The following is a 144,179-nucleotide window of genomic DNA, read 5'->3' as shown; positions in this document are numbered from 1 at the left end:
GGGCCTAATACTGCTGGGTCAAGATATTCAGAATGTTATCCTCCACGATTTGTGATTGCCTTCAGCAGGGGTGGACTGACCATCCGGGAACTCGGGCACTGCCAGAGGGCCCGGGGTCAGTAGGGGGCCCCATAAGATGCCCCTGGTACCTTTCATAGGCATTTTTGGGTGTGGTTTGAGAGTGGGCACGGACACGGGCCCCATGATCCCCTTTTGCCAGGGGGGCCCCATGAGTTGTCAGTCCACCCCTGGTCTTCAGTATCCTGCACCCAAAATTTCCCTCCTTGCATTTTTGTTTAAGACCTGCAATAATCTGGAGCTTGACTTTGTTGGTGGGCTACTGGGACTGGAACAGCAGTAGCCCCTTAACAGGTAAGGGGGATCCAGTTTATTTCCAAAGGCTCCTTTGGGAGTCATCGCAACACTCAGTTTTGCCTGTTAGCTCAGAACAGGTAGTTCAAGAGCGGTATCTAATTAGGGACAAATGAGTGTGGCCCACACATGGAAGAGACTATTCAGTTGGGGCTTCTGTGTTAGCTATTGCTGCTAATGCAGTGGGCTATGTTGTCTGCCTGGAATGGATAGGAAGTTGTATTGAACTTGTCATCGGATCTAAGCAATTGTTGTAGAGGTAGTCTGAGTGTGGGCAGACTAATGCCATAGACGATTCGATTTTTTTGTCCAAAAGATTAATTGGCCAATTTTCGCACTGTTAGTGGGTTAATTCGTTGGACGGTTTTCACGTTTTTTCCACTTTTGGATTATTGGTCATGTTGGAAAATTTGTGGAAAACGACCGATTTTTGCATCAATGATGGTCAAATCATACGATCGTTTTTATGAAAAAAAATATGCACAAGAGCTGTGACCTGGAAGGAACAGAAATTTTGCCTGTTATATGGGGTGAACTTTATGACTTGGTCAGCCGATTTTCATAATCATTGGTGGTAACGTCAGTTTAACGAACGACCGATTTTTCTTTTATTGGACGAAAAAACATCCAGTTTTCGGCCGCCTATGGCCTGCATAAGGCCTCATCATACAGCCAAATTGGTTGTGGCAAAGCAAATATGTTGCAAAAAACTGCGCCTCCAAGCCCAGGTGTGAGCCGACAGCCATGGCTTGGATGCCTGTGCATAGCAATGACAGGTTGCTGTCTGCCAGTATAATTGCACTTGGACATAATCGTACAGCCAGGGATTACCTGTGGTTATGGAAAGATGATCATACCTGGATGCACGCAACATGGTTCAGGGACAATTATCTGTCCCTAACCACAGGTAATTGCTTAGATTTAAGAACCTGAGCTGTAGACTGAGGCTTTCAGCAGGGGGCTGGGACTAGAGCAATGTGGTCTGAAAAACAAAGCAGATACAGCTGTGTGTGATGAATACTTTGTTATAGTGCCTCATGGATAAAAGATTGGGCAGGAAGCCCTAAAATGTGGATTGAGTCATTGAAATGCTTCATATTTAACACCGAACCCTACACACACACACGCAGTATGTTTTAGAAATAGTGAATAGTGTGTGCCTTTATTATTTTAAGGTGACTATTGCATGACGAGGGAAGTGTTACTCTTACAAGAATGCTCTTCATAAAATACCTGGCATTTCACACAGGAAAAGGGAACTACTATTTCTGTCCGGTATAGATAGAACATATCTAATTACAGAAACACTGCTGACAGATCTACTTTCCCAGCATTTAAGGTACCACCTTGCTGCATCTCAGAAGAGCATTCACTAGTTACCATTTTTGGAAGTGTCTGTGTTTTCTTTTAATACAAAGGTATCTTTTGTTAAATTTGGCAACCAGTGTTATCAACTGGTAAGCTACTTATAGAATAAATGGAATCTATCTAAAACATGAAAAGAATTCAAAGGGAATATAACATGCACTTATCCACAAGGACTGCATCTAAGAAGGTGTCATAACATCTCACATTGAAGTCACACGTTTTTACGCCATTCTGAAGCTGTGTCAAAATTACACCTGCAATTTGAAAGCCAGCCTGCTGTGTTCGGTAGTACCCAGTCATACATACAAATGTCATTTTGATGTTCCTGGAACAATGAAGGGACACAGTTTTTTTTATTAATATGCTACCATAAAATGTTGTTGATTCATCACAGTAAGAATTTTTTTCTCAGCCAGAGGAAACCATTTATACTGGAAGTGTTGTTATGACATAAGCATAGCGTCTCACAAACAGGCTTTGTATTCTGCAAATGGATATAAAAAGATTAATTTACACCATGTAATAAAAAAAGCCCCAAGGTGGTCTGTGCACAGCCTGATCTTTGCAAGCAATGCACCCAATTGGAAAGGCATTGATTCCAACAATTGGGTGAGAAACAGGCCATCCAGGGCAAGCAGGTTCTATTGGTGGCCTCTTACTAGTAGGTCAGTTCATTCATTTTACTTGAATCAATCCCTTGATTGTTGTAAAGCTTATAAAGCCTGTGTTTTCTTACATTATTTTTCAGATGAATACTTTGCATAATGTTTTCATCACCTCCTATTACCATCTGTAGTAAATGTTGTTGTCGTAATGAATATGTTAACAAAGTGCTTCAGGCCACATTCACATCTAGTGATGTGAAAGCATTGCACTTTTCATGTTTTTTGCTCGTTTTTTGCCGTGTTTTTGGAGCAACACCATTCAAGTGAGTGGGCTGCATTCCTCTCCAAAAAAGTAACAAAGTTTTTGGACGGCACAATGTGGAACATTTTTCAAGTGACAAAACAACATTTTTGTGGCGTGCTTTGGTGTGCCAATTAGAGTAAATGCACATTTAGCTGCGATTTTAGCGTGATCCAAAATCACTGGCAGAATTGCGCAATTCTGCCCGTGATTCTGGTTTGCTCAGATGTGAACAGAGCCTTAGTACTATTTGGAAGTAAGCACAGCCCTCAGTTAATCTGTTGTAGCCACTTTCAGACTTTTGTCACTTCCGTTGCCCCTCATTTCAGTTTTACATTCCTGATCTAGGGGTTTCTAATGAGGCAGTAGGAAATGATTGTTCTCCTGCCAAACAAATTTAAACTGATATTCTTCTTCAGAATGCATACTTGAAGTTTGAATATGTTTTATGCTTTCTCCTTAACCACTTGCTGACCCGCTCACAGTAAATATAATGCTTACAGGCAGCAGGTGCAAGCAAGGCTACGTACATTTACATTGCTGGCTTTCTTCTAGCTTTGTGGCGCACATGCAGGCTCCTCCTGCTAACCAGTGCTGTGATTGGACACAGCAAAAGTTTGTTAGCAGGTTTCAGCCTATGATCTTTTCTGAAACCTGCTGATTGGTTGTGTCCAATCACAGCAAAAATTTCTGTGCTTACAGACACACAGAACTGTGTAAACAAAACAGCGATCTGGCTGTTTCTTACCTAAAAAGCAGGAAGAAAAAACAGCCAGATCTGTTAGAGCAGCACACATTACACTTGTTAGGCAAACAGTTAACCCCTTGATTTCCCCTAGATGTTAACCTTTTCCCAGCCAGCGTCCTTAGTACAGAGTACAGTATTATCTCTGATCACTGTATTAGTGTCACTAGCGATGTCAGGGTCAGTTAGTTAGATAGGGTTTATTTGGTAAAGCTGAAAAGTGCAAAATCAGGCTCACTTCTGCATAGAAATTAATCAGTTTCCAGGTTTTATTGCTACAGCTTAATTGAACAAGCTGAGGTTAGAAGATGATTGGTTTCTATGCAGAAGTGAGCCTGATTTTACAATCTCCAGCTTTAGTAAATAAACCCCTTAGTGTCCCTCCCAGCCAGTATCTGTTAGCGCCAATTTGTCCATTCCACTATAAGTCACTGATCACCGCCATCACCAGTATACTGTCTATAGCTGCATAAATTTCAGTATATACGGTACGAAGTGGTATCAAAAATTTTCAAGACTAGCTCTGTTTACAAGAAAGTACTTTATTTATCTACAGTTGTGTTCACAATAATAGCAGTGTCTTGAAAAAAGTGAATAAAGCTTAAAACCCTTCTAATAGCTTTTATTTCCATACACACAAATGCATTGGGAACACTACACATTCTATTCCAAATCAAAACATGAAGAAAAATATATCAAATTTGTGCTGTTCCTCTAAAAAAATTTAAGAAAAGTGAATATTAGACTGTTCAAAAAAATAGCAGTGTTTGTATTCTTCTTTACAAACTCAAACATTCACTATATAAACTGAAAAAGTTTGAAGATTTTGCTTTCCTTTGAATCAATTAATATTTAGTTGTATAAGCACTGTTTCTGAGAACTGCTGTACATCTGTGTTGCATGGAGTCAACTAACTTCTGGTACCTGTGAACAGGTATTCCAGCCCAGGATGATTGGACTACATTCCACAGTTCTTCTCTATTTCTTGGTTTTGCCTCAGAAACTGCATTTTTGTTGTCACCCCACAAGTTTTCTATTGGATTAAGATCCGGGGATTGGGCTGGCCACTCCATAACGTCAATCTTGTTGGTCTGGAACAAAGATGGTGCACGTTTACTGGTGTGTTTGGGGTCGTTGTCTTGTTGGAACACCCATTTCAAGGGCATTTCCTCTTCAGCATAAGGCAGCATGACCTCTTCAAGTATTCTGATGTATTCAAACTGATCCATGATCCCTGGTATGCGATAAATAGGCCCAACACCGTAGTATGAGAAACATCCCCATATCATGATGCTTGCGCAACCATGCTTCACTGTCTTCACAGTGTACTGTGGCTTGAATTTAGTGTTTGGGGATCGTCTGACAAACTGTCTCCGGCCACTAGACCCAAAAAGAACAATCTTACTTTCATCAGTCCAGGGGTGGACTGACCATTGGGGAACTCGGGCACTGCCCGAGGGCCCGGGATCAGTAAGGGGCCCCATGAGATGTCCCTGGTATCTTTTTTGGGTGTGGTTTGATTGTGGGCAAGGACACAGGGGCCCCATGATTCCCTATTGCCCGGGGCCCCATAAGTTGTCAGTCCACCCCTGCATCAGTCCACAAAACGTTGCGCCATTTCTCTTTAGGCCAGTCAATGTGCTCTTTGGCAAATTGTAAACTCTTCAACGCGTCTTTTTTTCAACAGTGGGACTTTGCGGGGGCTTCTTGCAGATAGCTTGGCTTCACATAGGCGTCTTCTAATTGTAACAGTACTCACAGGTAACTTTACACCATCTTTGATCTTCCTGGAGCTGATTGTTGGCTGAGTCCTTGCCATTTTGGCTATTCTTCTATCCATTCGAATGGTAGTTTTTCACTTTCTTCCACGTCTTTCAGGTCTTGGTTGCCATTTTAAAGCATTTGCGATCATTTTAGCTGAGCAGCCTATCATTTTCTGCACTTCTTTATATGTTTTCCCCTCTTCAATCAACTTTTTAATCAAGGTACGCTGTTCTTCTGAACAATGTCTGGAACGACCCATTTTTCTCAGAATTTCAGAGAGAAATGCACTGTAACCAGCATGTACAACATTTGCTGCCTTCCTTCCTTAAAAAAGGGCAATAATTGCCACCTGTTTTTCAAAGAATGAATGACCTCACTAATAGAACTCCACACTGCTATTATTTTGAACATGCCCCTTTCAATTAGTGATTCAATTACACAGAATCAGCAGCATGCATGTCGTGACTGTTGGGTCTGTTGGATTTCTATTACTCTACTACACCTGCTAGTAAATTATTTGCCATGTAGAAATATAATTTCTACCAAAAACAGTGATTGATCAGGTTAGTGATGTCTGACTGCTATTATTTTGAACACAACTGTATGTGTACACACTATCACCTTCAAAATAGTCCCCTTGCACATCAATACAGAGCTCCCAACCTTCTTGTCACTTCTGGAATCTGTCCTGGAAGTCTTCTGTTCAAAGCGATTCAAACACCTTCTGCTATCCACGCTGGATCTCTGCAATGTTGTCAAAACAGCAACCTTTGAGCTGGATCTTCATCTTCATGAAGAAGTCTGCAGGAGCCAAATCTGTCGAGTAGGGTGGGTGAAGAAGTGAGATCATTGCAGCCTGGGGATGAACTTGGCAGCAACACAGAGCATGTTCAAATCACATGTGGGGATTGCCTGGACTGTTCCATATGACACACCGACAATGGCAGCAGTGTTGTGGATTGTTCTCCGAGGATCATCATGCACAAGTTGCTGAATGGTTTTGACATTTCAACATTTTCAGAGGTTGAGCTTGTTGAAGGTCTTCCTGGTCTCTCATCTTCCAGTGATGTTCTTCCACTCAGAATTTCAGCCAATGGCTGCAGCGCTGATCAGTGTATTCTGATATGGATGGGGAGTCCCTGCTGTTAGAATGCAATAGTGCATCTGGAGATATCCCTGTGTTAATAAGGGGGGTCTGTCATTTTTTTCTTTTGTTCAACTCACTGGCTAAACTAAAAAAAAATGAACATGTAAGCCCTGCTTTACTTTTCCTGCATTTTGTAAATAACATGAACAATTTCAGAGATATGTTCCACTTCTTTGTGAAACCCCTTGCACTTCAGGGTGTGTTAAATGTTCCTCTGGCCTGTAGCCACTCTCTGCTTCTCTGATGTCATCACAGCTTTTTCATGCTCCCTAAAAAACAGCTCACAGCCTGTCTTTGGAAGCAGGCTTAAGCTCTACACATTTTTATGGTACATTCATTCAGATGTTATTGCTGAATTCACAAAGACATGTTGTGTAGCAAGTGTATTTGTTGATTTTCAGGTGTTTGAGTCTTTGTCTCCTCCCCTGTTTGGCTGGATGTATGCAAATGTGGTAGGATAGTACTTAATCATCTGTTTTTGAGTATGTCAATTGTTAAGATTAAGGCCTGGATAGGCTGAAACACGTCAACTGTTTTGTTCCTAATTTTTTACCCCAACATTGTTTTCAATTAGGAAGTTTTGTTTCTGATCTGTTGAGCTGCTGGCTCCTTTGACTGTTGTATATCTAATGCTTAAAGTGGTTGTAAACGCTGAAGGTTTTTTACTTTTATGCATTCTATGCATGAACGTAAAAAACCTGTGTGCTGCTCCCCCCTCAGCCCCCCCAATACTCACCTGAACCCCATCTCGATCCAGCACTGTGCACAAGAGCCTCGACTGTCCCAGGGCACATTTTTCTCACTGGCTGAGAAGACAGCGGGAGCTGTTGGCTCCCACTGCTGCCAATCACAGTGTGGAGAGAGCGGGGGGGATCTGTGGAGCAGAGCCACAGCTCTATATGTTTTATGGATGCATAGAGCCAGGCTCCAGAGTGAGCATGCATGAGTGCCCCCTGAGCAAGCAGCTTGCTCTGGGGGCACTCAGCTGGGGGGAGGAGCCCAAGGCACCAGTGGGGGACCCTACAAGAAGAGGATCGGGGATTCTCTGTGCAACACTATTGCACAGAGCAGGTAAGTATGACATGTTTGTTATTAAAAAAAAAGCCAAACCTTTTATACCACTTTAAGCTCTGCCAGTAACAATAAAAAAGACATGCACAATTAAAGCTTCAAGTACCAATTCTCATTTTATTTTGCTGTCTCTATTTTTAAAATGCAGCATGCCGTAGCACACAGTATCATTTGCATCTTTGTGTTATGGTGGCCATGGTGGTATAGATCTGTGTTAGGGAGTAATTCACAATGAATAGCAAGGCACCGTACCCACTTGTACAGTGCGGTAACCTAGCAATAAAAGCAGGTTACAATGCCTGTTCTAATGCATGTTGTGGTGTGAATGAGTGCTGCCCAAACTGTTGGCGCTATATAAATCCTGTATAATAATAATAATAATGTAAACCTCCAGATGCATCTTGTGAGAATTGTACTTCAGCCTTCTCCTTTTTTTACAGGACACTATCTTATATTAAACTTATTATTTTGCAGATAATCACTCAAAATAAAATAGTGTATTGCTTTCATACTGATTGTGCTGAACATATGACTAGAAAATACAGGAAAGCATGTCTTGATCTGAAAGCTCAACTGCCTGGGATAATACTTTGAAGCTCACTACAGGACTTTATCATACACGCAGAGATTTAGTTCCTAGATTCAGTAGCCTCATCACCTAGATCTTGGATGTTCCCTGGGAGTTTAAAAAAAGAAAAGTATTTTCTTTAATGCGGGCTCTGGCAATGTAGTGATGGATCAAAAATGGCCAGATGTCTCACCACCTGTTGTTCCTGCTGAGACAACTGTCTGTCTATTGTCAGGCTAACAAATTGTGATAAGTCATACAGCCATTGGTTGTGTATAATTCAGACACTACAGTGCTATTATAGTTTAGCTTAAATATACAGACCCTGGTATTCTTCTGCTCCAGTCCACAGTGCTCCACTGTCGCTGCCCCCACATTTCCTCTCTACCCCTCCAACTGTCAGGAACAGGGGCAGCTATAGGAGAGAAGAGGGGGAGGGAGAGGTCACTGCTTCTGCTGCAAGGTTGTGTTTAGTAAGCTTCCCTCACCACCCGGGAACACAGAGAAGAAGAGGAAACTGAGCTGCTGTGCATCCTGAGAATATCAAGAGGCTGCTGGGAGGAACTATGACTATAATGTAGTCCCCAGGAAGACTGAGTCTGTATTGCACATTGGCTCTGGGACTACATATCCCAGCTTTACCAGAATTCTGCATGAGAGGAAAAGGAAGGACTGTTCCTGGGCTCGGGTAGTCATGTGGAGAACGTTAGGAAATACAGTGTAGCAGGCCGCTAGCAGGGCATTTTTCCACATTGTCATTGATGCAGAGATGTTGAGTCAAGGACATCGCTGGGTTTGTGGAGTGCATCTGTTGAGCCAGGTGTTACTGCCTGATCGTGAACAAGACATCTTTGCAGCCGACACTGCTGAGCCCCAGACAGAGAGCTGGAGGAGCCAAGTTGTCACCCTATGGAGTGGGTAGCTGCTGGTAAAACCTTACTGCACCCTATTGAAAGAAAAGTCTTACATTCTTGGTATATCAGGCACCTATACCCAGGTTAGGAGAAATCTTGTGTGCTCCAATGCTGGATTTGGGCCCCAACACACTGGCCAGTGGGGGAGTTGTCAAAGACTCCCAGACCATGGTCCTAGCATCACCTCATAGTCATAACCTTCCGTAGTTTAGGGGTTATTCGCAGGTTTGCCTGTTTATTAACAAGTGTGTACTTTTTTTGTTGTTCTTGCACCTATTTGTTGTGGTGTTCATTGCCATTTTCAATTTTTCTTTGCTGTTGTTGTTGTGTAAGTTGAAATAAATATTCACTCATCAGCCCGGATGTGTCAGAGAGCAGCCTAGATGTGTCAGAGAGCGTGGTGCTGCTTGCAGAGCTGTTGGCACTGGGAACAGAGGACCCTAGAAACAGCGGCTCCTTCAGGAGCAAGTGCTACCAATGAAAAAAGCATTCATAGTTTGTATGGATATGTGTGTTTGGCGAAATGTTTTGGGCAAGAAGGTTGCATTGTTTGTTCTAACTCCTCACTGTGTTTCCTGTACAAGACCTTCTACTTCTGTCACTTGGTTGCTACTTTGCCCAATTCAAACACCTATCATTTGTATGTATGAGTGACAGATTTCTCTATCTGCTTCTTCTAGAGTAGACCCTTGGTTTCAAGTGGCTTGACACTTTCTTATTATTTCTGTTATTGTTTGTACCCATGTTGAAAGAGTTAAAGGATAAGTTCACCTTTTGTATCATGTTACATCCATATTTTAGGTGTAACATGTAGATTTCTATTTGCATGTTTTTTAAATGTTTAGATTAACAAATTTAAAAAAGCCACATACATTATATGGCAGGGGCGGACTGACAACTCATGGGGCCCCCGGGCAATAGGGGATCATGGGGCCCCTGTTTCCTTGCCCAAACTCAAAAGCCTATGAAAAAGGTACCAGGGGCATCTCATGGGGCCCCCTACTGACCCCGGGCCCTCGGACAGTGCCCGAGTTTCCAAATGGTCAGTCTGCCCCTGGTATATGGTAAATGTTTTCTTGTATGCTATGTTCATCCTGGGAGGTGACTTCTATTCTGACTCCAATTGTTGTACTAGTGATGTATCCTTTCCTGAAATGTTGACTTCTTCCATGGCAATTCTCATCTTTTTCATCCTTTCAGAGGTTAGGACAATTTCTCTCTGCAGTTAGATGTATGGAAGATTCAAACTCCTGGCACAAGAGACTGCATTTTGTTTCTCTTTCATACATAGCTCTACATACCCTTTTGTATACACCACATCCCCTTTTTCCTATGTACTGAATTCGTAATATTACTTTCTCTGATCATGTTCCAATTTCTCTCTTGTTATCCTTCCCTATCCCCCCCCCCCCCCTCACTTTTGGTAGTAAAAGTTTCATAAAATCAAAATCAGCACCCCTTTGCTTTAGAAGTTATCATTAAAGAAGTTGGTCTTTACTTTTGTATTAATGCAAAACCTAACCCGTGTTAGTCTGAGAAGTACATAAATGTTACATGCACAGGTCTAGTAAAATGAGAGAAGGCATGCATTTTTTTTTTACAAATGCATCAGCTCAAGCTATCTCCTAAACAGAATTCGGCTTCAGCCACTGGTTCTGCTCCTTATGTGTAGCCAGGTGCATGGCTAAGAATGGAGAGTGAAACACTGGCTGCAGCTGCTCTCTGTATATCAGCAAGAGGAGGGAGCTGCTGAGCAGGAAGAGTTCAATAGCCTAAGTCAGGCAGCACTGCACTGGGGGAACTGTAGTCCAGAAGAGATAGACTCTGCATAATCAAGAGCATTTGAACTGCATTTCCCAGGGGAAGATTGTCAGTAGAAGGGGAAAAAGCTGCATTTTTTCAAGCTGTACAGGACACAGCTTCCTCTTGCCATGAGGGAGACAAGAGAGTGCACATCACTGTCCAGTGTGCACCATCACTGCTGCATATCAATGGTCTCAGCAGGGTCCAGAGCACTGAGTTCAGGGATGCCGACAGTCACCTGAGTGCGGAGCAGAGAGTGGAATAATCACTGTGTGTGACCTGATAGCAAGCAGCAATATCATTGGGACTGGTGAGCTGCTGCTGTGGGGTTTTACCATTTGCTGCTAGAAAGACTGAGCCCTTCAGGAACTGACCATACAGACATCTAGTAGCCTTATTGCTGTCTACAGCCTTGACTTGGACTATTCTCATGTGCACCAACGGTACAACTGAGCCCCAGCACTAGCCAGCTGAAGAGTTAAACTAAATACTGCCCCTTTACTGATACTACACAGAGTGTCAAGGAACCATGAACTAGACAGAGACAGAAAGTGCAGTTAAAATCACAACTTTAATGAAATAGCAAAAATAACAGTTCAGGAACATAGTCAAAAGAGAGTCCAGGTTTTGGATACCAGAGCAGGTAATCAGATGAGCCAGGGTCAGGAAACCAGAAGTCAGCATAGTCATTAAGTAGCAGAAAGTCCAGCCCTGACACAGACACCCTTTGCTTATTGCCTATGCTAAGAGGTATCTCTCAGGGGACATTGTATATCCTAGTCATTCTCCTAGAGCACACTCTAGACTAGTTATAGTATTATTATTCACCTTTCAGATAATGCTTATATGCACTGTTTATTGCTGACTTTGCTGGTTCAAGAGTTAATTCCAGACAGTGGTACTCTATTCTAAGTTAAATAAAATGGTAAAGTAGTGCAGCGCTATAAATGCCCTATCCACATACTATAATAACAATAAGTAGCACAAATGCTGTGTGTCCTCCCAGTATTATAATATAAGTCCGTCTTGTAATGTGAAACACACACAAAAATCATGCAGGTGCTCCCAGCTTCAAACGTGAATCCACAATGACAGGGGTGCCCCCTCACCTTCCTGCCCAGGCCCCGCAGGACCAATGAGCCAGATAAATGCCTCTTAGGTAATCCTCCCACAGCACCTTGGGGGTCTTTTCAGCAATGATGGTGGTACTTCCTCCTCTGATGGGTACTGATTTCCACTGGGTGCCTCCAGATGTTTAATACGCACTCTCTGGCAGCACTGCAGATATCCAGTGTATTCTAAGTTACTTTGACATAGTGATTATACTATATAACAGACTGTATCTGAACCTACCTTCTGTGTGTTCATTTATGCTGAAACCACTATTTATTCTAACCTGTACCAATACACCGAGTTCATTTACAACTAAACAGTTTTGTGTTTAATTCCTGATGCTAATTCACAGCTGACTTAAAGGTGTCAATACTTGTGTTTATATAAGTGCTTGTAGTGACTTTCATTCACCCAGGTGTGTCAGAGGGGCTAAGGGTGTTCTTGGCACAGAGCACAGCCCAAACTGCCAAGCGGCTCCTTCAGAGGTAGCGCTACACATATTTAAAACCCAAGGGTTATTTGCTAATTTTTGCTAGAGGAGAGAAGAAACTGTTTTACTTACCTGATCCTCCACTCCCTCAACAGGCAGGGTTCCCCCACAATCCAGTGGTGGACTGTGCCTTGGCATTCTCATGTTCAGTGCAGGCTATGTAACCTGCTCTGTTCTATATGATGTCAAAACTCTAGACCAATGGAGCATGGGGGTTCAGATGTTGTGGGGACTGGTCTAGCTGCAGGGAAGAGCAGGGGACTAGGTAAGTATAGTAAGCCCTGGCTCACACCAGTGCAACTTCAAGTGCAATATACAATTTACATATCGCACCTGAATTCACACGTAATGTATTCCTATGGCACTGTCTTAATCAGTGTGATCTGAATTAGCACAATTTCAAAAATAGTTCCTGCACTACTTTTTTCCATTTTTATTGCAACTTGCATTGACTTCTGTTAGATTAAGTCTTAAGCCACAGTGAAATCATAGGTATAAATGGCACTGATTTGCGGTTTTGAAGTTGTGCTACTTTCAGTGAAGTAGCACGATTTCAAAGTTGCATTCAGTGTGAACCAGGGCTAAAGCTCTTTTTATTTTTCCCCCAGGCATAATCAAACAATTAACCCTTGTGACTCCACTGCAAGGGGTCATTTTTAATTTGCCCAGAGTTTGACTTTAGGGAAACGCCTAACCTAATATGCCTGTCTAAAGCTAAAATGGTTATTTCTTGTTGCAGATATTACATTTTGGAATATAAGTTTTGCCAATAAATTTACTCCCTTCGTATCGAGCAAGTCATAACCTACATTTCCCAAACCTAAGCATACCTAATAGAAAAGGTGAACCTTAGGGCTAATTCACACTATTTGAGGTGACCGGTGTCAAATGCTGGTCACCAATAGGACACACAAAAAACAACTGTTCTCTGTGTGTCCTATTCACACTGCAATGCAGCCCAGATCTGTGCTGCAGCGACATTCTGCATTTTATTGCAGCGCACCGTACAGGATCGCATGTCACTGTTAAGTAACATGAATGAAGTGTCACTTTTGTGCACTTCAAATAAAGTTTTAAAAAAAACCCCTCAGTTGGAACGGACAGCTGCTGGAGGGTAAAGCACTGTGGTTTACCTCTGTCCATTCAGTGTGAATTCAGCCATACAGTATGAAATGTTAAAGAAAATGTAAACCATCCATGTATGCTGTTTCATTTGCTAAAGCATTCAAGAACAATTGCCTTTTAGAATTAACATACTTGCTTTCATCTGTTTGTTTATGTGTTGTTGCATCTCAGTGCTGCTTTTCTCCTGCAGCCTCTTTGCATCCACTTCCATTGCATACACACTCCAATGATGGCTGCATAGCATTTTTTCATTCGTGACAGGCTTCCAGAGGGTAACAATAGTAGACCATACCTACTTACAGTGTTACTAAACTCACAATAGTAAAATCCATCTGTATATGCAGTAAAGCATGCTAGTTATACTCACCATGGAACCTAAGCAGTTAATCCTCTGCATTGTGTAGAAAGGCTGTTTGATCCTGGTTGCTCTGTTCCTCCCCTTGGTCAAGAGACCACCTCTTATCTCCTGATAAGACAGACTGAACCGTAGGCATTTTGCACATGCTCAGTTTTGTGTGTATTGCTAGAGAGTTTTTTTTTTCTTGGGAGAGTGCATGTGATCAGCACAGGTCGAATCAGCACTGTTCAGAAAGAGGTCATGGGTTTTGCATCCTCCTAGAGCACAATGAAAACTCCTCCTACTAGCTTTAACCAGTGCTCTGTTGAATACTGATAGAAGCCACAAGACTGCTCTAACTGCTGATGAGAAAAGGTATTTTATTTTAAGTACTTATATAGCGCCGTCAATTTACACAGCACTTTACATATATATATTGTACATTCACACCAGTCCCTAACCCTCAAGGAGCGTACAATCTAAGGTCCCTGCAAAAAAGGGGGCGCAGCGCTAAAATACAATATAGTAATTAAACATACATATATAAAGTGACAATAAAGTGCCAAAAACTGTGCATAAAGGCAATAAAAGTCCTGAAGTAGTAAACGGTGACTGAAAAACGTGCGTCTTCTGGTGATCAGAATAATTGAATCATGCACTCACCAGATGCATAATTCAAATATGCATATAGATGATATCCCGATATCCAAACGAAGTTGTCTCATAAACGGATAAGGTCATCATCTGAGTGCAGCAGTCTGTCCAAATTTTCTTCTTATGGATCGTGTGTTGCCACACTAAAACACCCCTCAGCTGTCCCCTAGGAGACTCTGCAAGTAATGGGCTCAGCAGAGTCCCAAGAAAAAAAGCCAGGATGGTGTGATACCGTTTAAAATAAAAATTTATTGATCCAAAAGAAAGACAAGGACTGCATAAACAGAACTGACCATAAAGGTGTACAAAGATGGCCGCCGCTACATGCGGTGGCGTAATGTCTGGGGTATGCTGCTCTTACCCTGACGCGTTTCGTGCCATGTGCACATATTCATAGGGAGTGTGTCAGCTAACAGGGTAAGAGCAGCATACCCCAGACATTACGCCACCGTATGTAGCGGCGGCCATCTTTGTACACCTTTATGGTCAGTTCTGTTTATGCAGTCCTGTTTATGCAGTCCTTGTATCACACCATCCTGGCTTTTTTTCTTGGGACTCTGCTGAGCCCATTACTTGCAGAGTCTCCTAGGGGACAGCTGAGGGGTGTTTTAGTGTGGCAACACACGATCCATAAGAAGAAAATTTGGACAGACTGCTGCACTCAGATGATGACCTTATCCGTTTATGAGACAACTTCGTTTGGATATCGGGATATCATCTATATGCATATTTGAATTATGCATCTGGTGAGTGCATGATTCAATTATTCTGATCACCAGAAGACGCACGTTTTTCAGTCACCGTTTACTACTTCAGGACTTTTATTGCCTTTATGCACAGTTTTTGGCACTTTATTGTCACTTTATATATGTATGTTTAATTACTATATTGTATTTTAGCGCTGCGCCCCCTTTTTTGCATGTCTTTTATAGAGTCTTTTGGTACCTATTGGCGCATAGCAGCTCTTTTATCTAGCGCTCACTTTTATATTTATCTTTTAATCTAAGGTCCCTAACTCACATTCATATACAAGGGCCAATTTAGACAGGATCCAATTAACCTACCAGCATGTCTTTGGAGTGTGGGAGGAAACCGGAGTACCCGGAGGAAACCCACGCAGGCACAGGAAGAACATGCAAACTCCAGGCAGGAGGTGCCGTGGCTGGGATTCAAACCTATGACCCTAGTAGTGCCAGGAGAACGTGCTAACCATTTAGCCACTGTGCTGCCCGTATTTAGCAGTTTATATTTACTATATATAATTTACTGTATATAATTGCACTTACATACCAGATATACTGAATGCAAGACCCTGGTTTTAGTAACACTTTAAAGTGTGTTGAAACATCTGTTTATTTCCATTAGAAACCTGTGCGACAGGGTGATAATGCAGAAGAACAATTCAAAGAGGGGCACAGAATGGTGTCACATTATTACAAGAAGCTCCTGATTTACGACCTTCATAGCAGTATCACCAGGAGGTCTAGTTATAAAAAAAATGTGTTGTGCAAATGCCTCAGTTTTTTGCCTGCTGTTGCCAATAATTCCTGTAATGTTTTTAATATGTGTATTACCTATGATCATCAGCTTCATCTAATGGCCATAATGTGGCATTTTCTTGAAATACTGCATTCAGGAAAATTCTACATTATAGCCAATAGATGGAGCTGATGTTCATAGGAAATACACATAGTAGACTCATTAGGGGGATTATTGTTAACAGCTGTGTGAATTATGATAAATAGACCCCTCAGTGTTATTTTAATGAAAAGCTTAATGTTAAAATCATTGTAAATTACTTTTGAAAATACATTACAGAGTTAGTTCTTGGAAGAGATTTTAATGATCGAGTTTACATCATTCTATTCTTCACTTAACATTTCCCAGTGGGTTCATACAAAATAGACTCAGTCATAACCTCTTTATATACTGTACTTTTGGTCTTCAATTTTTTTTCTGGCAAGAAGGAAAATACTATAGAGCCTGGCAAAGGCCCCGCTATGACACAGCTTTCCTGAAACATGTTTTGCTCATTTCTATCTTTATTGTTTTTAATGGAATTATAATAAAGTGAGTGTTTTAGACTTCATAAGGAAGTATATCATGTGAACTGTTGGGCATGGTTTTTTTCCTTACTGCATATAAATGTAGAATGTTTCTAGCTCTGCCCTGGACAAGCCAAATCTGCATTGTTTATACATGGTGTTTGAATATTATATATCAGTTTGGGAATGGAGCTGTCTTTGTTTTTTTACACTATACTTTGGAAATGCCCCAAGCCCAGATGTCTTCACCATATCTTACTATAATTTTTTTTATCGCAAACAGTAATCATTTCTGACAATACTTCCCACGGGCTCATATTTCTGTTTTCTAAAAGGAGGGAAGGGCCTGTCACCATGTTCCAGTTACTGCTCCATTTACCTTTCATATGCTGGCATCAAACTCTTTGTAAAACTCTTTTTGTATATCTTAAGTTTATCAACTTACACAAATAAATATTCTATTTAATAATGCATGATGACACAAGTATGATTACCTTTTTCCGTTAACAAAATTTATATTACACATTCTCAAGCAGACACTAGGTATAGGGGAATCTCTTTGATTATGACAAATGCCATTCGTAATTTATTTTTATAGTGCCTTCATCCTTACTTATTGTCATTTAGATGTACCAGATGTTCAGTCTCTTTTTTCTTTTTTTTTCTTGTTTGGATATCGTATTCATTTTTTTAGATGTTAACTTTCATATTTTGATATAAAAGCTTTTTAAGAGAAAATTAAAGTGATTTTCAACTCTCTTGAGAATGCAACTTTTTAAAACTTTGGATACAGTAAGGGCAGGTTCTAACCTCTGTCAGTTTTTTTTGTGTCCCATTGGAGAAATGTCTCTTCACGTCCTGTGCCATAGCCAACACAGGAAGTGGGAGGTAATCTAAAGTGATTGTCACTAGGGTCACTTAGAATTAGTGTGTTGATTAGAAGATTTTCACTCTATTACTATGCTGGAGACAACCCAGAATATGGGAGTTTTTACACGTTCACTTTCGATGATAAAATGTAAACATGACATATAGAGAAGGTAAATCTCCCTAACTGGAGCACAGACAGTAATAAAAACCTGACAGGTGTTCTAATCCCTCTCCACTTTATCCAAAACTAAAAAAAACTAAAAAAAAAAAAAAAAATGCCTTTAGTTATACTTTGGTTAGACTTCTTGTCTACAGTGCTGTGAAAAGTATTTACCACCTTCTTGGTTTTGTTTTTATATTTGTCACACCTAAATGATTTAGGTCATCAAACTAATTTTAATATTACACAAAGCTAACCAGAGTAATACAAAATGCAGTATTAAAATTATCATTTTATTTATTAAAGGAAAAGTTCACTTTTATACAAAATAATAATAAATGCAAATTTCTTTGCAGGTAAAAAATGTGCATTTAATATTTTCTGTTGCGGGAGCCTGTAAACCATTGCAGCAGCGATCAGTAGATTGCTGGTGACATGCAGGTCTCCTGCAGATCTATCAGAATATCTGCTTGCCATACGGGATGTACGGGCAAACAGATATACTGACAGGAAGACTCAATGAACTACCGCTGCGCTCCACAGCGCCATGATAGTTCATTGAGTACTACAAGCCGACAGTCACTTAGTTTCTTATTCACAGAATACAGTGAAAGGTGAACTTATCTTTTAAGGCAGGGGTCTCCAAACTTTCTAAACAAAGGGCCAGTTCACTGTCCTTCAAACCTTAGGAGGGCCAGATTGTGACCAGTGGGAGCAGAACATGGTATTAGGGGGAATAGTTTCCCATTATTGGTGTCAGTGGGAGGAATAGTGCCCCATCATTGGTATCAGGGCGAGAAATAGTGCCCCATCACTTCTGTCAGTGGGAGGAATAGTGCGCCATCATTGGTGTTAGTGGGACGAATAGTGCCTTATCACTTGAGTCAGTGGGAGGAATAGTGCCCAGGAGCGGACTGACCATTCGAGCACTCGGGCACTGCCCGAGGGCCCGGGGTCAGTAAGGGGCCCCATGAGACGCTCCTGGTACCTTTCATTGGCTTTTTTTATAGGCTTTTTTGGGTATGGGTGAGGACACAGGGGCCCATGATCCCCTATTGCCCGGGGGCCCCCTGAGTTGTCAGTCCACCCCTGATAGTGCCCCATCATTGATGTAATTGGGAGGAATAGGGCCCTGTTGTCAGTGTATGTGGTAGGAACTATGCCCCACTGTTGCTGACAGTGGGGGGAATAAGGGCCCAAGGGCCAGGTAAAAGCAGGTAGAGGGCCACATCCGGCCCAAGGGTCATAGTTTGGAGACCACTGCTTTCTGCGTGAAAATTATAGAGTCTACAAGCTATGGTATTAATCATTGAAGATGATCACCACTGATCACACATTCCAGAGTATTTAGTAAGAGGCTGTAATTTGTTTCCACAATTCTTTGGAAAATGAAGAAAGTAAATAAATTTTTTTTTTTTGCACACAATTGTCATATTAACAGGTTATTTCTTACACACAGCATATGCATACTTACAACTATACCACAAAAAACATTCTGCCACTTTTCATGAGTATGGACATACCACATGTGTGAGACTTTTTCACAGCCTAGCCTAGTAGAGAAGTCCAACATGCAAGGAGCAACATCAAGTAATCTAGGGGCATAAATTACACATTTCATTTTCTGACTAATCACATTTTTGAAGGCCCTGGAGCACCAGAACAATACAATTACCCACAAAATGACCCCACTTTGAGAAGTAAACACCACAATGTATATTCTGTGAGGAATAATGAGTCTTTTGAACATGTCATTTTTTTCCACAAGTTTGGAATATGTGGAAATAAAAGGAAAATGCATTTTTTTCACATAGTTGTCCATTTATAATATATTTCTAACACATAGCATGCACATACCAAAAATTACACCCCAAAATACAGTTTGCTACTCCTCCTGAGTATGGGGATACCACATGTTTGAGACCTTTTCAAAGCCTAGCCACATAGAGAGGCCCAACATGCAAGGAGCACCGTCAGGTGTTTTAGAGGCATAAATTACACATATAATTTCCTGACAACCTATTTTGAAAAGCAAACACTCCAACTTATTTTTGTGAGTCATGATGAGTCTTTTGAACATGTCATTTTTTTCCACAAGTTTTCAGAAAATGCTGAAAGAAACAAAGACATATTTTTTTTACACAAAGTTGTCCATCTATAAGATATTTCTAACACATAGCATGTACATACCAAGGATTACACCCCAAAATACATTCTGCTTCCCTCTCCTGAGTATAGGGATACCACATGTATAAGACTTTTCCACAGCCTGGCCAAATACTGCGTGCTGCGCTGCTTGTACTCGCCACTGCACTACTGGTGGATGCAAGCTCCTTCTCAGATCTCCTGAACCTCTTTGTTTGGACTTTCTCCTCCTCAGAATCTGTTGCTGACCCACTGCTTTCAACTGGCTCATACTCAGAATCTGGGTCTGACAGAGAGAGTTCCCCGGTACTCTCATCCGTCAGTATCTGGAAAGCCTCCTCGCTGGTGTATAATTTTTTAAACATGTTGATGTTGATTTTGATGTTCACTGGTACACTGTGACAGATGCAGATATGACACTTGTATACTGTGACAGGTGTTTATCACTGGAACTGATGTGGATTTGACACGGTTACTGTGTGTCAGATGTTGATCACTGGTACAGAAGTGGATTTGTCACTGGTACACTGTGACAGATGTTGATCACTGGTATAGATGTGGATTTGACACTGGTATTCTGTGACAGATGTTGATCACTGGTACTGATGTGGATTTGACACTGGTACTGTGTGACAGATGTTGATCACTGGTACAGAAGTGGATTTGTCACTGGTACACTGTGACAGATGTTGATCACTGGTATAGATGTGGATGTGACACTGGTACTGTGAGACAGACATTGATCATGTGAATTTGACACTGGTACTCTGTGACAGATGTTGATCATGTGAATTTGACACTGGTACTCTGGTACTCTCTGACAGATGTTGATCACTGGTATGCTATGACTGATGTGGATTTGACATTGGTATGCTGTGACAGATGTGGATTTGACACTGGTACACTGTGACAGATGTTGATCACTGGTACACTGTGACCGATGTGGATTTGACAAGGTACACTGTGATAAATCTTGATCACTGGTACAAATGTGGATGACCACTGGTACACTGTGACATATGTGGATCACTGGTACAGATGTGGGTGACCACTGGTACACTGTGACAGATGTGGATCACTGGTACAGATGTGGATGTCCACTGGTTCACTGGTACAGATGTGGATGTCCACTGGTTCACTTTGACAGATGTGGATCACTAGTACAGATGTGGATGACCACTGGAACCCTGGCAGATGTGGATCACTGGTAAAGATGTGGATGACCACTGGAACATTGTGACAGATGTGGATCACTGGTATAGATGTGGATGACCACTGGTACCCTGACAGATTTGGATGATCACTGATCAAAGTCCTACAATTTCCTGTGTGAATTTGGAGTGTGATTTTGATGTGACTTTACATATTCTGGCACTCATGTTGCATCGAAGTCACATCACAGTAGCGCATGAACCATTTTAACCATTTTAAAGTCACATAGATCCGAACGGGTGCCACTGAAACCAATGGGCTGCGGCTTGTCATGTAACCTATGTGTCTTAGTATCACATATTTGGTAGAGGCTGAACTGATGAGAGTGCTTCCCTCCAGTACCACCTGGAGTTGGTGACTTTTTCAATGTAATGGAATCCTTTCAAAGTGCAGTGCAGCACGTTGGCACAACATAAAAATGCATATTAGTGTAATGTACTGTGTATGTAGTGTATGTAGTGGAGGTATTTGTCTTCCTGATTATCAGCTTTTTTTATGCAGCATCTTTAGTGATCACAATTATTAATTGGAATATACATCAACCTTATCCACTGTAAAAGAGCAGCTCTATACAATAATAATTTTGCACTGCTTTAAAAGTTGACATATAACTTTTACATGGTCTTAAAACCACCCCCCTATTGTTCCAAATCTGTTACAGTATTTCACCAAAGTTATCTACTCCTATACCCTTTCTCTACCACCTTTCTGGTAGGTGGTAGGGAAAGAGTATGGGGACGAGAGTGAATGGTTGTTTGTTTTAGTGCCTTTAGGCTCCAGGTGCTGCATGCAGGCAGCTCATTTAACCTCACCAACACCACAAGCCTGTGACATTAAGACAAGTGGCTGTGTCTGTGCAGCTGCTGCATCCTATTAGACTTCAAGTGACGGAGCGCCTGACGTTTGCCTGCATACAGCACCTGGAGGTTAGAGAGGCTGAAAAAAGACCTAATTATGGTATACGGACCTCAGTGCCTGTGTGAACGAGGCCTTACTTATTCAGAGATCAGCATTAGAAGCCACCATATTTCCACAATTCAAGTTGACTTTAATAGACTGTTAGGATGGTTGTTATCTAGAAGAGTGAAGACTCCAATCCAGTGCTGGAGGCTCTTGAAGCCCAACTCCCAGAAGCAAGCATGTCATGTGTTTGATGCTGCATAGATGAGCTTTGCCCCAGGACTAGCATCTCTTCCAGTAATCGGACAAAGGCAGCCTCCAGCATTGGATGGATGCTTCAACTGTGACAGACAATCACCATTATGACAGGTTCCCTTTAAAACAAAACATACATATAGGTCAATTTAGAACATCACTTAGTCTATATTTCAGTCAAAAGCAAAAATGTGCAAACAAAGATACACAACAGTGTGATATTTACCACAGGTTATTATCTAAGGGCATTAAATCCTTTAATCGAAAACCATTAAAATCAAGAATGAACACAGATAGCCTAGTAACAATATTTCTAATTCTCATCAAAGGATGTCATGTACAATCTTTTGCAAGGTTCCATCAAACTACATCAAATCAATCAATGTCTCAAGTCATGACACAATAAGATGGAATTAAGGTACATGCCATTTACAGCCTAGCTTACCACAGTGTTTTCTTTACACTTTCTTTGCTAGGAGAAAGATTAAGAAATACTGATTTAAAATTTGAGTTTCTTATCAGTATTTTTTAAATTGGCGATAAATCTAAATCAGATAATTTTAGACTTTAAAGGTAATCATTGCTTCCATTTTTCACATAGTTTACATGCAAATTTGACATTAGCGAGGAGTTATCACATCTGATAGACGTTTGAGATGACGAGGTTGGCCTCTCTTGTGTCTCCAGCCCAGGCCCCAGTGAAGGTAGAACAGAAGGTGCCGAGGGACAGGAGGAACATGTGTTCCAGCAGGTGTTGCTGGTAGAACTTGCACTAGGAGATGCAAGCTAAGACAGTCTGGCACAGGGGCGGACTGATAACTCATGGGGCCCCTGGGCAATATGGGATCATGGGGCCCCTGAGTCCTTGCCCACACTCAAAAAAAGCCTATAAAAGGTACCAGGGGCATTTCATGGGGCCCTCTACTGACCCTGGGCCCTCGGGCAGTGCCCGAGTGCTCAAATGGTCAGTCCGCCCCTGGTCTGGCAGGACATCAGGTCAGGAACAGCAGCCATACAAGATGAGCCAGCCCAGGTTAAAGGAGCACTGATCATGCACTGTAGGTTCAGGGCATAAGGTTTCTCAGAATTCCATCAGACTGAAGATAGGAACACACCATAGTGATTGAAGCTGATATGGGTGACAGCCAGGGCACACACTCGGAAGTAACATAAAGCCAAATTGGAAAGAGAAGCAAAGTCACAGGGGTAGCAGAGTGCAGGCAACGCAGTACAGAGGTATAAGCAGAAGCTTGGGCTAAGCTGAGGTCAGGAATGGGCAGGCAGAAGAGTAACCCGAATCTGAGATCAGCAACAGGTTGAAGTCAGGTACAGGATACAAGCAGGAACAAATGAAGACAAGTCAGCACAGAACATGGGCATGAGCATCCTTTAAATAGGCCATCTGGTGCCAACAGTAACTGTGCATGCGTGCTTGCAAGTGCACACACCATTCTACGGGAAATAGAATGCTTGTGTACCAGACCTCTCACAGGGATCCCCTTACAGGAGTGGATCTAGGCTGTCCTAGGACTCATAGAAACCCACTTAGCCAGAAAAGGAAAAAACCATTGAGAGGGTTATAATATACTAACTGTATTGCTGAAAGTGCTCATGTAACTGACTTTGCTTATCCAGAACTGACTAAACATTCTGTGGGCAAGTCAAAGATTTACACTGCATGGTCAAAGCACAGATTGACCTTAAAACAGACCTTCATTCTTCAGAATGACTTTTCATCCCTGCTCTCCCCCTGTAATGTAAACAAGCCTTTTTTTCTTGGTTTACATATTTTTTTTAGGTTTCTATTCCTACTGTCCCCCTACTGGCATTTCCCTTTGTCCAGAATGATGTCTCTCTGCTCCCGAATCTTCCTGGGATATCTCCATCACATATGGATGGGCCTGGCAGCACATTATCATGGGTGGGATACAAGAACCTAGAAAAGACAGCCAACTACTGATGACATGAGAGAAAATGATGGTGACATGGTATGTGGGCTGTTGAAGTGGAGAAGCGAATCACAGCAGGAGAATGCTTGATTCACTGGGCAGGTGAGTATGGGAATTGAGGACAACTCCGCAAAACAGGTAACAGGAGCTAAAAAAAGGTGTGTGTGTGGTATGGGGGGGGGGGGGGGGTGTCAGTCCCTCTTTAAATTGTCATTAGCTTCTAAATGGTGATAATGGAGAAAATACTGAATCATTAGAAATAGAGTCTTTTGGTATTTATGTATACTGTAGATCTCACCAAAACCTTTTTTTCTTGAACAGAAGAGGGAACCTTCGAACTCCTGTTGGGTATTTATGCTATCCAAGACCAACAAGTCTCTCACACTCATATGCAGGCCATGCCTAATTGTAGTAGCAGCACGGTGAGCCATACTCCACTGACTTCTATGGGGCTCTACCAGGGGCGGACTGACCATTTGGAAACTCGGGCACTGCCCGAGGGCCCGGGGTCAGTAGGGGGCTCCATAAGATGCCCCTGGTACCTTTTTCATAGGCTTTTTTGAGTTTGGGCAAGGACACAGGGACCCCATGATCCCCTATTGCCCGGGGGCCCCATGAGTTGTCAGTCCGCCCCTGGGCATCTACTGTGCATACACAGGCAGCAGGCGAAGAAGCCAGTGCAAATATCTAATATCAATCAATCAGTGGGCCTTAATGGTGAGAATTTTGGTAAGTACAGCATTTTAGTGTGCGTGTGTATGGAGGGGGGGGGTGATTTTTCAGCCCATGGGGGTGTGAGCAAAAGTGTAAAGAAATTGGTTTGAAGGTCTCTTTAGCCTTTAATGGTAAACAGGCCTAGATGACAAATTATTCTAGGTTTAGATAACAAATCACTAGGTTATATTAAATGATCTAACAAGTTCTATTACTGGAATGATAAAAAAGTGTTTATTTAGAGTGGAAATAGAAGTACCTGTAATACAGTAATAATAAAATAAAATATAACTAATATTATTACTGGAACATTTTTCAGACAACTGGCAAAATGTACACCTGATTTTTGTGCATAAATTGCCATTATCTGAACTAAGATCTACTTAAAATTATGAAGTTCCGAGTTACATGCTTGTATATAAATGAATGAAATAAATACATTTTTACTCTCTCCTTTGCCTCTCCCACCATTGTGATTACTGATGGGCCTACCTCACTGACCATATATTTTGCGCACCATCTGACAAATAAAGTCTCGTTTGCTTTGAAAGCAGGATAGCTGAATTTCTGACCAATAAATCATGGAACGGTCACAAGTTTGGTACGTCATAACATCACAGTACCACTGAGATCTTTTGAAAAACGAATGAAAACATAAATAGTTTTATAGCTATAGAAAAATTTGATTTAATATATTGCTTTCAATTGCACCCTTATTTTCTCATGTGGTTGCAATATTTCTTGTGAACATCACATCAGCTTTCAAAATGATTTTCAGGGTATATGAATAAATCATTACTTTCTTTCACTGTTTTCTTTAGAGAAATTCCACATCATATTCTTTGCTTAAAGTCCATGGATACCCAATAGCACAATTTAAGCTGAAATAGACTAATTGTACTTGAGCTCTGAGGCATGATTTGGTACACTAATGTGCCACAGTCATTTTGTCTACCATTGATTTTATGATCACTTTATTTGCTCTATTCAAGCTAGCACTGAATTGTTTCTTCTATGTGGAGTTACCTAGATAGGTATATATTACTGGCGAGTATAATAAAATGTGTATTATTCTTTCTTTACCAACATAAACAATTGGCAGGCAGAGTTACCAAAATCTACCACTGAATTAAACGCATAGGGGTTGATTTACTAAAGGCAATTAGACTGTGCACTTTGCAAAGTGCAATTGCACTCTGCAAGTGCAGTTGCTCCAGAGGTTAGTAAATGAGGTAAAGCTTCACTTTGCAAGGGAAATAAAAAAAACAGCATTTTTTCTTGCACATGAGTGGATGATGGAAGTCAGCAGAGCTTCTGCTCATTTACTATGCTCTGGAGCAACTGCACTTGCAGTGTGCAATTGCACTTTGCAAAGTACACAGTCTAATTGCCTTTAGTAAATCAACCTCATAAGCTCTTGAATGAAACCAAACCCCATTCCTTCTTTGCTGTAGCTAATCATCTACAGCAGTCACAACCATTCATGTATTTAATAAATAATGTTTTCAACTGTCTTAAAAAATGGGCCTTAGTAATTGAATGATTTGTGGTTCCCTCTTAAAAATGAATATAAAAATAAAACATAAGAAAAGGACTTTCTAGACACAGGAATTATTTCTTCTCTATAAAGGGCCAGTGCTGGGGCACTGGGCGGGGATCATACCCTACAGTTTGATTAGGGTACAGGATCTTATTTTAAGGCAGACTGTATATGTTGCCAAATGTTTGGGTTGTGAGCCTGCAATGTTCAAAAGGCATTAAGATGTACAATTGGATTCCTTTGTGGAGGTGCCAAATCTCCTTCAACACCAACAGAACACATTAAATACCAAAGATAAATAATTATGCTAAGCAATTGAGTGCATTAACACTCTCCAGTCTGGTATGTAGTAATGTTCGTATACACTTACTGCAAGTTTGGCGTCACAGAAAATACGCAAAGTTCGGTCGTACTGGAATTAGGCACTAAAACCAGTTTTCTCATCATTTTGTAACTATCTTTGAAGTTGAATATGTAAGATCCATCTGCTTGCATGATGAATTTGCCAAAAGGAGGTATTTTACAGAAACAAAAACCTAGGATAAAAACCCAAGTCATTCCTGTACAAAGGAAGCATCATTTATATTGCTAAAGTTGTCAATTTTCAAAATTTCACTAGATGACTGGGAACTTTGCCATTGCACAATTGATCAACACCAACCTAATTTTCTATGAATTTTAAGTTCAGAATCCAGCATTGACCTTGATTGTAAAAATCCTACACCCTCCCTCTTCAGCCCCATACCCTCTTCTTCCAGACTACTGAAATATAGAAGTATATCGTGATGTCTAAAACTTCATTGCAAAAATCCACAAAAGCAAACCAAGGCAAGTGCCTTTCCAAAATTTAATTTTTATTGACTGCCAAAGTCTTCAAGAATAAAATCTTATAGCAACAAATCTATGTGGACCCCACCCTCTGGGGATAGCATCATGAACAGGCAATGACTTTGCTAAATCTATCTTAAATAGATCAAGCTTAGACTGGCTGGATTTCTGGGAGCCCACAATGATATTATTCTATATGTAGGTTAATAATGCAATTGATTTGGTTGATATGATATGATCATACAAAAGATTGGTTTTGAAGAAAATTATTTTTATAATGTACCGTTCTACATTATCCTAGGCTACCTTTTCAATACAAGAATTCAAAAGAAAGACTATGAAGTATGGTCATGATGAACATTAAGTTACCTTTTTTGCAGGCAAAAGTTTAAAAGTTCAAGTTTTGCTGCTACCATGCATTCTAGACAAATCATGCAGGTTTTAGATTCACGGCCCCAATGAATTTATGTGCAGATATTTTTTTTTAAACAATGATGAGCTCCATGGCCTTTGAACTATGACCAGCAGGCATAAAATGGCCAAAAAGGGGCTTTTGGTTAAAGCAGCCCCTCACTATAAAAGGGAGAGTACAGAGCAGCCACAGTGTCAGTCAATTAGAAACTGTGTTGGGAAAGCAAATGGAAATCTGACAAATTGTTTAGGGAGAGATTGGGGTCAGGTAGGAAACAATATTTTAATTTATGCTGCTAGCTCTTTAGGCAAGCAACCTTGCTTCCTTTTTTTGTTCTTATTATCAGAGAATTTGTCTTTTATTTCACTTTGTGGTCGATTTGATGTTAACAGTCACTTTGTTTTTCCTGTTAGACTTCCCTTTTATAGAAATGGACTTTAGTGGGTGGTATTTTGGGGTTGTATTTATTTTAGGTTAAACCTGGCTTTTGTTTCAGGGTGGTATTTTGGAGTTAACATTTTTTTTTTTTTTTAATTTATGTTTGGGGGTGCTCAAAGTTGAGCATGGCTATTGATAATTTGTTCTTGGAAATGGCATTAGTTCACAGCATGTTGATGAATTGTTTAGAAGAAAAGAAAACTATGCACAAGAACAAGTTGCTGTAGAACAGTTTACACTGCTGTATCAAAAAAGCATGTCTTTATGGCGTAGGTAATGTATGAGTAACCTCCTTGTAGCAGAGAAAAAACTGGGATGTATAACCATTCCAGTCCAATAAACCAGTCTTTATCAGGTATGTCAGGGGTTGACTCTGGCAAGCTTCCTTTCACAAGATGCATCACCTCAAGAGAGATGGAAGAAATCTCTGAATCAAGATATAAAAATACACACAGTGGAGGGTGCCATCTAAACGAAGCATTAAAGTGATACTAAAGCTAAAAACTTTTTTTACCTTAATGCATTTCTTGGTTTAAGGCAAAAAATGTTTTCTATTTCTCTGTGATTGGGAGGGGGGGGGGTGCTGTGATTGCTAGGGGCACTGTAATGTTAAGGGGCACATTGATATAAAGGGGACTGCACTGTAATAATCACAGTGCCTCTTTACAGTCCAGTTCCCTTTATATCACAGTGCCCCTTTACAGTGCAGTCCTCTTCACATCACAACCCCCCTTTACATCACAGTGCCCCTTTACAGTGCAGTCCTCTTCACATCACAACCCCCCTTTACATCACAGTGCCCCTTTACAGTGCAGTCCTCTTCACATCACAGCCCCCCTTTACATCACAGTGTCTCTTTACAGTGCAGTTCCCTTTATATCACAGTGTCCCTTTACAGTGCAGTCCTCTTCACATCACAGCCCCCCTTTACATTACAGTGTCCCTTTACAGTGCAGTCCCCTTCACATCACAGCCCCCCTTTACATTACAGTGTCCCTTTACAGTGCAGTCCCCTTCACATCACAGCCCCCCTTTACATTACAGTGTCCCTTTACAGTGCAGTCCCCTTCACATCACAGCCACCCTTTAAATCACAGTGCTCCTTAAGGCTCCATGCACACTGGGCAGTTTAATAACGCTGGTAGTATTACCTGTGTAAAGTCACATTAAAAATGTGAGTTTTTCAATGTTTTTAGTGTTTTTGCATTCGCATTTTGCAGCATTTTTCCGCATTTAAGGTTTTTAGTTTTTTTTAATCCAAAAATTTTTTTACCACGTTTTGACACGTTTTACCATGTTTTTCAGCATTTGAGCATTTTTACAGCTAAAACACTCCTCTAGAAACCCACTAGTTCTGGGGTTTTTTTCCAGCCAAAAGATGCTCCTGCCAAAAAATGCTGATTACAGCCTATGTGTGCATGGACACAAAGAATAACATAAAAAAAAATTATAAATGTGATAATATAATCAACACCTATTATATCGAGCCAAATGCAATGTATATATGAAAAAAGCTGCCACTATATATGAACCAAAAATTATGTACAATTAAAACACCCAAATCATATAGTGTTTATAGTAGCACTAAATAAATAATGATCAATAATAAAATGTGCAGTGAATACCAAAATATTATTGGTGACAACACAAAAAACTAATAAACTATCTGTGATTAATGTGAAAAAAAAATCAATTCACATGAAAAGTGATTAAAAGCCAATGAAAACACATAATAAAATGATCCAAAGTCCATAAAATGAATTCTTCTCCTTCACCGTGTGCAATAGACTGACAACCAAGTGCTTCATAGGAATCCCCCACATGGATGGCCACTCACCAGAAATATTTGCCTTCCACGCTCGTGGTTGGCAAACAAGCTTCCTGGGATACTTTTCCTATTTAAAGATGACTTATAGATAACTTGAGGTAAAGATTCCACTGCATCCAGATAGACCATTGTTTTACATGGTCTACATTGTTTTACGTGGTCTATTGCACACGGTGAAGGAGAAGAATTAATATTATGGACTTTGGATCACTTTATTATGTGTTTTCATTGACGTTTAATTTCATTTGGATTGATTTTTTTTCACATTAATCATGGATAGTTTATTAGTTTTTTTGTGTTGTCACCAATAATTTTTTTGGTATTCACTGCACATTTTATTACTGATCATTATTTATTTAGTGCTACTATAAACACTATATGATTTGGGTGTTTTAATTTTACATAGAATAACATGCTGGGGAGTTTACTGGCTGTAGAAAAAAATGCCAAAAGCCAAAAACAGCAGCTGTAAAAAAAAAAAAAGTGCCCCTTTACAGAGCTGTCCAGTGTGCATGAGGACTTACAGTGCAGTTCCCTTCAGATCACAGTCCTCCTTCCGATCACAGCCTCCTTTTATTGTGCAGTCCACATTATATTAATGTAAAGGGGACTGCTCTGTAAGGGGGCACTAAAGTGTAAAGGGGAGCTGTGATGTGATGAGCAACTGAGGACACTGCAGGACTGCTTTAAAGGGGGGACTGTGATGAAATGGGGGACTGTGCACACTGATATAAACGGGGGACTGTGCTGTGAAGGGGGCCAAGGACCAACTCTGTGGAAAACTCATCACTAACATTCCCAGCACACCCCCTCTGATAACCCCCCCGAAAACCAGTCCCTGGTTCAAAAAAGGTTTGGGACTGTGGCTTTAAAACATTTATTGTATAATAAAAACAAATTGGCAGCTCACATGAAAAAGGTTTGTGAAGGCATGGAGAGCATGAAAAATCAAGACATCCAGAGAACCCTGTAGCAGAGCCATCCAGTTTTGTGCAGCACTGCTGCTCTTCGGGTAGGCATAGGAAGCTCCAAACATTTCCTGGTCAGGAGGACCCAGTGAATGATGGCAGATGCTGAGGGATGTCCTGGGGGCATAGCTATGAATGTCAAGGCATTCCTGCCTCTTTGTCAAGCCAAGAAGCATTGGAATCAGCAGGGGGAAGCAGTACAGTGCCAGGAATCAGGTATTAGTGAAGGTCAAGCAGCCCAAGAATCAGCACTAGAATTATCTAAAAACAGCAGAATCAGCTTCAAGTTGAACCAGCAAAGTGATCAAACAAGGAATTATCAAGGAATATTGTCCAGAATCAAGATGAATGAACTGGATGGGTAGCTGAGGTTGGAAAATTAAGTCAGATCACATAAAGATATTATATTAGGACTGCTTTAACTGCACTCAAAACTTGTGTTGTTCAGTGCAAATTTGAATACCTTGATATGACATCTGTACTTAGTAGAGGGATCTTAAAGCAGTATTAAACTCAAAAGCAAATATTTATTATAGTGTGAGCTTACCGATTCTTAAATGGGATGATTGCATTAGTTTTCATTTTTAGGTTTTATTTTTACCTGGTTACCTGATGTAGCGAGTAAGTCTGTCGTTTTTTAAAAAAAAACAAGCTGTCCTGTAGATGTATTAGAGGATTGGAACAAACCATTTAACACTGAGGGGTTCTTACAATGATCTGTATTTATGTATTTATTTATTTAAAACCTTTATCCCAAAAGGAGAAAAACTGTAGCTGTAACTGCTTAAAAAGTGTTAGCTGGAGTTTGGCTAGTACATCTAACACTCCCCTCCCCCCAGATTGACAATATTTTGTCCAAGCATGTCTCTGTTGCTCCTTCATCCAGAGTGTAGGCACTTTATTACAGTAAATGTGTTACTGGCCAGATCACCAGATGAAAACAGAAGTGAAAAAAGCCTAGAAAAAAAAGAAAACGAATGCAGCCACCACATCTAAGGATTGGTAAGCTGCAACATATTACATCTTTGGTATGGGGGTTAATACAGCTTTACCTCAATGTATGGACATACTCTTGTATGATCACCAAAGCTATGGTTTTAATACACTATATTGCCAAAAGTATTGGGACGCCTGCCTTTACACATACATGAACTTTAATGACATTCCAGTCTGAGTCCGTAGGATTTAATATTGAGTTGGCCCACCCTTTGAAACTATAACAGCTTTAACTCTTCTGGGAAGGCAGTCCACAAGGTTTAGGAGTGTGTCTATGGGAATGTTTGACCATTCTTGCAGAAGCACATTTGTGAGGTCAGGCACTGGCAAGAAGGCCTGGCTCACAGTCTCCACTCTAATTTTTCCTAAAGGTGTTCTATCGGGTTGAGGTCAGGACTCTGTGCAGACCAGTCAAGTTCCTCCACCCCAAACACGCTCATCCATGTCTTTATGGACCTTGCTTTGTGCACTGGTGTGTAGTCATGCTGGAACAGGAAGGGGCCATCCCCAAACTGCTCCCACAAACTTGTGAGCATGAAATTGTGCAAAATGTCTTGGTATGTTGACGACTTAAGAGTTCCCTTCACTGGAGCTAAGGGGCCAAGCCCAACCCCTGAAAAACAACCCCACATCATAATCCCCCCTCCACCAAACTTTACACTTGGCACAATGTAGTCAGGCAAGTACCGTTCTCCTGACAACCGCCAAACCCAGACACAGAAGCTTGATTCATCACTCCAGAGAACACGTCTCCACTGCTCTAGAGTCCAGTGGCAGCGTGCTTTACACCACTGCATCCGACACTTTGCATTGCACTTGATGATGTAAGGCTTGGGTGTAGCTGCTCAGCCATGAAATCCCATTCCATGAAGCTCTCTATGCACTGTTGTTGTGTTAATCTGAAGGCCACAAGAAGTTTGGGGGTCTTAAGCTGTTGACTCTGCAGACAGTTGGTGACTTCTGCGCACTGTGCGCTTCAGCATTCGCTGACCCCGCTCTGTTATTTTACGTGGCCTGTTGTTCACAGTTGCTTCCACTTTGTTATAATACCACTAACAGTTGACTGTGGAATATTTAGTAGCAAGGAAATTTCATGGATGGACTTGCACAGGTGGCAATCTATCGCGGTTCCACACTTGAAGTCATTGAGCTCTGGAGAGTGACCCATTCTTTCACAAATATTTTTAGAAGCAGTCTGCATGCCTAGGTGCTTGATTTATACACCTGTGGCTATGGAGCTAATTGGAACACCTGAGTCCAATGATTTGGAGGGGTGTCCCAATATTTCTGGCAATATAGTGTATCTATGCTCTTGTGTAAGCATTTAAAGCCTTCAGCTAAGAGTTTTCTGATAACCTCGTTGGCCGCAATGCTGCTAAATTAATCCTACATAACCTAAATAAATGTGAATATGTATAAAAATTTATATTTAGGTTCATATTTCTTCTTTCGCTAAAGAGCACTCCCAGTCAATGTGGTTGATTTGCAACTAGGCTGTTTACTTTGCAAGGGAATTTTTCCTTGGGTTAGTAAATGTGGGGAAGTTGTGCTGACTTCCATCATCCAATCATGTACAATCAAAAATCGTTTTTTTGGGGGGGTATTCTTTGCAAAGTCAACTTTCACCAGGTGCATCAAACTCAGGGAAAATTTCCATGCAAAGTTCAAATTCTCTTGCAATGTGAACAGCTTGTTTGCCTTTTGGTAAATAAACCCCAGGTTAAATCAATCAGTAAACTTCAAAAGCTACCCAGTAAACATTGCAACTGTGATACTGCCAAAAAGTACTTTCAGTTTACCTTTAAAGAGTTTATGCGATAATCTGAATTATGATTGTAAATTATTATAAATGTGCAGGCCTACTAATGAAAAATGTATATTTGACCCCTTATCTAGCTTTACTCACTTTGTCCTAATCTGGCTCATCACTTGGAGTTAGGGAGCCAGAGGTCACTTGAAGTTAGCCATTTACTACCCTGTCAACTTTCTAGCCTCATTCTCAGCAATGTGCGAAATCAGGCAGCTCACTAAGGATGAACTGTCAGGTTCTGACCCCCTGACACAAGCTGAAGTGTTAAATTCAGAAAACAGTAAGTCAAGCGAAATAAAGTGCAAAGATAAATCTTTCCTAAATTAACCCTTATAATTACTGTAATTGAAGATGAATATTCACATATAAAATTAAGACATAAAGTCATTTGTTCTTCTTTTATTCTATATATGTGATAAAATCCAATGCTTCTGACCAGGGTGATCCTTTTAATGTGTCATAGCAAGCTTTTTGCTTTAGGCAGCATCTTGTTCAATCACATGGGGGACGGCAACCAGAGTGCATTTTGGTTGTGCCTGCCAGCTTCCCCCTTCATTAATACAGTAAAACAGCCCTTCTCATCTGTACATTGAAGCCCAGCAGCCAGCAATGGTTTGCCCACACTATGGACACCGAGATCTGTATTGGTTACTGCTGAGGACCCTGAGATCTGAGCTGGTCACTGTTAAGGGCACCAAGATTTGTGCTAGTCAATGTTGATAACACTGAGATTTGTTCTTATCACTGCTGGGGATACTGATATCTGTTCTGGTTACTGTTGGGGACATGGAAATCTATACTGGTCACTGCTGGGGACACTGAACTTTCTACAGGTAACTGCTGGGGACACTTAGATCTGTACTGATCACTGCTGGACACAATGATATCTGTGTTGGTCATTGCTGGGGAAACTGTAGCACTACCCCCTTAGGAGTTGCTGAGTCATTTTCTGTCTCTCTGTCGCTCTGGACCCCTTTCTGAAAGCCCAATCCCTGCTGACACCACAGTACTCTTCTGACCAGAGTAAATTATCACCAGAAAATAGACTCAGACACAGATTAGAGTGAACTGATATGATGTTTATATTAAACTTGACTGTAAGCTCGGGCAACCAGCATAAAGTGGTATATATGTTTGTAATAGCAATTACCACTTTTAGCAAAGAAAACAACACATACAGGAAAAAGTGCTGGCAGGCCTGCTATTCAAAAAATAATCCAAAACCTCAAACCTGAGGTGTTTCTAGTCACCCATGAGCAAGGAAAACTACCAAGGTTGAACTAGCTCACTTTGGGCCCTCAGGGTCTGATCGCAAGGTTTAAATCTGAGATAGAAAAGAAATCTTTAATTAGGGTAGTCTACATCCCTTTAAATGCAGTGAGAAATATTACGCACGCTTGTTGGAGTCTAGTTGGTGAACTACAATGATCCAGACCTTTTAAGTGGGAAGAGGTGAAGGTGACAGTCCCTCAAAGGACTAATACAAGAAAAAGAAGGAAGGACAAGTACTATCCCTTTAAGTGGCACTTGACGTAGGTGATGTCCCTTTAATGCACTAAGCAGGTTGCAAATTCTAGACAAAAGTGTCAGAAGTTGCCAGAAGTACTTGCTGGCAAAGGACAACTCCTCTGTGGGCTGCAGTAACTAATGGCAATTGTAGTAGACACCAACAATAGGGTATAATTCCTGCTACTGACATCAACGACGAGGCAATATTGCACCTATTGATACCAATGATGGGGCACTATTCCTCCCACATACACCAGTGATGGGGCACTATTCCTCCCACTACTCTAGTGATGGGGCACTATTCCTCCCACTGACACCAGCGATGGAGCACTTTTCCTCCCAGTGACACCAGTGATGGGGCACTATTCCTCCCACTGACACCAGCGATGGGGCACTATTCCTCCCACTGACACCAGTGATGGGGCACTTTTCCTCCCAGTGACACCAGTGATGGGGCACTATTCCTCCCACTGACACCAGTGATGGAGCACTATTCTTCCCACTAACACCGATGATGGGGCACTATTCTTTCCACTGACACCAATGATGAAGCACTATTACTCCCACTGACACCAACGATGGAGCACTATTACCAAGCATAGGACACTATTCCTCCCACTGACACTATTGATGGGGTTCTTTTCCTCCCCCTATACCAAAGAAGCATTGTTTACTCCCACTGATACCAGGACAATTTCTACTCCCACTGGCCACAGCCCGGCCCCCCTAACATCTGAAGGACTGCAAACTGGCCCTTTGTTTAGAAAGTTTGGAGACCTCTGTACTAGAAAATCATATAGTGGATATTATTTACAATTCCCAAGCACGGCACCACCTGTCTGGAGTTTGCATGTTCTCCTTATGCATGTGTGGGTTTCCTCCGGGTACTCCAATTTCCTTCCACACCCCAATGACATGCTGGTAGGTTAATTAGTTCCTGTCTAAATTGCCCCTAGTATTCATGAATGTGAGTTAAGGACCTTAGATTGTACGCTTCTTGAGGGTTAGGGACTGTTGTGAATGTACAATATATATATATATATATATGTAAAGCACTGCATAAATTGATGGCACTATATAAGTACCTGTAATAATAATAATTTGAAGGCATATGTTTGAAGACTTAAGTTCAGGGGCGGACTGACAACTCATGGGGCCCCCGGGCAATAGTGATCATGGGGCCCCTGTGTCCTCACCCACACTCAAACCACACCCAAAAAAGCCTATGAAAGGTACCAGGGGCATCTCATGGGGCCCCCTACTGACCCCAGGCCCTCGGGCAGTGCTCGAGTTCCCAAATGGTCAGTCCGCCCCTGCTTAAGTTGTTTCTGACATTGATAAACTTATTGTTCCCCACTGACGGTTAGTTACAGTATGTGCCAATATATTATACACAGCACATGGAAGGTAAAATGTCTCTGTTTAAATTGTTTTATGTTATGAGACTTTTGACTTTGTAACTGCTTGTGATATGCAGCAGTGCAGAAGTTGCTGATCGCCGCCATTACTAGTAAAAATTTAAAAAAATCCCAGTATATATACCGCCATTTGTAAACGCTATAACTTTCATGTAAACCAATTAATTTACACGTATTGGGATGTTTTTTAGCAAAGACATGTAGAAGAGTACATTTTTGGCCTACATTTATTATGAAATTTGAGTACGAAATTTATTATGAAACTTTCACGTAAACCAATTAATTTACACGTATTGGGACGTTTTTTAGCAAAGACATGTAGCAGAATATATATTGGCCTAAATTTATTACGAAATTTGATTTTTTCAACTTTTTTACTGGACATGTTTAATAGCAAAAAGTCAAAAATATTGTTTTTTTCTCAAAATTGTTCTTTTTTTTATAGTGAAAAAATAAAAAATGCACAAGCGATCAAATACCACTGAAAGAAAGCTCAAATCGTGGGAAAAAAGGTGCTGAATTTCATTTGGGTGTATGACTGCGCAATTGTCAGTTAAGGTAACTCAGCATCGTATCACAAAAAATGGCCTGGTCAGGAAGAGGGGTATATCTTCTGGAGGGCAAGTGATTAATTGGATCCTGTCTAAATTGGCCCTAATATGTGTATGTATGAATTTAAGTTAGGGACCTTAGATTGTACGCCCCTTGAGGGTTATGGACTGATGTGAATGTACAATATATAAGTAAAGCGCTGCGTAAACTGATGGCGGTATATAAGTACCTGAAATAAATAAAAACAACACGTACTAAGCTTTGGGACAAATTCCCTTCCCTATTTGCCTTTAGTAAATCAACCACCAAGTATTATGGTGGCTGTGATGAAGGTAGGAGCTGAGCACTGGAGTGGTGAATATAAAGTGGTTAGAGGTGGGCTTTTCACTGACACTCTGTCGTTTGTCACTTGACTACAAGGTAATAGCATCTCCTTAAGCTGATAGCTCTCAAGATAAATATCCCCACATTTAACATTGGTAATGATTTTTTTTTAATTACAGTCTTTACTGGCCAAGAATTTGTAATGTCCTTTTAAAACTTGTAGCTCAAATGTCCTTATCTTTGTTTACTAAATTATATCCTTTCAAGGTGAAGGTTTTCCTAACCCAGTGTCTTATAAAGCTTCGTTGCAGGATGAGAAAACACCACCATAAGGAGATCATCATTTTTCATTTCCCTTCTAGCTGTTTATGCTGCACAATCAAGTGAGCAGTACACAATAGAGAAAGCATATGAAGATGTAATATAATATTCCAATAGGCACTGCCAGGAAAGTATATGAAAACCTTTCTGTAAGGGAAACATGCAAGTTACATATAGAATAAACCCATTGTCACAGCATGCCAAAAGTGTAATATTCAGTTATAAAGCAATAACATCTATGCTGTCTTGCTTTTTATTGGCTCTTTAATTCCATTTGGGAAAGTGAATTTTCTAGGAGGTGACAGATGGTATTAATGAGAAATGTGCATTTAGCAATGCTACTAATTCATTCTAACTCCTAGGGGTCAAATTACTAAAGGGTGTGAAAAACCTGCATAATTTTTCAGGCTGCTGCTTGTATCAGCTCACCAGGGTGAATGCTGAAAAAGTCTAGAAGATTTATCAAGGCGCAGACCTGGCTTGTTTTTGTTGTGTCTAAAGCAGATGTGAACAGATGTCAAAATGGCAGCTCTCTGTAAATGCTTATTGTATGATTTTTATTGTTTATGTGACAAGAGGGTGATACACAACATTTTGTGGTATTTTCCATAAAAAGAAGCAATTGCCTTTGAAATTTTATATTTCACTCTAAGCAGACTATGGCTGCCTGATATAGATTAGGCTTAATAACATAATGTAAATCTCCCTCTATGAGCATCTGTTCCCATCTGATGTGCTAGCCACTGTCACAATACACGGGAGGATTAGCTAAGAATATCCTGCTGGTGCCATTAATCCAGTGAACAGGTATATTTATTGGTGACCTTCAATTGTTTAGTGGCTATTTGAAGTGTAATTTCACTTCTGAGTAAGGATTCATGCAATGCAGAAAAATCTAAATATCCTTTTCATCTATACAGTAGAACAGTATAACTAGTTTTAAGCTTTCTTGTGCTGTTCATAACTCTACCTTCTATCTCCAAATACGTTCATGCCTGCATATTTTTAGGATGAAATCTATGCTAAACAGATATTATCCAAATACCAGATCCATGTCTGTTCTTACTTAACTCCTGGTGTGTATTTTTTCTAGATTTTTGCAGTAATCCAGCATCAAACAATTACTGCACTTTGTGCAGGAGTTCCCTCTGATATAGATCAGTCACTTCTGCTCTCTCCTTTTACAAGGTGAATGTTTTTTCCTTTTTGTCAGGTTCACTTCAAAGAGCAATTCCAGATGGGAAGCAGACAGTTATCTTGCAATGGATGTATTTAGGAATTAATCTGCTGCATTAGAAAGCATGAGTTCTCAACTTACTGACCAATCTACACAATAATGTAGCACTCCTGCCCTGAACTGGTTAAATTTACAATATTGGTTTTCTGTAACCAGCTGAGCTGCAATTCATTTTTCAGGTCTGTTCAGGCTTTGCCTAATCCTGGTGGTTGATTGCTCCTGTCTGCTGCTGGAAGAATGTTCCAGCAACAGTGTGGGAGGATTAATTACTGTAGTTATGAATATGACCCCAGCCAATCCATGGAAGGCTGACACAGAAGGTGTGACTAAGGAGAAGATTAATGTGTGGGAGGATCTGATCAGAGAAGCTTCTGCTACTAGGCCTCAACGGGTGCTTTATGCTGGAGGCCTGAAGGAAATTTGTTGGAGGAAACATGCTTGCAGAGGCTTGTTTGGAGAAATGAGAGAATTTCACCTGTAACATGAGGTATGATATTATGTCTTGAAGGTGACACGCCAGACGTTGCTACAATATTAGACAAAACAAAAGTAAGGTGCTGCTACCTGGTTAGAAATTCTTCATCTGAAGCTCAAAATCACTGTGCCAGACCAACAGTCTCCATTTGCTCATGTATGGACATCCCAAAAAAAATGAATATATTTGAATAAGGTATTTTCTTGACTGAAACGTGTTAGCGTTGGTTGCTCTGTGGAATATTTTACTCCTTGCATACAATAAAGAAGAAATATTTTATTTCACCTTTTTGCAGACATTTAATTTTTTTAGAAGTTGCTGCAAGGATTGTGACTGCTCTCATAGGGGCTTCACTGGCTCTCCCCTCTTCTATCAGCATCATTTTTGAGGCTGCTACTACAGGGCCCAATACTGGAACAAGGTTTTTCAGGAAACTGTCCTCCAAAATTTGTGAATGCCTTAGGTAGCCTGCACCCTAAATCCTCCTCCCTACATTTTATTCAAGATCTGCTATAAAACCTTAAAACCTCCTATACTGGAGCGTAAATTTGTTGGTATGCTACTGGGACTGGACACAGGGTGGGCAGCCTCTGATCAGGTAAGGGGAACTCAGTATATTTCCAGTTTATTTCCAGAAGCTTCTTCAGGGTTCATCACTACAATACATTTTGGCCAAACGTGTCTTGGTACACTCTATTCAAAAAAGTATAGAAGATGTCAGGATTATTTTAGGTACCATTCAACAGATTTTGTTACACCCAGGATTTGTTTATTAACATGGCATTCATGGGCCAGTGCCATGGGCAGCAGAAAAATACCAACCATCAAAAATTATAAAATGTGATAACAGTCTTTTTTTCTCTATGTTGTTTTCTTTTTCTGGCCACTTAAATTTAGTAAATGATTCATAGGAGGGATGGGGGGGATTTGCAATTGTATTGTTATTGGGCTATAAAGTGTATCTAAAGCCACAACATTATAGTTTAGTTTTGAATACAGTAGGGGGAGGTTAGAATCCAAACACTGTAAAATCCAAAATGTAAATGGAACTATAAATATACCATTGGGAGTAAACCACATCAAGCCTGGCCTATAGCAATTTGACAGCCTGGCGGGACTTTCATCTCTCTGGGTGGATGTCATATGACGTCCTCCCGAAATGGGCCACATTTTCTTTGAATAATTTGAACAAAGCCTTGCCTTTTCCCCTGGTAGAAAGATTCATAACTTCCTGGTATGTAGATTTAGGACATAAAAACCAGTGAGACACAGGAAGCAGTTCACCAGCTGAGTTCATTAGCATACACACCCTATACCCATCAAGTATGTTTGTGCAGCATCCCCAGCATCCCTCCAGGCATACATTTGCCTGGCTTGTCAACAAAGGCAGCCACAGCTGCTATGTTTGCACAGCATTTCTCCAGAAGGGCCAGGGCCATCTGTGGCCCGCATGTGGCCTGTGGGTCTCGGGTTCATCCCCCCTGATGTAGTGCAAGGGCCTGCCTGATTGGATACAGAATGAATAGTGAATAGATAGGTGGGTCCTCCATGTTTCAAAGCAATTTCCATAAATATTTAATATACAATATCATGGGTGAGGAGGACAACTGCACCTTTGTATAATGGCATAACCCTTTTATAAATTCCCGTTCACCAAGAGAGGCCCACCAACTTACCTTCCTCCTTGACCCAGTGATTTTCGCAGAGTGGCCCTGCCATCCAGCTACAACATTCCTATGGGTAAGCTGTACTGTGCAGCCATAAATAGGGCTTGCCCATAGGAACAATACAACTGAAAATAAATTGTCTTACAGACTCTACAAACCACAATCTTAAATAGCCAAATTCATCATCAGTATAAAGATTATATATATAAAGAGAACACACAATAAACAACCATGTTATCACCCCATAAAAACCCTGTTTTTGCACATTCAGGGAAAGCCAGTATAGAAATTGCCATTAAGATTGTATTAAGTGCCAGTCAGTTGCAGTACGCTAAGCCACTGAAGTGCACAAATGATTATGTATATAATCCACAAATGTCCCTATATAGGATGTACAACAGCAGATCTGGTTTCTTTATATAGAGCATATATCTTCTGGAAACATGTAATCAAACAATGTTCACAATGTGAGATCAAACTGTTGCTCAAAATCACTGTGTGCCTTTAAGCCTGCCATCTGCTCCAATCAGGATCCAAATAAATGGACTTGTATATACAGGCGAGTTATCCTTCTTTATTTGGATCCTGATTGGAGCAGATGGCAGGCTATTTTGGATTGTGGTTTATAGAGTCTGTTATACAGGTTTTTATTTTCAGTTGTAATAATCTGTTAGAGGACTGGAGACTCAAAACCATTTTTTTGGGACCTGGTAGTCAGTAATATATTTTGTTTTAAGGCATTGTCAATAGGAATACATGGGGCCAGGTTACATATTTGCTCTAAGAGTTTGTCCTAGTGGGGACTTTTTGGAGGAAAGGCTAGGCAGGGTCATACATACTGTAACAGATCACTGGATAGAGGAGAAAGGTAAGCATTTGAGCTGGTGGGCTGCATTCAAGGGGTGGGAAGCATTGGTTAAACGACAATTGTATCAAAAGTATACACTGTTACATTACCAGCATTGGTCAGGTGACAATAACTCTTTAAAGGACAATGGTATCTTTAGTACATCTGTCCTTTAGTAATTTCTCCTCACCTCCTCTTCCAAAACTGATCACCTTTGCACTCCCTGCAACCCTTTTCCAACACTGCCCACCTCTGCACCTCTTGCAACTCTCTTTCAACACTGCTTGCTTCGGCACCCCATGAAACCCTGAGCCTGACCCTCCTTCTATATAAACTCAGTTTGTCACGATAATAAGGTCTGATGACTCCAAATTCAGTTGGGGCAAGAGGGAAGTCAGGTTGCAAATGTGTCATCCTCATTTCTCTAAAGTTTGCAAGTTTGCGATAAATCATATAGATTTACATCTTACATCATACAGATTTACATGTTACAGCATGTTTTTTGCCTGAGTGTTTCGCAGTTTCAACACAACTTCTATCACTATCATTTTCTCATCATGTCTTCTCTGCTCTTTCATAGGCAAATGACTGCATATCCATGTGTACAATCCCCTTTCCCACGTATGACTGATAATTGACACTGCTATGTTTTATGGTAAATGACTGCTTGCAATATCCATGTGTACAATCCCCTTGCCATGTATGACTGGTAATTGACAACACAACGCTTTATGGTAAATGACTGCTTGTAATATCCATGTGTACAATGCCCTTGCCATGTATGACTGATAATTGACACTGCTATGCTGTATGTAATCAAAGAATCAATTACCTTTTATGATATTGACCTGTGTCTGTGGCTGGTCTGGTTTTTATGACAGTTACCTCTTCCACTCAAGTGTCTGTTATGAGTTCCTAATTGATCAATTGACAAATGTTTCCCTGCCCCATCTCCCTATAAATTTAGATCAGCTTATTGGGAAGTCACAGACAGCAAATTTCTTGCCTGAGCTTTTCTTGAAGAAGTATTATCACAGTTTCAACACAGCAGTTTAACAAAATCAGGATAACTAAATTAGTGTGAAAATACAACAAGAAAAACTCAGCTCCACTCTGGAAGGACTGCAATCAACCCAACGTTTGATAAATAATTTCCTGTGAAGTCTGATTCCCACTCTCTCTTCCCTCTAATATGCTTCCTATACTCTTCCTTCTCACATTAATGTTCTTTGTCTTCATATTGTCCTTACTTTACCCACCTCTCCACTCCACAGCTTATGCATATCACCCTCACTCTTACCCTCTCCCTGTTGCTGCACCCAACACCTCCTGCAAATACTAAACCCACATGCTGACCTAAACACCTAGACAGTGAGATATGTGCGCTCATATACATCCTGCTCCCATTGTACTTCCTCACCTTTTATCTTCTCCTAATCTCTGGGGACATTTCCCTCAATCCAGATCCTCATTTTATAACTGAAACCCCCATATCCGCACCCTTCCCCCTCTAGGAACAGCCGCAATCCACCTGGTTTCTATTCCTCTGCATCCAAAAACCAGCCTCCAATCTCATGTGCTCTCTGGAATGTCCGCTCTGTCTGTAACAAGCTCACATCTGTGCATGACCCTTTTATCTCCTATTGTTTTAACATACAGTATATATATATATGTAATTTTTTTTTTTTACTTTTTAGGTCTTTGATTTTCAAAGTTAAAAACATAAGCATTCATAACAGTGACTTAAAGTGGAGCTCCACCGAAAAGAGGAAGTTCTGCTTTAACAACTCCCCATTAGGAACTGACACTTTCGGGGAGGGGGAGAGTGGGTACCCGATTTCAACTAGTAGATACAATATTCTGAAGCGCAATGAAGGCCCAATACTGTCAAGATCACAATATATAGTGCATTCACCAGAAAGTGGCCACTGCTGCTGTTAACATCAAATAGATGAATCCAGATGCTCCATAGAAGAACACAGCGTTGTGGTAGTAGTAATGTAAAAACCCCACTAGGGGGGAGTACCTTTATTAGGATAAGCAATGGGTACATGTAAAAACACACAAGCCTGTGGCTTGGAAGGAGAGCCTGGGTCAGGTGGACGGCCCGTCTGCTCAGAGGAGATGGACTGTGGTAGTGAATGGAGCTGTGCCTGTCAGAAGCAGGAACCATGTGAACGCAGCGTCCCGGAATGACGTCACCGTGATGGTCAGAAGACGGAGGGGAAGTCCAGCGTACGGCCGCAAGCAGGGAAGGAATGGCCGGTTACCAGGATGACATGTTTCGCTTTCTCAAGTCCCCGATTTCAACTGGCGACCAGAAGCGGAAGTTCTCCTCCCCCCCTGCAATCTTCTGAGACATGTGACAGGTCCCAGAAGACTTTGGGACTGTTCACAATGTGCAGCGCTACTCACACATGTGCAGTGACCACTCAGTTGTGAAGCCACAAGCTATCATGGCCGGATGCCCACACATAAAGCAAAACTCCACCCAAAAGGAGATGTTTCGCTTTAAGGTCTCCTCCCCACCCCCCTCCTCTTTCACAATTGGCATTTTTTTATGGGAAGAGGGGAGAAGGTACCTGATTTTGACAGGTCCTTGCTCCCACTTCCGCATGGATCGCCTAGGCAATCCAAGAGGAAGTGCTCCTTCCCCTCTCCCTCCCTGCAGTCTCCTGGGACACATCACAGGTCCCAGAAAACTGCAGGACCAATCACAGTGAGCAGCGTGGCTCATTCATGTGCAGTGGTCACCCGGCTGTGAAGCCACAAGCTGTCACTGCAGGGTGCCAAGCGCTAAGATGCCAGCGCCAGGGACCAAAGATGGTACCCGGTGCCCCCTTGGGTGAGCACACTGCTGGATCTGGGGACAGGTAAGTGTCTGTTTATTGTAGCTGCTGACTTTTAATTTTGACAAAAACTATGTTGGCGCCGGGACAGAGGACGACCAAACTCGGCTGAGGTGAGCACAGTGCTGGATCGAAGGACAGGTGAGTGGCTGTTTTTTAAAAGTCAGCAGCTACAGTTGTTGTAGCTACTGACTTTTATTTTTTTTCGTAGGAGACTGGAGCTCTGCTTTAACCAGGAAGATTAGGTTGCATCACAGTAGAAAAAAGAAAATCATAAATAGAGTAACATAAAGAACAACCTGCCTATTATATAGCTACATTATAAGGTAGTTCACAATTTCTGACCCAATTCTCAATTCTACTGGATAAGAAAGGCAGATTGCCAATCTTAAAAAGGAAATAGAAAGTAGAAGGGAGGGAAGGAAAAGAGGATGGAAAAGGGACAGGAGCTGTGGGGGGTATATAAAAACCATAGAAGTAGAGGACTTTTTCTTTGTATATATAATAAACATATAATGTATCTGGTGTTCTGTATGGACAAGGATTCCTAAGAAAAATTGTTATAATATTAGAACATGTTATAATAACAAAAATGCACAGCCAATAAAGGATACAAGAATCTAGAAAATATTGCAATGGGTATTAATGAGCCATATTCCCCAGGTTTCTTGAACCTTACCTAAAGAATTATGAATACGGGAAAAAATGTTTTCATTAACAGCATTTGTGTTGAGGATATCTAATACCATTGATAAAGAGGGAATGGTTGATTGTTTCCATAGTTTGGCAATAGCTAGCCTCGCAGCAATCAAGACATGAAGGATCGCATTTGTGCAGGCCATAGTTCTAATCCTATTCCAACTTTACATAGATCTCCAAGTTTAAGGAGTAGTGCTGAGAAGTTAACTTTAACAAATCTTAGAGCATGGGGGTATCAATTTTATGCCCAGGTAAGTATTTGTAAAGAGGGGCTGTCATTTGTATGCCCAGGGAAAAGGAGAAATCTGTGAAATGTGGGTATGGAATGTAGGCGGAATTAATAGAAGTATAGTGGATTCAGTTTTATTAACTTTATATAAAGATCTGAGGCTAAATCTCACCAACATATCCTGCAATACCAGTGAGGAAGTAAGCTGATCAGTCATGGTGATTATTATATCATCTGCCTATCAGTCCCATTTTATGCACCTCTTCACCTATTTGAATGCTCTTAACATCTAGCTGTGAATGAATTGCTTCTGCCAGTGGTTCAATGCATAGGGCAAAGATCAGGGGTGACAAAGGACACTCCTATTTAGTGCCATTATTAATCATAAAAGGATCTAAACGCATACCAGAAGTTCAGACACTTGTACTGGGGTAGGTGTATAAGGCCAAAACTGCATCGCCAAAGGGGCCTGTCAGTCCAAATTTCTAGATGACCAGTTGAAGATACAGTATCTCCAGTATACCCTGTTGAATGCCTTCTCTGCATCCAGGTGCTTGTCATCCATTGATAAACTCGATTTGATCCCCATGTATCAAGTGTGGCATCAAATAGCGGAATTGGTTGGCTAGCATTTTGGTGTAAATTTTCGCGGCAGAATTTAGTAAGGAAATAGGTCTAAAGTTAGCTGAAACCGTAGGTGTTTTTTTTAGGTAAGGTGATAATAAGCACATCCAGGAATTCCTTTGAAGTAGAGGCGCATACAGCTAATTGTTTCACAAAATTACAAAAATAAAGGGAGAGAATAGATCTATATGTTTTGTAATATTCATCTGTATATCCATCTGGTCCAGGGTATTTATGTAAAGGAAGGCTCTGAATTACTTTTTCTGTTTCTGGGAAGATGGCGATAACAAGGCTAGTTGGTCTGGGGAGAGTTTAGGAAGATGGAGTGAATTTAAAAGTTGCTAATTTGCTCTTCACAGGTGGGATACAGGTTTGGAAGTCTTACATATTATATAGGGAAGTGTAATATTTGCTAAATGAGTTAGCTAATGTATATCCAACGGGTTCATAAGTCTCCCTTTGGTTTGGTCAGCTAGATAGGCGATTTTAGTTTTCACTTGTTGGCGCTTAAATTGTTTTGCCAAAAATGAACCAGTTTTATTCACGTGGGAGTAGGAGGTAAATTTAATTTTTTTTATCATAATTTGATATTGGTCCAAGAGCCAAAGCTTCAATTTATCTCATAAAGTGCAAAGCTGGTCAGAGATATGGCTCTCAACGCGTTGCTTGTAAAGACATTTGAGATGTTTACAATCATCTCAAGATGTGACAAAATTTCTGAAATTTCTTTGGATTTTCTCCTTTTTTCATGGACACTTGGTTTAATAAATATTCCCCTCAGATACGCCTTGTGCAAATTCCATAACAAAAACTAATCAAAACCATCAGTGGAATTGCGTTGAAAGTAGAAAGCTAATTCCGTGTCTTATACCAAGGGTTTGTAAGCAAGGCAGAGTTTAGTCTCCATATTGAAGTGTGTGAGAGATGAGATACAGAGAAAATCTCAGTAATAAGTGTTGCATGGTCCGATCACAGAATGGAACCAATCTATGACTTGGATACACGTTGCAAAGTATGTTTATCTACTAAGATTAAATTGATCCTTGAATAGGAATGCTGCAATTGAGAAAAGAATGTATAGTCCTTTTCTTACAGTGCTATTATATTTTAATCTTTGTCATATTACTGCCTGGCACGACAGCATGTATCACAGATGTTTCCTAAACTTAGAATTGTTACAGCAGATACTGTATATGGTGCATGTTTCCGACAACACATGCATCTGCAGCTTTTATTGAGTGTGTGTGCAAAGGGTTAACTGTTAGCCATCCCCCAGTAAGCCCTCATGCACACTGGACGTTTTGATAAGGCTGGTAACATTAGCTGTGTAAAGTCACGTTAAAAATGTGAGTTTTTCAGCTTTTTTTTTTACCATTTTTGCATTAGCGTTTAGCAATGTTTTTCTGCGTTTGCGTTTGTTAGCGTTTCTTTTACCAAAAAAAGTTTTTTTGGTCAAAAAAAGTAAAAAAACACCGGTTTGCAGCATTTTACCGCATTTTTCAGCGTTAGAGCACTTTTACAGCTAAAAAACTCCTCTAGAAACCCACTAATCCTGGGTTTTTTTCCAGCCAAAAAACGTTGATTACAGTCTGTGTGCATGGACACATAGGATAACATGCTGGGGGGTTTACTAGCTGTAGAAAAAATGTCAAAAGCCAAAAACAGTAGCTGTAAAAACGTCAAGTGTGCTTGAGGACTTAGGATCATGTGCAGTCTGCTGGCACTTAGATTGTCTACCTGTAATCTTAAAAATGTCTGCAGTGTGAGGCTGAGTGCCATCATTGCATACTGATAGCAGTAGTACTCCAGAGACATGCTGAGAGGCGAATTGGCTCCTGTCTATATTGGCCCTAGTATGTTTATGAATGTGAGTTAGGGACCTTAGGTTGTACGCCCCTTGAGGGTTAGGGACTGATGTGAATGTACAATATATATATAAAGTGCTGCATAAATTGACGGCGCTATGTAAGTACCAGTAATAAAATAAAATAGTGGATTTTTGGACTGCTCTCGTCACACACCTTCCCTTCACTACCTTACCAACCTGTTCCTTTCTTGGAGCAAAGATAAATACTTGATACTTTTTGGTATGAAGATCACATAACTCCCTCCCCTTTCGCGACACAGTGTTGGTGTTTGCTGACTGGCACAGTGTTGTCCTAGGATGGGACGGAACAACAGGGGAGCAAAGGAAATATTATATTAGGGTTATGAACCCTTTTATAATTAGAAACCCCAATCTATTACTTAATATGATGCAATTGCTCTATTGGGCACCAGTATGACTTCAAAAGATGTAAATAGCTTTGTTTTTACTTTACACTCTGGGACCATAATAGCTATGGAAAATCATAAACATTTTATTATACTTATATTTATACTTTAGATTAAAAACAGCAAATCACAAATATGCACACTAGCTACAGAATTACAACTAGTAGGTTTGTTGCTTTTTCTTTTGCAATCAAAACATGGAATTGAAGTACAGTTACTGAAAATGTTACTTGCAACAATATCTGACACATTGGGGGTGAGTTACTAAAACTGGTGCAAGCAGAGTCTGGTGTGTCTGTGCATAGTAACCAATCTGCTTCTGTCTAAGCAGAATTTAGAAGCTGGTTAGTTACTATTTACAGCTGCATCAGATTCTGTGTGCACCAGTTTTAGTACATCTTCCCTATTAAAGTGTTACTAAACCTACATCAGTAAAATCTGTCTGTATATACAGTAAAGCATGTTTGTTATACTCACTGTGGAACTTTAGGGGTTAATCCTCTGCATTGCGTAAAAAGGCCGTTTGATCCTGACTTCTCTGCTCCTCTTCTTGTTCAAATGTCAACGTCTTATCTCCTGATAAGCCAGATTGAACCGTAGCCATTCTGCACATGCTCAATTTAGTGTGTATTGCTATAGAGATTTTTTTTTTTAGGAGAGTGCATGTGATCAGCACAGGGCCAATCAACACTGTCAAGACAGAGGTCAGGGGTTTTGTATCCCCCTAGAGCAGAAAGAAAACTCCTCCTACAAGCTTTAACCAGTGCTCAGCTGGACACTGATAGAAGTCGCAAGACTGCTGAAACTGCTGATGAGTAAAGGTATTTAGCAGTTTATATTTACTAAAATAATTGCATTTCCATGTTCTGTGTACTGTGGGAGACCAGATATTGTGAATGCAGGGTCCTGAGTTTAGTAACACTTTAAGTAAATTTCTCTACTTTGATTGCAGATTGAAAAATGCAGAGAATTCTTTGCAGTACTTCTCTCTAAAACATTTATTTCCCTTATCTCCAAGCTAAGCCCAGCTTTTTTTAAAGAATAAAGAATAACCTTTGTAAAAAAAAATAACGCACATATTTTATGCAGGTAAAAAAATGTGTAATTTATTTTTTTTATACTAGGATATACTATCACAAGCTGTGTATGCACCAACATAGGAACCCTAAAACCTAGTGAACAATAAGAAATATAGAAAGGTGCAGCGCTATAAAGTACTAAATAAAATTAAATAAAATCAATGAAAGTGTACTACAAATTCAATATTAGTCAATAACCACAGTTGCAACATATAAACATAAGTGAATGTAGCGCTATACAAGGCGCCAAACATAAATGTGATGTTGTGAATAGTCTATTATCCAAAATAGTGTTCAAAGATTTGTGCAGGCTTGACGCTGTCAGGTCAGCATATTAGCTCCATAAACATAAATTGCTTTAGTGACTTCCAATAAATCCGTGTGACTTACTCCATGAGAAAGACTGTAAAAAATGCACACTCACCAGATGCACATAAAATATGCGTATTAAGCTGAATACAAATCTATAGGGAGCCCCTTTAAGTAGATCTGCCAGACAGCATGGAACCAGGATCCCTCCTCTGGACACAAGCTTCCTCTGCAGCCACGCTTCCACTGGGGTCCTCTGCAATCTTTAGCTCAGGTCAGAGCCAATAACATAACTGCCTCATAGTGCAGTATTAAAAGTGAATTTATTGTTTATAAATAGTATCTAGATGATCATCCAAAGTAAATCTGCAATGTGCATATAAAAAAGCTATAGCTTAACTACTGGAAAAACATGTGGCTGATCAGCCACTCACTAAGATGGCCACCGGACCTTTGTGCAGCTTTGACGGCGTGACGTCACGGTGTATGGCTCCTCCTATTCACAGAGCTCTGTTTTTTTTTTAAATCATGACAGCAAATTTGGGTCCCCAGCTTGTTGTCAGTAGAGATGAAGGGTTGGGGAGCAGCTGCACTAGTGTAACATGTAACGTGTTATGAAAGGTGCACTTATCCTTTAACCACTTGCCTCCCGCCCTATAGAAGAAATACTGCTACAGGGTGGCAGGGCTGCGGAAAGTCACGTATATATACATGATTTGCATTCCTGGGTAGGGGGCGTGTGCCGCCCTACCCGCACCGCCATTAGCAGCTACGAATGTAAATCACCGGGTCCTGGCAGGAGATTTCCCACCAGCACCTGGCGATCGCCGAGTAACACTGATAGGAGAGAGACCTGTGTGTAAAGAACACAGGTCTCTCTCCTGCCAGCAAGAACATGCTGCTGTGTATTTCTCTGCACAGCAAAAACATACACAGCAGCATGCTTCCCTAGTAAAACACACACAGCACACGGTTAACCCTTTGATTGCCCCAGATGCCAGTGTCATTAGCACAGTGTTAGTGCCTTTTATTAGCATTGATCACTGTATTAGTGTCATTGGGGATGTCAGTGGCAGTTAGTCAGTTCCCCCCAGTGTCAGAATGCCCGCCACAGTCCCGCTATAAGTCGCTGATCGCTGCCATTACTAGTATATATATATATATATTTAAAAAAAATTCCAGTATATACTGCCATTTGTAAATGCTATAACTTTCATATAAACCAATTCATTTACATGTATTGGGACATGTAGCAGAATACATTTTGACCTAAAATTTATAAAGAAATTAAATTTTTAAATTTTTTTACTGGATATGTTTTATAGCACAAGTCAAAGTCAAAATATTGTTTTTTTTTTCAAAATTGTCAGTCCTTTTTTGTTTATAGCACAAAAAATACAAAATGCAAAGGTGATCAAATACCAGTGAAAGAAAGCTCTATTTGTGGAAAAAAAGATACATTTAGTTTGGGTGCAGCGTTGCATGACCGCAAATTGTCAGTTAAAGTAACACAGTGCTGTATCGCAAAAAAATGGCCTGGTCAGGAAGGGGGGTAAATCCTGTGGAGGGCAAATGGTTAAAGGATTAGTTCACCTTTCATAATATGTTACACCCATATTCAGGGTGCAACATGTAACATGTTATGAAAGCACCAGTCCCCGCTCCCTGCCGATCCCCTGCTTTGACAGTTAGCAGAGGATCTTCTCCCCCTCACTAGCTGTCAAATTTTTTAAAAAAACGTGGTCGTGCAGGCTCCATGTCACTCCTCTGTGAATGAGAAACTACAAGTCCCAACATCCCCTAAAGCAGGCCATACATGGGGGGAATTCCGAATGATTTTTCGATCGAAAATTGAAAACATTGTTTGTTCTGTAATCCGATGGTGCCACCAATGATTTTGAAAATCGGTCGTTTTTCATAAATTTTCCAACATGCCCGATAAACGAAATGGGGAGGAACCACGAAAATTGGCCTGTGGGATTGCCCCACTAACAGAGCGAAAATCAGCTGATTGTTCTTAGGTCCGATTTTTGAATTAAAAATAGTTTGAAAATCGACTCATGTATGGCGGGCCTAAGGCACTGTGGAGAGCCATGGTAGTTCATTGAATATTCCTGTCAGTATATCTGCTTGCTCGTACATCCCATACAGGCAAACAGATATACTGTACTGGAAGATCTGCAGGAGACCTGTAAGACACCAGCAATATGCTGATCGCTGGTGCAATGCTTTAGGCTGGCCATACACTATACAATTTTCTGCCCAATTTGTTTTAGATTTACCTTTAACTATGTAGTGCAAGAGCCTGTCTAATTGGATAAAATTGAAAGAGTTGTTGGGTTCGACCTCCTATTATATGGTTTTTAGCAAATCTAAACTAAGGCTCCTGCAATAAAAAATAATAAATGCACATTTTTTTACTTGTAAAAATGTGCATTTGCTATTTTTTTATCAAACGGTGAACTTATCCTTTAAATCAGCTTTCTTTCTTTGGTCTTCTTGGAAATCAATCCTTGAAACAACATTCATACATTTTATTTAGCAAACAAGTCCCATACCCCCCTTATTTTGTTCCTATACCCCTTTAGGACTCATGTACACTGCAGCTGATAAACTCACGTTTAGGAGCTGTTCAGCGTTTTTTTCAGCAGCCCCAGAACTCACCCTAATTCCTATGTGTCCATGTACACATCTTCATTTACAGTCATTTACAGGCATTTGAGTTTACAGTCCTTTTTTTGAACATAGAAAACTTGCCTTCAGCAGTCGATTTTATCAACGTTTCAAATGCAAAATGCTTGAAAACGCTTGTAAACATGGCTAGACGTAGCAAATCACGTTTATAAGCGTTTGTGGCTGAAATTTTTTTTACTTTTCCAGTTCCCGACACTGTCCAGAGCCTTTTTTCATCATGATAAATGCATTCAAAGCATTTTCAAGGTACTCAAATGGACAAAATACTGAACACAGGATGTTCCTACCAGGCTTGTCACACATTGTAATGACCAATTCACACCTCAGACCTCTCCCTCCCTTGGAAACAAAAGATATGTTAATGACCATTCACACCTCAAATTCCTCATGAAGACCCCCTGCCAGGTGACCTTAATGACTTAGGTGTCTGTTTATGAACCAGCAGTAATAGATCGCTGCTCAGTTCTCCGGCATTCTTGGAGAACACAGTTCTCCTGTGAATGCTGTTTATGAAGCATTTGTAGATCAGTTCTCCAAACAAAGGGAGAACGGTCTACAAACGCTGGAAAACGGCTGATTTTACTATAATCTTGCGAGATTACAGTAAAAGATCAGTTTACTAAGCAGAGGTAAATTATCTCTGCTTAGTTTGCGGTCCCTCCGATTCTCCAGCTGTGGGCTGGAGAATCTGGAGGGAGAACACAGATTTCCAGAGAAGGGCTTAACATCTTCTCCTGGGTGTCATAAACTGTGAATGACCAGAGAATAGCTGTGATCCTCTGAATCGCAGCTATTCTGTGTGTCATAAATGGACACCTATATCCACCAGACACCTATCCCACCCTTGGAAACAAAAAAAATGTTAATGAGCAACTCACACCTAAGCTAATCTCAACACATACTGCTGTCTCTGCTTCTACTCTCTGTATTTCTCTGAAACAGTCTGAAATAGTTAATAATTTACCACTTTTCAGTGGATTCTGGGCATTTGGGAGGTTCTCCTGTGCTTATCTTTAAAAAACACTTCTAAATGCAAATGCTCATAAATGCGTTATGCAAACGCGGCTAAACAGACGTTTTTTAACCTACATTTTCCAGCGGTCAGTTTCCATTGTTCAGAAGTGTCCCGTGTACATGGGGCCTAAGAATATGACTACATCTGGGTAAGAACCCATATATTAGATCCTGATGGCTTTAAAGTGATCCTGTTACTTTGTTGTTTCTTCAAATAGCACATGTGCACTTTAAAGCTTTAACTCTAATATTTATTTGAAAGCTTTTGTGCAAACTGACATACCCCTTAACTATATTCCCTAACGTCCACATTTCAAAAATAATTTTATGCCATTCCAACAGCAGTACGCAGCGCAGCAGAACGTATAACCGGGCACAAACACACACACTCACAAACTCAGTTGTTTTTCTGTGTATAGATGCAGATGTACATTTTAAGAAAGCAATTTTGCTGGAAGATGCTATTTCACTATATTCCCTCCTGTGCACAGTACTCCAATCCTCCCACTTTTTTTCTTAATGACAGCAGGATCCCATTCTCATCACAGCACAAATACCAGATACTACAGGGAGGGAGTGCTTGGTCAGATAGCAGACAGCAGTATATCACAACGCTTTTTTTGCTATAGCAGCATGTAACACGGTGTTTTTTTACAAGCTGACATAGAAGGCAGTTATTCTACACCGGCAAAATTATAAATAGAATAGAACTATCAAAGGCGCAGGGACTACAAACTGGCATATTGTTACAAAGGCATTGTTTCCAACTGCCTTGATTTTCACATAGTTATGGGTTAGTCTGGCAGTAATATTTTGGCAATTAACTTAATTTTGTGCTTGCTGGCTAACTGAATGAAGCATAGAAGAAGTGAGACTCCACTTTTTTGGATAGATTAGGGAAAGGTTAGTACATCCGTCATGTTAATATGATCGTATGTGTCATTGAGTGATTTAAAGTGGTTCTAAGCGCATAAGGTTTTTTTCAAATAGAGAGAGGTCAGCACCCGGGTTTTCAGTGCATATAAAATCATCTTTATTGCACATCCATTAGGGTCAAAAAGGATCCAATACAGAAAAGATGTCAAAGTGTTTCTGCCATTATAGACATCTTTGTGTATTGCACCCTTTTTTTCTTCCCTAATGGGTTTGTAATAAAGATATTGATACGCATCGAACACCCAGGTGCCGACCTCTCTCTAATTGGATATATGTTTCAATGGTGTGTCCGGCTGTGGTCTGCAGAGGTGAAGCAATCCCTAGTCCAGGGGTCTCCAAACTTTGTGAACAAAGGGTCAGTTTACTGTCCTTCAGACTCTATGAGGGCTGGACTGTGGCCAGTAGGAGTAGAAAATGCCCCAACATAAGTGGAAGCAAACAGTGCCCCTTCATTTGTTTAGGTGGAAGGAATAGCAACCCGTAATTGGTGTCTGTGGGAGGAATGGTGCTCCATCATTGGTGTCAGTGGGAGGAATGATTCCCCATCTTTGGTGTCAGTGGGAGGAATAGTGCCCCATCATTGATGTCAGTGGAAAGAATAGTGCCCCATTGGTGTCTGTGGGAGGAATGGGAATGGAGCCCTATCATTGGTGTCAGTGGGAGGAAGGATGCCCGATCATTGGTGTCAGTGGGAGGAATGGTACCCCATCATTGGTGTCTGTGAGAGGAATAGTGCCCCATCACTGGTGTCAGTGGGAGGAATAGTGCCTCATCATTGATGGCAGTGGAAGGAATGGCACCCCATCATTGGTGTCAGTTGTGGATGGAATAGTGTACCCAGAGGTGGGCAAAGGGCCACATCTGGCCCCAGGGCCGCAGTTTGGAGACCACTGCCCTAGTCCAAAACACATCTATATGATGGACATTGATTTTATCTTAATGCATTCTCTGCATTCTGTGATCAAGCCCCCCCCCCAGCCCTCCTAAATACATACTTGACCTGATCTCAGTCCAGCGCTGTGCCTTGGAGCAGCTTCTCTCACTGCTCTCTCTCCTCACAGGACAGAGAGGCAGCAGCGGCCATTGCTCCTGCTGCTGTCAATCAAATCCTATAACAAAGGAGCGGGGGAAAGAGCCATGCCATGTTGTCCTAGTCTAAGGACACGTTATCAAGTTTGCACAAGTGCACCCATACAAATAATACGGGGCCACTCACCAAGAGGAGGAGCCAGAAGTACTGGCAGGAGACCAGAGAAGAAGAGGATCGGGGTTGCTCTGTGCAATGTAAGTATGATATGGTTGTTATTATTAAAAAAAGAAGAAGAAGAAGGTTTAGAATCACTTTAACTTCTTATTTTATTGTTGTGGACAGGAGGTGAGTCGAAATCTCCACCTTGACACAGACAGTAAATATGTACAAATTTTAGAACCACTGTCAGGCATATATGTTTGTACAATGGTGAACTTTTCCCTTACTTCCTGTTCTCTTACAAGTGTCATTGGGGCAAGAAATAGGAGTAATCTCCTACCACGTACTCAGACCTGTTGTAACATTTCTCTACTTCACCCAAACAGGTTTGTCAAGGTGAGTTAACACTTGCTGTATTTGCCATAGGAGCTCAACTTCCATAGCTGCGGGTGGAGGTGGACAAAGCACACTGTTGCTCTGCTCCATTGCCAACACTTCAGTCGGGATTTCAGAACTATCAGCTGGTACTTACCGATAGTCCCAGGCAAAGGCAGCCCTGCCTGGAGTTTGCATGTTCTCCCTGTCCCTGCATGGGTTTCCTCTGGGTACACCAGTTTCCTCCCACACTCCAAATACATGCTGGTAGGTTAACTGGGCCTGTCTAAATCAGCCCTACTATGGATATGTATGAATGTGAGTTATAGACCTTAGATTGAGGGTTAGGGACTGATATGAATGTACAATACATACACTGCTTAAAAAATTAAAGGAACACTTTAAAAACACATAAGATTTCAATGGGGAAAAATATCATGCTGGATATCTATACTGATATGGACTGGGTAATGTGTTAGGAATGTAAGGATGCTCCATCGTTTGATGGAAATGAAAATTATGAACCTACAGAGGACTGAATTCAAAGGCACCCCGAAAATCAAAGTGAAAAAATTATGCAGCAGGCTAGTCCATTTTGCTGAAATTTCATTGCAGCAACTCAAAATGGTACTCAGTAGTTTGTATGGCCCCCATGTGATTGTATGCATGCCTGACAATGTCAGAGCATGCTCCTAATGAGACGATAAATGATGTCCTGGGGTATCTGGGCATCACTGAGCTCCTGGACAGTCTGAGGTGCAACCTGTTGTAGTTGGATGGACCGAAACATGATATCCCAGAGGTGTTCTATTGGATTTAGGTCAAGCAAGCGTGGGGCAATTCAATAGTATCAATTCCTTCATCCTCCAGGAACTGCCTGCATACTCTTGCCACATGAAGCAGGGCATCGCCGTTTACCAGGAGGAACCCAGGACCCACTGCACCAGCATAGGGTCTGACAATGGGTCCAGGGATTTCATCCCGATACCTAATGGCAGTCAGGGTGCCATTGTCTAGCATGTAGAGGTCTGTGCGTCCTTCCGTGGATATGCTTCCCCAGACCAACACTGACCCATTACCAAAACGGTCATGCTGAACAATGTTATAGGCAGCATAATGTTCTCCATGGCTTCTCCAGACCCTTTCATGTCTCTCACATGTGCTCAGGGTGAACCTTCTCTCATCTGTGAAAAGCACAGGGTGCCAGTGGCGGACCTGCCAATTCTGGTGTTCAATGGCAAATGCCAATCGAGCTCTATAGTTCTGGGCAGTGAGCACAGGGCTCACTAGAGGATGTTGGGCCCTCAGGCCACCCTCAGGAAGTCTGTTTCTGATTGTTTGGTCAGAGACATTCACACCAGTGGCCTGTTGGAGGTCATTTGTAGGGGTCTGGCAGTGCTCATCCTGTTCCTCCTTGCAGAAAGAAGCAGATACCGGTCCTGCTGATGGGTTAAGGATCTTCTATGGCCCTGTTCAGATCTCCTAGGTCTCCTGCCTGTCTCCTGGAATCTCCTCCATGCTCTTGAAACTGTGCTGGTAGACACAGCAAACCTCCTGGCAATGGCACGTATTATTGTGCCATCCTGGAGGAGTTGGACTTCCTGTGCAACCTCTGTAGGGTCCAGGTATCGCCTCATGCTACCAGTAGTGACACTGACCCTAGCCAAATGAAAACTAGTGAAAAACAGTCAGAAAAGATGAGTAGCAAAAACAATGTCAGTGGCCTCCACCTGTAAAACCATTCCTGTTTTGGGGGTCATCTCATTGTTGCCCATCTATTGCACCTGTTGTTAATTTCATTAACACCAAAGCAGCTGAAAATGATAAACAACCCCCTCTGCTGCTTAACTGACCAGATCAATATCCCAGGAGTTTAATTGACTTGATGCTATACTCTGATTAATAAAGTGTTCCTTTAATTTTTTTTGAGTAGTGTATACAGCAGGCCTTGAAATTTCCACTCGCCAATGGCAAGTGGAAATTATGGTGGGGGCGAGTGTGTCCCCCAGGGCCATCTTGCTGAGCAGGCTTGGAGCTCAGGCCGGATCTGTTATTGGCACTGGGAGCCGTCAGACTGCTCAATAGCTGAGCGCAGTGAAAGCAAAGGAAGGAGTGTGTGCTGTGCACTCTGCCTCCCCCTAGAGTGCAGTACTCGGCTCTGTGAGTGAACAACGAAGTACTGCAACTTTTTATAGGCCTGTGTGTGTGTGTCTGTGTGTGTGTCACATGATGTCAGCCAGTGGTGGCTTAATGGGAGAGGAGAGAGCACATAACAGCGTGCATGCATGTGTGTGTGTGTACATGTGTGTGTGTTTGTGTGTGTCTGTGTATGCATGTACATGTGTCTGTGTGTATGTGTCAGGAATGGACTCAGCACTGGTGGTGGGACTCACCTGCCGTGTGGGCTGCAGTACCAGGGCTGACCAGCGGGTGGTCTCAGCAGCCAGAAGCTCACTTCTGCAGTCAGCCAACACCTGGGGCTGATTACAGCAGGTGTATTTAAGGAATGACCAGGCCTGTGATCTGTGCCTTGGTGTAAATGTTTCCCATGAGCCCTTGTATCCTGTTCCTGTGTTGCTGTATACTCCGTTGCCGACCTCTGCTTGTTACTGATCCTGCTCTTCTCCTGTTTAACCCCTGGCTTGCCTGACTACTCTTCCGTCTGATCCCTGGTACTGTATTTGCTCGCACCCTGCTGAAACTGGCTTGTGACCTGACCATTCTTAGCTCACTCCTCTTGTACCTCGCTGCCCGCATAATACCGACCCGGCCTGTCTGACCACGCATACTGTACCCGACCTTCCATCCATCCGGCTCGGATCAGAGCAGTGTATCTGTCTGCCTCTTCCAAATTAGATTCCGTTCCTGCACTCCCCTGTCAGTACTCTCTACCACCGCAGGTCGCACTCGGGGGTCGCGACCTGGTTCCAGTCTGCACCAAGTCTATCCCCACCATCAGGGGCCCTGGTGAACAGCAGGCTGGGACTTAGACCCTGCGCCCTGAGGGCGTCCGTGCAGTGGGCTGCTAGAGACTCTGCCAGGCGGCTTAACAGTACCAAACGGCCTGCCTGACCATTCCACCTCTCCAGCCCTGACTACGCCTGTGTTCTTGAAGCCTGCTACTTCCCTGTGTCAGTCCACACATTTCTGGTCACACCCGGATCCCTAACAGTATGTACGTGTGTATCTGTACATGTGTCTGCGTTTACGTATATGTATGTGTGTGTACATGTGTCTGTGTGTGTGTGCATGTACGTGTGTATGTACTGTGACAGTGTGGCGATCTGTCACGATGCGGAAAGGTTATTTCACCCAGGATTCTCAACAAGGCAGGTTGAGGGGCTCCGGGGTACTTGTTTGATACAGAGGAAAGTGGATTTTCACTTTCTTCATTTGTTTGTAAGGTCCATTTTGGGACCTGGAGCCTGGAGATTTCAAAGCGATTTGGGAGGGATGAAATCTCCAATCCTGGGACCAGGTTTTGGGAATGGCCAGGATACTGATTGCTCAGGTGTGCATGGTTCTTTTGTAGAGTCAGGACCAGGGTTCTGGGCTCCACCCCAGCAGACAGGAGTCAGGAGGGCTCCACCCCGGCAGACAGGAGGTCTCTGCCTTGGAGTCAGGAGGGCTTCACCAAGGAGAGGTGGAAGCCAGACTAGCTGTGTGCTAATGGCTAGCTGTTATTATCTGAGAGAGCCAGGAGGCTGAATTTTGTTTCATGTGTTTGTTGGTGGATACCTCTGAGTGGGAAGCTTTATGAAACTTTTTTCTTTAAATAAAAGTGGGCTAAAAAGGCCCTTAAAAAAGAAGCGAGTTGCTGAGTGCTTTAAAAAAACTCTACCATTTGAAGCGAGTTCCCACAGTACATACATGTGTCTGTGTGTACATGTGTATGTATGTACAGTACATGTGTCTGTGTGAGTGTATTTCTGTGTATGTACATGTATCTGTGTGTATGCGTGTCTGTACATGCCTGTGTGTGTGTACATGTGTCTCTGTGCGTGTGTGTACATGTTTCTGTGTGTATATGTGTGTGTGTGTGTATGTACATGTCCGTGTGTGTGTACAGGTGTCTGATTGTGTGTGTTTGTTGGTGGCGAGTAACTCTTAAGGCCTGGCTAGTAGCTCAGGCCTTGAAATTTTAAGCCCTATACAGTATATATATAACTGTGCAAAAGTTTTAGACAGGTGTGAAAAAATGCTGTAAATTAAGAAAACTTTCAGAAATAGAAGTTTTAAAAGTTTATTTTTATCAATTAACAAAATGAGTAAAAAATACTGAATAGAAGAGAAATCCAAATCAAATCAATATTTGTTGTGACTACTCTTTATCTTCAAAACAGCATAAATTCTTCCAGGAAACTGTGTTCCAGGTTAGTTGCACAACAGTTGGAGGATCTCCCCATCACCCGTAAGCTTGTCTTTAGGCCTCTGATCAAAAGATGGATGCCGCATCACGATCATCCTCAGGGGTCCCTTCAACTGAACTTTGCAGCAATATTTCACTGGAGTTATCCATAACATTAACTATATATACCTGGGTATATGTGCATAATTCCACCAGAACTCCTTTTGGGTCCTTTGTTGATAATACCTGTTTGTACGTTGGATGTATATACTTTTATTAATCTTTACATTTCTAAAGCTTGAATTATGTCCATACTGGTGTGCATCTATTGTATATACTTATGCCATATACTTTTACTACATAATATACAGTTATTGCTATATGCTGGAGACCAGTGGAGAACATGACAATGTCCAACCTCATGTGGCAAGAGTATATAGGCAGTTCTTGGAGGATGAAATAATTGATACCATTGAATGGCCCCCACACTCGCCTGACCTAAATCCAATAGAACACCGCTGGGATTTCATGTTTCGGTCCATCCAACACTGCCAGGTTGCACCTCAGACTGTCCAGGAGCTCAGTGATGCCCTGGTCCAGATCGGGGAGGAAATACCCCAGGATACCATCCGTCATCTCAATTAGGAGCATGCCCGACATTGGCCAAGGCTTTTTAAGATGTTTGGTCCGCCGACCAGCACTTAAGCCAAAGTGCCCGCCGAAGAACTACAGCTGAGACAGACATCTTGGAGAGCAGAGGATCCGCATCCAGGACAGCATCACAAACATATTTGAGGCCCTGTACCAGCTAGTCCACCAGTTCCACATAGATCAGGGGTACCTGCTCATTAACCAAATTGCAGTGTAAGAGTTTAGCCAACTCAAATCTAAATAGGATGCGTAAGGAAAAACTTTAGCGGTGTGGACTGGCTTGTGAGACCCAAAGGGGACAGGCACTTCCTCATTAACCCCAGAAGGAACCTCAATGTTTACGGTGTCCCGCACCACGGTAATAAGCACCACAAGTGCCTTTTCATGTGCGCATTGGCCGTTGAGGACTCCCCTTCACTGTCAGAGAGATCAGGGCCTGCATCATCCGAGCACTCAGGGAAGGCCAGACCTGCAAAGGCAGAACCTAACTCCGGCTCAGAATCCTCCTCTGTGGATGGAGGGGGCGCTTTTTACTGGACGTGCCCAAAATCCACCTCAACCGAAAACAAATGGTTGCAGGACAGCTGACAGAGCGTCCCAGGGAATAGAGGACCCATAGGGAATTGCTGCCACCAGGAGGAGGGTCTGGAGGTGGGGCACCTGCTTCAAATGCCATGGGAGGATCCCATGCTCGACAAGGTACCGCCAGACACAGAACACCCAAGAGGGAGGGAAGTAAACACCCCTAAGCGCCGCCACAGACCAGGGGGGACCCCAGTAGAATTCACCACCACTGACCCAGAGAGCTGTGGAGCAGATCAGTGCGCTGTCCGTCCGCTAAGCGAGGGGAGCTCCACGTGTGGCAAGGAGTGCTAGGCCATTCCAGACCGCCAGGAGATGCCACTCCACCTACCAGGAAGTCCTGCCCACTGGGACTGCAAGAGCCAGCCATCGGGCTACAGGAAAATGTCCACCTCCTGAAGTCTGACCCCACCAACAAAATGTAGCCTGCTTGCGGCTAGGAAGGAATCCGGCCGCTCACTCAACACATGGCAGGCACATTGAGTACCCTGCACCCCTATGGCAGGCAGGAAAACTGGCTGGGAGGGGAGGCCTGGCACCAAAATAGGCAGGGATAGGGTAAGAAAGCCAGGCTGTGGAAGCAAGAAGCAACCAAGTGAGCCCAGGGCCCTAAGAGAGGAGGAGACCCCACAGAATTGACCGCCCCAGGGGGTACCAGCGGCCCGCAACATGCACTGTAAGGGGAAGTGGCATGTACTTACTAATCCAGAAGGAAATGCAGGTAACGCACTTGAGACAGATCCGCCTCCCACTGTGGCCTGGTCATATGTGTCCCTGCAAAACATTCAACCCGCTGGCCGACTGGTCCAGAATGGGGCTCGTTGCGGCCGACCCAGCGCTGAGGTAAGGTCTGTGCATGCTCACTGGCCAGTCTGGGGGGACTACAAGGATCAATATTATCCAGCCTGTTGCCCAGCCCAGCAGTTGATTGAAGATCTCCTGCCTTGTCCTACTCCTGAAGGTGGCGATAAAACCCTACAGTCAAGATTATGAAGGCTGTTTCTGTCAATGAACAAAATAGAAATATATATATATATATATATATATATATATATATATATATACACCCAAAAGATGTGGACAACAATAGTACACTATTAACCGCTTCCCGACCTCCCTATAGCACAAATACTGCTACAGGGCAGCACGGGTGTGCAAAATCACATGTCTGTATGTATATATATATATATATATATATATATATATATATGTGTGATTTTGCATTTCTGGGTAGGGAGCGTGTGCAAGCGCCCTACCCGCACCGTCAATCAGGAGGAGGGCTGCTTTGTTTACTAATAGTCTCCCTCCCTGTCGACTCGGGGACACTGCTCTGGATGGCTGTGCACAGCCATCCAAATCAGTGTGCTTACAGTGAAACACACACCCCCGCCCCCTAGTAAAACACTCCCAGCACACAGTTAACCCTTTGATCGCCCCTCATGTTAACCCCTTCCAGCCCAGTGCCATTAGTGCAGTGTCAGTGCTTTTTTTTAGCATTGATCACTGTATTGGTGTCACTGGGGATGTCAGTGACACCAAGTCAGTTCCCCCCAGTGCCAGAATGCCTGCCGCAGTCCCGCTATAAGTCGCTGATTGACGCCATTTTTAGTGAGAAAAAAATATCCAGTATCTATACCGCTATTTGTAAACACTATAACTTTCACGTAAACCAATTAATTTACACATATTGGGATTTTTTTTTAGCAAAGACATGTCGCAGAATACATTTTGGCCTAAATTTATGACGAAATTAGATTTTTTTTTTTTTTTTACTGGACATGTTTAAACATAGGGGCACTTGCCTATTAATCCCTTCTTGTCTAGACTTAGCAGCAGCTTTTCAATGAACAGAACATGTGGTTTCAGATGTTCTTGATCTCTCCACTTCTGGATTTCTGAACCCCCCCAAGGAAGAAGTGCATACACACATTGTTAGGGATCCGGGTATGACCAGAAATGTGTGGACTGACACAGGGAAATGCAGACTTCAGGTATGGTGTGAATAAGACAATTTATTAAGACTAAACAAAACATAAACGCAGTGCAAGACTAAACAACAACACAGTGCAAACCAACCAAACCAAACCTCCAACAGATAACAATAGAAACAATACTAAGCGTAGTCGGGCAGGCCGGGTCGGTAGCAAACGGGCAGGCAGGGCACAAGGAGCAGGCTGAAGAGTAGTCAGGAATAGCCGAGGTCAGGACAGGCGGAGTTCATGCAGAGTCAGGGATCGAAGCAGAACCTGGATCAGGCAGAAAGCAGACAGGATGCAGGTACAGGGGCCCATGGGAAACATACACCAAGGCCCTGATCACAGGCCTGGCCATTCCTTAAATACACCTGTTGTAATCAGCTTCAGGTGATGGCTCATTGCAGGAGTGAGCCTCTGTTTGCTAAGAGCACCTGCTGGCCAGCCCTGGTACTGCAGCCCACAAGGCAGGTGAGTCCCACCACCACTGGCAAGTCCATTCCTGACACACATAATGCAGACCTTCACTGCTTCACTGTCAAATACATTAACGCTCCTCTTCACCCCTCCTCTGGTCCTCTGCCCGAGTCATACTCTTGCTCTTTCTTTTTTTTTTTTACTATATCGTCCAGCCCTGCCCTCCCCTCCATACATTATTCACACAGGTGAATGACGTGCACTGTCCTCCCTTTGCCTCCTGGGATTTGCAAGTCACATATACAAGGAGGCAAAGCGTTTAATTCTGTAAAGGAGAAGTGGGTGGGCCTAGTGGAACAGCTCACAGCTTCTTGAAGATGTCACACCTAAACATGGCACTATTGGACCAAGTGCTGCCAGAAGAGGGTCTCAGCTGCACAATCAATCTGCTGGGTGGGTGAATATCTGAACTGTGCAGAACTCACCACCAGGTAAGTAGGAGTTTAAAAAAATGCGGGAAAATCTGCTTTAAAACTGCTTTAAATTTGCAGCTGTTTCTGTGCGAATTTTGCACCGCATTACAATCGCACCCCGTTCATGCGAACCCATGCGGGTGTATATGTTAACTACACCCAAAATCGGTCCGCAAAACGCGGTGCGATGTGCAGAATCTGATTGCATAGGTGTGAATACCCATGTGATCTGATTCTGGTGCAGACCAAAAAAGGGTCCTGCACTATTCTGGTGTGGATGCGGTGCGATCGGAACCATACAAAATATACTCCTCGAATTGCACCGCACAAAAATGTGATTTGCATAGGAATGCAGCTCGAATCACATGCAATGTGCCCTACTACATCAGTGTGAACCCAGGCTGTGTGTATTAAAGGCACAGGTATTTACATTTACAGACAGTAGAGGTTAGCAGATCCCCACACAAGGTTTTATAACAATCATTGTTTTGAGATACAGTTGGTAAACTATGTTTTACAAACTTCTTACTGGTTCTGAGCTATCGAAAGGTTATGCAGGCCATAGACGGGTCGAAAACCGGCCGTCTTAAAAAAAAACAAAAAACTTCAAATCGGTCGTTCCATAGGCCAACGTTACCACCAACGGTAAAAAAAAACTGGCCGATTTTCGGCCCGTCTATGGCCGGCATTTAATTACGTCTGTCCCTGCAGAGAGCTCCGCTATTAAGAAGGAAGAAAGAAGGAAGAAGGAAGAAAGAAGAATAATTCCAGTCCGCTATTGTATTTGACATGAAAAAGTATTGCGGTTGCAACAATGTATCTATTTGTATCCATTTCAGATACAGATGGTTTTATTCGGATACAAATAGATACATTGTTGCAACCGCAATACTTTTTCATGTCAAATATAATAGCGGACTGGAATTCTTCCTTCTTCCTTCCTTCTTCCTTCTTCCTTCTTCTTCCCTCTTCTTCCCCCAATTAACCCACTAACGGTGCGAAAATCGGCCAATTTGTTTTTTGTGGCCGAAAAAACAGCCAATTTTCAACCCATCTATGGCCTGCATTAGTATTGAATATTGACTGCATTCATATCATGTTGCAATAGTACTGGTGATCGAGTATGAAGTACATAGCTTCCCAAATATAGTGTGCCTTCAACCTCTAAAGATGCAAGCCTGTTTTAACCTGGCATGTGGGCTGGCACCCCCATTGCCAGGGAAAATGAACACATGGCCCTTGTTATGCTAATACTATCTAAAATGCTGTTTATGTTCTGAATGCAATGGGCACTATTCCCAGAGCACTGATAGGTACCTGACTGTTTGGCACCCTTAGTACCCAGGAGGAAGAGATGGCTTGGGAAATTTGCAGCCCCTCCCTGGTGATCTAATAAAAGGATCTATTATATGTACATACTAGTGGCTAATAGTTTTATTGACATACACAAACCGAACACAAATGCCAGAATCTCATTAACTAGTGACAGCAGTTATAATTGTTCTTTGCTTGGATAAAAAAAAGAGAAAAAAGGCAGAAGCTGTCTTTTGTTAGAAGTTAGTGCCTGGATGAAAAGTAATGAGAAATAATGGACAACAATCTCTCAGGGCACTTTAATATGATGAGGATCAATAGACAATGATGTGCAGTAATAGGCACTGATCTCTCAGGGTCCTTTTTATTTGTAACCATTTCTTGATGACATTTCTACTATAGAGGATCGATGACAGGTAGAATATGCTCTTTTACCTTGCACAGCAAAATGCAATCCTAAGAAGAAAGTTATTATGGAATGCTATTTAGCAATACATAAGAAATATTAGCAGCCATGTATATATTATGTTCCTATGATTATAAGTAGAAATGAGAAAGAAATTATCCGAGGCATCTCATACAGTATACCTGCCCATTAGTGACATGTGAGCTTCTAAAAAGAGGGAGCTATTTGCAATACAGTTATTACCGTACTGAGACTCAACAATGGAACCAGTGGCTGTTAATATTAGACCTAATTACATTCGGACCAGTAAAACATTAGTGAGAAAAGCTTAGATGAAAGAGTTACCGATATTAAATTATCTATTCCTGCATAGTAAAAAAGATACAATATTATCAAAATAACTTTTTTTGTGCAGGGTCTTGTTCTATATTCATTGCTAAAGGAACACCAAGTGTATTTTTTGGTCACATAGAGGGTCTATAATCTAGCTGGGATGAGTGGAGGTGTTTCAGTGAACAGATTTTGCCTTTGACACAATTTGCAGTAGCAGAAACTTTCCTTTTTAGTTATTTAAAATTATTTCTCATTTCTGTAGCACCCTCCTAGATAGCTAGAGGGAGCTAGATCCTAATTGTTAGGCAGAGGCTAGTGCAACAGTCAGAGGGAGGTCAAACTGTGGTCAGGGCTGAGAGGCTGTGCAGACAAGCCCCTCTGGAATTTCCCCCTGCTCTAGAACTTTGGAGAAAGGTCTAGAAGCAGTGGGCAGATCTGAGGAGTGGCTGGTTTGTACTCTTAGGGGACCCTGGTCAATGCCCAACAGGAGGCTTGGCAAGGGGCCAGGACCAGGGGCGGACTGACCATTTGGAAACTCAGCACTGCCTGAGGGCCCGGGGTCAGTAGGAGGTCCCATGAGATGCCCCTGGTACCTTTCATAGGCTTTTTTGGGTGTGGTTTAAGTGTGGGTGAGGATACAGGGGCCCCATGATTCCCTATTGCCCGGGGGCCCCATGAGGTGTCAGTCTGCCCCTGGCCAGGACATTCCTTTAAAAGTAGATGAGTCTGCTCAGCAGCAGGAGAGTTCAAGTGGAAGATAGAGAAAAGGATGTGAGGCTGGAGGCAGGAGCCTCTGAGGGGGCCCAGACTGAGAGGAACTCACATGCAGAGGACCTTGGAAGGCTGAAAACTTGGGTTTTCACTGGCCCCCTGAGAGAGGACCACCTGTGTGGCAGGGAAGGAGTGAGCCTGGTAGCAGTCACCGACCCACCAGCAGCACAGTAGAGGGATCAAGTGAGTAAACCTTCACCCCCCTGGGCCAGTAAGGGGAAAGGAACACTCTAGTGCAGACCTGGATTTGCTATCTTACCTGGGACTATTTAACACTGCATTGGCAGGCACTGGATCCCCTGCCTAGTGATTCACCCAGTACAGCTGGATGAGGAGAGGAGTCACCTGGGGTCTGGGGTGGTACTACAGGAGATGCTGGCTAGCTCTCCAGAAGAGAAACATTGCTGTAAAGACTTTTACGTAGCTGCTGAAGAGTTTGCCCTCAATTGCCATTTCCTTTGGGCATCCTATACACTTCATACGCCATCCAAGTTCTAAACCCCCTAATAAAACTTCAAAATAAAGCTCAAGGATTGGTTACTGTCTCCTAATGCAAGTCTGAGTGAAGGAAATGCGTGTTGCCTGGCTGGTCAGGACTATAGGGGGACCCAGATCCCTTGCAGTTCCTTTGTGCTCTATTGTATCTTATTTTTCAAAAATGTTACACTATATTTTGCTGTTATTTTTGGCAGAAGAAAAGCTCCTAAATAGTTGGAAGCAGCTTCCTCATCTTCAAGCGCCACCCCTAAAAACTAGCAAAAACTACCTAAAAGTGTTATTGAACCCAGGACCCTGCATTCACTAAATCTGCACTCCCACAGTACACACAACATGGAAATGCAATTATTTTAACAAATATAAACTGCTAAATACCTTTTCTCACCAGCAGTATATAGCAGTCTTTTGACTTCTATCAGTGTCCAGCTTGTAGGAAGAGTTTTCATTCTGCTCTGACTCTCCTATGAGACTGCATACCACTGACCCTATGTCCGGACAGCTCTGATTGGCCCTGTGCTGATCACATGCACCCTCCCAAAACAAACTCTCTAGCAATGCAACCAAACCAAGCATGTGCAGAGTGACTACAAGATCTCTGTACTATTAGCAGAGGGATTGGGGATAGAAGAAGAAGGGGAGGATTAGAGAAGACAGGATTAACAGCCTGTGTACGCAATGCAGAGGATTAACCCTTTAGGTTCCACAGTGAGTATAACAAGCATGCTTTACTGTATATACAGACTGATTTTACTGTTGTGGTTAGTAAACACTATAATATACTAAATATATATGCAAAGCCCCAATTTTTATCTAGCTTTGGATAGAGTGCTGAAGTGTTGAAAACCCTTTCAGATTTTTATCTCTATGTTCTTTGAGGAGATTTACCCTCTACACTTATTTTAGGAGATCATTGTCTCTATCACAGAGAGTGAAGGGTCTTAATTATTCCCTACTCTACAAAATCTAAAATAAAAAAGTTTGGCTTTACATACACTTTCAATCTGCTTTACCCAATTTTGTTCAGTCCTAGTTTCCTGGCCTAACTGGTAGACTTACAGCGTGAGAAAGGAATAATAAAGCTCAATCACTGTGAAGCACAAGTAAGTTGGAAGCAGATTATACCTATCTATAAGGCTCCATGCACACTGGACATTTTCATAACACTGGTAACTTTAGCTGTGTAAAGTCACGTTAAAAACGTGAGTTTTTCATTTTTTTTTAGCATTTTTGCATTAGCGTTTAGTGACTTTTGCAGCATCTAGTGAAATGAAACCGGGACGGCGCTGTTAGCAGTGGACAGGGGAGAGGCTGTTTGGACAAGTGTTAGGAGAATCTCCCCATGATTGCTGATCTTGTCTTCAGGTCTCTGACACCAAGACAAATGCCACATCATGATCATCTTCATGGGCTCCTGCAACTAGACTTTGCTACAACATTCCTCTAGAGCAGTGTTTCTCAACTCCAGTCCTCATGGACCCCCAACAGGTCATGTTTTCAGGATTTCCCTCAGATGAAACAGCTGTGGTAATTACTAAGGCAGTGAAACTGATCAAATCACCTGTGCAAAATAATGGAAATCCTGAAAACATGACCTGTTGGGGGTCCATGAGGACTGGAGTTGAGAAACACTGCTCTAGAGATACTGGCTCACACCCTACTTGTATACCTGGGGAGGATATTGCCACTTATTCGCACATCCCTGAGAGGGAGATCGTTGACGGGAGAGGTATCCAGAGTTAGAGGAATCATATGCATGGAGGATCTGGTTTTGTGATCCCAAAAGTGTTTTGACCCCAAAGAGGTGAGAGGCTAATTCGGCTGCTTACGGATACCCTTCTGTAGTTACCCACATTCACCATCCACGGGCACGAGTGTTCTTTTGTTTTCTGGATTACATGGTGTTGTCAACACCAATTTTGGACTTTCCACATATATATTTGTTTTGGGTAATGCGTTTGTGCATGATATAGTCACACAGATATTTGCACTATTGTATAGATTTTTTGTTTGTTTATTTAATATATATATACATATATCTGTGTATGGAAACACTATGTAGTGTTTGGGGTTCATTTATTTTTTATGCATGGTTTATGCACTTTTGATATGCGCTTGCATGTTTATGCGTTTTTCTTAATTTGAGTCCTAATTGTTGGACATATCACTTATTAGTCCCCATTCGGACTAAGTTTATATATATTTTATATTTTTATTTATATTCACATCACTTCGGATCCATTCAGGATTTATTCACCTTTATACCATACATTTTAGTATTGGTTTACATAACTCTATTACCATCCTTGTGGTGGTTTAGTATCCACTGTGTTCACTTCTGGATCCGTTGAGGATCAGGTCACGGTTAGATATCTGAAGATCCCAGGAGGTTCAGGTCACTTATACGTTCTTTTGCACGTTGTGTCACTTTGTACATATTGCTTTCACATTTATTTATATTTTGTATATATTAGGTCATATCATATGATTTGTATTTTTGGAGTAGCGCTGCATCATTTCCTTTTTATCTTATTTTGCAGCATCTAGTGGCGCTTTCCCACGTTTTTCTGCATTTGCGTCTTTTAGCAATTTTTTACCAAACAAAAATTTGGTTTGTGGCGTTTTACCGCGATTTACTGCGTTTTGCCGTGTTTTTCAGCGTTAGAGCATTTTTACAGCCAGAAACCCACTAGTCCTGGGGTTTTTTCCATCCAAAAAATATCCCAGGCAAAAAAACGTTGATTACAGTCTATGTGTGCATGGACACATAGGATAACATGCTGGGGGGTTTACTAGCTGTAGAAAAAAATGTCAAAAGCCAAAAACAGCTGCTGTAAAAATGTCCAGTATGCATGAGGACTTAGGTAATTATGGCTGCCTAATGCATGTACAAGCTATATAGAACTATTGCGTTTAAAATATCATCACACAGCGATTACTGTGATTCTTTTTGACCAGCACCTACATCATGAGCAGAGGTAAACACTATAACACATCTGCAACTATTCAAGTGCTTAGCTTTGTATTACACATTCAGATCAATGCTTTGCGTTCATTCACACCAGGTGCAGAGGGATCGCATTGGGGAGCTAGTCCAGCGCAGTCCCACTGTAAGACAAGGCAAAATGTCTTGTCTCCAGTATCCAGTGTGGCGTATGGCTTGCACTGAAAAAAATTACAGCCAGCTGTACTGTTTTTCAGTGCAGTGCAGTTACCAAAAGTTGGCTGATAAAAACATTTTGGAAAAGTCAGTACAAAAAAGTGAATAGTGTGCTGGGCCAGGTAGGGTTACCACCTCATCCCTTTAAACCATTACACATATTGATTACACAGGTTACTGCAGCTGATTAAGGTGGTAATTAAACTCATTCCCCCCCCCCCCCCCCGTCACATCAAGTCCGACTTTCAAATCGTGCGACTTATAGTGAAGTCGCAAGATTTCAAAGTCGGGTGAGATGCCGATTTCAGGTGCGATTTGCAAGACATCTGACACAGGTGTCTATGCAAATTGCATCAAAAGTAGTGCATGTACTACTTTAGAAATCGGTACGGCTGCGGAACCGCACTGATTTGACCGCTGTAATTGCGGACAATAGAGTGCAACTTGGCATAGGATTTGCAAGTTGCATGGCATGCAAATCGCATGCCAAGTCACACCCGATGTGACCGGTGTGTTAATGTCTTATCTGCATTAAATTAGCCTTAGAGCCTGTGTTAGGCTAGGTTCATACCTATGCAGTTTGCGTTGATCTGTTTCTGCAGTGATTGTTGTGCGTTTTTGACATGTTTTTGATGCATTTTCTTTTCTTGTTGCTAGGCAGATTAAAATGTAAAATGCAGCAAAAATGCACTACTTGCTTTTCTGCAGCGTCTCTATTGAAATCTATATAACCCAAAACGCAACTTTTTGCATTTAAAAAAGTCCCTGAACCTGTCCAAAAAACGCACCAGGTGAAAATGCGGAGATGTGAACATGTCCCATAGGAAATCATGTTAAATGGACCACTGTGCATTTCCGCAAAGCACTGCGGAAAACACTTAGGTGTTAACCTAGACTAAATAATATGTGTTTGGGTTTAAAGGGATGAGGTGGCAACCCTAGTGCCAGGGTCAGCCTGCACTGCAACTCACACCAGCTGCTAGGTTGTAATGCAGTGGCTATTGGACAGCACAGTGGCTAAGTGGTTAGCACTTCCGCCTGGCAGTACTAGGATTGTTGGTTCAAATCCCAACCACAGCACCACCTTCCTGGAGTTTGCATGTTCTCCCTGTGCCTGCGTGGGTTTCCTCTGGGTACTCCGGTTTTCTCCAACACTCCAAAGACATGCTGGTAAGTTAATTGGATCCTGTCTAAATTGGCCCTAATATGTGTATGTATGAAGGTAAGTTAGGGACTCTAGATTGTATTCCCGTTGAGGGTTAGGGACTGATGTGAATGTACAATATATATATGTGTAGATTGACGGTGCTATATAAGTACCTGTAATAAATAAAATAAAGCTTACCCTTTCTCTGTAATTGTAATATTTAGGTAATTGGTTCAGCTTATTTGGGAAGAGCTGTGAATTCAGACTGCAGTGATGGAATACACTGCTGCCTTGCATCTCTACAAAATACAGGAGCAGTAGATATAGCATCCGCTTCTTCCGTGATACACTATGCAGAGTGAGTGCAGGCCTGCAGAGAGGTAATAGGTGTGTCGGGAAGTTTGAACGATTCATTCAGTCAGTGATATTGATTGTTTAATCGATTAATGTATGAAAGTGCCTTCAATATGAAATAAAATTATTAAATATAATTACACTGACCAATTAATTAACCCCTGAATGTATGCTCTATACAGATATTTTTAACCACAATAGAATTGCATGAAATTATGGACTATAGAAATAGAAAAATAAATGAAGATTTATTTTACAATTCGGTCTCTGTCATGTACCTGGTGGAGATCGAACAAGAGAGGGGGCTCCTATTGCACCTCTTGTCCAACACCCCTGGTAGTGATGACAAAAGGTGGTACAATGCACAGTATAACAGGCAGAGTAAGTTGGTGTTGGTAGGAAGCAGTTGACCTTGGATCACCAGGCAGGAACTAGGAACTAGAACATGGTGACACTTGATTTGCAGACAGAAGTGAAGCCAGGACACAAGCCAAAAGGTCATCAATATCCAGGCAGTGAGGTACAGGAACATCAGGCAGAGGCATACTAAGGATACAAGCTGGGATCGGTACACAGTACACAGTATGCTGGGATCGGTACACAGTCAGGCAACAAAACAGGAGCAGAGTCAGAATACAAGTCAAGGTCACAGCAGGCAGGCAGAAATCCGAAAGCAGTTCAGAAGCAATCCGAGTCGTAGGGGGTAGGCATGTAAGGCAGGTCAAGGCTCACGTTAAGCAGGATCTAGTTGAAGACCACTCGGCAATCAAATTATGTCATAGTCCAGCTTAAATAGGTTGTTTGGCACCAGTGCCCATACAGGACACAAGTGTGCGCATGTGCATATGTTCTGTGCACACCCTAATATGTATCCATGTATGTGCCAATGCCCGTTTAGCAGTGAGCAGTGTTGCCAAGCCCCTGAAGTGAAATTTACTGACAGGATGCCCAAAATTTACAAACAGCACCAATATTCTTTTTTACTGACAGAAATCATGAAATTTACTGACAGAGCCACATTTTTTACTGACAGTTTCCCCTCACCAGCTATTCCAGTGAAAACTGCTGCAACAGACCACCTTCCGCAGAGTGAATACACTAATGTAAGTGGGGGCGTTGCTGATATAAGGGAAACCTTTATATTAGTGACCCCCCCTTACCTTACTGTATTCACTCCCCCCTTACTTCAGTGACCCCATTCCCCCTCACACTGACCTGCCAGTGTCACTGACCTCCTCCCAAGTGCACCATGCAGCGCTCAGTCAGATGGGCCTCTCTGGGCTCTGGCTTGGCAGCTCTGGTTTCATCCTATATTCTCCTGTCCACAGTCACACATCTAAATCCTCCTGTGACCCCCGTTCTGGTGACACTCCTGCTCTTGACTCCTCTCCAGGCTCCCCTCAGAGACTGCAGACATGATACAAGAGATGCAGCCATGATACAAGAGATAGTTAGAGCTTGTGGCCATAATACATGAGATGGTTAGAGATTGTGGACATGACACAAGAGATGGTCAGAGATTGTGGGCATGACACAAGAGATGGTCAGAGATTGTGGACATGAAACAAGAGATGGTCAGAGATTGTGGACATGATATAGGAGATGGTTACAGATTGTTGACATGATGCAGGAGATGGTTAGAGGCTGCAGACATGATACAAGAGATGGTTACAGGCTTCATACATACTACAGGAGATGGTTACAGGCTTTGGACATACTAGAGGAGATGGTTAGAGGCTGAGGACATGGTACAATAGATGGTTAGGGGCTGCGGACAAACAACAGGAGATGGATAGAGGCTGTGGACATACACATGAGATGGTTAGAGGGTGCGGACATACTACAGGAGATGGTTAGAGGTTGCGGACATACTACAGGAGATGGTTAGAGGTTGCAGACATATTATAGTAGATGCTTACTGTAGAGGCTGCGGACCTACTACAGGAGATGGTTAAGGGCTGCAGGCATATTACAGGAGATTGTTAGAGGCTGCAGACATACTACAGGAGGTGGTTAGATGCTGCAGACAAACTACAGAAGATGGTCCTCTAAAATTAGTGCCATGTGCTCTGTGTATGAGAAATCAAGTTAAAATCGAGTGAAAATCATAACAAATGTATAAAGATGAAAATGTATGTGAAAAATCCAACAACTCCACTCACTGTGTATTGCCACAACACAAACTAATTAAATCTCTTAAATGTGTTGTGCTGTTGAAAAATCATATATCTATAACACTCCTGAATCAAATAAAGTGCTTATATGAATAATGCCGATAATATTAAATTCATATAATTTCAAAAGTGACAAAAACAATCCAATAAAGTGCCAAAACAGAATACAAATAAATAAATAAAAGACTAGTATATGGGTAATACAATAAATATAGGTTAAAGTCCAATCACCAAAAGATGTAAACAATCCGTGCTCGGTCCGTGCAACTAATGGCAAAATAAAGTGACTTGTGCTTCAAATCTTCACCGCCATATGTGCCACCCACATAAATATAACAGAGAGATTTCAAGACGTGAAACACAACGATTTCTGATTGGATTACTGCTGGATGCATGAGCTATGAGCCATCTATCCCGGATAGTTTTTTTTCATTAAGCACTGTTAGACCTTGGTTGTAAGGTCTTTGGCTCTGGTAAAAGGCCTATATTTATGTGGATGGCACGTATGCCGGTCACCTGGGTTTCCTTCTGGGTTCCCAGGCTCCGGCAGTTTGAATGGATGAGCCGCAATAATGTCACTCCCGCGGCATGCTGTCCATTGTGAGTGCAGTGACGTCACCAGCTGCTGAAGATGTAAATATTGCCTATAAAATGCATGTTGAGGAGATATTTACTGTACCTATAGGTAAGCTTTATTGTAAGCTTACCTGTAGAGACAACTGTCCGAGCGGTGTTTATTACCACTTGGTCTACCATTGCAGTGTGTTAATGCTCACATGTTAAAGGCGCTTATGTCATGCATTAAAGTGAAAGGGCTGCCACTGCACAATAATAGATAAAAAAACATATGTGACCCACATACAAAGCATGGTATGGTGTACTGTTGTGCACTGGGTTTTACTGTACAATGTGCTATTCATAAAGATGTGAACTTCAATGCACTGCATATAGAACATGTGCACTTTTACCGAGCTTCTCCCATCCTATGGAACTCTCTACCCCAATCTGTCTGGCTGTCTCCTAATCTATCCACCTTAGACGATCCCTGAAAACCTTTCTCTTTAAAGAAGCCTATCCTGCTTCTACCTAGTAAACCGCCATTTATTTCCTCCATCAGCTCATCCCCCACAGCTATTACCTTTTGTATCACTCAACCCTTCCTCCTACATTGTAAGCTCTAATGATCAGGGCCCTCTGTTTCCTCTTGTACCAAATTGTATTGTAACTGTAATGTCTACCTTCATTTTATAAAGCGCTGCGCAAACTGTTGGTGCTATATAAATCCTGTATAATAATAATAATGTTTTGTGGTAGAGCGTGTCAATGCAGTAATTTTAGCTGCTACAACACACTGTAAGTGTGAATGGATCCTCAATGTTTGTGTGTGTTTTTTTTCCCATAATGCAGTGTTTTTTCAACAGGGGTAGGGGTACTTCATTGCAAATAGTAGGCATGGATTGTTGCGAGTGGGGGTATAAATACTTCCATTTTTAGGGACATGGTTTAATGGTGACAAGTCTACACATTATACAGTCCTGTAACAGTACATTATATTTTGGTACTATAGCAAACTACATACTACACAACTGTCTCAGATCTGCTGATATGTAGTTTCACGATGGCTGTGTCACTGGCTATGTCCCAGGATAACAGCAAAAGGCTCACTAAGGGCAGAACTGCCATCAAGGGGATATAGGGACTGCCTGTCAGTGGCATCAATAGCGTCAATGCAGTGTTAAGGGAAGAGCGGGTGTGTAATCTGGAACTCAGCAGACTAGTACCTGTTACTCCGGTGCACAAGCTGCATGGCTTCTACAGCAAAGAGATCTGGGCCAGTTCTTCATGCAATAACTGCTAACTTGCGCTACAAGGAGAAAGGAAGTCACTTCCTAGTAGCAACCAGCGGACAGCGATATGAGAGCGGAGTAAGACTAGGAGTGTTGCCAGCCAGTGTTTTTGTGTAGATTCCCACATTTATGTGTTTTATTGCTTTTGGAATGCATTGCATTAAAGGCCACCTTTCTGACAATGTTTCATATGCAGGGGCGGACTGACCATTCGAGCACTCGGGCACTGCCCGAGGGCCCAGGGTCAGTAGTGGGCCCCATGAAATGCCCCGGTACCTTTTTATAGGCTTTTTTGGGTGTGCTTTGAGTGTGGTCAAGGACACAGGGGCCCCTTGATCCCCTATTGCCTGGGGGCCCCATGAGCTGTCAGTCCTCCCCTGTTCATATGTACAGTGTAGCATTAAACATGGTCACTTTCCGCAGCCCACCACTATCAAACTGCTCCCCCAACCTTATCTAACTATCAGGGTTTTTATCCCTACAAATACAAATACCATGTATGTTTGTGTGGGTGCCACATCAATCATTCACAAATCCACATGGACTCCTTTCACATGGACTGCCAGGAGGCAGTAAAAACAAATGGTTGATATGTGTTTTTACTGTCCCCAATAACTTACCTACAAGTGCACATTGCTGCTTGGAGCAGTATACATAGCCATGGCTGCTTTTCATTGTGGCATAACAATTTTTATGCTACATGCAGAGTTCACCTGGTAAACTCTCCCATGTAGGTGAATGGGGATGTTCCACAGCCTGCAAGCAAAACGCTTGGTTCACAATTGCGGCATTGTCACAAAATGTAAAACTGCTGTTCAACAAAAAGGCAAAAAAAACAGGCATCAGACGGCTGCAGTATCACTTAATGAATGCCTGCTAACCCTCTTTCACCATCCTCTGAAATCAGTCCACTGCAGATCTCTTTTTCAGGGGGCACTAAATAATACTGCTATCGTGAAATTCAAAATTCGAAGGGACCAGACGAATTTTGTTCCATGTATTGCCACTGTTATTGAATTGAAGTTGATCTACCGATCAACTTCTGTTCAATGTCCCTGTCGGAACATTTCTTCTTGATGATGTAGGCTATTGACTACAGCACCAATCAGTGCATTCTGATGGCAGTGAAATATCCCCGCTGTCAGAATACAATGGCACAGTAAGGAGGCTTCTCCATCCACCTTGAATGTGTGTATGGGGTTATTGGGTCATTTTTTTTAATTCAACCTACTGATTGAATGAAAAAAAAATACTCATTTATGGCCAGCTTTAATTATTCAAGTATGCATTCCTAATTCCAAAAACTATGTTGTACCTTCTCAGCCACTTCCAAATCTCCAAATTCCATTTTTTTTGGTTGCTGTGATTTGATTTTCTGTAAGAGGGTGCTACATTTGTTCTCTATGGTCTCACTGTATGTAGGAAAGTAGCCACCCTCTCTTGCTTACTCCTGAGATGGACTAGGGACTATGGGATTTTTAGTGTGTGTAGAGCAGTGCACATGATGACAACTAACATTCATACTCCACAGAAACAAAAGTGAGGATGAAAAAGAACGGTTTTGGAGCTTACATGAGGTTTACAGGGCCAAAAATGTAATGGATGTAAGTAGATTACATATTATTATTTTGGAAAATAAGGATATCGTTTAGTGTCACTTTAAACTGCAACAACACATTATACAATGCTGCCATGGGTAAATCAAGTCATAATTTCACATTATACATACCTCCCAATTGCATAATTTAAGAAAAAGGAAACCTAAGAGGAAACACAAACTTTTGAATACTGGCTGCGGCCAAAAGGTGTTTGGTTCAATAGAGTCTGAGCCTACTCTCATTATACACTTCACATATATGCTGCTTTCCTTGCACCTACAAAATACTCCTAATTATTTGTGCCACAAGTGACATTCTCACAGACACATTATCCTCAGCACAAAGGATCACTGTTAATGAAATTCTTATATTCCTTATACTTTTCTGCACAAAGAGTACAGACAGAGAGCTAACACTTTCTTTGAGCCTACCATACAGAAGAGCTTCATTAAAATAATTGGGCATTACTTAGAAACCAGAAACTGTTGAAACAATAAATAATACAACATATATTTATAAGTAATGTATGTGACATTCAGCAAACCTTCACTGCAGCAGAATCTTCCAGGTTTATGTGCTTTGACCACTTCACTTTTGAGACAATTTTTTAATTTTTCCACACACATGTTAAAATCTTGCCATGTGCCTTACTTGGCCAATAACATGAGCCAGCATGCTTTCCTCTTTGTTTACAACCAAGCTGCCAGCCCAGGGATCTGTCACTTGCAGCTGGGAGTGTGACTACAGTATATATGTCGGAGGGTCAACAAAGCTATTGCGATTTGTGCCCATGCCGAGTCTCCTACCAATCTGCTGTGGGTCCTCTTCTCCCAATACCCATTTACAGAAAACCTTGGCATCACCTCTCTATAGACTTTGTCACCAACTTCCTTCCCTCAGATGGCATTATGGTTAATAGTGTAGTGATAGATCACTTTTCAGAAATGATACATTTCTTACCCCTTCTCTCAGTGCCCTTGACAGCAGCTCAGATGCCTGTTTTCATTCAGGAAATCTTCAAGTTTCATGGCATGCCAACATAAATTGGATTTGTTTTTCTACAACTGGAGAGAACAAAATCTGGTGCAGCTTTGCATGGTGTTCAATCAACTTCGAACTTCAGCTTGTTCAATTAAGCTTTGACAAAGTCTGGAAGCTGATTGATTTCTATGCAGAGCTGCACAAGATTTGTACTCTCCGGTTTTAGTAAATGAACCCCATTGTTTTTGACTGCCGGGCCAAATTCACCTTCTACTGAAATGGCCACAGACTAATGGGCAAACTGAGAGGATCAATTCTTGGTTATTTGCTCACAATAACCATCATAATGTAAGCACCAAAGAGTCTATGGCTAGCATCCTCATCTTCCTTTTCCAATACCTTGCTCCTTGTAGTTCCCCAAGCTCTGTGATTTGCAGAATTTGGTCCCGGGTTCCAAACCAACGTTACTTCTCTATTCTCTGGTACAAGAAATTTGCAGATCAGCACCATCCAGGAGCTCTGGCTCTCTAAATCAGGGATAAAGTTTGGCTTACCACCAAAAACATTCAACTCCAACTCCAAGAATATTTTATTGTTATATTATTTTTTTTAATTGCTTTACTGGGCCTTATGTAATCACTGAAATATCAATTTGGTGTGCTACAAACTTTGTCTGCCTCTGCATTTCAAGCTATTTCAAGTTATTTGTTGTGCTGCTCAAACCTCTGGTCCTGAATAGATGCTCTTGTCCGTAGTCTCTAGCTATTCATTGAGCTGTCTTGGATTTCAAGATTTCTTGCGGAAAGCTCCAGTATTTAATTGACTAGAAGGCACAAAGAAAGATCCATCTGATGTGTTGGTTACCCACCTGAAAAAAAAATTCCACTGAAATCTGGACCTCTATTGGCGAGGAGGTCCCATTAAAGGGGGTTGATGTCACATTCACCTCTTCCAGCATCCTGCATTGGCTAGCCTCTATAATGAGTTGCTACTGGTACTTCCAGGATTTCACCTTAGGATGCCAGAGGCCTGGCCAATCAGGAGAAAGCTCCTCTGACTGAAGCCACAACCAATTAAGATGTATATCTTCTAAGTAATGATGCTTCAAATTGCTTAGAAAAGTGTAGCATGCTTTTTTCTGTTTAATTGCGAGCGGGCACTTTTTTGTTTTCAAGATTCACAGCTCAGTGTACAATCGTGGCTTTGCCAGAATGAAGTTAGTCTTGGGTGCATGTACAGGAGTTACTGTATGTCATCCCTGGCCAGCCAATGAAGACAGCTGAAGACTCAAGACTTGGAAGAAGGCATCAGTGGTAATCGAAAGAGTAAACATTGTATTGCTGAAGGCCAATTTTGGAGGTAAGAGTGCATATTTGTACATTTTGGCAAGACTCATTGGGGTTCCAAACTATTAACTTATGCTTTAGTGTAATTGCAAAAGTAATGTTCAACTTTTTACATCTGTAGCTTTCATTAGAAAACAATGCTTGGTAATCCTGCCATAAGCTCGTTGATTAGGCACTTCCTTTTATGGGATGAAAACACTCTGTCCTTCTGATTATGGAGACTATTACTAGCTGACTGATGAGTTCTCTGAGAGAGAAGATTAACAGGTGTTCTACTTTCTGTTTCTTGGAATGTACATCTAAGCTGGCTTGGCAAAAACAAAAACCCTGAGAATATGTTTGATGGAAATCAAAGAGGAAGGAAGGGAGAGGGGACTACCAAATAAGGGATGGATTAGCCATGGGAAAGAGGACCTAAAAGAGATGGGGCTATAGGATGGAGATTAAATCAATGGATAATGTGGGGCCCTTTTAGTGTCTCAGAGATATTTAATTAAAAGTTAAAAAAATCCAAAATATCTGGTGGCTTTGTAATAGGTTATATAATACTATTTGTATATTTTGCTTTCTTTTGGAAGCTATGTCTTCTTTTTTTAGACCATACACACAACTTTTAAATGTTCAGTTATCTGGGTAAGGGTGCACCTGAATTGTGAATGTATTGAAATGGAACATATCTCATTTTGCAAAACTGTCATATGACTGGTAGCCCATAGAGGTAATGACATATCTCAAGGGACAGAGGGCTAAGGTCACTTCCTGGCTAAGAAGTATCAGTTGTCAACACATTCCAAACAAGTTATTAAAAACCCACAGATGGCATCTTAAATAGCAATGCTTAAGGCTGACAAGCTAGTGGAAGGACAATATTTATATAAGGTAACTCAGCTTTGCATTAATTTTTTACCATATTATTCCATTCTGCAAATATTCTTTGCACCCAGTCAATACCTTTACATGTTCTCATATCTAAGATGAGTAATTAGATCTTCAAAAAATATATTAGAATGAATAAATGGGGGGAATTTATACTTTTAAACTTACTGTAAGCTGATTGGGTTTTGGAAGTGATAAAACGTTTTGCTTTAAACACCTATATTCTAAGAAAATGTTATATCCTATTTTCTACTATCACTACTGATATCCAAAAGTGCTGCAGCCAAATTTCCCTTCCTCTTTATATCAGTCTCTTCTCCTCTTTTTGGTGTCTACACGTATATTGCTGCAGTGTGAATGTGTTATCCACTATTATTTTAGTGCCTTGGGGTACCATTCAAGATGGATGGCACCACAATGCCCAGCACTGAAGTATTGTTGCCATACATTTTTGTGACAGGCATTTTTTTCAGTAAATGAGTCCTGAATTCACTGAGACATTCATATGAGGGATGCTGTCCTCCCATCCCTCAATTGCCTCAACACACATTTGCATATTTATCACATGTAGTTTTCAATACTGTATAGTGTGTGTGTTTTCCTTTATGTAATTTACTATGGTGGTTTTATAGATATCAGATTTTGTCTATTTGTATTTCCTGTATAGTTTCTGTGCTGCAAAGGACAGCTGCTCGGCTGATTGCCCTTTACTCATGAGAGTTTAGAAGCCTGAGGTTTTTTTTCTAGAAATTTGGGAATCTGGGGAAAAAAAGCAAACCTTCATTTGATTTGTTTCATAAAACAAATTAAATGAAATTTAAAATATGTTTTAATCTTTTTTTATCATAATTGTAAAGAATGTTGAAATTTTATATAAAAATCCTCTTTTTATAGCTTCTAGTGTGAGACAAAGGTTAGTTCACCTTTACAAAAAACTGCCTATGCAGATAAGGGGTGTCTGTGGATAAAAACAAACTGTGCAGCTTTAAGGTGATTGTAAAGATTATTTTTTTAAATTTAAAATAAAAATGATGTTATACTTACCTGAAATGGTATTACTCAGAGCGGCCCTATACCTTCCCTTCTGGAGTCCCCCGCCGGCGCTCTTCTCCCCTCTTTTCCACTGGTGCCCCTTTGGCAAGCTGTGTGCTAAGGGGTACCTGTGCAGGTGTGCTCCCAAGTTGGGCTGTGTGCATCTATAGACACACCCTGCCCCCTCATCACAACATTTTGACTGACAGCAGCAGAAGCATATGGCTCTAGGATACTGCCTGTGTCTCCTGTGATAACAGGAAGAGAGAAGAGCGGTGTTGCAGCCGAAACAGCAGTGGATCAGTAGGGGCAGGTAGTAGTGTGTATTTTTACCTTAGTACATAGAATGCACAAACTATCTGCTGCCCGTCCACAGTACTTTTACTGTGAGTGAGCAGCAGCTGTAGGCGCCACAATGTACAGATACGTTGCAGTGCACATGTGCTCTAGTGAGCCCCCCTATTTATTTATACTGTCACCAGTCAGTATCCCTGATCACCACCACACCAGTCATATGATGACACTATACTGCACTGGTGACAGTATGTAAAAAAAAATGTGAAAAAAAACCATTTTATTTAATCTCTTCATTTTCCAAAAATGACAAAAAATGACAACTTCAAAAAAGTTGCCATGCCTCTTACTAAATACCTCAGACTGTCTACTTTACAAAAAGGGGTCATATGGGGGGTATTTGCACTGTCCTGGCATTTAGGGATTCACGAAATGAGATAGGCAGCAAGTACAGTACATCAGGACTGATCAGTTTTCAAATATACTGTATATGCAATAGTTTGTAGACTCTATAACTTTCACACATACTAAATAATAAATACCAATTTAGGTTATTTTTGGGGCAGTTATGTAGCAGAATACATTTTGGTCTAAATGTATGAAGAAATATTGTTTGCAAAATATTATAACAGAAACTAAGAAAAGTATGATTCGTTTCAATATTTTTAGTACTTTGTGTTTATAAGAAATATAAAAAAAAACCACAGTGGTGATTAAATACCACCAGAAGAAAGCTCTATTTGTGTGGAAAAAAATATAAATTTAATTTGGGTACAGTGTTATCGTGCATTAACGTGGTACACTACGTATTTATTGAAAAATTATAGATAAATACAAACCGAAAGGGATAAAAACAGAACAGGTGATCCGTAAGGACAGTCCAATGGATTCAAACACCTTGTAAGGGATAACTAACGCGTTTTGGGAGACGAACCCCCTTCCTCAGAGCTCTTGTAGCCTATCCCTTACAAGATGAATCCATTGGACTGTCCTTACGGATCACCTGTTCTGTTTTTATCTCTTTTGGTTTGTGAGTATTTATCTATAACTTTTCAATAAATACGTGGTGTACCACGTTAATACACGATGGGAGTGTGCCCTTGTTTGTTTTTTGTTCACCATCACCTAGATTTTCCGATCTCTGAAGGGCTGCACCTTAACGTTTGGCATTCAGAATCTCCTTTAGTCTGCATGAAGATTTGAGCGCTGGTTTCGTTTTGTTCTTTTGGGTACAGTGTTGCATGACTGAGCAATTGGCAGTTAAAGTACCACAGTGCTGAATAGCAAATAATGTCCTGGTCATGAAGGGGGTAAAACCTTCTGGAGGTAAAGTGGTTAAGGTAAAAAGCTTTAGACTTTAGAAACACTTTAAAGTTGAATAATGCCCTTGCTGTAGGTTTATTTCATTTGCATACCTCCCAAAGCCTGGCCATAAAACTCCCCAATATGATGTTCCCCCATTCTACCTTGTACCTAGGACATTGCTAAGATGTCACCCCATCACAGGAGCAGGCTCTCTCTGATTTCTAGTGAAGAAGGTCCTGATCGGGGTATACACTGCATCTAGGGACAGAGCCTATTGCCAATGACTTCATCATCCTTATTGTACTGGAGCTAGGACATCTCTTGATGAGCTACATGTATATGGGAGTAGGCTGTTTACAGCAGTACTTTGATGAGCCATCAAATAGAATCTGTTAGTGAGCACTATCAGTTCCCTTTTGTTTTATTTTCCTATACCTGGTGGTATGAGTTGAGGATTACATATGGAGGTGAGAGTCAAGAGCTAACCATTGTTTGTACCCTAGTTGGGAAAGCACTGTTTTGACTTTTAGTGATCTTTGAGGTCATTCTTTCAGGTGAGCATATTTGTATGTCATTAGGAGGAGTGCTCCATCCATCACACTGTGGGAACTAGGGAGAGATAATCATGGGTGGTTTACGTGTTAGTGCTTAGATCTCTTTGGACTTTCTTCACTTATTGGATTTTTTCTTTGTTCATTTACGACATTTTCCATTACATGAGAAATACTGCTCAGTTTGCTCATGCGAGATAAATTTTGAATTGCGTAATACAAATTTTATGTTTAATATATGTGGATTGAAGGTTTTGTATATTTTAAGATTTTGTTTATTTTTTGTTTATATCTTTATAAGTAACTTTTAGGTAGCACTGCACTGTTTTTTTTTTTTCACTATTTATATTATTAGGGAGGTGTTGTGAAATCACTTGTTAGCTTGCAACCCACGTGTGATTTTGGTTTTATGACTGTGCAAATCAAATCAAGCCTGCACCAATTTTATCAGTAATAAAGCTGATGTCTGCTAATATTGAGGGTCAATGGTTTCACACTATCTGCTTTTACAGTTACTATTACTATATGGCCCAATCCGTACAGTATGGGCTTTAAAACAAAGCAACCATGTAACTATAACTTGTGTCCTAATTCATAGGAGGCGCTCCATGTGGTTTAATAGACATGAGAGCTCAGCAAAATATTCCCTTAAAAGTTTGTACAGACAAATGTTTGTTGAGGTTTCCTGACCTGCTAACTGCACCGGTCTGGGTACAACAGAGTGTACTGTACAGATTGGATAGTACACACTTCTGCATTCATCGAGCTTGGCTTCATGTCATGCTTACACACAAACCTTAAAAGCAACATTGAAGCCTCTTGTGACCATGGATTTGCAATGAATACATTTCTGTGTTCAGAGCCTGAATATAGCTTTAGGCCTCATGCACACAAGGAGTATGATTGTCTCCTCTAGACACCTTTTAATAATAAAATGCGTCTAAAGCCACATATTGAACATGCATTTAGGTGTGTTTAGGCGTGTCAGGCATTTAAATGTTAATAGAACACTGGCAATCAGGGGCGGACTGACCATTCGAGCACTTGGGCACTGCCCGAGGGCCCGGGGTGAGTAGGGGGCCCCATGAAATGCCCCTGGTACCTCTTCCTTCTTTTTTTTTTTTTTAATAGGCTTTTTTTGAGTGTGGACAAGGATACAGGGGCCCCATGATCCCCTATTGCCCGGAGGCCCCATGAGTTGTCAGTCCACCCCTGCTGACAACTGGAATAAATGAGTGCTCAAGCGCTAAATGCATCTAGTGTTTAAGTGCGTTCAGACACATTTAAGCATCTTTTCTGCTCAGAAGCACCTCTCCCTTGTGATTGACGTTTAGTCTGCCTTTAAATGTTCCTCTTCTACTACGGTTGTAAAGGCCTATGTCTGCATGGACACATAGGCTAACATAGAGGTGTGTTTGAAGGAAAAAGAAAAAATGCCAAACGCCTGTAAAAGCTGCATTTTTTTTAAGCCTTTTAGGCATGAGCCCTTACTGTGCTATGCTGTAAATACACCAGACTAGGGTTGCCTCTTCTGCGCTTTTGAACCCAACAGTTTGTTTTTTATATTTGCTGTGAATTATTATTTTTTAATTTGCAGCAAACCAGAATGCTGTCCACTCCTGCTCCACCCCAGTCTGAGTGCAGCATTTAGCTGTCATTTTGACAGCCAGCTCCCACTGGCAGTAAATCCTGTGTGAAGCCTGCAATTACAGGCTTTATTCATAAATACATTGTATATTGTCCACTGATGTGTATATACTGTCAGTTTCAACACTCCTGCAAGTGTTCAACCCCTTCCAACTTCTGCCGTCTCCCGAATTTTTAAGTGGATTGAAAAGTCGGGAGGCAGAGGTAGACATTCCGATCATGTGATCGCTGTGATTGGCTGTCACAGCAGTCACATGATTGGACAGCTCCCGATCGCAAGTATGCATTGGGAGCTTTCTGTTAGTTGCTGTGCTGGGAGCACACAGTGAGTGCACTCTTTGCACGTTAATTTATTTACAAATAGATGTATAGATAAGGCCGCTCAGCATTAAAGCCCTCCCGCTGAGAGACCGCATATATGCGCCAGGTTGAGGTAAGAGGTTAAACAACAATATAAAGCTCATTTGTACCAGCAACATGAACACTGCACATGGAGATGCAAAATAATATTCTTCCTTTAGTAAAACCGCTATCAGGAATAAAGACTGATGCATTTCGCACAGCGCTTTTTTCTTTGAGAAAATTCCTGGTGCTTGCTCCGGCTAGCTGTTTTAATAAAGAAGAAGAATATTTTGCATCTCAGTGTGAGGTGTTCCTGTTGCTGTTGCAATTGATTGCTCTTGTGGGGACGAGCAAAGCCAGCACCTGAGATGTAGCAATGGAATATGGAGCCTGATCTCACCTGGAGCAGCATGTGATATGTTTAAAAATGTACCATTATTCTTATTTATACCTTTCAATGTTGTCAGGCCATGTAGATAATATAAACATAAATAGCATATCTCCTTTTTAAAATGTCCAAGGTAATAAAAAAAAGTAAACCGCATTTGCAACATTCATAAAATTGATAATTTGATTGTCAGGAAGGGCCAAACCATCAACACTTGGAACTGCTCCTAGAAATCAAGGACAGTTGGCTGCTATGTGTAAAATAAATCAAGCCTTAGAACTATTTTTATATGAAACCTGCAATCTTTTCTAGAACAAATATACAGGGGAATATTGAGATTATAAAGTTTTGGAGTAGAAAGCACATTCCAATATCAATTAAAATGCACGAGTTTATAGAGAAAAAAAAAAAAGACAGTAAAAAAGTGGTCCATCAAGTCTGCCTTCCTTTTTGTCTAAGGATGGACCTATATTTATCCCAAGCATATTAGGGTTAATTGACTGACTACCTCTGCTGAAAGTCTGATCCAAGCAACCACTACTCTTTCAGTAAAATTGAAAGCAATACATAAGAATGTTAATTTTTTGAACATATCACATGCTGCTCCAGGTCAGATCAGGTTCCACATTCCATAGCTACATCTCATCCCACATTTTGTAAAGACAGCCTATTGAAATGAATATGCTGCCAATGCACTCTAACATGCCAAAAATCAGATGTGACCCTTAGTTACACTGGCACTTCTGTGTTTAGCTTTTCTAAATGCAGAAGGAGTTCTTTGGGAAGTATAAACAATGTGTATGCCTACTAGATCATGTTTTCTTGTGTTTAGATGTCTCTGCTTTTAGCTGCACCCAGGACCCTGCATTCACTATATCTGGTCTCACACAGTACAAAGAACATGGAAATGCAATTATTTTAGTAAATATAAACTGCTAAATACCTTTTCTCATCAGCAGTTAGAGCAGTCTTGTGACTTCGGCTGAACATTGGTTAAAGCTTGTAGGAGGTGTTTTCTTTCTGCTCTAGGATGCAAAACCCCTGACCTCTGTCTGGACAGTGTTGCAACGCAGTAAGACCTCATGTACGCTGGGTGTTTGATCAGAGAACACCCCGATCTTACCTGTGATCCTGGAAGTAATGTGTATTACATCACTTACGGGTTCACAGCTGGTCTTTGCAGCTACTAAAGAACAATCTGAGTTTGATTAGCTGCAGGGGAGGGCAGAGTAGGCATTGAGAGACTAATAGATCCCTGATGTCTCCATATAGAGGACTTGTCATTTGGCCAATGCTATCACATAAAAGCACAGCAGGAGCTCGGTCAAGACACTAAGAACAGATTGAGCTCCCACTGCTCTGCTGAACTGCTGAGGATGTTACACAGCTCATTGAATTCATACTTACACACAACTACTTTACTTTCAATAAAGACATCTATCTTCAATGTATGGGTAATGCGATGGGAAGTAAAATGGCACCCCAATATGCCAATTTATTTATGGGTGACTTACAGATACTATCGCTATATTGATGATATTTTCATCATATGGACAGAAGGTGAAGAACACCTAAAACAATTTTACTCATTGATCAACACTTTTCATCCATCAATCAAACTAAAAATGGAATACTCAAACACACACGTCAACTTCCTAGACACCACAGTATACATCAGGGATGATACGCTTCACACATCAATAAACAGGAAACCCACTGACAGATGCAACTACCTCCACAGTTCTAGCTTCCAGCCCCAACACACGAAACGTGCCATCATACACAGTCAGGCCATTAGATACCACCGAACATGTTCTGACCCAAGAGACAGAGATACACATCTCGGGACACTAGCAGACTCCTTCCATAAGAAAGGTTACAAGGACAAAACTATCAACACCAGCATAAACACAGCCTTGAGAACCGAAGAGAAAATCTGCTTCAGTACAAAGAGAAAAAAACAAACAACTGTGTATCTCTAGTAACCACATACAACCCAGCACTAGAAGGAATAAGAAAAATAATCAAAGATTTACAACCCATCATAACAGAGGATGGAACTCTGAAAGAAATATTCCAGCAACCACCAATACTGGCCTTCAGACAACCCCCCAACCTCAGAAATAAACTAATCAGTAGGAAACTTCCTTCTGATCAAAATGTCACAAATAATGGAAGCAAACCCTGCAGTAAGAAACGCTGCAAACTGTGCAACCAAATCAATCCATCAAAAAGTGTCAGACACTCAAAAGGGATCTTCAATATCTCCGGATCATACAGCTGCACCTCCAGTAATGTTGTGTACCTTATCCAGTGCAGAAAATGTAGCAAAGGATCTTATGTTGGCGAAACAAGACAGAAGTTGCAAACAAGGATGAATCTGCACTGACATACCATCAAGGAACATAAAGAAGGTGACCTTTGCACACCTGTGGGACACCATTTCGCACAACTGGACCACATTATGGAAGACCTCAATCTTTTGGTTCTTAAAGGAAATTTCAAATCCATTCAGGAAAGAAAAACTTTTGAACTAAGAATGATAATTCTATTTGACACAAGAGATAACGGCCTTAATTTGGACATGGGATTCCTCACTCATTATCTAACATATTTATGACTGCCTCTGTGAGTGTAGCCCCCCCCCCCCAGTCTTTGCTTTTGCTTTGGCTTTGCTGTTCTTATCTCTAGGCTAACCTCAGGCTTGTGTTTCTTTCTGCCTTTTTTTTTTTTCTCAATCCCCACATATCTTCTAACATTCTGCTAAAACTTTGTAACAGTACTGCTTGGACCTTGAAGAAGGGGACACTCCCCGAAAGCTTGTCCTCAAAATTATATGTTAGTGCAAATAAAAAAAGTATCACGGACAGTACTGAATTGTTTCTGTCGCAAGTGCACTAATATGGCTACAATCACTTCCAGACTAGTATAAATAGTTCTGGTTACTGGCTTGCGGCAGTTCACCAAAGTCCTCACTACCATTTCTGAAAACCCCTGAGCTTTCAGGAGTTGTTCTTCAGTGTAAGAGCCTGCGTCCGAACCTGGGCCTTCTGCGGTGAGTGACAGTGTTTCTTCTTGCTGAGCCACCTGGAATGCTGGACAGCTCCCTTGACAATTATTTCAATGATCCTGCTTTGACCTTGTTTGTCATGAACCTTGAACCCCTTGCTTCTCCCATGAACTTCATGATATGTCATATCTCTGCATTTCCTGTTTGCCAGATTATTGTGCTCTCCAGCCAGCATCTCGCTCCTTGTCTTCTCTACTGTCATCCATATTTTGCTACCACTCGTTATTGACCCTTGGCTTGTTGTTGACTACACTTCTGCCTGATCCCAACCTGTGACTGCTCGTTACCGTCCTTGGCTTGTTTACGGACTATGCTTCTGTTTGATCCTTACCTGCTTAATACGCTGCTGGACCTCCGCTTGCTCACCTCATGGTGTGGTGATCCTGAGGACCGCGACCTGGCGCTAATATGCAGCAAAATCCATCTCCACCATCAGGAGCTCTGGTGAACACCGGTTAGTACTTTGACTCTGCACCTCAGGTGAATGCACTCCTCCGCCACAGTGACCTGCCTGTGTACCTATCCTGCTATTTTCGGTGTGAGCCTTTCCACTGCTATAGCAACTGGTCTTCGAGCCTGATCATGACATTCAGTAGCCATGCCACCAACTTTAAAGTCTTTACCTGAGAGTGAAGCACTGAACCTTGAGAGACCAGATCCTCCCTCTCTGGGAGAGGGAACAGAGGAACCAAGGCAAGGCTCCACAGCAGAGAGAACCATGGTCTCTGGCCAAAATGAGGCCACCAGAATGAGGTTTGTCCTTTCCGACAAACATTTTTGCAGGACTCTCTGGAGGGAACGAATAACAAAGACTGAATTCCCACACATTTGCAAGGGCATCTACCCCCAAGGCCCAATCCCACAGATTCAGGGACATATGGTGTGGTCCATTCCAGATCCCTAGCTAGATTGTACTACCTTCACCACCACCAAAGGGATTTCTTGATCCTGGAAGATCCAGTGCAGACCCGTCTCCGCTCCAAACCCTCAGGAGAAAAGACTGCAATGGGCACTGGTGAAATGTCGCCCAGGGTACAGCCGGGAACCATGATGTCATGAGACTTACTGCCCTCATGATGTCCCTTATTGTAATAGCCAAATTGTTCTGCAGCTCTGCCAGCACCTAATCTATTTTGAGAATTTTTTCCTGTGGAAGGAAGATCTTTCTTTCTACCAAGGAAATGTCATACCCAAGATAGGTGACTCTCTGGGAGGGAGCTAAATATGACTTGTCTCTATTTATGAGCCACCCCAGACTCTGAAGGAAGACCTGGGAAACCCACAGATCCTCTGTCAACGGTTGGTGAGACTTGGCCACGAAGAGGAGATCATCTAGATAGAGAATGATTGTAACAGACCTCATTCTTAGAGTGGCCAAGGCCTTGCAAGCACCTTTGTAAAAATTCTTGGTGCTGAGGCCAGACCAAAAGGTAGAGCCCGACACTGCCAGTGGTGGATCTCTGTACCAATCCTTAAATCCTTACTGCTATCCTTAGGTATTTCTGACACGCATGCTGTATGGGGATATGAAGATACGCATCCCTTAGATCCAGCGTAGCCATAAAACAATCTGGGTAAAGGATTGTGAGAAAAACAATTCAAAACCCACGTTTGACTGCACGACCCCTCCAGAAAGATCTGGCGGACACTGGAGTTGTGGTACACTATTCCACTATAAAGAGATACTTGTACAAATATGGTCTTCATGGAAGAGTCATCAGAAGAAAACCTCTTCTACGTCCTCACCACAAAAATCATCGTTTGAACTTTGCAAATGAACATATAGACAAGCCTGATGCATTTTGGAAACAAGTTCTGTGGACTGATGAGGTTAAAATTGAACTTTTTAACCGGAATGAGCAAAGGTACGTTTGGAGAAGAAGGGGCACAGAATTTAATGAAAAGAACCTCTGTCCAACTGTTAAGCATGGGGTTGGATCAATCATGCTTTGGGGTTGTGTTGCAGCCAGTGGCACAGGGAACATCTCTTGAGTAGAAGGAAAAATGGATTCAATAAAATTTCAGCAAATTTTGGATGGTAACTTGATGCCATCTGTGAAAAAGCTGAAGTTAAAGAGAGGATGGCTTCTACAAATGGATAATGATCCTAAACACACCTCAAAATCCACGGGGGATTACATCAAGAGGCGTAAACGGAAGGTTTTGCCATGGCCTTCACAATCTCCTGACCTCAACATAATTGAAAATCTATGGATAGACCTTAAAAAAGCAGTGCGTGACAGACAGCCCGAAAATCTCGAAGAACTGGAAGACTTTTGTAAGGAAGAATGGGCAAAGATACCTCAAAGAAGAATTTGAAAGACTCTTGGCTGGCTACAAAAAGCGTTTACAAGCTGTGATACTTGCCAAAGAGAGCAGTACAAGATATTAACTCTGCAGGGTGCCCAAACATTTGCAGACGCCATTTTTTGTTTTCTGTTATTTTGAAAGTGTAAATGATGGAAATAAAATCTAACTTTTGTTGACATATTATAAGAATGTCTAATCTGTAATTTGATGCCTTTTGGAGATTTTTCCATCTTTCCTTGGCTTCTTTATGCACATTAATACAAATTTTTAGCTGGGGTGCCCAAACTTTCGATCCCCACTGTATATACTGCCATTTGTAAACGCTATAACTTTCACGTAAACCAATTAATTCACACATATTGGGATTTTTTTTTAGCAAAGGCATGTAGCAGAATACATTTTGGCCTAAATCTATGATGAAATTTGATTTTTTAAATTTTTTTACTGGATGCTTTATAGCAAAAAGTCAAAAAATATTGTTTTTTTCTCAAAATTGTTGGTCTTTTTTGTTTATAGCGCAAAAACTAAAAAAAGCACAAGCAATCAAATACCACCAAAAGAAAGTTCTATTTGTGGGGCAAAAAGGGACATACATTTCATTTGGGTGCAGCGTTGCAAGACCGCGCAATTGTCAGTTAAAATAACACAGCATCGTATCGTAAAAAGTGGCCTGGCCAGGAAGGGGGGTAAATCCTCTGGAGGGCAAGTGGTTAAGCTACAAAATCCTGAGGTGTGAGTGAGCTCCTATAATGCTGGGCTCTGTATCTTTTTCTCGCAGACTTGCTGTCTGTGAGTTTCTCCACACAGCTTTTGCTGTCCTCCTCAGCTTTGTGCAGCTAGCAATAAAGTTGCACAGTTTTGATTGTGTCCATGCCTTGCCGCGGGGGTCGCTGGGAGTTGTAGTGTCGTGGTGTCAGTCCTGCTCCTCCTCTCATGGCCGGCTCTGTGGGGCCGCACGGAGCAGAGGATTGGGTCTTTGTGAGGGGCTGGAGAAGGCCGGGCACGGAGTGGCACAAGCAGCCGCGGAGACCGTCATGAGGTGAGGGGACGGGCAGCAGCTGTCGGGGAAGTTTGTGCTCACTGCTCGGCTAGGCCGGGGAGGGGACGCCGCAGGGAGGGTGCAGGGAGAGGCCCGCTTGGAAGGCTTTGTGGTGAGGAGGAGGCCTGCAGGGCTGGGGGGAGAGTGGAGGAAGTAGTGAGAGTGGTGTGGGGGGTAGGACGGGGAAGCCCCATTCTAGAAGCTCTATTGTGGAGAATGGTGTCTTTGTTTTTCTGTGTACACCTCCCCCCCCCCCATCTTCCCAATACACACCTCCACCACCCCTGAGTGTCTGCTGTGTACTAGGGGGGCTGGGTACAGGCTGGCCTGGCTTCTGTGCTACACAGGCCTCATGTCTTCTATTTGTTTGTCAGCCTTGTGTGTACACAGAGCTGAGACTTCCACAGGACACTTGTTGCTGCCATGTTTCCCTTCTGTCCCACAATGGCCCAGGTGTTACTGAGGGCCTGGCAAAGCTTCTACCAGTTGTTAAAGTAGAAGTCCAGCCAAATCCTAACTATACCTGAACCTAGAGCCACTCCCCTTGTAAGCCTGATCTAACTACGCTGTAAAGGAAACATGTCTATACTTGCCTAATCTGAGGGCCCCCCCAGTCCCGTCATATGATCTCTCCAGCGGGCAGTTTTCAGTGGAGAGAGCGCCAGTGACGGCTGCAGAGCCTGCGAGATGACGTCACACACAGGCATCCGTTGTCAACTGTCCCTCCTCTACGCTGAAGCCGGTGCTAGCAGCGGATCATGTGATCAGACTGGAATAGGTAAGTATTGACAGGGTAGTTAGAATGGAGGTGGGAGCAGGTTTGAAAAAAGTATGGGGTTTGGAGAAAAAAAATCTGTGAATGAAGCAACATCTGTCCCCTTCTGGCTCTGTACTGAATGATCAAAGACTGCTGATCATTCAGTTCTCACCTCTGAGCAGAGAGCAGTGACTGTCAGTCACCGCTCTCTCCTCTGCCCCTCCAGAGCTCACAAGAACATCGGGCTGTGGAGGGCGCAGGAGCGGCTGGCTCAGGCTCTCATTGGCTGGCTGAGAAGCGGAGCCATCTGCTGGTCCGGGCATCTGAGTGAATCCTGACTGTAAAGTTGGGATCACTCCTGAGCCTAGACAGGCTGAGAGACGTCCTGCTGTCGGCTGAAAACGGGTCACAGGAGTGCAGAACAAACTACACTGTGATCTATAGGAGAAGTATAACTAAAAAAGCTTTGGCCATACTACTTTTTTTTAAATAAAGTTAAAGTGGGTATAAAGGCTGAAAGTTTTTTACCTTCATACGTTCTATGCATGAAAGTAAAAAACCTGTGTGCCAGTGCCCCCAACCCCCTCAATACTTACCTGAGCCTCATTGAGATCCAGCGACGACTCTGTGTGTGAATGGACACACATAGCAGCGGGTGCTTCCATAGCAAGCTGCTTGCTGTGGGAGCACCCAACAGGAGGGAGGGGCCAGGAGAACCTGCGTGGGACCCGAGAAGAGCAGGATCCAGGCTGCTGTGTGCAAAACAACTGCACACAGCAGGTAAGTATAGACATGTTTGTTATTTTCCCAAGAAAAAAAAAATAAACCTTTTTAGTATCGCTATAAGTTTTGACTGGGCTTCTACCTTTAAGCTGACTTCTGGGAAATCTAAAAATCATTCCTTATGTTGGGGTTTGTACCTGCATTGTAAGAGTTAATGGACAAGTTCACCTTCATAACATGTTACTTGTTACACCCATATTCAGGGTGTAACATGTTATGATCAGGTCAGCCCCTGCTCTGACAGCTAGCGGGGGTCTTCTCCCCCCTTGCTAGCTGTCAAATTAAAGAAAAAAAAAGTAGCTGTGTGGAGCTTTGCCTGCCCAGCTGCATCACTCAGTGGCTCTTGGCTTGTAGTTCTTAATGAATTACCGTGGCACTGTGGAGCACAATGGTAGTTCATTGAGTTTTCCGGTCAGTATATTTGCTTGCCCTTATATCCCAGATATACTGACAGATTTGCAGGAGACCTGTGCATTACAGAGTACAGTGCATTGCGGTGTCCAGTGCATTAGTCTACAGTGCATTGCAGTGTACAATGCATTGCGGTGTCCAGTATGTTGCATTGCAGTGTCCAGAATGTTACAGTGCATTGCGGTGTCCAGTGCGTTACAGTGTCCAGTGCATTGCGGTGTCCAGTACGTTAGTGTATAGTGCATTTTGGTGTCCAGTGCGTTGGGGTGTCCAGTGCGTAGTGCATTGTGGGTTACAGTGTACAGTGCATTTTAAATATTGTATTTGTTTTTTCCTGTGTTTTTTTTTTTTTTGCACTACAAATAAGATATGTGCGGTATGCATTGGAATTTGTTCATATTTCGGAGGACCTTAGACTGCTGGATTGTGGGGGAGAAAAGGCTGTAGGGACCGGTCTAACAGTGCAAAGGAGCCTGCAGGAGTGGAGTATCAAGTAAAAAGTGCTTCTCCTGGTCCACCTAGACTTAGCCCTAGTTCACATATATGCGGCCGTGTGAGCCGTGTTTCATTTGAATAGACTCCCATGCCCCATGACATGCAGAGAAATCTCTGCGCTTCTTCTGAAAACCCACGCACAGCAACCTCGGTTCCCAGTACGGTTGCGGTTTCCAGTGCAAGTGGTGTGCCATCAGAACTAATGGCACCCGCCCGCGGGTCCACATTTCTCTGTGCAGGTGGTGCGGTTGCATGGATTTTCATGCGGATCCGCAGCGGCACCACCCGCACAGATGTGAACCAAGGCTTAGAGTGGTTCCAGAGTGTAAAAGGTTTTTTACCTTAAAGTGGAGTTCCACTCATTCTGTAAAAAATCAGCAGCTACAAAAACTGTAGCTGCTGACTTTTAAAAAACAGCCACCCACCTGTCCCACGATCCCACGTTGCCCCCGCCGCAGCCCGTTTCTCGGGCATCCAGGAGGCCGGCATCTTCAGTGTGGGCACCCGGCTGTAACAGCTTGCAGCTTCACAGCCAGGTGCCCACTGTCCATGCGCGAGTAGAGCTACGCTTCCTGAATGGCCCCGTCGTCTTCTGGGACCTGTCACGTGTCCCACAAGAATTTGGGGAGGGAGAGTAGGACGACAACTTCCGTTTCCGATCACCTAGGCGATCACAGTGGAAGTGGAGCGGGTACCTGTCAAATTCAGGTACCCGTCACCACTCCCCTCTTTACCACTTCTGCTTTGTTGCTTACCTGAGTCCCCTCTTGATCCAGCACTGTGCTCCTCCTCTGAGGACACACATACAGCAGCAGGATAAAGGAGAGATGGGCAGCCAATATATTACTGTGCTTTTTCGTGCATAGCCTGGCTACTGGTCATTTGGTCTCCTTTTGTGCCAGAATTTCTAAACAGTATTCTTATACAGCCGCAGGAGCCATAGGCATTTTGCTTCTGTCAATCAAACCCCTGTGGGGGGGGGGGGTGATCATGCTGTGTGTGTCTGTGGATGCACACAGCCCGGATTTTCATGAAATCATATCTTACTTTGTATTTGCTTCCTTGTAATATCCTCTTTGAGCTCCCACACTTCTCCTTTCCCCAATTGCTTCAATTTACAATGAGCAGTTAGTTGCAGTAATGGGCACTGTGCCATGCACACTACATGTCCCAGACAACAATGAGCTCAGGCGTGTTAAAACACTATTCCGAACCCGCCTGAGCAATCTCGCTGGTAAGTTGTCAAAGCCGACAGCCAATCATAGATGGCGGAGATATTCCCCATTCCGCAGCTACACATATGCATGCCCTTTGCATACATTTGGCTTGTGGGTAGGGCTATGCCTCCAACACCTATCATTGACCTGTCGGCTTTGACAGCTTCCTGGTGGCATAAGTGAGGCAGGTTTGGACTTGTTCAACACACCAAAGCTTATCCCTTCCTGCATACAATAGGGCCATGGAATGAAAGTCGCCACCCTCTAATAGAGAGATCAGAACAGCAAAAACAAAGGAATTTTGAGCAGGCTGAGAGCAATAGAAGGTACTTTTTAATTTTGAGTTTGGTCTCATTTTAACCCTTGCAGTATATTTACAGCCATGCTGCAAGGGGGGACTTTACTCCAGTCCAGCCAAGCACAGAAGAAATACATATTCCATCTGTATTACCAACAGGAATTGCATTTCTGTCCATCCATTCCTGTGAATTACACAGTTTGCCACATAGCAAGTTGAATGACATCACTTAATACTTCTGAGCTCCAGAATAGTTAAAGGGCTCGTGCACCCAGGTTCATTCCTTCTTACAGCATAAAAACTGACACATTTTCATGGCCAGGAGCCCCTGGTGCTGTGTACAGCCGCCCACAGACATGAGTGGTTGTAGTTGGCTGTACACAGGGATGTGCCAATCATTTTTCCAACCACATCACAAATATTGGAACAGACTCTTTGAAAACATTGCTCCTTATGACGCACATGCTGTTTTACTTTTGGACACATGCTTTAAAATGCAAAGGCATGAAAGGGATCTAAGTCTGTGATTTGTGCAGATGTGCCAGTTTACTCAAGTATTGGCTCATACTTGCATACAACCAATCTCTGTACACAGTGTCAGGGGCTTCAGGGCATCAAAACATGCTAGTTTGTTGAATGAATGTACTACAACTACCATCTGCCATTGTGGCCAACGGCTTGTGAGGATCCTGGTGAGAACTCTTATGGTTCATTGATCTTTCTGCAGTTCAGTAACAATCTGCTGGTACAGTCAGACAACTGCTTAAGAATCCACAGGATTCCGCCAGTGCACCTGCAATCTGATGATCGCGGGTGCAGTGCTTTTCAGGCTACTTAGAAAAAAAAAAAATAAAGGCACTTTTTTTTTTTGCCTGCAAAAAGTTCATTATTTTTTCAAAAAGTCATCTATGCTCAAGCTCCTGCATCACAGAAGAGCAGAAGTGAGCCGTTGTTCACGTTCAAAATCACATAAAAGTCTATGGGGCAAAAAAACAGGTGAGTTTAGAGTGTAGAGGTATGAATAGCCTATATTGAAAAGAATGGGATTCCTATTGCTGAGTGTTGTATATAGGCAGAGGCGCAAAAATGCTCAGTTGTGATGTCCTGAATACAGGAAAATGGAACTATACCCTGACACTACGAGAAGTGATTAAACAAGCAGCAATCTCTCTTGCTGCCTCTGGAACAAACTACTGTTTACTTCATGCAATGGGATTTGTAGTTCTCAATAGCCGTGAATGTGGGCTGGTGCATTAGCGAGCCTGCCAATTTTGGATAGGTGTGACAGACCAGGAGGCTCCCGATCTGTCAATTAAATGACACCATGTAGGTTGGAGGGTCAGACAAGGAGTCTGAGAATCCTGGTCCCTCCCACTGCGTTATGAGGCAACATAATTATGTTGTCCCTCACTGTAAAGGGATTTACGCATGGGCTGTTAAAAGACCAGTGGCAGGGAGCATGTTAAAAAATTAAGGGGACAAAGCCCCTTTTCTGACTGACTTAGGGATTTCTAAGTATGGGAACACCTGTAATGAAAACCATGGAGAAATTGGTGAAAAGTAAGAAAATACATTTGAAGTAATGCTTGCACTTTATCCTTGAAGCTTCTCAAATGCTAAAATAAAAGCAAAAACCCTCAGACGCTACAACAAAGACCCTTAAGACCCTGTTCACGCTAGGTTTTTGAAATTTTTCACCTTAAAGAGCAGGGTGTTTCTGTTGCGAACTTTGTTTTTGCTTGCACGATCCCAGCGCCTTTGCAGTGCAGAAAAATGCACCACGGTCGTGGCAAAAACACCCTGCGTTTTCAGGGGCCATTCAAATTATTTATTTATTTCAGGTACTTATATAGCGCCATCAATTTACGCAGCGCTGCACACAGATATATAATTGTACATTCACATCAGTCCCTATCCCTCAAGGGGCGTGCAATCTAAGGTCCCTAACTTACATTCATACATACACATACTAGGGGCAGTTTAGACCGGATACAGTTAACCTACCAGCATGTCTTTGGAGTGAGTGAGGAAACCCACGCAGGCACAGGGAGAACATGCAAACTCCAGACAGGTGTTGCTGTGGTTGGGATTTGAACCAGCAACCCTAGTACTTCCAGGCAGAAGTGCTAACCATTTACAGTTGCAAGAAAAAGTATGTGAACCCCTTGGGATTACGTGGAGTTTTGCATGAATTCTTGGTTTCATCTGTCCACAGTATATTTTGCCAGTAGTGCTGTGGAACATACAGGTGCTCTTTTGCAAACGTCAAACGTGCTGCAATATTCTTTTTGGACAGCAATTGCTTCCTCCGTGGTGTCCTCCCATGTACTCCATTCTTGTTTAATGTTTTCCTTATTGTAGATGTGTCAATAAAAATGTTAGCATGTGCCAGAGATTTCTGTTGATCTTTAGCTGACACTCTGGGATTCTTCTTTACCTCATGCAGCATTCTGCGCTGTGCTCTTGCAGTCATTTTTACAGGACGACCTAGGGAGAGTAGCAACAGTGCTAAACTTTCTCCATTTGTAGACAGTCTGTCTTACCGTGGACACATGAACATCAAGGCTTTTGGAGATACTTTTGTAACCCTTTCCAGCTTCATGCAAGTCAACAATTCTTGATCGTAGGTCTTCTGAGAGCTCTTTTCTGCGAGGCATAGTTCACATCAGACAGTGCTTCTTGAAACCAGTAAACCCAAAACAGGTGTGTGTTTTTTAAGGGCAGGACAGCTGTCAGCAACACATCCAATATCATCACACTGATTGGAGTCAAGGTTGGCTCACTCCTGGCTCCAATTAGCTCTGGGAGAAGACATTAAGCTAGGGCCTCACATACTTTTTCCTCCCTGCACTGTGAATGATTACATGTTACGTGCAATTAAACCATGGCAACATCTAATGTTTGTGTAGTATTATGTTCAGCAGACTGTGTTCTTCTATTGTTGTGACTTAGATGACGTTCAGAGCACATTTTATGCCCAATTCATGCAAAACTCCATGTAATCCCAAGGGGTTCACATACTTTTTCTTGCAACTGTAGCCACTGTGCTGCCAAATGAATGGCACCTGAACACACAGTCACACATTTTCACACTTTGACAGCGCATTTCCGAATCCCTATGAGTCCATCCGTGATTTGAAAAAATGGGGTCTTGTACCTCTTCACAACCTGTACTAATTAAAAACCAATACTCAAATAATTTTAAAAAGCCAAAATTTCCGTGAGTGTTGGATTTCTGGTGCCCCACTGTGTGCAGTTATTCTTCTGCCAGTTCTATACCAGTACTGGACACAATAGTGCCCTTTCTTCACCCTGGTCAACTTACTGGACCGTGAAGAAGCTGTAATTGATCTAATCAAACCTCTGCTCACTCTGTTGTCCCCTCCTATCCCCATATTCTTTAACACATTTGTGTTAAGAGGCCCTTTTCACCAGACCGTTCTTTTCAACAAAAATATTCCCATGAGATGTACTGCATGTGCATTTGTTTTGTATGCATGCTCTTATCTATAAAAGCCTCCCTTGTGTTGACATCTGAAAGGCCTGGGACTGTTGCTGGGCACCACCATCCTTGATGTGATCTCAGCAGCCCCAGCAGTCTCAGAGTTGTCACTCAAGTGACCCTCTGAAGTGTTCCCATTTGCTCTTCCCCTGGATAAATATATAAATGGGTATATAGGAAGATGAGGGAGGGGCAGAGGAGCTAGGTCAGCACAAGGAGTAATTAGACACTGTTGAAAAGGTACAGCACTGTAATGTGCATGGTGGGAGGGGGCTTTTAGCAATTTACTTTTCCTGGAGTGGTCGCATTCAAAGTGCACATCACTAGTGAATATAAAGCATTTTCAGAATGGGGAAAACACTTTTTTTTTTTTTTTTTTTTACCCGTTTACACCTTGCTTATGCATTAGTGTGTAGAAAAAACTAATTTCAGCAGACGTGGAGGGAACAAGTCCTTTAAGTTAATTATCAGGATCATCACCCCTCCTACTATCTTCCATATTAGCCCCGCCGGCACACCTGCACCGTTTTTTTGTTTGTTTTTTTTCAGCGCCGTATACAGCATTTTCAGTTACCTGTGATATCATAGCTTTTGCTCCAGGGCGATTTATAAATCCAGTGTGCTTGAGAGGGGGGGAGTTTTTCTTTCCTGCCCACATAGTTTCCCGGAACTACGTCTCATGATCCTTCAGGAGAAATGGAGTTGTTGGGCAATTGTGAGCATAATTGTATTGCTCACTCACGTTTTTCTGTTTACCTGCTTACTCATACTCTGCAGTTGGATCCATACACCCACATGAATGTCAAATCGAATGCAGCGGTTGTGTCTATGCAGCTGCTGCCTTCCAGCTGATGTGAATGGGACTGGTTGCACGAAACTTCTGTGTGAACAAGGCCAAAAACCTGGGATAGCTATCGGGAAGAAATATGGAAGTGCAGACCCCCCATTCAAGAGTCTACCAGATAGGCTTCAGCTTGTCGATGAAGCCAGTAAAAGGGTGAAATGTATTAAAAGGGCATGGCTTGGGAGGAGACATGCTGAAGCTGTTCAGTCACACTCTTGATTGGGCGGCCTACCTGAGTGTGCTTCTGTGTTTTCTTCCTCATAGTTAGCTTTGTCAGGCTGGAGGGGCTCTTTGGAAGCTGGCACCCTGCTGTGATTGGAGTCACTGAGTTAATATACTCTGTGTGTGTGTGTGTATATTGGTCACACTAAAACCTAGGACTTTAACAAAAGAATGAAGGGTTACTAATTAAATTAACCACTTCCCATCTGATGTACGTATGTAAATGTCCTCACCATAAGTTTTTAATAGCAGGATCATGGCTGCGGATGATCGGCTGTCAGGTAAAAGTGAACTGATCGCTTTTACAGCACTCAGACCTGCAATTTTAAGTTTTGAGAAGTTTGGTATCTATTTATTTGAGGCAAAATCATCTTTTATAGTTTACCAAAAAATTGGGTATTGTGTTTCTGAGCACTAACATTTATTTTAAGGCTGTAAAGGCTATTTTTTTTCTAAAATAATTTTACACTTACCTGTTTTACACACATCTTCTGTGCAGCCCTGAAATTCCTCTTCTGTGGTTCCCCTGCTGGCATTCTCAGCTCTTCCTCTTCTATGTGGCTTGCTATGGTGGCACACCTGCTAGTTTACACAGCCGGGCTGTGTGTGTTCATAGTTACACACAGCGCAGCTCAGCCCTACCACCCCTTCTTTCCTCACAGGATTTGATTGACAGCGGCAGAAGCCAATGGCTCCCACTGCTGCCTCTTAATCCTGTAAGCAGAGGAACACAGACCAGGGCTGCTGCAGACCGGCAAAGCGCTGGATTGAGTTGGTAAGTATATTGGGAGGTCTCCCAGATCTTAAGAAATATTATTTGGCATGCGTGCTAGCTAGGGTGGTCGATTGGGCTGTACATGTCAGAGTGAAACAATGGGTTGGGGCTGAACAGCTGTACTCCTCCATACCATTGAATGTTCTTCCCTGGCTCCCCATCTCCCCAATTCAATGGTCATTCCTATGGGACCTATGCTTTCTATATTTGGCTTGGCCTGTAGGCAGTACTCAGTTTCCCCTAAAAAGAGCCCTCTTACACCTCTATCACCGATATCCCTCCTAGCCTCAATGACTGCTTTTTGGAACATTGTTGGCCTAAACCTACCATGCGAGCTAGGCACTTTTTTGATGGAGGTTTTTTTCCCCAAGTCATCTTCCAGGACAGCCCACATGACGTTGAGCTCTTCCCATGGGACAGGAAACTTGTTACCTCATTCAGAATAAAAGATGGTCCTGCAGGCCCCTATTTCCAGTATTTGTGTTTCCTCTGGATGGGGGTAACATGTTTCCAGGAACCTGGTAGGCTCTCATGGGCTGTGGGATGGGGAATAGGTCGTGGGAGTAGGATGGACCTTTGTATACTGCGCCCGTTTGTGCAATACCTCTTTTGATCTGGGGGAAGACGGAGTATTGCCTTGCCTTTCTGGCTTTTTCTAGGCCTGGGGAGGGTTGGACTGGAGTGATTCATGGCCATTGTTGGCTTACCTCCTCGCTGGAAGCATGTTTGCGGCTGGTCATGTCCTCCCTGACCATGGACCTCTGCTGGAGGCATCCTATGGCGTCCATTGCTGCTTCTCTGGCCTTGCGTGAGCTGGAGGGAGTCGGCCGGCAGTCCTGGATGGCGGAGGGGGCGAGACCTTGCATTCCAGTTGGTAAGGAAGAAGCAGAGGCTTCACTTGCGGGGGCACGTAATGTAATTTCAGGGCTCCGGGAACGCTGGGTCCAGTTCTCTTAAAGGCGGCAAGCAGACATAGAGGGTGGCTGGTGTGCGGTCGATTGTTCCCAGCAGGGGCTGCAGTAGTGATTCCAGGAGGGGAAGTCATGGAGTCTTCAGCAGCATCCTCGGTTGCAGCTGAATCCGAACCCTCAAGCACCAGAACTTCACAGGTAGATACATGGGGGAGGGCTCCTAGCTGTACTACTGTGTATTGTGAGTGTTTTTTCCTGTCATCTACAGCTCCTTTTGGTGGTGGGTTTTAGTTGATGGGGCATGTTTCTTCTTCCCACTAGAAGCACAAGGAGTGTGTTGAGTTCTAGTGGTCAGGTCCTGAGGGTATCTTATTTATGTTTTCAGGCTAAAGTTCAGGACAAAGTTCTAAGCCTAGCCCCAGGAAGAAGAAATGTGCAGTGTGTACAGCAAAGCTAAGTTCCTCCTGGGACCAGCCTTTTAAGTCGTTTTTGTATCAATAGTCTGGTTTAGGAGGATCCTACCGCATCTTGTGTTAAGCCAGTGTTTCTCAATTCCAGTCCTCATGGACCCCCAACAGGTCATGTTTTCAGGATTTCCATTATTTTGCACAGGTGATTTGATCAGTTTCACTGCCTTAGTAATTACCACTGCTGTTTCATCTGAGGGAAATCCTGAAAACATGACCTGTTGGGGGTCCATGAGGACTGGAGTTGAGAAACACTGTGTTAAGCTATTGTCATCTGTAAAAGAACTGGATAGCACTTTAAAATAATTTTAAGACATTTATGTCGGACTTCAAAAGTTCTCCTCCCCTTACTCAGCAGACTTCTGCGGCATCTAGTAGGTCTTCTCCAGCCAGGGAGGTCAGAGGAGAAGCCTTGGAGGCTTTAATGTCTCATGGTGCCTCTTCCTCTGGGAGTGATCCAGAGGTTGGCCAGTCTGAAGAAGAAGAGGAGGAAGCTTCCGTACCTGTGAAGTCTAGATATATGATTTCACTGGATGATGTTGATGACTTATTGATTTATGAAACACTTGAAATTGAAGAGGAGAAAGTTCAGCTCTCTAAACATGATCTGATGTATGAGGGTTTACAAACCTAACGGTCCAGATTTTTTTCGGGTTCACAAATCCCTTACCGATGCTATTCATTTGGAAAGGCATAAGCCTTTCTTTTCTAGCAGCCTAAAAAAGAGGTTTCCTTTTGATGACGATGTCCAGCATCCATGGAATAAGGTCCCCAAATTGGATGTACCACTTTTAAAAGTGTCAAAAAATGCTGACCTGGCATTTGAAGACATGGGGGTTCTTAAGGACCCTATAGATAAGATGTCTTCCTCGAGGGCTTGGGATTCCACTATTTGTCTCAAACCAGCCCTTGCAGCCACTTGTGTAGCAAGAAATTTGGATTTTTGGTTAACACAGCCTCAGTCACACCTGATTGTGGATACTTTTAGAGAGAATATGGCAAAGACTCTTCACGGATGTTGAATTCCTATCGCCTGACGCCTGGGACATGAAGTTCCGGGCGCCGGTCAGCTGTTTCTTTTACCTTCAGACCTGCTGTGGGGAAGCAGCATTGTCACCTATGTGATGTAAAAAAAATAAATAAATTGTAAAAAATGAAAGTTACTTCCAAGCACATAACATTTCCCCCCCTCCCCAAAAAAATTGAGCTCCCCCACATATATGCATGTACAAATGTAAAAGCACACGCTGGGCCGCCTACGCATGAAAACGTCCATTGCGATACACGTTACATATCGCCGCACACTCCAGAATGAGAGCAATAATTCTAGCACCAGACCTCCTCCGCAACACTGTACTGATGACCTAGAAGGGGCTTTTAAAGCGTCACCTATAGAAAATATAGGGTACTGAAGTTCGTTGCCATTTCACGAGTGCACACAGAATTAAGGTTTGACAAGTTGGATATCTGTTTACTCTCTGCAACCTCATATTTTATATTTTACAAAAAAATAGGGTACCGTATTTTTCGCTCCATAAGACGCACTTTTTTCCCCCAAAAAAAGGGGGGAAAGTGTCAGTGCGTCTTACTAAGCGAATATAAAGCGGCCGGTCCAGTATTTCCGCCGCTACCATGTCAGAATACCGGGCCGGCCGCTCAGCTGTTCTCTGCGGCAGGAACTCACTTGTTCCTCGGTCCAGCGCTGTTGTCTTCCCGCGCCGGCATCTGTGACAGCCGGGTGCCCACTGCGCATGCGCGAGAAGCGCTGCGCTTTGTGAATGGTCCGGTGTCTTCTGGGACGCATGACAGATCCCAAAAGACGCCGGGCCATTCACAAAGCGCAGCGCTTCTCGCGCATGCGCAGTGGGCACCCGCCTGTCAAAGTCGGGTGCCCACAGTATCGGAAGGAGAACTCTGCAAAAGTGGGAGCCGGTACCTGACAAATTCAGGTACCCGCTCCCCCTCCCTCCCTAAAGGTCCGCGGTGTCTGGTCCATGCCCTGTACTGTCCCCGCAGTGTCTGGTCCATGCCCTGTACTGTCCCCGCAGTGTCTGGTCCATGCCCTGTACTGTCCCCGCAGTGTCTGGTCCATGCCCTGTACTGTCCCCGCAGTGTCTGGTCCATGCCCTGTACTGTCCCCGCAGTGTCTGGTCCATCTCCTCTACTCTACCTAGGCGCATCTTATGGTCAGGTGCGTCTTATGGAGTGAAAAATATGGTAATTTATTGCTTTTTTTTTTAATTTTTTTGTGCCCTGAAATTAACTTTGTATTTTTTACTGAAATTTTACAGTAATACGCGACATAAACCATTGGAACTACCACTGTTTTATTCTCTAGGGTCTCTGATTTCAGAAAATATATCATGTTTGGGGGTTTTGTGTAATTTTCAGGCCTAAAATTATTATTTTTTTTAATCTTGTGCAAAAATCGCAAAAACGGCTCTGGCAGAGAAAGGGATAAAAGATCAGCCCGACACAAGCACCCAATCAGTGCTGCTTACACTGCATGGTGTATCTCTGCTCCCTGCTAGTCTTCGAGTGTGGTGCTGGAGACAGGCAGGGAGGGGAGGAGGAGATAAACAGCGCAATGTTAAAAATATTAAATGTTTAAGTCACTATAAAACCCCTTTTTGTTTTTAAAACATTCCTAATATCCCCTCTGATTTAAATACGGTTTTAGTTAAAAATTGGTTGTTTTTTTTTTTTTTCCTATCTGGACAAGTAGATTGGGACACAGATTTAGTCCCTTGGACAAGTAGTTTTAAAAAAAATTTCACACCCCTGCTCTCTCTCTCTCTTTTGATTAAGGCAGCAAGTTTTCTTGCAGATTCCTCAGCTGAAGCTGTAAAGATGGTGGCAAGGTCTGCGGCCCTCATAAATTCTGCCAGGAGGGCACTTTGGCATAAAACCTGCTCAGGTGATACTGCATCAAAGATACATCTAAGCACCTTGCCTTTTTCTGGGGCCAATTTTTTTGGCCCAGGGTTACAAGTGGTTTTTGAGCGTACGGCCGATGGGGAAAAATGTATTTCCAGAAAAGAAGAAAAACACGGGTTTCAAGAGGTTTTTTCGTGGCCAAAGGCCACAATCTGACCAGGATAGGGACCCTAGGCCTAAAAAGCATTGGTCAGGTCACAAGGGGAAAGGTAAAGGAGAAATCTTATTTAGTCCTCCTAAAGTCCCCCCCAAAGTCACAATGATGCTCTCCTGCCAGTGGGAGGCAGACTTCCTCTCAAACTGGGAAAAGATTACCTCCATTCTGTATATTCTTTATGTGATCGGTCAGGGATACAGACTGGAATTCGACTCCCTTCTGCTTCAAAGATTTTTGGTCACGAGGCTTCCCCGGGATCGGGAGAAAGCAGAAGCCTTGTGTCTCCTAATTGGAGAGATGGTGGGTCATAACCAGACCTGGAAAGGGGTGGGGGTTTTCACTCACACATTTTTGTAGTAAAAAAGCCCCCCCGGCAAGTTCAGAGTAATTCTAAACTTAAGACCTCTAAACAGATCACTGAGGTACAAGCGGTTTTCGGATGGAGTCCATTTTTACTCTGAATTTCCTTTTAAGCCAGTGATCTTACATGGTGACCCTGGACTTGAAAGATGCCTATCTTCATGTCCCGTTTTTCATCTGACAAGTCAAAAATTTCTGAGGATGGCTGTCAAGGTGGGGAACAAAATCTAATATCTACAGTGCAGAGCTCTCCCGTTTTGGCCTATCATCAGCTCCAAGGATTTGCAAGATATTTCTCAGGGACAGTGACCAAGGACCAAAGCCAGGGCCTTTTCGAATCAGAGAGCTGTTGGTGGTGGAAAGAGCAATGAAAGTGTTTCAGCCTCTACTGAGGGGACATCACCTCCAGGTCCTCTCAGACAAAAGTACCCCTGTGGCGTATATCAACAACCAGGGGGGCACAAGGAGTTTGGGTCTGCAGACAATATCAGAAAGGATGCTGAGGTGGGCAGAACAGAATCTAACCTCTATCTCAGCAGTTCATTTGAAGGGCACTCAGAATATTCTGGTAGATTTTCTAAGTTGCCAGATAGTGAGTCAGGAGGAATGGTGAGCCAGGAGAAAACTTCCTCACTGAAGCTCAACTCTTTGGGGGCAGCCAGAGGTGCATCTTTTCGCCACTCAAGTGAATGCGAAGACCAAAACTTTTTTTCCTCCCTGAATCCAGCAGATGCAGCTGTAGATATAGATGCCTTTGCTAATCTTTGGAACTACACTCTCCGTTCTGCTTTTCTGCCTTTCAGGCTAATTCCGCTAATGTTACGGACGTTTTTGGTGGAAAAGACATTTTAATTCTAGTGGCCCCAAATTGGCTGAAACATGCCTAATTTTGCCATTCTTCAATCCTTAACAGTTGCACCTCCAATTTTCCTTCCACTGAGGAAGGATCTATTGTCTCGAAGCCCAGCAGTCTATGCAAATTTGGAAATGTTAAGACTAGCAGCATGGTTCCTGAAGAGCAGGTCTTTGAAGGGAGAGGATTTTTCTTACAAAGTTGAGGCCTCTCTTATGAACTGTAGAAAGTCCGTTATTAGAGTCATTTACTTTAATGTATGGAAAAAAATTTAATGGCTTTCCTGGATGGAAGAACAGGGGATGTCAGTCACGTCGGTACAGACAATTCTAGAGTATTTTCAGGAACGATTAGGTAAAGGGTTGTCTCTCGGTACCTTGAGGGTTCAGGCTGCCACTTTAAGTGTCTTTCTGAAATCGCCTCTTATGGACAACTCCATGGTCTTGAGATTTTTTTAGAGTAGTTTCCAGAATGAAATCTATTCCAGTCAGAACCTGTCCCTCATGGATCTGTCCCTGGTCTTGCAGGCATTGTGTTCCAATCCTTTTGAAGATGGTTTTTATCATAGCCATTAATTCAGCCTGTAGAATTTAGTGAGTTTCAAGCTCTCTTGATCAGGCTGCCTTTTATGTAAATTTTTGAAGAAGGTCGCCTCCTCTTTCATCGAGCACAGGATATTGTTTTACCTTTTTGTGCCTCTCCACACAAAGATAAATTTTTGGTTTATTGGACGTCCGGAAATGTCTCCTACATTACCTAGATATGTCTAATTATACAGGAAATCTGATGCATTTTTTGCAGGAAAACACAAGGGAAAGCAGGCATCCAAAGCCACTATTGCAAGATGGATTAAACAGGCCATCATTCTATGCTATGAAGTTAGAGACCAGCTGGTTCCTTTTGTTAATGCACACTCCACAAGGGCCTTGTTCACTTCCTGGGTAGAGAGGGCTGGTGCCTCCCCACAACAGATCTGTAAGGCGGCTACCTGGTCAAGCTTCTCCACGTTTAATAAACAATTATAATGTAGATAGTCCAGTCAGGAACAGGCTTTTGGGTGTAAGGTCCTCCAGGCGGTAGTTCCCCAACCCCCCCCCCCCCCCCAGGCTGGTAAGTTCCTGCTTATTGTTTCATAGTCTGTCCTGGAAGACGACTTGGTAAAACCGGAGTTAGACGTACCGGCAACTCTATTTTCAGGAGTCTTCCAGGACAGTTGGATTCCCACCCTTGACTTTTGATTTTGCTATCTGTGGTTTTTCAGGTCTGTCCTTCGGTTCTTGATTATACTAGCAGTAGGGACATCATGATGACATCATAGGTAGTTATCTTTGATTTATAATTTCTGCAGCTTGAAAAGTAGTTAATTGGTATGTGATGGCAATGTGGATGGGTAGTGTTACAAGACTATAGCAGAAGGCAGTGATTTCCAGAGTTGGGCTTTGAAAGCGAAACACTGGCTGTAAGACTTGACCAGACATAAATTTAGTGTCTAATACCATCACTGTAAATGTCTTTTAATCACTTTAATACTGCGCTATACCCGAAAGATGGGAGGGTGTCTATAGATGGTCTTCCAGAACACACCTCGTGCATCAAGCACACTCTGTGATGCAGCTGATCACAGAATGTGGTAAAGGGCCAATGACAGCGGTCCTTTACCATGTAATCAGCTGTGTCCAATCACCGCTGATCACATGTAAACAGACTTGCTGGTTACAATTTTTTCCTTTTCCTCAGTGCTGTCACTGTGTGAGGTAAGGAAAGCTGATAACTGGCAATACTGCCAGTGCTTTGTGTATACTGATTATTAGTGCAGCTTTTCAGTGCAGCCTCAAGAGCGCCTCCTCATCAGTGCACTTCCTTAGAAAAATTACTTATTTTGCTAAATTTTATAACCGCAACAAAGAAAATGTTTTGGGGATTTTTTTGCGAAATGTTTGGTCTTTTTTTCGATGGTGACAGCGCTGAAAGCTGAAAATTGGCCTAGGAAGGAAGGAGATGAAAGTACCCTGTATTGAAATGGTTAAACTTCATTAGGCAATTTTTGCATCAAAGGTTGGTTGTATATCCAGCACGAATGTACTCTATCAAATTATATATAAAATCAAGTGCATTTTTGCACAATTGATGCTGTGTAAGTGCATATGCACTTACAGTTGTGACCAAAATTATTCAACCCCCACTGAAATTGAGTGTTTTGGCCAGTTTGACATTGCTTTTGATCATTCAGTCATCTTGCTTACATTTACATTAAAGAGGCACTTGTAGGTCAGACAAATATAACATAACAGTTATAATGAAATAACCACAAATGTCTTTTCTGTGCTCACAGCATTATCAGTTTTATTCAACCCCCAAGTGACATTCAATCTTAGTACTTAGTACAGCATCCTTTTACAGTTATAACAGCTTTTAAACGTGAAGCATAGCTTGACACAAGTGTCTTGCAGCGATCTACGGGTATCTTCGCCCATTCTTCATGGGCAAAGGCCTCCAGTTCAGTCACATTCTTAGGCTTGCGCACTGCAACTGCTTTCTTTAAGTCCCACCAGAGGTTCTCAATCGGATTTAAGTCTGGTGACTGCGATGGCCACTCCAAAATGTTCCAGCCTTTCCTCTGCAACCATGCTCTAGTGGACTTGGAGGTATGCTTGGGATCATTGTCCTGTTGAAAGGTCCAACGTCTCCCAAGCCTCAGGTGTGTGACGGACTGCATCACGTTTCCATCCAATATCTCCTGGTACTGAAGAGAATTCATGGTACCTTGCACACGCTGAAGCTTCCCTGTACCTGCAGAAGCAAAACAGCCCCAAAGCATGATTGACCCTCCACCATGCTTCACAGTAGGCAAGGTGTTCTTTTCATCATAGGCCTTGTTCTTCCTCCTCCAAACATAGCGTTGATCCATGGGCCCAAACAGTTCTAATTTTGTTTCATCAGTCCACAGAACACTATCCCACAACTTTTGTGGTTTGTCCACATGGCTTTTGGCATACTGCAGTCGACTCTTCTTATTCTTTGGAGACAGCAAGGGGGTACGCCTGGGAGTTCTGGCACGGAGGCCTTCATTACGCAGTGTGCGTCTTATTGTCTGGGCTGAAACTTCTGTACCCACATCTGACAAATCTTTTCTCAGTTCCTCAGCAGTCACACGGGGACTTCTCTCCACTCTACGCTTCAGGTAGCGCACAGCAGTCGAAGTCAGCATCTTCTTTCTGCCACGACCAGGTAGCGTTTCAACAGTGCCCTTTGCCTTGAATTTGCGAATGATGCTTCCTAAGGTGTCTCTTGGTATGTTTAACATCTTTGCAATCTTCTTATAGCCATTGCCCTTCCTGTGAAGAGAAATCACCTCTTCTCTTGTCTTCCTGGACCATTCTCTTGCCTTCACCATGTTTGTAACCACACCAGTAAATGTCTAGAAGGAGCTGAGTATCACAGTCATTTTAAAGCTGCCTAATTGGTGCTTATTATGCTTGATTGCTGCTCGGTGACATCCACAGGTGTTTTCAATACCTGATGGAAAGCACCTGTATGAACCTCTGTTCTTCAGAGTGGTAGTCTTTAAGGGGTTGAATAATTGTGGCAATGAAGAAACCACATAAGAACCATTTACTACTGTATTACATAAACAATTGATGTCATTTTAGTTGCATTTGGGTAGTTACAACGTCCTTGTAGGATTTGATTCTGAATACAATTCCAAATGTACACTATAGTCCCTAAACCCCTTTACAGCATTGGGGGTTGAATAATTTTGGTCACAACTGTAGATGGGTGCACTTCCGCCCGTGCTTTAAAGTAGCCAGGTAGAAGTGCACCTCACACACATCGGAACCTTACTCCTTAACTGATGCAGGCAACTTTTTTGGTCTGCTACTTTTGATGCAGTGGTGGCGCTGGTGGTTATTGGTTCATCTGGGTTTGTTTTCTTGCAGTATAGTGCCTCTGGGCAGGCCACTGTATGTTAGGTTGAGGAGGGTCAAGATGGTGCCTGCTTTGTTTCGGAACCAGATGATGACACACTTGTCGGTGTGTGTGAGGTGCACTTGCACCCGGCTGCTTCAAAGCATGGGCATCCACACTCGGGCATCATTCTTTTCCCACGCAGATTGGCAGAAGAGGCTGACATCGGGGGGGCATTGGGCCAGTGAATACTACAGGCTGCTGGGGTGGAGGACCTACTGCTGGTAAAGGCTAGGCTATGTGCAGGGCCCAGACAGCAAGCCTAGTGAATCTCCCCTGTGAGGAGCCATCGAGGAGCAATGAAGCCTCCTGCTAGATTGAGCTCCACCTCTATTTTTTTAGAGCTGCAGTTCTTAAGATAAGCCTGTACCAAGTACCTTGTGATTATTGCTTTAGGTTAGGGGTGGGCAACTGTTGCCCTCCAGCTGTTGTAGAACTACAAGTCCCATGAGGCATTGCAAAACTGACAGTTACAAGCATGACTCCTAAAGGCAGAGTCATGATGGGACTTGTAGTTCACCAACAGCTGGAGGGCCACAGTTGCCCACCCCTGCTTTAGGTTACTGGGCTTTTAGCAAGGCTTTCCTACCTATTGTATTTTATGGTAGTCCAGCCTATAAGATTGTGGAGATTGTAAATGTAAGCTTTCTGTTTCATAAAGCAAGCTTTGTTTGAGAAATCTTAAGTTTATAATAGGATTAGAATTTGCTATTTGCATAAGGGTTTTTATGTCCATGTGTTAGGGTACGCTTTTATCAAACTGATGTGCGTGGATTGTACACTTTCAGTTGTATTTGTTTTACTTGCCTGGTAATGGCGGATTTACATGTAGTGGCTACAGTTTGCAGTGTCATGGCTGAGTGATTCCATCCATGGGTCCACCTACCTTGCCAATATTTTACCAGAGAGACAAGCAGCCTTGCCATTTCTCTGTGTGCATCACAAATGCATATTTATTTTTAAGCAGAGGCCCTAGAGAATAAAAAGGTGCCTGTTGCATATTTTTTTATTTCATGCAGTATTTGCACAGTACTTTTTTTTCAAACTTAATTTTTTTTTTAAATTACACTTTAATGCATTTCAATGCACAAAACCATAATATAATACCTAATTGTTTTGGTGAAATATAAAAGATGTTATGCCAAGTAAACAGATGCCAAACAACACTTTTTAAACTTGGGCATGCCTGTGCAACAGCACCAAACTTTAGTATCTAAAATGCTCTTTAGGCATTGCTTGAAAAGCCTTTTACAGGTTACCAGTTTAGAATTACATAGAATGTCTGACACTAGAATTATTGCTCTTGCTCTGACATTCGCGGCCCTACCTCATGTGGGGTGTGATCACGGTTTACGCTAACTTTCTTTATTTTTTTATTTTTTTTTTTTTGGTCACTTTCATTGCTATCAGAATGGATGAACATGGTAGCATGGACCGTGGCAGATCCTGCTTTTGAGGTTTTGGTTATATATACTCTGCATATTGTATTTACACTTGTTCAGCTAACTGTTGCTGCTTCAATTGGATCGCTGCCACACACATCATTATGTTGCCTATGGAGCGATCTGTAGAAGTAACAGAAGCCCAGGAACTGATTGTTTCAACTCTTGGGCTTAGAGCTGGTCCATGCCTGTAAGACAGCCAGCAGTTCAGCACTCCTGCCAGGTGGAGCCACTGTGTTGGGGCACTTATTCAAAATTGAACATTGATAGGTAGCTGCTGTCACTGCTCTATTTTAGAATTACGCCCAGAGCTCAAGTGGTTTAGATTCTTCACAAATGTGGTGTGTTTGTGCCATTCTGAATGACACTTCGACAAACATATTATAAACAAATGTACATGTACTTTAGTACACCATTATGTACAGGTGAGAATTCCCTGAAGTACAGTTATGTTTTTTGTATTGAGGCTTGTTTAGAGTGAATGAGGTGCATTAATGCAATGTGCATCAGCATGCAGAAAACGTACAATAATGTGCACATAGATTTTGAATATAGCCTAAAGCATTATGTGAAAATATCTTTTAAATCTCTATGTGTATATCTCCTTATTAGCGGTATTGGGGTTTTAAACTTAATCTATGTAATATTCCCATATTTAAATGGTTATATTGTTTGTTTATATTAGTTTTTTTAGATGTATGGATCAAATAGAAAGTGTTTTGCATTCTGCAGGGGACTTGTTTTCCCACTTTTTACCTCCATGGTTCAGTTTATACTTTGTTCACACAGTTAATAAATTTTCTTACCATCTAAGAATAAACCTATGTTAATTGCATACCATGCTAGAGTTGTGATAACTCTTCCTAGCAACTGTTGTTAACACAGTGATTCATCCATTTTTTCCCTCTTGTAATCACAGTACTCTGAAGAGAACAAAAATATATTGGTCTGCTAATTTAAATGCCTACTGTCAAGATCGTGATACTCTGGATACCGTTTTCTCAAAGTACATGTATAAATTAAGCAAATTACATGACTATTTTATTAAAAATTCTTGTTTTCCTATATTTAAAAGGATTGTTAGTCGTAAGTTGTGACATTTGTATGGTTCTTTGTGTGTTTTGCTAAATGTACTATTTAATTCAGTTGAAGTGATATCGACAAAAGCTGCAACTTTTTAACTCTGATGTTTATCATTTCTGGTGACCGTAGGTTTGAATTTTTAAATGCAACCGAATAAATGTCTCTTTCTGAAGTTGCTATGGCTGTGAACTTGCAATTTGGATTTTTTTTTTCTCCAAAGTAAGCCAGCCAGAATGACTTACCAGTGTCATCAGAGAGAGGCAGGAGAGGAACATTGTATACAGTGACTGTCACTTTATGTCAGTGCCAGTTTTTAAATGTAATTACAACCTTTTTTTTTTTCTTTCACTATAGCTCAAAGAATCAGCTGTCCCTTTCCCTCCAGCTAAAAGAAACAAAGTTTCCTTCTTAGTTTATTTCCCTGATTTAAAATAAACAATATTTCCTTCTAGTTTTGTTTCCTGAGATAAAAGAAACAAAGTTTCCTTTAGCTCTGGGGAAAGTGACGGCTAATTCTGTGAGCTACAGTGAAGGAAAAAAAAAAAAGCCGGTAATTGCATTTAGAAATCAGCACTGACATATAGTGACAGCCAGTGAGGGAGCCTCTCTGTGTACACTGCTCCCTCACTGTATACACTGCCCCTCTCCTTCCCCCTCCACTGCTCCTCTCCCCACTCCCTCCCCCCTACAAAGAGGACCTGTCACTCATATGCTATCACATAGGGGACTATTGGTCGAACAGAACCCAGGAGTCGCAGCTGCTGCTTATAGCCCTTCATAGAAACTAATTACAGGATGCAGCTGTATGCAGGTATATGCTGGTATTTGCGTAACCGTGCACATATATATACAACATCATGCGTGTTTATAGGTAGTTACTGGCATGCTCTACAGCCCTTGTGCAATAAATCAACTGTAACTGCAGTAGCCTATATATCTTTATCTAATTACTTAGATGTGTAATTGTTCAGAGGACAACCTCTATTTAAAATAAAATGCTATTTAGTTGCCCAAGTATGACATATTTACTTGAATGTAATGCCATAGGACAACACTTTTTTGATTTGTGACATTGTACAAGTTTTAGCAATGCTTCCCTCGTATAGGGATTTATGTTCATATGTCCTAAGGTAGAGGTGGACAAATAAAGGTGCCAAAAGGAATTAGATGGCTGTGCATTGATGATACGGCAGTTGGACGATTTTACATGGACTTTGGGGAAGGCCTGCAGACATAAAATTGTTTCCCTTTCTGGCTGTAAATATCTGTATCGGGCAAGCATACTCTAATGCCTGTAGACAGCTCTAGCATTCAAGAACCACATGGATGAAGTTTGTAGGCTACAGGAACTCTTTAGAAACAGGTATACGCTCTTTTATTTACACTAAAGTTGATCAAGAGTAGTTACTGGATGCCTGTGTTCTGGGAATTCTCCTGAGCTGTACAAAACTCTTCTTCATGCTATTAGTATTCTCGCTAAGGTCAGTTCTGTTTTTTATAATATTACATCAAAATCACACTATTAACACACGATCTACACCTACTGTATTTACCAACCTAGCATTGGCATTTAAACACACATTCCTTCGCCTTCAATTTTGGCAAAATGCTGCAGCACATCCTTGCTTTGCTAGCAGCTGACCATAGTAGAGACTGGGGGTTATGCTTCAGTTCTTATTCCAATCTGTAAATCTCTGATGGTATTCAGGGGCAGTACATTCATTTTCATCATCGCTTGCAGCCTGAGGCCCATTCATTTGAATGAGCTGCCGTACCTACAAGGGAAAAAAATCCCCAACCCGTTTTTCGAAACACTGCCGCACTAAACCACATACACTGACAGACTGATAGCTGCATTGTCAGTCTGGGGGGAGGGTTGTGTTGATGTATTAGCAGATTTAGTTACACTAACAAATTAAAGCTGAACTCCAGCTAACACAGTTACAGCAACAGTTGTTTTTTTTTTTTTTTTGTTTTTGTTTTTTTTTCTTCTTTTGGGATAAATATTTTACATAAAAGCTGTAAGCACCTCTCTGTGGTAAATGGTTAGTCTAAACCCTTCTTTTGCAGGACATCTTGTTCTGTTGAAAAATAAGAATTACTGGCTATATCACCAGGTGAAATCCCAAAAACAAAACTAATGCAGCTAGCACATCTAATAATTGGAAAGCTGCAATATAATATGTTTGCTTTGCTTTTCTTTTTAATACCGCTTTAGCTGTGATGCTAAATTCCCTTTCCAAAGGACCTCCTTGATCCTCGGGCATCAATATCACTCCACAATATTCTGCCTTGTTTGCTGTGAACTATTATCTCCTCCTTTTTTGTGTCTTATCTAACCATCTACAGTCTTCTTTCCTGGATGGACTTCATCAACACAGTAAAAATAAATCTGTTGCCCAAGTGTTTATATTACTTTTGGCCCTTTTCCATGCTACATTTTTTACTTTTGATCCAGTGATGCATCTTATCCTTCATTTAGACCCGGTTTCCATATATGCGAATTGGATGCGTTTTTGAACTGCATCCAATTTTACATGACATGTAAACCAAAATCTTGTACTATGGAGAGCAGGTTCACATATGTCCGGGTTTGTGGCAGTTAGGTCAAATATGGTTTTCAGCCTGGTTTAAATGCGATTTTCCAATGTCACACACTAACAATTCGCATTGAAATTGCGCCTGAACCGCTGAACAAAATTGCACCGGGTTCTTTTACAAATCGCACTGCAAAGCGGCCCTGCACATATGTGAACCAAGGCTGAGGTACTCGAGTGACTCAGAATAACTTGTGCCACCCTTCATATACAGAAACATCAAGGAGGGGGCACTAACTTTCTCAAAGCAGAAAAATATAAGGCCACCCAATTCTGTCAACTTTCCTTATGCCTCTCAGGATGTCCTCCTGTGGGTTTTGTTAGAAATTCCAAATCCCTGCCATACTGCTGATCACTTACAGACTTTTTGCTTGTGGATTTTTCTTGACCCTCTTCCTCGATCCTTCTGATGATCCGTAACGTGAAACTATGCGTATCTGTTTGCTTCTCCACTAAACTCCTGTCCCCTTTCGCTGCTAAACTTTAATGCTCTTTTTTTCTGTGGATAGAAAACTCTGTATCCTTTTCTTGGTTGAGTATGATCGTTATTTACAGCTTGGACACTCAATTTCCTAATTTGCTAAATATTGGGAGTTTTCTTACACTAAATGATTTTTGGGGCATATTTATCTTTACACCCTGGCTGTCCTTAAATTACCTTCCATCCTATGCTCCATGGGCTCTTGTTCCCCACATTCCTTATCCTCGTACGCAAGTTTCTGGAAACGCAAGCTTAACCTCCTGAAAGCTCTAGAAGACTGGATCAAAGCCTGGTCCAAAATGAAATTAAATGGTCATTTTATTAATAACACTCTTGAGTCTGCTTGCCAGGTTGTATTCCATTGGTGTTGGGTACCAGCGCAGATGGAAGACGCTCTCTTGTTCAATGATGAGAGATGTCTTGGAGGATGTGGTCAGAAGGGTGATGTTTTACATGTTTGGTCCTGCTTGAGTCTGATTTCCTTTTGGTCTAAAAACCCTGCTTCTGATTTGCTAAAGCCTAGCCAAAGATCACAAAGCCTATAGGGCTATTGTCAGACATTACTGGCATCCGTGCAGACTTTAAACACTGCCTGATAAGTAGTGTTGATCAAAAAGGCTCAAAGGATTTTCAAGATATTAGTGCATAATTTTTCTGAACCAGTCTGTGCTAACTACATAGGACTTCTTTTAGCCCCAAGTCAGAACCTATTTCAATTACTGAAACCTCTAGTTTTTATCAGGGCTGTCAGTCAGCATCCTCAACTTTCTTGAAGAGCTCTTTCATACTGTCTGCAGTGGAAAAATGCAGTTTACCACTAGGGCACATTGAAAACAAAGGTTATAGAGTGCCTTGAAAAAGTATTCATACCTTTTTTGACATTTTACACATTTTTGTTATGTTGCAACCAAAAGCGTAAACGTCTTTTATGTGATAGACCAACACAAAGTGGCACATAATTCTGAAGTAGAAGGAAAATGATAAATGGTTTTCAAATTTTTTTTACCAATAAATATCTGAAAAATGTGGCATGCATTTGTATTCAGCCCCCTTTACACTGATACCCTCAACTAAAATATAGTGGACAGCCGAGGCTCCTGTGCGCTGGATCAAAAGGGGGCTCAGGTAAGTATTAGGGGGCTGTGGAGGGAACAGCACACAGAAGGTTTTTCTCCATCACCGATATTGGTATCTGTGCCAATACCAAGCATTTTCATGAGTACTTTTCAAAATGTTCCCGAAACTGATACTTTTCGGTGTGATTTGTGTCCATACAAAATGTATGGATGCAAATCTCACAGCAAAGAATAGCATGTGGTTTTAATAGGAAAGCGGTGCAATTCCTGTGCAAATCGCAAGCTGTTTCCCCACTGCTCCTGTGTGAGTTTACACAGGAATGGTGTGGAAAACCTCCCTGGATTGATCCCATGCTGTTACATAAGGGAAAGCTGATTCACAGGTCGACTTTCTCAACTCTTCTTGCAGGGATGATGGTACGGGTTAGACTGCTTCTGATTAGTCAGCACCGTAATCATCACATCTACTTTTGTTGAAGAACATGACTAAACAGATTGTTTCACCTATGGTGGAAGTGACATATACTTTAAACAATACACACAAGGTATATATCTGTTGAGACACTTTTCGTTCAGCTCCCAAAATTAATTCCAACCAACTGGTGTTTTAGAAGACAAATTCCAATGTACAGACTTCCTTCATCTCCATATTACATGTATGCTATGCAGTTGTCTCAAGTGGAAAATGTTTAGAAGTTAGTTTTATAAGTATAGAACCACCTTCATCCATGTAAATCCTTGAAGTTCATTGCATCCTCATTCCACTAAACAGCATTTCCAACATATGGTGTAATGGTGTAAACTCCCTGATGATCCATACTACATACATACCAACCATGAAAACTCAAATGGAACCACCGGATCGCATCCAAACTGGGATCTTTTTGTAATGTCAAATTACTATATACCATCCAGAAATCGCCAATATAAGGCTTTAGATACACTACAGTTCAGTCTGCGATAAGATCACAACATAAAGGCCACAATGCCAGTTCATGATCCGCATTAATGATGCACTGTATTTTCGTGAAGACGCATAGATGACTGTCAATACGGAGACTGCACTAATCTGTACTTAAATAAAATAAAGCTTTGGATGCTATGGGTAACTCTCCAAGTCAGCTTATTGGAGTCTAAAATGGATTAGATCACACGTGTCCCAGTGGTTTTGTACATTATCAAGATTTCTCTGACATACTAAAACCGATAGATCAAAACCAGACTTTCCTTGCCATCACCAAGTTTGGTGCGTTACATCTTTCAACGTATTCGGCATTAATTCATACTCCAAATTATTGCACTATTGGGATATTATACCCTGTTAACAGGAACAAATTTAAACTTTCCTGCAGAAGAATGAGAACTATATTGTGAAGACTATTGAACCAGACTTGGTGAGACGGGTATAAATGTATGAAAAATATAACTGAGCCTAAACTCCAGAAGGTTTTCCAAGGCCCTTTAGGGGTGCTCCATAATTGATCTTAAACATACAGTAGATATAAAAGTGTACACACCCCTGTTAAAATATCTGGTTTCTGTGATGTAAAAAATGAAACAAAGATAAATCATTTCATTTCAGAACTTTTTCCACCTTTTTAAAGTGACCTATAAACTGTTGAAAAACAAACTTAAATCTTTTAAGGGGGGGGGGGGGAGTAAACCTAAAAAACTAAAATGATGTGTTTGCATAAGTGTGCGCACACTCTTATAACTGGGAATGCAGCTGTGTTCAGAAATAAGCAATTACAATCATGTTAAATAGGAGTCAGTACACACCTGCCATCATTTAAAGTACCTCTGATTAACCCCAAATAAAGGTCAACTGTTCTAGGTCTTTCCTGACATTTTCTTAGTCGCATCCTACAGCTAAAGCCATGGTCCGCAGAGTGCTTCCAAAGCATCAGAGGGGTCTCATTGTTAAAAAGTATCAGCAGAAGGGTACAAAAGAATATCCAAGGCATTAATATACCATGGAAAACCGTGAAGACAGTCATCATCGAGTGGAGAAAATATGGCGCAACAGTGACATTAATAAGAACTGGACGTCCCTCCAAAATTGATGAAAAAGACGAGAAAAAAACTGGTCTGGGAGGCTGCCAAGAGGCCTACAGCAACATTAAAGCAGCTGCAGGAATATCTAGCAAGTACTGGCTGTGTGGTACATGTAACAACAATCTCCCGTTTTCTTCATATGTCTGGGCTATGGGGTAGAGTGGCAAGATGGAAGCCTTTTCTTATGAAAAAAAACATCCAAGTCCTGCTAAAATTTGCAAAAACACGTGAAGTCTCCCAAAAGCATGTGGGAAAATGTGTTATGGTCTGATGAAACCAAGGTTGAACTTTTTAACCATAATTCCAAAAGATATGTTTGGTGCAAAAACAACACTGCACATCACCAAAAGAACACCATACCCACAGTGAAGCATGGTGGTGGCAGCATTATGCTTTGGGGCTGTTTTTCTTCAGCTGGAACTGTGGCCTTAGTCAAGGTAGAGGGAAATGTGAACAGTTCCAAATACCAGTTTAATATTGGCACAAAAGCTTCAGGCTTCTGCTAGAAAGCTGAACATGAAGAAGAACTTCATCTTTCAGCATGACAATAACCCAAAGCATACATTCAAATCAACAAAGTAATGGCTTCACCAGAAGAATAATAAAGTTTTTTGGAATGGCCCAGCCAGAGCCCAGACTTGAATCCGATCGAAAATCTGTGGGGTGATGTGAAGAGGGCTGTGCACAGGAGATGTCCTCACAATCTGACAGATTTGGAGTGTTTGTGCAAGGAAGAGTGGGCAAATATTGCCAAGCCAAGATGTGCCATGCTGATAGACTCATACCCAAAAAGACAGTGCTGCACTAAAATTAAGAGATGCTTCAACAAAGTATTAGTTTAAGGTGTACACACTTATGCAACCATAATATTTTTGTTTTTTTTTGTTCCACCTAAAAGATTTCAGTTTCTTGTTCAACTGAGTTGTACAGTTTGTAGGTTACATTAAAAGTGGAAAAGTTCTGAAATTATTTGTCTTTTTTTACATCATAGAAACCTGACATTTTGATGGGTGTGTAGGCTTTTTATATCCACTGTACATATATCCAAAAGTAATAGTTTTTATATAATGCCACAACCAGTATAAAAAAAACAAACTATAAAAATGCATGAAAGCTCAAACAGTAATTGAGCCCGAGATAGCAGGTTGTATTTATTTTCTATATTAATTTTGCTTCTTTTTGTAAAACTCGTTTATGAAGGTCTCCCCCTCCAGAGTCACAATTGAATTTCAAATGATGAAGTCTTCCATCATATTGAAAAATTCAGTGTCTTTCTACAGGGGATCTGAGATTGTATGTACTTATGTCATAAATTTGCTCATACAGCCTCCTTCTTATTGTCCTGAAGGTCTTTTCAACTGCCACATTTAAAGGTTAGTATTAAAGACCATCCTCTGAATGTCAGTCAGTCACCTCTTGGCATCTTTAAATCCCCTGTAGCTAATTGTATATAGTCGGCTACAATAATGTACATGCAGTGCTCACCCTTACCGCATTTCCATACTCCATTTCCTTGGTGGGTGTTAGTATCTGTTCTGTTTTGTTTCTGTTGCTATATACCAACATTTCATGTATAGATTTTGCCCTCCTATAAGTGATACTGGTCTATATAGGGACACAACTTTTTACTTGTCTTTGGTCAGTTTAAGACCAATGGTATATATCCTAAACCTTAGGAGAAACACAGTATATTGGAAACATAACCTAATATCATTTTCCTTGTTCAGCGCTGAGCTAAGGAATCATCACTAGTACTTTTTTTTGCCCTCCAGTAGGCTTGTCGGAGCCATTTATTCTACAAAACCTATTTCTCAATTCACCTGCTTCTATTTTTGAAGCAGGTGCAATTCCTGTGAGCCAGTAAATATTGTCCAATAGGTATACCCCTAACAAAGGTTCCAGGATGAAAACTGTTTGCTCGCGATAAGTTATTTGACACTGTAGGTTTGTATTCATTTTGCTGCTTTGCTCTATTTCAATCATTAAATCCAAAAAAGTAATTGCAGACCAACTGCATCTGCATGGAACTTTTGAAATTCAGGGAGTTGTTACCAAGTGCCCTCACAAAATACAAAGCCTTCTCTTTTCTACGTGTTCATAGGGTACGGTCTTTGTTGAAGAACATGTGTCAGATTCAGACCGGGTCACTATTCCATCCAGACCTGCCCCAGTCACGACATTTTAGCAGCTGCTGGCTCTTCCTCTCAGCTGCCACTAGTGCGGTCATCTTCGCAGAGCTGACATTGGGTGGTAGCGTAGTGCTGGACAGAGGGCGAGAGCTGCCCCAGTTAACTTGTTGCTAGGATGCAAGGTGGTTCTAGTAGCCACAAGCTGGTTAACAGGAAAAGTTGTGCAATTCTGCCCCTCCATCCAGAACTGTCCCACCTCCTGATGTCCGCACTAGACCTGCTATGCCTCCTGTTCTCCGCCCTGTGAAATGTAGGACAGGGAAGAGGGCTATTACATGGTTATGAAGAACGGGGTAAAGCTGGGGGGTGATGTGAAGGAGAGCCCGAGACTGCAGTGTGAAGGACGGAGTGATCTAAAAAAGAATGGCTATAAGGGGGGCTGAAGAGTGGGGGGTGATGTGTAGGGGTGTTTGAGGACACTGCTATGAAGAGAGACTGATTTGGATATAAAACTGAGGGGGATACTGATGTGAAGGGGGGTTGTGATGCACGGGAGGACTGAGAACACTAACATAATAATGGGATTGTGATGTGAAGGATCTGAGGCTATGTTCACATCATTATGCTGTGCATTTTACGTGTAGGTAGCCCATTAATTTCAGTGGGCTGCCTTATACACAGAAACGCAGAGAAAAGTCCCTGACCCTTTTTTAAAATTGCGCCGTACCGTGCCACATGGTTTTGCTGCACCAAGTTGTTTGGCACTCGTGAAAATGCACTGTATTTGCCAATGCAAAGAAGTGCTAATAGGGATCAAAACATGTGATGTGGACCTCTGCTGGAAGAACATTTTACTGATTGGACTTCCGTGAATTGTGATTCAATACCCCTGACATACTGTGTTAACTGTTTTCAGTGTTTTTAAAAAGCAGATTTTAAGTGTGGTGCTCTAAAGGACTTTATTATTACTAATTATATAATGTTCACATTCAGTTCTTAGAGTCCAAAAGCAGGTTGTTTTGTGATTTGTGATTCAAATCTCGTTAGTCCATGGATGTGTGCCAGCTCTGCATGCAATCTCCTGATATCCTCACTGTCTGGATACTCCCTATGTTGGCGCATTCCATCCTTGCATTGGATGCCTTGCTTTACATCCCCATTCAGGCAGGGTAGTGATTCTATAGTGAAAATGTATTTATTTTTTTTTACCTTAATGCATTCCCTGCATTAAGGTAAAAAACGATTTCCATTACTTGTTTTGGCCTCAACTGTGGAACGCTCCTGGTGCCCCCTCAGCATATTGCTTGCTGAGGGGGCATTTGGAGGAAAGGAGAAGCTGGCACTTTTGTTTTAAAGCCAAAAAAAAGCACCTTTTTTTTTTTTAATTCATTTTAATTCCCCCTGCTCTATAATCCTAGGCAAAATGGCTCCACCTGGTGGTCTGATAGGGATCCTAATCTGAATTGCCTACTCGTCCCTCATTTTATTTATTTATATAGCCTGGACCAAGTTACAGCATTTTTAATTAGAACCCTGTAGGTCAACCTTCTATACCCTCTCTTCCTTACCTCCTGCAGGACCTTGTGTCCATCATGAGCCCTATCTTTTTAAATCAGATGGATTTATAAGATTCAAACCCTCTCCATCTGTTCTGTCAGCAGCAGTACCTTTTTACTTTGGACTCCTTTTCCACTTGGGGCCATGGTAGCCCTGGAGGCTAGTCTTTTCCTTAATTTCATTTTGTTTCTTGCCCTTTGAAACCTTCTAGTTTTTCTGCCATGTCCTGAAAGTGGTACTAAACCCACAACAGTAAAATCAGTCAGTATATGCAGTAAAGCATGCTTATTATTATCACTATGGAACCTAAGGGGTTAATCCTCTGCATTATGTAAAAATGCTGTTCTGATCCTCCCCTTCTTCCAGTCCCCCTCTCTTATCTCCTGATAAAGTCTATTGTGTGGAGTCACTCTGCACATGCTCAGTTTGGTGTAATTACTAGAGAGGTTTTTATAGGCACACCTCAGTCCTCCGTGTAAGTACAGTATTTCAAAGTGAAAAGTCTGTGCACTGTGTATAAAGAAGCTTCACTTCTTTACAAGTGCCAAATACAAATCCTCTGTGCACAGCCGTCCAACATCCTGTGCTCTCACCTATTATGACGGACCTCCCTATTAAGAGGTCATTATTATTATTATTATTATTCAGTATTTATATAGCGCTAAAAGGTTTGCTCAGCGCTGTACATTATAGTGGGGGACAGTACATGAGACAATACAGTAACAATACAATACACAAGGGGGTTAAGGGCCCTGCTCTTTCGAGCTTACAATCTAGGAGATACTCAACTTATGTACAACCACCTGGTGAAATGGCACTTCTCCACTTAGGCACCTGTTGCTCATTTCTACCACCTATTTCCCTTCCACTTGTGATGGTACAGCTCATAAACAAAAAAAAATACTGCATAGTGCACACTGCAAGTGTTTATTTAAATTAAATGGGTATAGCCACATACATGTTAAAAATATCAGCAGGCATTCATTCAGGTAAACCTCTTCAAGGTCTCTGCATTTTTGCCTGACCTAAGCTTCTTCACGTTTTTAAAAAATAATTTTAGGCCTGAAGATTACATAAAACCCCCAAAACATTATATATTTTTTTAAAGCAAAAAAACTAGAGAATACAATTGTGGTAGTTCCAATTTATGTTACACGATATTACTACAAAGGTCCAAGAAATGCAATGTGTAAAAAAAAAAATTAACTTAATTTTAGGGCACAGGACAGCAATAAATTACCCAACTGTTTGTTGTTTTTTTTTTTGCAAAATTTAAAAGATGAGGTTGCACTGAGTAAATAGCTATCCAACATGTCAAACCTTAAATTTGTGTGCGCTCATGAAATGGTGACAAACTTTAGTACCCTATATTTTCTATAGGTGATGCTTTACAACCCCTTATAGGTCATCAGTTTAGCGTTACAGAGGAGGTCTTGTGCTTGAATTATTGCTCTCACTCGTCACGCCAATACAGAATGTGTTTTGCAATCAACCCTTTCATGTTTATCTGCCCTGGCATGTGCTTTTACATTTTGTACGTGCGTATATGTGGGGGTGGAGGGAGGGGCTTTTTTTTTTTTTTTTTTTTTTTTTTTTTTGTGAGGAGGGGAGGTTATGTGCTTGGGTGTAACTTTAATTTTTTACAATTAAGTTAATTAACTTTTTTTTTTCTTTATCACATAGGGGGGGGAAAATTCTCCTATATGTTGATTTTTGGTGGCAGGTTCTCTTTACATCCCTGTACTCCACTGGATGTAATGCAGTGCACATCACACAGCATTACATTCTTTCTTTCCTGGCCTCGATGACTGGGAAAACTGTCCACAGGTACCCGGAAATTACGTCACTTCTGGGTCAGGACAAGAACAGGAGGGGAGTGGACATGTCCACTCTCCTCCATCCGCTCTACACGCTGGCATCCGCTGAACTCTTCCCAGACCCGTAGATGGGAAAGCGGAGCCCGGGAGATATAGGCAAGACGGAGGTACATGGGGTGGCGGACGAGGCTGGCACTTTGGGCTATGTGGAATCAATCGCTGCTGCCCAAATGTTTCCATCTGACAGGTGGATTGCTTCCACCTGAAAGTGTCATGATCACGGCGTCAGACCCCAAACCTTCTCACCAAACTCGTGACCGAAGGACTAGCCGATCTAAAACCGCGCTGTCACGTGCGTAACAATGCTGCACCCTGCACAACGATTTTCCAGCTAATTGGACAACAATCGATGTACCGGCAGCCTGAGCGATTGTTACTGGGTCAGGTTAATTACACAATTAACCCTTCACACTGCCACCACCTCCTTTTTGTACAGAGAAAGAGGAAACTCGGCAATTATCAGCTAAAACACTATAATGGTTGAGATAATCATCTGCATAATACGGTCACCGCAGGTCGATTATGCAGAGGGTTAAACAAACACTGTAGCGTTCTCTTTAGAGGCAGGAATTCGTAAATTGCAATAAAGCGCTATAAAAACAGCTTAACACTTTCAGAAGGAAAGATTTATTACTAAAAGGTCAAACGGGTGCAATAACAATATTTTAAGAAAAAGATGTAACTAAGATAGATATATAGAGAGAGAGAGAGAAATACGAACAGCACAGCAAAGAGAGAGAGGTGAAAGGGTTAAGGTACTTGCGAAAGTCCTGGGTTAGCAGATCCAAGTTTCAGAGTGAAAGGGCACGGGTCTCCCCAGGTGGTACTGATGTTAAAATGGGAAACGTCTTCAACTTACTCTCTTAGGCCTGACAGCCTATTTTTGTAGTTCCCCAGCAGGGGGTGTCTCTGACGTCAAGGACCAATACCCGTTTAGGGCGTGGAGGTCTAGGCGGATACCTCAACTAGAGCCAAAATCTCTCCTAACTCATATTTTGGCCCAATGAGGGACAACATGGAGATTCTTAACAAAATGGAAGACTGCGTCAGTCTCTGGTGCGCACATTTGCGACAGAAAGGTTTAACAAAAAAAAAAAATGAGAATATATTTGATTTGTGTCGCGCTCCACTAAATTAATTGCTTAAGTGAGCTATAATATATTTAAAGTGCAGTATGTGCTCAAATAATATATATATATATATAATCCAAAAAAATTATTAGATAAAAAATCTATATTGAAAATAAAAAATCAATGTGAATATATAAATTAATAAAATATATGGATATAATAAATTAAAAATAAATATATAGTGTCCAAAAAATATATATGTTTTTGTGTCTTGGAGTATAGTGCAAGACACAAGTCAATCCCATCTTTTTTTCTTGGATCTCTATTGCTTTCTGCAAACTGGTGCTTAAAATTGGGTGAGGTTATATGGGGAACACTGGGAAGTGGACCCAGCAAAGCTTTTGCTAGTATCCATTCACCTGAAGGTAGCAGCATATTACCCATGGTCTCTGAATCGATTCCCGTGTCTTGCACTGTATACCAGCTTACAGATATATCAAAATGTTGTCATACATTGACATTTAAATATCTTCCTTGCCCCCTAAAGTAGCAGCCACCTTCCAAAAAACGTCACTTAGTCCTGCTCTCAAGTTCTTCTCTGTTGGATCCTTTGACTCCACACGGCCTTTGCAAAGAGAAGTCTTAGCCGAATTCTGTTCCTGTTCCTATTGTGTATGTGCGCTTTTTAGTCCACTTATTCCTGTAGCTGGATTTGTACCCTGGGGTCTGCCATGATGCGTATTACCACAGTGCTACTGCTCTACTAATGGTAAATTTACAGCATCTTTATTTTCATTCTAGGTTATGGTCAAGATTTTTTTTGGCGATTCAGGTGAACTTATTATTTGCTTAGTTTTGGCACAAAGTATAGCAGTTTTTTCTAATCTATTGTAATATACAGAAATCTTTGTGAAGAAGTAACCCTTTTCAGAGTAAATAAAAGAGAAGTGTGTGTGATTGAGGTAAAGGGAAAGAACTGAGCGCAACTTGGTGTAAGGTGGGATCCATTGCCAGAGAAGAAGTTGATCTTTGAAATGATTATGCGGAAAGCAAAGGATTAAGCAAGTTATTGGGTTTTATGGAAGAGGCAGGTGTGTAGAAGTAGGAGTCAGGCAAGTGATAGGTGTGTGCATGTTTTTTGTTTTTTTAGAAATTGTAATGTTTTAGCATAAGGTTACTGCATCATGCTGTTGGAGAGATCACAATTATGTGACATTTATTGACATATTTAGGAGACCTTAAGGCCCAGTAAAATATTAAAGTTTGGCTTATTAAAGGAAGTAATTAAAATGGGGGGTTGACAAAGCAGGTACAATACATATGAAAGGATGAGCCATGTATTGTTGCCTCAAACTTCTGCTTTTTTTAGAGCTTTTTCTAGGTTGTTAAAGCTTGGAATGTTGACATGCAAAGCAGTGCAAATGTTTTGAGCCATTGCATCTGACTCTTTACATATGTTTTTTGTGTTCACAGGTGATGCTTACAGAAGCTAAATGACGCCATTTACACAAAGAGGAGAAGCAGTGATTAATGGCAGTGTGCTAGGGCAAATCCATTGGAAGAGTCCAAAAGCAACGAGACTTGATTGCTTGCCATAATGAAGAAAATCAGTCTGAAAACATTTCGCAAGTCTTTTAACTTGAATAAAAACAAAGAGGATAATGATTTTGTAATGGTACAGCAGCCTTCATTGACCAATAACTTTGTGAAAGATGATTCTCTGTTTGGCAGTTGTTATGGCAAAGACTTGACTGGATGTGAAATAAACAACGAAGAAGAGAAAGGTGGCAAAAATAGGCCAAAAAGCGAGAGCTTGATGGGAACACTAAAAAGACGCCTTTCAGCAAAGCAGAAACAAAAAGGAAAGGGAAGCACATCTGTGAACTCAGCAGAAGAAGACACATTTTCTTCTTCATCTGCACCTATAACTTTCAAAGATGTAAGATCTCAGAGATCATTAAGATCAACTTCACTTAGAACCCACCATTACAGTCCAACGCCATGGCCTTTGCGACCAACAAATTCTGAAGAGACCTGCATAAAAATGGAAGTCAAGGTGAAGGCATTGGTTCACTCCACCACTCCAAGCCCTGCACTTAATGGCGTTCGAAAGGACTTTCATGAGTTGCAAGCAGATAATGTCTTTCAGGAACAAAGCAATGTGATGAAAAATACAGAATCTCATAACGGAGATCTCCATCTACATATTAATGAACATGTGCCTGTAGTTATAGGACTTATGCCTCAGGACTATATTCAGTATACTGTGCCTTTAGATGAGGGAATGTATCCTTTGGAAGGGTCACGCACTTTCTGTTTGGACAGTTCATCCCCGATGGAAGTTTCTGCAGTACCATCCCATATTGGAAGTAATAGTTTTCACGAAGAAGAAAGTCAGGTGGCTCCGGATGTAGTGGTGGCTCCGGACATCTTTGTTGACCAGTCTATTAATGGTCTGTTGCATAGTACTAATGGAGTACTGTTTCAGAACTCCAGGGGAAGTCACAATGATGTCCCTCCACTTTCACCATTACTACCTCCAGTACAAAATAGTCAAGTCCAAAGGAACTTTGCAGGACTTAATAGCACAGATGCACACATGGCTGAAAACATGAGGTGCCATTTGAATTTTGATCCCAGTACTGCTCCGGGTGTGGGTCGAGTTTATGACTCTGTACAACATAGTGGTCCTATGGTAGTCACTAGTCTTACTGAGGAGCTTAAAAAACTTGCCAAACAAGGTTGGTACTGGGGGCCTATAACACGTTGGGAGGCAGAGGAGAAACTGGCCAATGTTCTGGATGGCTCTTTTTTGGTTCGAGACAGTTCTGATGATCGTTACCTTTTAAGCCTAAGTTTTCGTTCTCATAGCAAAACACTTCACACTAGAATTGAACATTCGAATGGTAGATTTAGCTTTTATGAACAACCAGATGTGGAAGGACATACCTCTATAGTGGATCTAATAGAACATTCCATCAGAGACTCTGAAAATGGAGCATTTTGCTACTCCAGATCCCGAGTACCAGGATCGGCCACTTATCCAGTTAGGTTGACAAATCCAGTATCACGATTTATGCAGGTACGTTCATTGCAGTACCTGTGCCGATTCGTCATACGTCAGTACACCCGAATAGACCTGATTCAGAAACTCCCTTTGCCAAACAAAATGAAGGATTATTTACAGGAAAAGCACTACTGAACTTGTGGGAATCTTGCAATTTTGCACTTTGGGAACAAAAAGAGATTTAAATACAGTTTACAAACTTTCGTCGCTACCCGAATATTTTGCTGCCACACAAATATAGTTTGGAAAAATTAGTGTAATGCATTATTCTTTTCTTTTTTTAATTAGTAAAAGTTTTAAAACATCAGATGTCTGAAATCACCATCTTTTATCAACATTCAGAATCACAATGCAAAATACTAGGTTCTCCTATTTTTTCATGTTCTTAGCTGCTATCCACTGTGATTATTATGCATTAAAAACACACATTTCATGTGTTCTTTGCCATCACTGACATTAAATTAAAACTTTAGATTCAGCTTTTAACGGTTTGTGTTGAAAGTACAAATTTTTCATACTTCTAATAATATATATTTATTTTAAAACTGGAGACAGACTAGAGACACATGATCAATCCTGGGCTAGAACTGCATCCAGAGCAAAATCATCTGTCCCTAACTGCAGGTAATTTGTCCACACGTACAACTTACTTCCCCATGTGAATGCTCTCTTATAGTTGACATGAGGCCAGGTTAGCTGTAACATTATTAATTGGTTACTGCAATTTTCAGTCTGTAAAGGACAACTGTACTTTAGTAAATCAAGTACCTTCCTCCCCACTGTGAATTTCACTGTGCGGTACTTCTCACCACTGCACACACTTTGTGTCCTCTTCTTGGTGTACTATGGCCATATTTATTCCTTTGAATGAGCACTATTCATGGCAGCCTTCAGCTATATGTATGGCCTCAATAGGAATGTGGTGCACTTGTGCATTGGGAAAAGGACCTAGCATGGACATTTTTTTTTTTTTTCTTGCATAAACTGTGGGAAGGACTGCAAAATGAAGATTATGGGGGCATGGAGAAAGGTGCTTACCTTGCCGGCTGCACTTGGAGGTGTGGGGTTTACTGAAAGGTCAACTTTACTGAGAGTAGAGTTTTCCATAAATCAGTCTAGTGTGGTGTTTCCAAGCTTTAGTTCTGCTTACCCCTTCCCATGAGTTCCTCAATCCCATCTAGGAACCGTTAGTACCCCTGTTATTTTGAATTCTTCAAAAAGAAGTGTTAGGGAGATGTTCTGTAAATTCCTCATTCACGACAGTTCAGCTTGTGTTTTGTAACCAGTTATAAACTCAAGTTAAATATTTGTTGATGTGCATAGGTCTGTCAACATGTAAGTACATTTGTTGCTGTGTTAGTGAAATGCTGACGGCTACAATTTGAAAGCTGTGAACACTTTTTTGGTTTAGACCTTTTTAACATTTAAGTGTGCTGGCCAAAATGGATTTAAATGATAGATTTAGATAGAGTAGGAAATGGTTAAAACACCTGCCAGTGTTCATGGGAAATGTTTACATTCTGTTAAAGGTCCTTTCACAAGGGCATTCTGTTTTTTTTTATTTTTTCTTCAGTTCAGTCAAGTTTTTTTCAAAATAAAAATGGATGAGTTTACATCCATTTTTTTCATCTGTTTTTTTAGTCATCAGCTGTCAGCAGGGTTCCCCACTGACAGCTGAATGTAAAAAAATAACAAATTGCCGGCAATTAAAAAATAATTTTAAAAAATGGCGTAAGGTCCCCTCCATCCATACCAAGCCCTTCGGATCTGGTTTGGATTTTTAGGTCAGAATTTAAAAAAAATTGGTGTTGAGTCCCCCCCCCCCCCCAAATCCTTACCAGACTCTTATCTGAGCATGCAGCCCGGCAGGTCAGGAAAGGGGGGGGGGGCGAGTGATGGGGACAAGGGCCTCTTCCTCACAACCCTGGACCGTGGTTGTGGGGGTCTGTAGGCACAGGGCTTATTGGAATCTGGAAACCCCTGGATCCCGCCCCCCCGTGCGAATGAGTATGGGGTACATGGTTGCGCTACCCATTCACAAAAAAAAGCTGTACAGTGAAAAAAGACAGGAGACAGTCTTTGACAAGTCCTTTATTAAAAGAAGGAAAATAAAAGAATGCCCCCTGAAGTAGATGCAATGTCAATCACAATGCCCGCCGATGCCGCTCCGAAAAAAAAAAAAAAGGCTTCGCTACCAACGCTAGCCCCCGGCCGTCTGCCTCTGAGCTGGCTTGACATTTCGGAGCGGCGGCGGCGGCAGCCATCATGATTAACGTTGGATCTACTTCGGGGGACATTCTTTTATTTTACTTCTTTTAATAAAGGACTTGTCAAAGAATGTCTCCTCTTTTTTCACATTACAGCTTTTTTTTTTTTGTGAATGGGTAGCGGTACCATGTACCCTGTACTCATTCACATGGGGGGTGGGATCTGGGAGCTCCTTGCTAAAGGGGGCTTCCAGATTCCGATAAGCCCCCTGCCCGCAGACCCCCACAACCACAGCCCAAGGTTGTGGGGAAGAGGCCCTTGTCCCCATCAACATGGGGACCAGGTGCTTTGGGAGGGAGCTCCCCATGTTGAGGGCATGTGGCCTGGTATGGTTCAGGAGGGGGGGGGCACTCGTGCACGCTCACTTCCCCTTTCCTGACCTGCTGGGCTGCAAGCTCGGATAAGGGTCCGGTATGGATTTTGGGGGGGGGGGGGCTCAACGCCTCCTTTTTTTTTTTTTGGTGTGGGGGTTCCCCTCCAAAATCCAAACCAGTTCCGAAGGGCTTGGTATGGTTGGAGGGGGGGCACCACACCAAATTTTTTTTTAATTGCCGGCAATTTTTTTTTTTTTTTTAACTAAAAACTCATCCCCCCCATGTTAAGGGCATGTGACCTGGTATGGTTCAGGAAAGGGCACATTCCTGACCTGCTGGGCTGCATACAGTCTGTTGACATCCAATTTTTTATCCGTTCTGGTTTTTTTGCGGAATAAAATAGGGTTTTCTTCCGTTCAAAAAAACGGATGTTAAAGGATTTGGACATTAACGGATATAAAAAGATGTTCATCCGTTTACATCCGCAAGTCCATAGAAATACATGGAGGTTTTTCATCCGTAAATGGACAGATGAAAAACGGACATATGGAACGCCCGTGTAAAAGAGGCCTAATTGTCCCCATTTCCCCTCACCACTTATTCAGATCACAACTATTAAATTCTATCTATGCCATTTTGTCCTAATGAAAGTGGTCACCATGTTAGAGTAGTGTAGGTAGTATAACAAACCCATATAAATTCAAAGCAATCAAAATGTGCAGTGCCACTAAATTAAATGTGCATAAAACTCTCACGTGCAGTGTTCAGAGGTTCGCCACCATCTCCCTGTGAATTCAAAATTCACCTGAACAGGTGGCTGCCATTACAACAGCATAAATGCCTATATATCATGTCAGAAATCATCAATGTGTATGCAGGGCTTCCCATTATCCATATCTGATGGGACCGAGCTGGGGTGAAATAAAGCTCACCAGGAGCAAATAAATCTCCAATAGTGTAGTGTTAAAATTCAATGTAAAAACATTCCATAGAAAAGCAAGAAATTATTGATAATCTTCTGTTGGACGAAACATGTCGGGGAGGAGTTTCTAGTTCTGACATCATGCTCCTGCACGATACTGGGTTGGCAGCTGCTTCACATGTAAGCGACTTAATTCCTTGGTTTTTTTATGGAATGTTTTTACTGCAGCCCTCTCTACTGTTCACATCCCAGGAGTGGATGATTGGGAAGCAGATTACCTCACTTGTCATCGCCTGGACCTAGGGGAATGGGTCCTTCACCCCGACATCTTTAATCTCTTATTTCAGAAATGGGGAACTCCAGATGTGGACATCCTAGCCTCCAGGTATAACCCAGAAGTTACCTCTGTAGTCAGGGCCAAGGATCCACTAGAACTGGCATTGGATACTATAATTCCCTAGACCCTGTTCCAGTTAATATACTCCTATCCACCAGTGTGAATTCTGCCTTGACTACTCGGTAAAATAGGGCAATATAAGAAACCGGTGATTGTCATTGCACCAAACTGGTCCACGAGAACCGGGTACCCAGACATACCCAATTTCTAGGAGAAAATCCCTGGCCTCTTCCAAACAAGTCAGATCTTCTGTCTCGGGCCCCCTGTTCCTTCCTGCATCTCATTAACAGGCATAATGGCATGTCTGTTGAATCCCAGGTCTTAAAAGACAAAGGGGTGTTATCCCTACTCTGCTAAAAGCAAGAAAAGACTCTTCCAGAAACACTTCTACTTGGAAATCCTTCTTTGGCTGGTGTGAACACAGGCATTTCAGTCCTAGAACTAGACTGTGTGGTTTGGATCTGTACACCAGTCTCTTGACGCATGTCAAATTTTGACATGCAGCTCTGTCCATGCAGCCGCTTCATCTGCATCCACCTCTATAGGCTGCCTTCGCACAGCTCAGACTGGATGCGGGCACAATAACAAATGCACTCTGCATGCAAGACAAGTGTCAACATCTGTATGAACAAACCCTTACACTGATTTGTATGCTAAAAACTGAGCTATGAGGGAGTGAGGTAGGGTGATAGGGGGTATGTCCTGGGGGTATGTCAAGCAAAGCTGTGCCAGTGTCCAATCACTTGAAGGTACCAGTCTATAATCCATGGTCTATGAATATCCAGTCTACTCCAAGATACAAAATTTGCAGGTAAGTCAAAGGGGTTTTCTTTTCTTTTGCTGATGTTAAGCACCTAGGCCTGGAATTTTGGTAATGCTATATACTGTATATGGCCACTTATGCAGTAGATGTACAGGGAATTTCTTTAGGCTCCATGTTTATGGGTCCTTTTGTGTATCCATCACGAATTACGGACACGTTTCGTGACTAGGAGAGACAGCCTCAGCGTACAGCTGTCCATAGTAGTGAATGGCTGTATGTGAGTATACGCTGTGCTTGCATAAGTACAGATTGCGTGCATTCTGGGATTCATAACCTTGCGCAAGTTTACTCAAGTACATTGTATATCTGCTGTACACTGCAGCTGTATCTGCTAGATGTGGAAATGCCCACAATTTACATTGGATTCCCAACACATTCACGTGCATGAGGCCTTGTTTGTTTTAGTGGTGCACCGAAAAGAAAATTCTGGTGCCGAAAACGAAAGTTCAAAATGCACTTGGCCGAAACCGATATGTGCAGTTTTTAAAATCTAATATATATTTTTTGGAAAAAAATACACTGATTAAAAAAAACTATATATACCCCAATTTCTTTTTTAAATATGAAAGAGGATGTTACAGCGAGTAAATAGATACCCAACATGTCACGCTTTAAAATTCCGCACGCTCGTGGAATGGCGTGACACTGTGGTACTTAAAAATCTCCACAGGTGATGCTTTAAAAATTTCTACAGGTTAGCAGTATAAACTTACAGAGGAGCTCTAGTGCAAGAATTATTGCTCTTGCTCTGACGTTTGTGACGATACCTCACGTGTGTGGTTTGAACACAGCTTACATATGTTGGCGTGGCCTACATATATGTTCACCACTACATATGAATGGGAAGTGACCGCTCCAGTCCTCCAAGGGCATAGAGATGAGTAACGGTCATCTTTCCTTCACTCATCTCTATGCCCAGCGCCGGGATTGATGGTTTCTCAGGTAAGGCTGAGAACTACTGAGCGCCTGGCGGTGGCGGCGAGTAGCCGGGGTTTTTTCGACACCTGTATCGGTGCTTTTTTTCATTTCGGCCAGCAGCCAAAAGGGGTGTTTTTGTTTGTTTTAAATTATATATATATATTAACCTCTTTCCCGCCGCTCTATAGCAGAAACACTGCTACAGGGCAGCAGGGCTGTGCAAAATCACGTGTGTGTATATATAGGTGATCTTGCATTTCCGGGTAGGGGGCCCTACCTGTGCCGCTATTGGTGGCCTCAGCTGTCAATCACCGGGTCCCGGCCGGTAATTCCCCGCCAGCGGCCAGTGTTCACTCAGTCTCACTGACGGAGGAGAGACCTGTATGTAAACAATACAGATCTCTCCCCTGTCAGTGCCTTCATAGCAGAGCCATACAAAGCAATGTGGTGATACAGTGAAGCACACAGTAAAACCGCACACAGTTAAGCCTTTGATCACCCCAGATGTAAACCCCTTCCTGCCCAGTGCCATTAGTACAGTGTCAGTGCTTTTTATTAGCACCGATCACTGTATTACTGTCACTGGGGATGTCAGTGACAGTTCCCCCCCCAATATCAGAATGCCTGCCGCAGTCCCGCAATAGGTTGCTGAGTGCTACCATTACTAGTATAAACCAAAAAAAATCTACAGTATCTATACTGCCATTTGTAAACACTATAACTTTCACATAAGCCAATTAATTTATACGTATTGGGATTTTTTTTTTTTTTTTAGCAAAGACATAGCAGACTGCATTTTGGCCTAAATTTATGATCAAATTAGAATTTTAAAAATTATTTTTTTACTGTATGTTTAATAGCAAAAAGTCAAAAATCTTGTTTTTTTTTTCTCAAAATTGTTGGTCTTTTTTTGTTTATAGCGCAATAAAATTAAAAATGCATCGGCAATCAAATACCACCAAAAGCTCCATTTGTCGGAGAAAAAAAGGACAAATTTAATTTGGGTGCAATGTTGTATGACCGCACAATTGTCAGTTAAAGTAATGCAGTGCCGTAAAGCAAAAAATGGCCTGGTCCGGAAGGGGGGTATATCCTCTGGAGGACAAATGGTTAATAACAGGAAGCCTACAGGTAAAATTTAGTCTAAGTACAGAACCTTTTAGTTTTTGCCCGTGACAGTTTTGACAGGTATTGTAAATAGTTTAGTCCTGGAATCAAGTTTTTTGCATAGGCAAAAATTTTCTGAAGTTACTGGAGGAAATACAGATAAATCTCTGAGGGCAGTGGGAGAGTAACTAAAAGTTCCTTTGTTTACATTAAAGAAGGCATCTAAGGGCCCGTTCACACTATGGTGGACAGATATCAGTTTTTCTGCACAAGTTCTGCAAGGGCACAAAAAAAAATCAATTTTGTGTTTTCTCTGTGCCCTGTTCACACCACAACACTGGTATCGTGCAGTTTTTTTTCTGCAAGGAATCTGCAATGTATAAAACTCATTGAAGCACGCATGGAAACTGATGTCTCTGCAAGTGAAATCTGCACATCAGTTTCCATCAGTTTTTCTGCACCTATGTTGTGAACGAGTCATTAAGGAAAGAGAAACTGGTGGAGTTGTTGCTCATGATGACCAGTCAGGTATTATCCTTTTCTTTTCTGGGAACACGAAAAAAAGGAAACACACTGGTCACTATGGGAACAGTAGTCTTGATTTTAATTTAATGCTGTTTAAAATTGTGTGTATGTGTATATATATATATATGTGTGTGTGTGTGTGTGTGTATATGTATGTGTGTGTGTGTGTGTGTATATGTATGTATGTATGTGTGTGTATATATATATATATATATATATATATATATATATATATACATACACACACACACCCACCCACCTGAAGGAAGCATTTCCAAAAAGAATGCTTTCATGAAGAGCAGAACTCCAAGGAACTCCATGAGTACACATTTTAACTGCATGTTTTTACCATCTTACCTGCATCGTCGTAGTATTACATGGTTAGGTGATAACGCCTATGGCTACTAATATTCTCAGCACAGTTGTGTCCCTCACAGATGGAGACGGTGGATGTACTACAGGAGGAGGTCAGAGAATGTGGACGTACTACAGGGGGAGATCAGAGACTGCAGCCGTAGTACAGGGGATGGTCAGAAACTGTATAGGCTACAGGTGACTGTGGACAGGAAAAGATCAGAGACTGCGGACAGGATCCAGGAGGCGGTCAGAGGCCGCGGACAGGATACAGGAGAGGGTCAGCTGAGCCCGCCCAAGCCCTTCCGTCTGAACACGGCCGAAGCTGAGCACTGCCAAGACACCACTGGGTCCTTCTGCCTGGAGGCGGTGCTGCCCCCCTGAAAAATGCCGCCCAAGTCAAATGCCTTGTTTGCCTTGCAGCAGATAAGCCCCTGTTTACAGGACAAAATGCAGTGGTGAACACAAACACAATAAATACCCTTTTTGTGGAGTAATATAAAGTTTGTGGTTACGTTGAGTAAATACATACCAAACATTTCAAGACACAAAATTACATGTGTCATTGGTGAAAATGGTGAAAGACCAATTATGCGCTTGTGTATAGAGGTAAACCTGTACTCAGAGTGGGGTATGTCAGTGCTGAGGAGCCACAATGTATGTGACAGCTTCTGCATGGGACTCTGTCTCCTGCCTCATTCATCTATTGTCTGGGAGGTTTCTCTACTGCAAGCTGAATGTAAAGAAAGGAACCAAGGATAAGGGTGATGTCCTTTTCAAAAAAATTTAAATACCTGTTTTTTTTGGAAATGACTGGTCACTGGATTGCTGGACCCTGTTTGGGAGCTGAAAGACTAGTTCCCCATCACGTTTACTTTAGTTTTGATTGACAGCGCATAGCAGTAGTCAGATTTGAAAGCTGCTATTGAACTGAATAACGCTATGGATGTACCCACTGCCATACACTGTCAATCAAAAGTAAACCTAATGTGGAACTAATCTCTCATTTGTTCATCATGCTCTGCCCACCTAGTACAAAATTCTTCAGCCATGCACCTGTTCAGTTTGATTTTTGAAGTTATAGGTATATCCTGTGGCCCTGTCACATACTTTGTAGAATTTTACTTCATATTTGGCCCTTTCACTGGGGATATACTGCTTGATGCCAAGCCTTTCAGTAAAGTGAACTAGGGATTCATCCACACAAATATTTTTGCCAGGGGTAAACATTTCCTTGAAGGTACAGCAAAAAAAAGTTGATTAGTGGCCAAATTTTGAATAGCTTATCATAATCTGGATGATTTTGAGGAGGGCACTGGGTATTATTATTGAAATGAAACCTCATTATCATCTCATAGCGTGTTCTGGGCATACAAGATGAACAGACTGGCATATGATGTATAGGCTGGGTAGACCAGTAGGCATGGACATTTTTTTTTTGTTTGTTTGGTCAGTCCCATGTTTAGTGCTGCGCTGCTTGTACTCGCTACTGGTGGATGCAAGCTCCTCCTCAGATCTCCTGAACCTCTTTGTTTGGACTTTCTCCTCCTTAGAATCCATTGCTGACCCACTACTTTCAACTAGCTCATACTCAGAATCTGAGTCTGACAGAGAGTTTCCCGCTACTCTTGTCCATCATACACAGTATCTGGAAAGCCTTCTCGCTGGTGTATAATTTTTTAGACATTTTGATGTTCACTGGTACAGATGTGGATTTTACACTAGTACTGTGTGACAGATATTGAACACTGGTAAACTGTGACAGATGTGGATTTGACACTGGTAGGCCATGACAGATGTTGATCACTAGTACAGAGATGGATGAGCACTTGTACACTGTGATAGATGTGGATTTGACACTGGTAGGCCATGACAGATGTTGATCACTAGTACAGAGATGGATGAGCACTTGTACACTGTGACAGATGTGGATTTGACACTGGTAGGCTATGACAAATGTTGATCACTAGTACAGAAGTAGATTTGCACTGGTATACTTTGACAGATGTGGATTTGACACTGGTAGGCCGTCACAATTGTTGATCACTGGTACAGAAGTGGATGACCACTGGTACACCGTGACAGATGTGGATCAGTGGTGCAGATATGGATGATCACTGGTACAGATGTGGAATTTACTCTGGTACAGTGTGACAGATGTGGATCACTGGTACAATTGTGGAATTTTACACTCGTACATCATGACAGATGTGGATCACTGGTACAGATGTGGGTTTTACACTGGTACACTGTGACAGAGGTGAATCACTGGTACAGATGTGGATCACTGGTACACCTTGATAGATGTTGATCACTTATGCAGATGTGGAACTTTACACTGGTACGCTGTGACAGATGTGGATCACTGGTGCCAATGTGAATTTTACACTGCTGCACCGTGACAGATGCGGATCACTGGTACAGCTGTGGATCACTGGTATGCAGTGACAGATGTAAATTAGTGGTATAGTTGTAGAATTTTACACTGGTACAATGTGACAGATGTGGATTTTACACTGGTACAGATGTGGATTTTACACTGGTATGCTGTGACAGATATGAATCACTGGTGCAGATGTGAATTTTACGCTGGTACACCATGACAGATGTGGGTCACTGGTACAGTGGTGAATTTTACTCTGTTACACCGTGACACATGTGGTTCACTGGTACAGATATGGATGACCACTGGTACACTGTGACAGATGTGGATCATTGGTACAGATTTGGGATTTACACAGGTATACTGTGATAGATGTAGATCACTTGTACACCGTGACAGATGTGGAGCACTAGTATAGTTGTGGAATTTTACACTGGCACATCATGACAGATGTGGATCACTGGTACAGATGTGGCATTTTACACTGGTACGTCGTGACAGATGTGGATCACTGGTACAGAAGTGGATTTTACACTGGAATGTCGTGACAGATGTGGATTTTACACTGGTACAGATGTGGATCACTGTTACAGATGTGGAATTTACACTGGTACACCATGACAGATATGGATCACTGGTACAGAGGTGGATTTTACACTGGTAGGCCGTGACAGATGTGGATCACTGGTACAGAGGTGGATTTTACACTGGTAGGCCGTGACAGATGTGGATCACTGGTACAGATGTGGATTTAACACTAGTACACTGTGACAGATATGAATCACTGGTACAGATGTGGAATTCTACACTGGTACACCGTGACAGATGTGGGTCACTGGTACAGTTGTGGAATTTTACACTGGCACATCATGACAGATGTGGATCACTGGTACAGATGTGGCATTTTACACTGGTACGCTGTGACAGATGTGGATCACTGGTACAGAGGTGGATTTTACACTGGCATGTCGTGACAGATGTGGATTTTACACTGGTACAGATGTGGATCACTGGTACAGATGTGGAATTTACACTGGTACAGATGTGGATCACTGTTACAGATGTGGAATTTACACTGGTACGCCATGACAGATATGGATCACTGGTACAGAGGTGGATTTTACACTGGTAGACCGTGACAGATGTGGATCACTGGTACAGAGGTGGATTTTACACTAGTAGGCCGTGACAGATGTGGCATGGTTGTGCGTGAAAATCCCAGTAAATCAGCAGGTTTTTATTAAATACTCAACAGCAATGCCACTTTCAAAGTCACTTAAATCCCCTTTATTCTCCATTCCGATGCTCAGTTTGAACTTTAGCAAGTTGTCTTCACACATCTACATGTCTAAATGCATTGAGTTGCTGTAATGTGATTGGCTGATTAGCAATTTGTGTTACCAAGCAATTGAACAGGTGTACTTAATAAAGTGGCCAGTGAGTGTATATACAGTGCTCAGCATAAATGAGTCCACCCCTTTTGAAAAGTAAGATTTTAGTCAATATCTTAATGAACAAAAGAACTATTTCCAAAATTTTGACAAAACTGAGTTCTATAGAACATTTGTTTTGCTCATTACATGAAAGTAAGGTTAATAATATAACTTAGATTACAAAATCTTCAGTTTTTCTCAAATTAATGTATGCAAAAATTAATACACCCCACAACAGAAACTACTACATCTAGTATTTTGTATGACCTCCATGATTTGTAAGGACAGCATCAAGTCTTCTAGGCATGGGGTGAATAAGTTGGTGACATATTGCAACATTGATTTTTTTTCCATTTTTCAAGAAATACCTCTTTTAGAGCCTGGATACTGGATGGATGAGTGACTTGTCTCTTCAGAATTCCGCATAGGTGTTTGATTAGGTTCAGATCAGGAGACATACTTGACCACTGAATCACTTTCACCTTGTTCTTCAGAAATGCAACAGTGGCCTTGGATGTGTGTTTTGGATCATTGTCATGTTGGAAAAGTGCACTGAGTGATGATAGCATCTTCTCTTTCAATATAGAGCAGTACATCTGTGAATTCATGATAACATCAATGAAATGTAGCTCCCTGACACCAGCAGCACTCATGCAGACCCAGAGAAGGACACTGCCACCACCATGTTTCATTGTAGTCACCATACGTTTTTCTTTGTACTCTTCACCTATGGATGCCATACAGTTTTTAAGTAATCAGTTCCAAAACATTTATCTTGGTCTCATCACTCCAGAGTACAGAGTCCCAGTAGTGTTCTTTTTCAGCATGGGCCCTGGCAATCTCTAGGCGGGCTTTTTAGTGCATGGGCTTTAGGAGAGGCTTCCTTCGTGTATGACACCCATGGATGCCATTCCTCTGCAGTGTATGCCGTATTGTCACATCTCCCCAGTTTGGCTTTCTACTTCTTTCACTAACTGCAGTGAACTTGCATGGAAATGTTTTTCAACCCTTCTCATCAGAAGATGCTCCTGTCGAGGTGTTAACCAATGTGGAAAGCCTGGACGTCTCTGTGCGATGGTTGCAGTTCCATCTTTGTTAAATTTTTGTATCACTTTTGCTACAGTATTTTGACTGATAAATAAAGCTTTGCTGATCTTCTTGTAGCCTTCATCTTTTTTGTGTAAAGAAATTATTTTATTTCTCAAGCCTTGTGACATTTCTTTTCCATGTGGTGCCATTGCTGACAGCATGAAATGGGAAGGGTTTTCTTTGTTAAGTAATGCTCTTTTATAATCAACTGTCTGCTGGACCCCTGTTTAATGAATAATTAGATTCACCTGTAGTTGCAGTCTTGTTAATTAGGATTTTGTTTTCTAAAATTTAGCATTGCTGCTAAGACTTTCATTGGGATGTATTCATTTTTGCAATATGGTCTTGAATGAGTTTGTTAGGAAAAATTTTGTTGTTCGTGCAAATTAACAAATCTTGTTTGCAATCAATGGCCTGCATTTGTGGGAGTATTTTTTAGTATAGAAAATGTTGATTCTGAAAGGAAATAAAAGGTTTTCTGATATATCTGTTGGGGTGTACTAATTTATGCTGAGCACTGTACACTCTCCGGCCGCTTTATTAGGTACACCTTGCTAGTATCTGGTTGGACCCCCTTTTGCCTTCAGAACTGCCTTAATTCTGCATGGTATAGAATCAACAAGGTTTTTGGAACAGTACCCAGAGATTTTGGTCCATATTGACATGATAGCATCATGCAGTTTCTGCAGATTTGTCGGCTGCACATCAATGATGCAAATCTCCTGTTCCACCATATCCCAGTGGTTATCTATTAGATTGAGATATGGTGACTATGGAGGCCATTGGAGTACAGCAAACCCATGGTCATGTTCAAGAAACCAGTTGAAATGATTTAAGCTTTGTGACATGGTGCATTATCCTGCTGGAAGTAGTCATCAGAAGATGGGTATATGGTAGGCATAAAGGGATGGACATGGTTAGCAACAATACTCAGGTAGGCCGTGGTGTTTAAACAATGCTCAATT

General features: G+C 41.9%; 1 protein-coding gene across 2 annotated transcripts; it reads left to right on the top strand.

Moving 5' to 3' along the window:
• Positions 1 to 81,280: 81,280 nt before the first annotated feature.
• SOCS6 (suppressor of cytokine signaling 6) lies at positions 81,281 to 130,988 on the top strand. 2 transcript variants are annotated; one of them, XM_089664018.1, is made up of 2 exons: positions 81,281 to 81,317; positions 129,088 to 130,988. In XM_089664018.1, exon 2 carries the CDS (start codon positions 129,212 to 129,214, stop codon positions 130,814 to 130,816), a length of 1,605 nt encoding a protein of 534 aa, XP_089520144.1. In that variant the 5' UTR covers positions 81,281 to 81,317; positions 129,088 to 129,211; the 3' UTR covers positions 130,817 to 130,988. The 2 variants fall into 2 exon arrangements, with proteins under 2 accessions (XP_089520144.1, XP_089520136.1); XM_089664010.1 differs by lacking the exon at positions 81,281 to 81,317 and adding an exon at positions 93,159 to 93,292.
• The last annotated feature ends 13,191 nt before the right edge of the window (positions 130,989 to 144,179 follow it).

This window comes from Staurois parvus, unplaced genomic scaffold, assembly GCF_062004578.1.
Source record: "Staurois parvus isolate SC_StPar_1 unplaced genomic scaffold, SC_StPar_1.0 ptg000045l, whole genome shotgun sequence".
Taxonomy (NCBI): domain Eukaryota; kingdom Metazoa; phylum Chordata; class Amphibia; order Anura; family Ranidae; genus Staurois; species Staurois parvus.
This window is presented reverse-complemented; position numbering and strand designations above follow the sequence as displayed.

Excerpts from the sequence above, each read along its gene's own strand:
- SOCS6 (XM_089664018.1), top strand. The coding sequence starts at position 129,212 with ATGAAGAAAATCAGTCTGAAAACATTTCGCAAGTCTTTTAACTTGAAT.